A 138,994-nucleotide genomic window follows, 5' to 3' on the forward strand; every position below is an offset into this window, starting at 1 on the left:
TGTCAAACTCGCAACATCATGTGACATCATGCAACATATCGGGCCAGTTTTGCCATTGCTGGCAATGGGGTGGGCACGGTTTCCACGTGACGCGTCTGGCCCGTGGGCCGGCAGTTTGACATCCCTGATTTAGACCTTTCTATTCAATGTAGAAATGGACATAAGAGATAAGGATGAAAGGCCTGCCCCTGAATACCTTCCTTGGGTACAATTTATGAAAGTCCCCCACATGGGGTTTGTGAACACTGACACCCTTGATATATCTTGAATGAGAGCCTTAGTCAAGCCTTGCTTTTATTCACATTATGGTACAATTCATGAGCCGGGTGGTCATAAGCCTGGCCCTGGCCTGTGCAGATTGCGATCCAGCTTTTGTCAGAGAACTAGGACATGTGCTATGCCTTGAGGTTAGCATGGGATCTTCAGAACAAGAGTAGAATTCACCAACCCAAAAGGTACTCTGGGCAATATCAGGATGATAGTTGTAAGAGTTTCAAAGCTAAGTGCCAGGGTCCTTTTAAAGTCAAGGCACCAAAAGCCAGGTTGTAAAAAGAAGGAAACAAACAAACCAATTTCTTAGCAGAGGTTGAAAGCATTTTTGAACCAAAGCTTTGGATCTTTGAAGACCATGTCCCTTTGTCCCATGATGAGATGGAATTTGTGTTATAACTGCCCATGTAGACAGTACTTTACTAGATCTATCACACTTACAATGTTAAATTAGTAGCAAGTCTGGAAACGCATTCTTGCTTGAAGGGAAACTACAAGCAGGCCAAGATTGAATTTAGTTGCTCTGTCATCTCTGGGTCTCTTTCCATCCATTGATAGGATATAAAAGATGGAGCTGAATTCTTATAGGTAGGAACTGGTGAGTAGATACATTTCAGAATAACAGAGTTGGAAGGGACTGTGGAGATTTTCTAGTCCAATTCCCTGCTCAAGCAGAAGACCCTGTATCAGGATTTCCCCAGCTTGGCAACTTTTAAGACTTGTGGGCCCTAATTTCAGATTTACAATTTCAGATTGTAATGTTTGTAAGGGTAAAAGAGATTCCAAACATGTTGCAATCTCTATAGTAATTGGAACAAGCACCTGGGTCTATTGCGTCCACTTATAATGCAGCGTGCAAGGAACAAGTTTACAGTATAACCAAATGAGATTCAATTGTTTTATATATGATGTATGAAAACAGAAATGAATTCTCATATATTCACCAGCAATATGCATATGTATCAGCATCTTAGATATTTCTCTCCAGAGAGAATGAAAAAGTCAGTGACATATCAGAACAAAAAACAGCTTTAGGATCTAAGTAGAGAGGAATTCTGTTAGTATAATGTTATTAAAAATGGAGACACCAAAGATTCCCTCCATAATGCCCAGATAAGAGCTTAGTGAAAGAAATATTCCCTCCAGCAATTGGAAGCACTACAGCTAGAGATTGTTTTAAAATATTTTTTTTAAAATCTGAAGTCATTGTCACTGTTTCAGTAGCTTTGGCCCCTATTATATATTGTTTTAATGTCTGTTATTTTGCATTTGGGTATATTTGGTATCTGACCAGGTTCCATTTTCCCACTTCCTTCTTTAAGGGAATTGAGCACAAAATAATTCTTGGAAATATTTCAGTGATGTTTATATATTTTACTTATCTATGAAATGAGCATGAGAAATCCTTCTAAGTGGGGAATGGACTCATATTTAACTGCACTATTTCATCTATTAGGCCACCTATATTTGTGAAAACAGAGGGGGTCCCAAATTTTGAAGGTGATTTTTCTCCCATAAATCAGAAAAAGATCAGAAGTATCCTGATCTTTCCTGAGGTATCTTGATCAGAGGGATCAGAGGCTAACGTCTCGTGATCCAATCAAATACACATGATACTGTACGTATGTAGCTTGATCTGCTTTTCCTTCGAAGGTTCAAGAGATATGGGGATTGTTATAAAATATTCTCTTGAGCCATCAAAGTGAAAGAAAATGAAGCACTTACAATATCTGATGTGTTAGAAGGAACCATAAGAAGTTAACTGGGTTGTAGGGCTGGAAACCTGGAGCCTTGAACACTGAGTGAAAGAAGTAGTGCTCTACTGTCCAGGATACCACTGATCTTTTTCTGACTTGTGGGAGAAAGATCACCTTCATGATTTGGGACCCCCACTGTTTTCTCAAATATAGGAGGCTTAACAGGACTCCTTAAGCTCAAATACTTTGGCCACCAAATGGGAAGAGAGGACTCATTGGAAAAGACCCTGAGGTTGGGAAAGATTGAAGGCCAAAGTAGAAGGGGATGGCAGAGGATGAGATGGTTAGATAGTGTCATCGACACAATGAACATGAATTTGGGCAAACTTCAGGAGATAGTGGAGGCCTGGTGTGCTGTGGTCTATGAGGTCATAAAGAATCAGGTGTGACTTAGCAACTGAACAACCAGAGAAAATATTAATCTAGATCCACTGGCCATTGGAACAAACATTTTTGAAATAATGCATGTGCTGAGAACAGGCCACAAAGAGGCATCGTGCCACATAATTTTTCTCCTAGCAAACAAGGCTTATCTCCAGTATTAGATTGCCAGATGTTTTGGTTTGTACAAATCGATTAGCTATTGTAACTGCATTCCATGGCTTTTACAAAAACGTAGACAGCTGTGAATCCATAAGGTGTCTCTAAAGCAGTGGTTCTCAACCTTTCTAATGCCGCGACCCCATAATACAGTTCCCCATGTTGTGGTGACCCCCAACCACTTATACATCACCGGGTGCCAGGGGCGTGGCCAAAGAAAAGGGGGGAAAAATGGCGGACAGCCTTGTTTGGCGACCCCCGTGAAATGGTCGTTCGACCCCAAATGGGGTCCCGACCCACAGGTTGAGAACCACTGCTCTAAAGTGATGGGTTATATTGGAGTATATTGCTCTCCATTCTCTGCTCCAGTGCTAAAGGGTGGAACCTTTCCAGGCATCCTGTTGTAACAAAAGGGAGTACCCCAGACCAGTTAATTCTACTAACAGTTAACATGAAACCACAGAAACCACAGGTGAAATCCATTTTCCTACAGGAACTCAATAGAATATTTGACTGCTAAATATAATTTAATAGGGAGAGATACTCACATTAACATAACATTAAAATTTGTGTATATCAAACACAAAAAGCAGACATACATTGTGGAATGAACACATAGTTCATAGGCAATACACCAAAGAGTGTATACAATTACTTGATTTGGGCTGCAAAAATTCACATGACTAGATTTTTTTTTTCATCGCCATAATGGTAGCCCAGGAACTAGGCATGCTTAGAGTAGATCACAAATAAAGAACTTAAACTTCACAGGAATGATGGTTATAGCCATGAAATAAAGAGGCCTTTGCTGCTTGGAGAAAAACTATGATAAGATTAGAAAGTAGTAAAGCACAGAGATATCACACTGACAACAAAAAATACATACTGTCCTGACTATAGCTCTCTTAGCTATAACAGATAGCTGCGAAAACAGAACCATCAGAAAGGTTAAATCAAGAGAAATGAATAATTTTGAATACTTGGTCAGATGTTTTCTAGATGAATCCTGTATTAACTATTTGGCATAAGGCAATGTCAGGGAAATCAGTCTACGATCTGGATTCGTATACCTTTTGGCAGGGCTTTTTTGTCATAGAACGCTCAGAACGGAGTTCCGGCACCTTTTTTGGATGGAACCTTGTAGGGTAGGCAAGGCGAGTTGTATGACATGTTTGAGTTCCGGCACCTTTTTTTTTTTTTTTTTTTTTACAAAAAAAGCACTGCCTTTTGGTCTGAGTTTATTTATTTGATCATCCAGTTAAAGTTGTATGGAAGTTGAGTCATGGCAACTGGATTTCTTTTCTTGTTGATTCAAAACATTCTGCTACTTATCCAATAGCTTCTTCAGTCTGAACAAGTTGGTTAGGGGGACCCCTTGTAATATGCTCTCCAGGGAAATGTCATTTCTCATCTAATCTGGATAGGCTTGTTCAGTGAGTAGGCAGAGAGCCACTGGGATGTAAATGTTTCAACTCCTAAATCCTTTTCCCTAGATGCTATCATTAAGCATGGCCTCCCGGGTAAACCTGTGAAGTGATTTTAATCTTCCTGGGACTGATAAAAGAGCAGCATTAAAAATGAAGGACAGGTTCTGTCTGAGGCCTCTACCTCTATGGAGGGAAGGATTTTCCACTTTGGAGGGTGTATAGGGGGTCCCCCTAATTAATTTACTCGGACTGAAGAAACTACTTGGAAACAAAACAGTGAAACATTTTGAACCAACAAGAAAAGAATCCCAGTTGCCAGTTTCTAGACAATAAGAATACTCTGCAGAACAATCACAGTTTACTCTATTTTTAATTAAATTATGTAAAATATAGGTGAAATTAAATTATATGGAGACAGTTATTTATATCAGATTAAAAATAGGGATTTGTGACCAAGGAAGGTAGGTTAACTGTCCACTTTCAGGAATAGACTTCTGATTGGATACTTTTCCAATTAATTTTAATTAGTATCTGCACCATCACATTATAATTTCTCCTTGGTTCTTCTACCATGAAGGCACTGAAGGAGGGGGGGGAAGCACCAGGACATTACTGAGCTGTTTGAAGATTATTCATTCCCAGAACTTTCCTCTTATATTATGTGAGAATGCCAGGATTTTTGAACATTGCAAGTAGATAATGATATACCTGGCTATTTAATATATGTTAGAAGGTAAATGTAACCTCAATCTGCTCTGTCATCGATTTTTATTCCCAGAAAAGGCTGGTCTTTGTTCTGACTCAACTTCTTCCCACCATGAATCCGCCAGGAACAAAATATCTAAATTAATTCCTTAATTTATGCATAGTGTCCTTTTAAAAATTTCTAATCAAACATAATTCTGTTATATTTTTATATTTTCATAATGTATTTTCCATAGAAAATAATGCTATGGCTTCTGTTCTATCTCTCCTTTAATAATGGAAAAGGCTGTTTTGCAGATTCATATTCAATGTAAAAAAAGAAAAAACATCAACCATTCTTTTGAAATCTATAATAATAATAATAGTAAAGTTGGAAGGGACCTTGGAGGTCATCTAGTCCAACCCCCTGATCAGGCAGGAAACCCTATACATTTCAGACAAATGGCTGTCCAGTCTCTTCTTAAAAACCTCCAGTGTTGGAGCATTCACCGCTTCTGGAGGCAGGTTGTTCCACTGGTTAATTGTTCTAACTGTCAGGAAGTTTCTCCTTAGTTCTAGGTTGCTTCTCTCCTTGCTTAGTTTCCACCCGTTGCTTCTTGTCCTGTCTTCAGGCACCTTGGAAAATAGCTTGACACCCTCTTCTTTGTGGCAGCCCCTGAGATATTGGAACAGTGCTATCATATCCCCCCTCATCCTTCTCTTCATTAAACTAGACATACCCAATTCCAGCAACCAGTCCTTATATGCTTTAGCCTCCAGTCCCCTAATCATCTTTGTTGCTCTTCTCTGTACTCTTTCTAGAGTCTCAACATCTTTTTTACATCGCGGTGACCAAAACTGGATGCAGTATTCCAAGTGTGGCCTTACCAAGGCATTGTAAAGTGGTATTAACACTTCACGTGATCTTGATTCTATCCCTCTGTTAATGCAGCCTAGCACTGTGTTGGCCTTTTTGGCAGCTGCAGCACACTGCTCGCTCATATTTAGGTGATTGTCCACTAGGACTCCGAGATCCCTCTCATAGTTACTACTATTGAGCAAGGTACCCCCTATACTATACCTGTGCATTTGGTTTTTCTTACCTAAATGTAGAACCTTGCTTTTTTCACCATTGAATTTCATTTTGTTAGATAGCACCCAGTGTTCAAGTCTGTCCAGATCCTTCTGTATCTTAAGCCTGTCTTCTGGAGTGTTGGATATTCCTGCCAGCTTGGTATCGTCTGCAAATTTGATGAGTTCCCCATCTATCCCCTCGTCCAAATCGTTGATATAGATATTGAAGAGCACTGGGCCCAGAACAGAGCCCTGGGGCACCCCACTAAACACTTCCCTCCATGTAGATGCAGTTCCATTGAGTACAGCCGGTCATCCAGCTACGGATCCATCTGGTGGTGGTGCTTTCTACCCCACATTTTTCTATCTTGTCAAGTAGTAGGTTGTGATATACTTTATCAAATGCCTTACTGAAGTCCAAGTAAATTATGTCCACAGCATTCCTCTGATCCACTAATTTTGTCACTTGGTCAAAGAATGCAATAAGATTTGTCTGGCATGATCTATTTTTTACAAATCCATGTTGGCTTTTAGTAATGACTTTGCTTGCCTCTAGGTGTTCATTGATTCATTGTTTGATTATCTTTTCCAGGATCTTCCCAGGTGTTGAGGTCAGGCTGATAGGTCTGTAATTTCCTGGGTCCATTTTTTTTTCTTTTTTGTAGATGGGAACTACATCAGCTCTTTTCCAGTCCTCTGATAGTTCCCCTGTGCTCCAGGATCTTTGAAAAATATAGTTCAGTGGTTCTGAGATCACATCTGCCAGTTCCTTGAGAACCTTGGGATGTAATCCATCTGGTCCTGGCAATTTGAACTCGTCTAGGCTGGACAGGTGCTCACTTACCATTTTCTTGCCTATCTTAACTTGCGTTTCTATTCTGTTTTTTAATGGCACTATTTTCAATAGGTTAGTCTGTTTTTTCCCTTTGTGTAAGGACAGATGCAAAAAACGAGTTAAATAGTTCTGCTTTCTCCCTGTTGCTTGTCATCTTCTTGCCACTTTCACCCACTAATGAACCAATCATTTCCTTCACTTTTTCTTGTTTTTTACATGTTGAAAGAAGCTTTTTTTGTTAACTTTGACTTTGGTCTCAAGCCTTAGTTCATTTTGAGCCTTGGCTTTCCTCACTTCATCTTTGGAGGCTCGGGCTATTTGCTGATATTCTGACTTAGTTATGTGCCCCTCTTTCCACTTTCTATACTTGTCCTTTTTATCTTTCAATTTGTCAAAGAGTTTTTATGCAGCCATGCTGGTTTCTTTTGAGAGCTGTTATTTTTCCTCTTTGTTAGTATTGTGCTAGACTGGGCTTTTATTATCTCACTTTTCAAAATTTCCCAAGCTTCTTGAAATTAGCTCTCTTGAAGTCCAAGACTCTAGTTTGACTGTGTTCTATTGCTTGTGCTTCCATAATGTTGAATTCCAATATTGCATGATCACTTTCTCCCAGGGTTCCTATGGCTTCAACACCTTCTATCATTTCATTTCTGTTAGTGAGAATTACATCCAAAATGGCTAATCCCCTAGTTCCCTTCTCTACTTTTTGGGAGACAAAGTTGTCTGCTAGGTTTGTCAGGAACCTATTTGATCTTCCACTTGGTGCAGAGTTTGTCTCGCAGTTGATGTCAGGGTAGTTAAAGTCCCCCATTACTATTGTGATGTGCTTCCTACATACTTTAGTTAGCTGACTAGCAAAAAGTTCATCTATTTCCTCTGTTTGGCTGGGTGGCCTGTAGTATATACCTATGGCAATGTCATTTTTTCCCCTTTTATATTGACCCAAATTGACCCAATGATAAAAAAGAGTTTTTATCATTGTTGTGCTCTATTTCTGTAGAGATGTAGTTATTTCTTATATAGAGAGCAACTCCACCTCCTCTTTTATTTGGTCTGTTTCTTTTAAATAATTTAAATCCCTCTAGCTATGTGTTCCATGTGTGGGTTTCATCCCATCATGTTTCCGTAATGGCAACAATATCATATCTGCCCTCATTAACCTGAATTTCTAGTTCACCTTGTTTGCTGTTCATACTCTGTGCATTGGTGTATAGACATTTGAGTCCTTTATGACTGGCCCTGTGTTTGCTTTCTACATAACCTGTGTAGCGCCTGAGTTCCCCTATTGTCTTACCACCTAATTGGTTAGTGCACTTTGTGTGGCACTCACTATTAGAGGCTTGATTTTGCTTGACAGCAAGGTTGGTATTCTTACATGCACTGATAGCCCTATAATTTTTAGATTGCCAGGGACAGGGTTGTTCTGTATCAATTTACTCACTGTCCCCACTATTTAGTTTAAATTTTCCTCCAGAAAATCTGTGAATTTATAGCCGAGTAACTCAGTCCCTTTCTTTGATGGATGCAAACCATCTCTTTTGTACATCTTTTCAATGGACCAGCTACAGACATTGTGATTAATATATCCAAAGCCTTCCCCTTTACACCACTCCTTTAGCCACATATTGAATTGTGCTATGCGCTGGCCTTTTCTATTTTGCTCCTTGTACACTGGTAAAACCTCTGAGAAAGTAAACCTACAGTCTATTCTGCTAAGTTCCTTCCCCAAGCTCTGGAAATCATTCTGCACAGAGAGTACATCTTTTTGGGACAGATCGTTAGTGCCACATCACAGTCCTTGCTGCCATTCTTGATTATTTTAGAAATATGCTTCTTGTCCATTTCTTTCCTTGTCTTTACAGTTATTTTCTAATAGTTGTATATTGTACCATCAGCTTATCTTTGTAAGATTTTTTCCCATCTTATATTGTCATATGTTCATTATCTATGTCTTTAAAAACATATTTTTTTAAAAAAATTAAAAATTTAAAAAATATATGTGATTTTCATACTTTTGGCTTTTGTGCGATATATGAATCCATCAGTTATTAGTTAATATTACTTGTAAGTCTTATGCAATGTATAAATGCAGCCACAAAATTAAATCCAAATTGAAATTTTTGGTCCTAAATGAATAGGACAAATTAGACAAACACAATTCAGATGCAAACCTTAGCTGTTGTTTTTAAAGAATTAGCACCATATGCAAACTTGAAATGTGTTTATGCAATGCCTTTGAATTTAATCATTTTGAAAATATTTCTCCTTAATAATTTTCATCTTCTGCCATAGTAAAAGGTTCAACTTGATGGCAAATTTTGAAGAGGATCTGGGAAACATGCCCTATGCGTGGGGGCCCATAGTTTATATACCCTTATTTTACATGCTCTTAGGATACTTTGGATATGCAGTTTGTACACTCGTAAAACATTAGTATCTTGTTAACTCTAAATTTACTTGTCCCATTTAAGGACTAAGTTTCACTTTCATAGAACAGCTCAAAAGCTTGTTTAAGCTTTAATAAGACTTATATTTCCAATCCTTAAAAGGTACATATATCTATTTTGCTTCGTGATATTGTTCTCTGGGCATCAAATAAAGTCTAAGATAGTAAATGTGTTTTTAGTTAGACAGTTGACTAATAAAAGCAGTTTCTGAAATGTTCTCCAGATGTCTTATAAATACATTGTGTATTCATTTCACCCTGACAGTTAATTTAAAAATGTTGGCAAGTAATTTGACAAACCACAATATACTTCACCTTGGATGGCCATCTTGTTTGGAAATTGCAACAAAAGTTTTGCTTATCTTTTAACCGTATCAAGATTCAATTAGTAGAGAGGAACATTTTATCAGTTGTCTAGCTGTACATTTGGTGAAGATCTCCAGGAACTTTGTTATTTATTTGTATTTTAGCTTTATGCTTAGGCTAGATTCCTATTCCTACTTACTTGAGATTAACCATCAGTAAACTTCATAAAGCTATTCTGAAATAGTAGTCATGTATCAGTTTACTCTCTTAGTATGATTTTAGGGGTCTGCTATAGAAAAGTATTAGCAATGAGACATAGCAGGAGGTTATATTGTTCAGAACACCAGAATCACTGGGGGTTGGGAAAAATATTTTCTAGAGAATAGGATCCAATATTATCAAAGCCTACTACAATTTCCATTGTATCTTTTCATATATCACACCTACCCACAATAAATATAAACATCTGAGAAGATAATTACAGTGGGTGAATAGCACCTACCCATTTCTACTTCTTAATTCCTCACAAAATCATTTGAAATAAACTCTCAATCATCAAGCAGCAAACACACAGAGAGAATAGTGCATCCATATTTATGACTCTTTTTTCCTCAAGATAATACACAAATTATCATCTAATACGCAGGGGAAGGAGTTTTTAGCTCATTAGCTCATCAACTTCTTCATGAAGTTGTAGTTTGTTCATCAACCTCTCAAATATTATATGAAAATATTTTATTAAATGCTACTTTAACTAATAGTACAATGGATAATAATACCAACAGCAGCAATGACAACATTAGCAAGGTGAAGGTCAATGTTGACTTTGGGGGACCCTGATCTAATCACTGTCTAGTCTTCCATACTATGGCTAGTCCTGAAATAATATAATAAAATCTCCCCTCTCTGCACAAGTCAGTAAAGACTAGGGTCTGCCTTCCAGGGGCATGGTAGAATGCGGGGAACAAACCAAAAGATATACATATATATTCCAATGTCAGAATGCAAGTACAAAGAGCTGGGGTATGTGTTCTGATGTCACAACACACTTTTTGTCTATTGTTTTCATTATCATAGTTTATACAACTTAACTATGTATGATGTTGTGTTATATATCGTTTGTGCAACATATCATACTTATACATAACATCAAGCTCTTCCTGGCTCCCTTTCCAGAATTTCTCAGTTGCACTTAAGTGTGAGTTACAAAAATGAAATATGTTACAGTATTGGGTACATTTCATAAGAGATGTCTCCATGATTGGATGTTGCTATAGTATGAGGACAGGGAAAGAGTAACTAAATATGTAAACATACAACGGGAGAAAAAATCCAGAAGAAGGATGCTGAACCTCTATGAGGTAGGAATGAAGAGAGAATAAAATCTAGCATGAGCCCTGAACAAGGCAGGCAAGATTGGAGTATCCACCAAATGAGGAAAAAGACTGTATTTTCTTGTTTGGGTTGAATTAAATTACTTGGAACGCTGCACAAATTACTCTGAAATCCCACATCTTTTACTATGTAGTAAAAACTCCCTTTAGATCATCATTAATTCCACATTCATTCTTGATTTTCATTGTGCAATTCATGCATATACACAGCTTGTGTATTCTGTCTGACCATACAAACACATTCTCTCTTTCTGTAATGTCCAACATTTAGAATTAGCATCTGTGTATATTTAAGTAGATGGGGAAGAGTGATCTTCACTGGCAGAAAAATAGACAGAGAGGAAGTTGCATTTCCCTTATTCTCTGTCCCATGTCAAGTATAAAGCAAAACAGTCATTCTGGATTGCAATCCTATCATGTTACAAATTGCCTTTTCCCACTACTAAGTTGAAGTGCTTTTCATCATACTTGGAATACAAAAAAGTACCCCACAATTAAATTAGTTGCCCCATTGCCAATTCCTATTCAGCATCTATTGTGTTTGTTCCAAATCCCAGGATATCCTTTCATAGTAATAGATGGCAAAGTCTAACTACAGATCTACCTAAAGCCACTTTTGGATATATCAGACTACTGATATGCTTCCTGGGTAAAGTACTTAAGCCAATCTCTTTTGTGTCACATCAATCCTACGGGGGGGGGGGGAAATGCACATGGCCAGGGCATGCTCATGCAGTGATAAGATACAAATGGGAAAAGACCTGAACTCAGATTAATTGATTAGATTTGCATGCTGAAGGGGAATGATCAAAATTATAGTACAATACATCTAGGCACCATGTTGAGAAAGGCTGCTCTGTATATACCAGTATGTAATAGCAGGCCATTACATAGTTATTTAAATAGTTATATTGATACAGTGGAAGCAACAGAATAATACCAGTCACGTGAAACCTGAAACTTAGAAAATACCTCATCTTTAACTACTGCAAGTCAGTTCAGTGTAGTAGTTAGAGAGAGGGACCAGGATTGGAAAAAACTATGTATAAACCCCTCATTTGATCACAAAACTCATCACCTGACAATCTCTCAGTCTCATCTATCATTTATAGCAGGGGTGTCAAACTGCCGGCCCATGGGCCTGATGTGTCATCCAGAAGCCGCACCCACCCCATTGCCGGCAATGGCAAAACCGGCCCAATATGTTGCACAATGTCACATGACGTCGCAAGTTTGACATGTCTGATTTACAGCTAATCCTTGACTTACAACTATTTATTTAATGACCGTTCAAAGTTACAACAGCAGTAAAATTTTGATCATATGACCATGGGGAATATTTTTTTAAAATGCCATAGGGCACCTTTTTCAGTGCCCTGGCAACTTTGAACTATCACTAAATGAATGGTTGATTACCACCACCTGTAATCATCAGCTGAAATGAATGATACAAACTGTTCTGATTAGGTTAATGACAATGGACCTGCATATTCCTAGCATGAAACAGTTCTTATCATCAGTGACCCATGCAGATGTGAGCTTCTATTCTCCATTTCAGCTTCTTACCATGTAAATCTGGAGGCAAACAGAAAAGGCCACATACTGCCACTCCAAATTTTCTACCTCCTGTAAGTTCACCACAATAGCCGAACTATAGTTTAATCTTCAGCCTGCTCGTTTTCCCCTCCAGTTCTTCACACAGCTTCTACCAACTCTCTCTCCAGGGTCCTTCCTCAGAGCAAGAAACTGGAGTGACAGGCCAAGAGAATTGTAAGACCATTGCCAGCTGCTTCACCAAATGCTATTTTAAAAGAGGTTTTCTAAAACCCTTTTCGTTTTGCACCTGCAGCTTTGGCACTTCCAGATATGGCTACCATTCCCTAGTGACTAGAGCAATCTGGCTAAGTTTTCTCTTGAGTAGAGAAAGCCAGCCAGCTGGCAAGGACAGACAAGCCAGAGTGCTCTCATTCTGCTTTCCCTGGACCCACTGCCTCTCCCCCTAGATTCAAGTTCCCTCAGGCAGGGCCAGTCCTATCACACTTTGTAAGAGGGCTCTTAAACTTAATGGAGCCTGTTGTGCTGTTTTTCTTATTGCTTACTTATTGTTGATACTGTGGATTTTCCCTCAGTTATTTTCTTTTCTGAATTGCTGGGGGATTTGGGGGGGGGGGAAGAGTAGTGAGACAACTTAATTGCCTCAGTCTCAAATTCATCTGGACTTCCTAAAAAAGGGTATCTGAGTAACAATGCTGTTTTTCATTTCAAATGGCCGTGGCAGCTTATAATTACACAATAATCCTAAGCAATGCATTCGGCACCCAACATACAAGCAGCAATGACACAATATATGAGCAGCCATCATGGCTGCCATCTTAACTTTTTATTATTATTATTATTTATCACCTGATGGTGTTTCTCAACCTCAGCAACTTTAATATATGTGTACTTAAACTTCTAGAATTTCCCAGCTAGCATGCCCACTAGAGAATCTGGGACTTGAAATCCACATATCTTAAAGTTAAGGTTGAAGAACACACTGCCCTGTGTCAAAGTGATGTGGTTGCTGCCACACAAGACATCTAGCAATGTAATTTTCCCTATTGTATTGCATAAAGAATTGCTTGCAGTTCCTCAGCATCAGGCTGATTACTGAAAATTCTGCAGGAGATAAAGGTCCTACAACCTTGACAGACACACAGATTTTTGGGAAGCCAGATGCAACTGTGGATTTTCTAGTCCTGCTTCCAAGCAAACGTATAGATTTTTACTCAGTCTTCTGAATTAAGTCAAGCTATTTCCAGTTACCAAGTCCACAGAAATTCACTAGAAGTCAATTTGAAGGGGGGGGGGGGAAGAAAGCAACAGCTTGAAAAATTCAAGGCTACAAGATTAAATCTACTAAGCCATCATTCTCCACGTGCTCTGCCACTGAAAAATAATATATTCATCTTAAGTCAGAGATTAGGAGGACTAGAAATTCTTTTTCATATCAATTCCTTGTAAAAGTTGAGATGATGCTATTCATTCAGTCATGTCTGACTCTTGGTGATTTCATGGGCCATGTCTCTCCATATCTTCCAATCTTGCGCTATTTCTTTGATGTGTTCTATCCCTAACTGGTGTTAGCTTTGATGGTGTCCAGCCACCATGTTCTTTGGCAGCCTGATTTCCATTAACCACTAACTCTTCCAAGCATAATTGCTTTCTCCAGTGAATTCCCTCTCATGACATGTGTGTGATATTATCTCAGAACCGCTGCACCACATCTTTCATAAATCCTGAAGCACCAGGGAAATACCCGAGGATTGGAAAAGGGCTGATGTGGTTCCCATCTTCAAGAAAGGGAAAAAAACAGACCCAGGAAACCAATCAGCTATACCTGGGAAGATCCTAGAAAAGATAATAAAAAAACAGATCTGCGAACAACTAGAAGCAAATAAGTCATAACTAGTAGCCAGCACAGGTTTGTTAAAAACAGATCATGCCAAACCAATCTTATACCATTCTTCAATAAAGTAGACTAGAGAAATGCAGTGGATATAGTATACTTAGATTTCAGTAAGGCATTTGACAAAGTAGACCACAACCTACTAACTGACAAGCTAGAAAAAGGTGGAATAGACAACATCACCACCAGATGGTTCTGTAGCTGGCTGACAAACTGCACTCAATGAGTAGTCCTCAATGGCAGTACATCCACATGGAGAGAAGTAAGCAGTGGGGTACCACAAGGTTCCATCTTAGGCCCACTACTCTTCAACATCTTCATAAATGACTTAGACGAGGGAATTGAAGGGGAACTCATCAAATTTGCAGATGACACCAAACTGTCAGGAATAGCCAACACCCCAGAAGACAAACTCAGGATCCAAAAAGATCTTGACAAATTCGAACAATGGGCCCTATCCAACAAAATGAGTTTCAGTGTGGAGAAAAGCAAAGTCCTACACTTAGGCAGGAAAAACCAAAAGCATGAATAGAGATTGGGTGAGACCCAGCTTAAAAACAGTAACTGTGAGAGGGATCTTGTAGTCCTAGTGGACAATCACTTGACTATGAGCCAGCAGTGTGCAGCAGCAACCAAAAAAGCTAATACAATCCTGATTGTATAAACAGAGGTATAGAATCAAGATCACACGAAGTACTAGTACCGCTTTACAAAGCCCTAGTAAGACCACACCTGGAATATTGCAGCCAGTTTTGGTCACCATATCACAAAAAAGATGTTGAGAGTTTGGAAAAAAATTCAGAGAAGAGCAATTAAGATGATCAAAGGCCTGGAGGCTAAAACATATGAAGAACAGCTGTGGGACTTGGGTCTGGCTAAAGAAAAGAAGAAATAGGGGGGACATGATAGTAGTATTCCAGTATTTGAGGGGTCAGGTTGTTCACAAGAGTACCAGAGGGAAAGTTGAGAAACAATGGTTGGAAACTGATCAAGGAGAGAAACAACCTGGATTTAAGGAGAAACTTCCTGACAGAGAGGACAATTAACCAGCTTACCCCCAGAAATCGTGGGCACCCCATCACTGGAGATCTTTAAGAAAAGACTAGACAATCACCTGTCTGAGATGGTATAGGTTCTCCTGCTTAAGCGGGGGGCTGGACTAGAAGACCTCCAAGGTCTCTTCCAGCTCTATTCTATATAGATGGTCAAAATAAGTGAGCAGTTTTGTGATTTTTGCCTTACAGTGACACGCCTGGTGTTAAGCACTGTAGTACTTGCTTGTTAGTCACTTTTGCTGTCCAAGGAATATGCGGGAGCCTTCTTCAGCATCATAGCTCAAATGAGTCAATTTTCTTCCTGTCTTGCTTTTTTAAGGTTCAGCTTTCACCGGGAGCATGATAAAGGGGACTAACCTACATTTGGTTGCTAGGCTGTCCTTGTTTTCCCATATTTGGCTCATATTCCTCATTGTAAAAGTTAGGCTCAGTCATTCTCTTTAATTTTATTCAGAACTATCTATGACAAACTATACATATTTGACGGGCAAGTTGCTAGAATTAAAGTAAAAAGTTTGCATTTCTGACTACTACTTAAATTCCATCTCATTTTAAAAATATTGCTTAATATAATTCAACTTCCAGCTGCCTCTTTGTTTTATCTTGTACATAAGAAGACCGAGAGCCAAGTTTTCAATCCTCATTTGCCACATTTTTAGCCAGCAGTGATATTGTGGGGGAAATAAAATCTCCCAAGCAGAGATTTATTGTTGATAGCCTGTGTTGTCAATTACTCATGGGTGCTGCAAATGTTCAGACTTTATGGTAACTGCAAAATAAATAATAGATGACCTTATAATATATGAGAACTATGAAACAAAGAGGGACTAGAATACAAGTCTGCACTCTAATGTGTACCAAAGATTTTTCTACACATTAACCATCCTCCCTTAAAAATAAATCAGAACAATGATGTTTATAAAACAAATGAGCCAATTATTTATTGACCACATTTTCAAAAAGAAAGTGCACTCTAACCTTTTGACACAGAATAAACAGTTCTATAATTACTAGGGTGCAAATATCAAAACAGTTGACAACTGACAAAAATATGTATTTGGGTAAAAAAATAAAAATATACAGGACAAACTAAATGATTATCTGTACAAACTGGGGCATTAAAGATCTTACTTCACTGGCTTCTTCACATATCCAGAGTGCACAATATAATATTACTCAACTCACTTAAGGCAATATTTCAAATCTAGGATATGCAAAGATATGCAGCGCTGTTTAAGGCACTGTTTCCAACTTTGACAAGTTCCAGACACATCAAATTCAACTCCCAGAATTCCTCAGTCAGTCTAGTTATGGCTGAGAATTTGGGGAGTTGAGTTTCACATATTTGGAAGTTGCCAAGGTTGGGGTAGAGTGACTGAATTAACCCCAATTCAATCCACATTCATAAAAAGTTTCAAAATAATCGTGGCCACAAATGATTGGACCATTCTGCAAAAAATAGTGAATCACTTTTAAAGATCTGGATATTGTAGAAAGAGAGCTATGTTGGCCTATTGTAGCAAAAAATAAGAGTTTGTCATAACCTTGTCTAACAATTTTTATTAAAGGCCTTTCCTTTTGTGATCTAAGCTCATTTCATCAAAGGCAAATGTACCTTGTAATAAAAGTTATTGGTCTGAAAAGGTGATACCAGACTCCTTCTCATGTGAAAATCTAGTCGTAATCAATGGTTTCAGAAAGGTGGGTCTTTATCTTTCTGACAAATTTATAATATCTTTGCAAATATTTTTAAAAAATCTTATAGGACAGTCATATAATTTACCTGATATCTTTCCCTAGGAAAAGCAAGAGGTTTATTTAAAATGTTCTCAAAATGTACAGTAGTTATGATCCCACACTGTGTTCAGCATAAGGAGCTTGCAGTCTGCACCTTCAGCAGTGTGAACAGAATGGGAACAAACACATTTGGAAAGGGAAATTTTTCAGCACTGACTTGAGAGAGGTCCTGGATGGCAGGGGCATCATAATAATAGCAAAAGCAATAGCATTTAGACTTATATATACAGCTTCACAGTGCTTTACAACCCTCTCTAAGCAGTTTATAAAGTTAGCATATTGCCCCTAACAATCTGAGTCCTCATTTTACTGATCTTGGAAGGATGGAAGGCTGAGTCAACCTCAAGCCAGTATGAATCAAACTCCTGGCAGTCAGCAGAATTAATCTGCAATATTGCATTCTAACCACTGTATCACCACAGATCTTAATTCTTATAGCACTGTCCTGTTTACAGGGATACAGAAGAGAAGGTGGTTCCACTTAGATTTGGACTCACAAAAGGAGGCTAGGATCTTGTACTAGGGAGACACTAAGACTGCTAATTCTCCCTGGTCATCCCAGGAAAGCAGAAGTTAGGGCAGCTTCCATGCTATAGATATGCTGGCTGGGGAATTCTGGAAGTTGAAGTCCACCAATCTTAAATTTGCCAAGGTTGAACACACCTGCTATAAATGAAAGCCTGGTCTTGGGCCTAGCAAAAACCCCAAGCTAATGACCTTCTCTGCCAAAGAGAAGAAAGCTATGTCCAAGGTGGATTTGTCCATATAGTGGTGCAGTGCAATGGTGAGGAGAAAATACCAGCTGTGGTTGAAGATATGAGGCCCTCCCTTCCTGTGAGGACAAGACACTGGGCTAGTGAGATCCAGGATGGCAGCTATAATCTGGGCAGCTCAATTTCTGAGATAGATCTTTTTAAAGATATATTGAGGGAAGTCTTGTTCATTCTGCCTGCTCAATGTGGGGAGAAAACACCAGTCACCATTGGCTGCTGGGGAGGTTACACCTATTTGCTTACAAAAAGGGCACAAAAGGAAGTGGATAAACAATGGGATGAAGAATCCCTTGGATGCTAACTGATGGTTGGCATGTTCATCAGTTATGAAGAAGTTATTAGCTTTATTAGTACCATCAATAGCCAGATATGCATCTATTAGATACATTGATTCTTACAATCCCAGAGGATGTTTTAATATATATTTAATATATTAATATATGTGTGTATTTAAATATTTCATCAAGTGGGCTTTTCTTCTATAGCATCGAAGCACTCAAAAAGTTAGGAAAGAAAGCAAAACAAAAGCCCATCCATTTTGGCAGACATTCTTTAGTAGAACTGAATATTAAAATGTGTGGACTTTAACTGCCAGAATTCCCCTGTCAGGACTTGGAGTCCCCAGCCACACATCTTAAAGTTGTTGAGTTGAAAAATACTACTCTAGAAAGTTACTCTCTAAATGCTCAAGGGCACCTTATTCCAAAATATATTCATTTTTCCAGACATCCATCTTTTTCCACACTTGCCTGAGAAATGCCAAGATCAGATGTCTTCCATGAATCTATCAGGTATTTGCCTTTATATTTGCTTGATTACATGCTCTGATTCCCATTGTTCTCTGCATGCTTCTTAATGGATGTATTCCATGCCCCTAAAATAGACTTTTTTGCTTTTCATTACTTGTGGCAGATACATATAAAATAAATTTTGGTCACAGTAAACTTAAAGTTTCATGAGTAAGTGGAGCAATACTACTTACTAACCAACAATCAAGAAGAAGCCATCCCAAGAAGTATATGAGACATCTTTCCTCAATTTATATTTTGCATAAGGAGGAGGAGTTTAGTGATTGATCTTATAATCATATCAAAAAATCAAGGTAAATTACAAGGTGTATTTTGAAGATAAGCTAGGTAAAATATGTATGTGCTAAATACAAAGAATCAATAGCTGTCCTGCTTCAGATTTCAATTATTGACTCACACATAGTTAGTATGGTATCTCTGAGTTTACTCAAGGTGAAGAGGTAATAGCATGCAAACCAAAACAGTCTTAGATGATTGCCTGAATGAACTGTTTTCAAATAGAGTGTACAGTAGAATAGTCCAGAATCAGTCCAAAGTCGCAAAAGCAGGGTCAGAGTTCCCAGACAGTTCAACGATTACAGGTTTAAGATTTCTTACATGAACAGAGACATCACACAAGAGCTAGAGTTTAGGTATTGTTTCCAGCAAAGCAACATGGATTAGAGCTGCTTCTGAAATCAAGTGGCAATCAGTTGTCATCAATTAAGTAATTTGGTGAGAAGCATAATAGAACGACATTGCTCTGTTCTTTGGTCTATTCCAGGGATCTTCAAACTTGGCCCTTTTATGACTTGTGGACTTCAACTCCCAGAATTCCAGGCATGCTGCCTGAGGAAATCTGGGAGTTGAAGTCCAAAGTCATAAAAGGGCCAGGTGGTACTGGGACTGGGGTTCATCCAAATCATCATACATCTTCTGTTTGCTCCTGTGTTTGATTCTTGGCCTTGTTTCTCCTGAGGCTGACATTCAACAGGTTCTTCTGGAGCATCTTCCTCAATGTCTGAGTTGTCAGAGTTCTGGACCAAGACAAATTCATTGCCTTTACTCCAATTTGTTCAATATAATAGATTCATAGCTGAACTTCTCATTTATAAATTTAGCAGTTTTGCTCACAATGTATACTTACAAACCAGGAAGAATATATTTGATGGCTGAGGCATTGCAGATACATGCCCTCTCATGATATGGCAAGTGATAGAAGTGCATGTCCATGGAATCCAATAACTCAAATTGTGCTCTAGAATATGCCCTTCTAAGAATTGCATCAAAGTTATTGACAGGTGTTTTTTCAATTTGGAAAATGACTTTGTTCTTAGCCAACCAATTTCAAGATCTATTTTTGTCAATAATTCCATGTGCATTTGAGCACTAATATGTAAGACCTCCTGATTTACAAAAAATGATTTGCCAGGGAGGCAGTTGAAGTACATATTGGATGGAAAACCTGTGCTGTAAGAAAAGATGGATTGAGCTCTACTTATCTGCTCAGCTAAACATATTTTCGATCCTCTGCCAATATGTTAAAACTTTGATAGAGATGTATGTAGATACTTGTTTCTTCTCTGACTGCAGGAAGCTGATGTATCCCAGTTTGCTTCTTAAAAAACAGGTCTGAAGCTGTTAAATGTAGGTGCTCCACAGTTCCATGCCATAGGTCAGCATTGGGACTATTTTTGCCCTAAATACTTTCAATATGGAGATCAAGGTGCCTGGGTAAAAGAAATTAAATATTTTATATCATTTTTAATACTTTTCTCAGCCCTCACTGAGATTTTTTTAAAATATTTGCCCACAATCACAGGCCACTCCTAAATAGGTGAAAGAATTCACTCCTTCAGTAGGCTTCCCATGCAGCTGCCCATTATATTCACACTTTAAAAAAAATACCGTCACTTTAGATTTGATTTTATTAATATTTAGAGCAGGGGTGGCCAGCCTTGACAACTTTAAGACCTGTGGACTTTAACTCCCATAATTGGCTGGCTGGGAAATTCTGGGAGTTGAAGTCCACAGGTGTTAAAGTTGCCAAGATTGGACACCTCTGCTTTAGAAGTTTGAGAATGCAGTAGGTATTTATCTTTCACAACAATCTTCTCAGACCTATTTGAGATTGTGCCATTAGAACCATATTGTCAGCATAGAAAAGACTATTAATAAATTTATCATGGATTGTTGGCATATGAAGCGTACTGGAATCCTACAATATCATTGACAGAGAGGTTGAAAAGCCCTGGGGCTAGACTACATGTCTAACATCTTTAATGGGTAAATATACTCTGAGTTAGAGAACCATTTATAACCATATGCATTTTTGAAAGCCTTAACCAGTCTGGGTCCCATGTTTAAGGTGGCCAATTTCTTCCAAAAGCTGCACTGAGATCTACGAAGGTAGCAAACAATTTTTTACTTTTAATTATTTGTTTTCTTATGAGGTGGTGTAAAATAAAACAACAGCTTCTCAACCTTTTGGCTAAGATCAAGTAGTAATGTGTGGTCTGTTTTGCACGAGATACAGAACATTACCAAGATCTAATTGACTGCTAAAAGATACATTCTTCACTTGCGCGCTTCGTTTTTCACTCCATAGCCATTGATCTTTTCCCCCCTTGAAATATGTTATGTTGAAAGCAATCAATGAAGCTTCATAATTCCAGTCCACGAACTAAATTGGAATAACAGGTTGTAGCAACCGTAGACTAGTTGTCCCAAGTTAATGGTTTTTCTAGGCTTCCTTTATTGAGAATGTATGGCAGCCAGGAATGAAATTTAATGTGTCTGGTGAAAGACATAAGAGCTTGCAGCTGAAGGTACTTCTATAGAAGTATATACCCATGTCTATAGACAAAGGGTATAATTCAGACAGAGTTAGGCACTTTTTAGTCTCATTAATTTGGAAGGAGAAAGCTAAGCTTGACTTTAAAGCCGTATCGTAGCTGGGTATTATGTAGGGCGATTGAGATGGGAACTCACTGTGATTTTTCTTTTACAAAAATAGCACCCCAGGAGAGGACCTCTCAGTTAGAAGAAGGGTGAGACTGAGAGAGGAGTGTATTGCCTGTGTGCTTGTATACTTTTTTTTTCAGTTAGGGGGAAAATAAGTTTCCCGTAGCCAATCAGAAAGAAAAAGGTGAAGAGAGAAACAATTAAGTGTGTCTTTTCCCCAGGCAATTAGTCCAATCCAGCTTTTTGTAAAAGAAAATAAACCTAAGGGCTCTCCATTAATCTATTATTTTCTACATTGAAATAAATGGAACAAGCACTGAAACCAAGATGGATTTTTCTTCTACTACTTTGGTGTTCCCTTCCCTTCTCTGTCTCTTTTGGAGAGCTTCAGCTATCCAACCCAGGGTAGCTCTTCTGTTTTCTGGTGCAGAAAACAAACTTGCAATTGCTGGAGGTATAGTGTGGATTGTCTTCAGGCAGGCAGACCAAGGCAGGTAGTCCTCGACTTAATTGAGCCCAAAATTTCCATTGCTAAGCAAGAGAGTTCTTAAGTGAGTTTTGCCCCATTTTATGACCTTTCTTGCCACAATTGTTAAGTGAATCACTGCAGTTGTTCAGTTAGTAACATGGCTGTTAAGTGAATCTGGCTTCTCCATTCCCTCTGCAGGTTGCAAAAGGTGATCACATGACCCTGGGACACTCTAGCCACCATAAATACATATCAATTGCCAAGCATCCAAATGTGGATCAGGTGACCATGGGGTGCTGTAATGGTCGTAAGTGTGAAAACAGTCATAAGTCACTAAATCAGGGGTCTTCAAACTTGGCCCTTTTATGACTTGTGGACTTCAACTCCCAGAATTCCTCAGCTCAGCACTAAATGAATGATCGTAAATAGATGACTTGCATCCACTTTGTAGATCACAGCAATATTTTCCCCATTTGCTCTCTCTGTTCATGAGCTCTAGAAGTGAGAGTAGCCTAGGCTGAAAGAAGAGAGAACATGGAAAGGGGGAAAAATGCCTTCAACTTAATTTCTCCTACTAAAATCCCTTGCCAAAATGCTCCTTGCTCATTCTGTGAGCTGTAGAACCCTTTCTTAAGATAAACATTTAACAACATGGGCTGAATTACCCCTAATAGTATAGTATTAGTTTATGTTTCTTATAATTTGCATACATAAAGGATTCTTTTCACTTTTGAAGAAAAAGAGAAAATATCTTCCTGGAGCTAAACATGAAACATTGTTCGAGTCTTTTCTCTTCTAGATGTCAAAAGAAAAGCACATTCCCATGACCACATGTGTTTTTCAGGCACTCCTGGGATTAGCTAATTAATTTTTCAGCTGTCAACTTCTAACTTCAGTTAATATTTTTTCACTGTCAAAGAAAAACTTACCTTTTAAAGAATGGAAATCCAGTGAAGTCTAGAAGTTGAGGAAAGGCAACTTAAACGTAAGACATGCAGATTTAACTATTTTAGTTGCTCTGGATTATATAATAACATAACAGCTGTTGTTTTTTTATTTAAAAAAGTAGGAAAAAGAAGCTTTATGAGAGAGGGAAGGATATTAAGCAATATTGCAAATTTCATCATATCAAGATCTCATAGAATACTTTTAAAAATATAAGATAAATAACCTTTATTTTCACCTTTTTTTGTGAACACACTGGTACGCATTAAAAAATGAAATTCTGATGTAATGTACCACTTGTCACTCCAGTTGCATGAAAATTTACTGTGTTTCCCCGAAAATAAGACCTGGTCTTATTTTTTTATTATTATTATTTTTCCTTCAAAAGAGGCACCAGGTCTTATTTTTGAGGGGGGGATGTCTTTTTTACCTACCTTGCAGCAGCAGCACCGCCAGTCCCGCCCAGCCAGCCACTTCTTCTGCAGCTGAAGGAGCAGCTTCATTCTGCATCTGAGAATGGAGCTCCAGCCTGCATTTCGCCATCAGAGGCCTTTTTGGAAGGCCTGTGCAGCCGAGAACTGAGTTACGGATTGAATCCATAGCTCAGTTCTTTGTTGCACAGGCCTTCCGGAAAGGCCTCTGATGGCGAAATGCAGGCTGGAGCTCCATTCTCAGATGCAGAATGAAGCTGCTCCTTCAGCCACAGAAGAATCGGCGAGGCAAGGTAAGTGTCGATCCATGGGAAGCCTGGCTGCAATGGTAAGCTCCACCCCTGCCCTAGCTTGATTTTTAGGCATGCGCCTTGCCCCAAAACTAGAGCTTATTTTTGGGGTGGGGCTTATATTAGGCCCAACCCCAAAAATCAAGCAAGGGCTTAATTTCAGGGTAGGTCTTACTTTTGGGAAAACTCAGTAAATCCAGTAAATGTCTTTATCCATATTTTCATTGCAGCTTCACGTGCAACAAAAGTTCTCATATTGTACATCATGATTGTGATTGAATGTGAGAAGGGGAGATTCGTATTCTTATTCTACTTAGTAGTGTCAGGCACAAAGAATTGAGACCACACATTAAGTTCCAATTAAGATGTCTCAAAGATTCTTTTTTAAAAGGCAACTGGGCTTTGCTTTTTCCATGAAGATGTTTAGCTTCTTATCCAAGAAGCTTCTTCAGTTCTGAACTGAAGTTCACAACTGAGGTTCAGAACTGAAAAAGCTTTTTGGATGAGAAGTGAAACATCTTCAAGGAAAAAACAAAGTTCACTTGCCTTTTCAAACAGAACCTTTGGAACAACCATGACCTGGATGATTGAGAATCTCCATAGACTTCCAGTTAAGATGATTTATTGTTCATGCCTATACACAAGAATCCAGTCAACTAACAGTCAGCACTAAATTTGCACTAGATAAGAGTCAACGGAATTCAAGAGGGCTTGGACTTGGACCATTTTTGGGAACATGATAACTCTTAGGCTGATTACTCTTTTCACTCTGTCCCCAGGCTCTGCTTCTCCTTGTCCTATAAGTACCGTACATTCCACCATATAAGGCGACCCGGCGTATAAGACGACCCCCGACTTCGGCGCCAAGTTACATGCCTAGAAAGTCATCGTATACGCTATTTCCGGTGTAAAAGACGACTCGTTATTTCCGGCGTATAAGACGACTCGGCATATAAGATGACCCCCGACTTCGGCACCGATTTCAACGCTTTCAAAAGTCGTCTTATACGCTGGGAAGTACGGTAGTGGGCTGCCTTTTCCATGCTGTTCACCTTGGTTCATTCAATCTTCCCTGTGCATTCACAGCCTTATCCAGCCTGCCCCTCCTCCAAACATAGTTTTTTTCTTGGGAAAGGTAGCCACAAAGAGTACTTCTTTCTGCAGGAGGGCAATGTTTCATGACATAAAGCCAGCAGATCTTTCTGGGATACATCTCCCATTTACTGGACTCTTCCAACTTCGTTGCTTTTGAATTATGCAGATCACTCTCTTCTCACCTCCTAGTAAAGAGGTGAAACATCACAAAGACTAACAACAATCAGAGGGAGAGTGGCATGTTTGAATCAGTGCAGTGATCCTTAAACTGTCTGATCCAGTTACCTCCAGTCTCAGATAATATTATCCCCACAAAAACTCAAACTCTATCATTTTACCCAAGAATCTTGGCAGAACAATTCCAAGCTGGACCCTTTACAACTAATTAAAAATTATTCCATTACCCCAGGATATGTACAAATTACCCCATTGGGCATAATTACTCCCACTTTAAGAGCTATCAATACAGTTTTGTCTGGAGAGGTTGTAACACATTTACTATTTTAGTTGCATAGTGCCACAAACTTTGACAAACCTTGAATTATTTTTTTTCCCTATGCCAAATGGCCTTTCGTTCTTTTAAGGATTTGTTTCACATGTTTAATGTCCCCAAAATTCAAGGCTTACCACTATCATCTGGGGGATTGAATACTGGATCCAAGAATGTACCTTTTAAACACGGTTTGGTGGAAAATTCCACTAAGTTTGCTTTCATTTTTGAGCACAGCAAGTCTGCATTTACAACCATACTATTTTTCCAGTGCTCATTCAGATAAAAATTACCCTAACCAAGGAATTCACATCAGTAAAATAAATGAAATAATAATAATAGTTCCTCAGCATTTATCTGTTCTCCAGTGACCTATCTAAAACTTCTTAATATATAATAAAGGGCCATAGATCTATTGACCTCTGCAAGTCAAGAATGATTTGAAACTTTTGCAAGGACTATCTATGGCCCAGAACCACTGCAAATAATAATATAAAAGTCAATACATAAAATCTCACTCAGTCATCCTAATAGTTTAGGTTTCTTACATTTATGGATTTCAGAAATTAGCAATAGAAATAGCACTTGGACTTATATATCGCTTCACAGTGCTTTACAGCCCTGTCTAAGTGGTTTACAGAGTCAGTATATTGTCCTCAACAATCTGGATCCTCATTTTAGCTACTTTGGAGGGATGGAAGGCTGAGTCAACCTTGAGTCGGTCAGAATTTAACTCCTAACAATGGAATGTATAGTTAACCTACAATACTGCATTCTAGCCACTGCACCACCACAGCTCTTCTAGAAGATTAGAAGATAATTATCACTTTCTCTCAGTCCTACTAACCTCACAGGGTGGTGGTTGTGGAGAAAATAAGATGATTATGTTGGCTGCCTTGAATTACAGTATTTATGGAAGTAATAAAGGAGGGATGTAAACAACTAAATAAATAGTAGCTACTTGTTACATGTTAATGAACTCAAATTAAATGTACAATTGTTACTGTCTCAGAAGGCCAGACTGTTTGAAAAAGCTATTTCTCATTTTTTCTGTCTTATATAAATGTAAATAAAGGGTGGCAGCATTTCCAGTTCTTATGGGATTTGACCTTGAAGGATCAGCCATGACAAAATGGAATAGGGTGAGATCAGAATGGTATGAGAATGTTGTGAGGTCCGTCAGGGAAGGATGATTACAGAGCCCAGTTTTTCAGTTCCTTCCTTCCTTCCTTCCTTCCTTCCTTCCTTCCTTCCTTTCTTCCTTCCTTCCTTCTCTCTGATCACCCAATTCAGCCAAATGATTCTGAGCAGTTTACAATTCTAAAATGTTAAAACAATTTAAAAGACATTAAAACAATAAAATTATCCACAAAACAAATAGGTTATAAACAGTACTCATGATGATTAATCAGCTAATAGTAAAGCCAAGTAACGGGGCCCTTCACACATTATTATTGTATATGTTATTCTATTCTTGTGTTGCAAGCTTCCTGGAGTTTGGTTTTAAGATGGATGGCTAAACAAATGTTTTAAATAACTAAATACAATCCATTCTAAAATAGTTTGACTTTTGATTCTGTATTACCCAAATCCTTTTCTTCCCTCCAGGTACAAAATGCAGATTGGGCACTGAAATTAAGAACTTCATTAATATTCAACTTGTGACTTCTTGTGCAGTAAAGAAAAACAAAAATTGCATTATTAATAATAATAATAACAATAACAACAACAATAATAATAATAACAATAACAATTGGAAGGGACCTTGGAGGTCTTCTAGTCCAAATACCTGCTCAGGCATGAAACCCTATATCAAGTATTAGTCATGCTTTTTTTTTTTTACAAAACCAAAATGAGCATTATCAAGTCAAATAAGAATGGATTTTTTCAGGAAAATAAGTGATCACTACTCTCTAATTAAATATTAGGTGAAAAAAAAACCCAAGCAGGATAATAATAGGTTATTCTTTGGAACAATAACATTTTCTAAAGCCCAAAAAGTGGAAAGATTTGTAAAGGTCATTATATAGCCCTCTGCATCACTTGTTGTAAATTGCATGCTGAGACTCACAGACTTTAGACTTTGATCTAATGGCTTTTATGATAATGTTCCTTCAATAATGAAAGAACACACTTTCCAATTTCAACATCAAATATATAAAATAAGACCCCACATAAAAAGGAAACAGTTGACATTCATTAGTGAAAGTAACTTAGATAGGTGCAGAGCATTAATTTAATGACGAGGTATTGAAAATGCTAATGCTGAGAATAAAATTTATAACTTGTCTAGAAAAGAAAACATAGAGGGTTTTCGTCATTGTATTGAGAACGTGCTCTAATTATCAAAGATTAAATGAATTGTAGCTAGAAAGTGCATCATAATTGGCCAAATCCCAGATCCATTTGGAGAGATTCAGTGACTCTTCAAGGTAAAGTAGAATTGTCTACAATATTGGGTGTAGATGTCTGCAAAATGATTTGGGCAGTGATAGCAATGCATTTGCAAATAATAATAAATATTTTGCTTCTATTTTTCCACTAATCGAATTCTATAGAATGGGGGGACATAATTTTTTATGTTGTCCTTCCCAGCTGTTTTTATAGATAGAATACAAAGAGAATAAAAACTGTTTCCATCCTGTTTTGTTTTTATACCCTGCCTTTATAATGACTGTAAACAACTTCAGGGTATTTAAACTAAGAACAGGGATATAAGGGATATAGATCAGCTGAGCTTGTCTTGGGAAAAATGGTAATAATTTAGCAATATAGAGACTATTTGCCTTCCTACATATTTTCCTTTTACTTCCCAATCTAAGTAACAGTAACAGAGTTGGAAGGGACCTTGGAGGTCATCTACTCCAACCCCCTGCTCTTGTAGAAGACCTATACTATTTCTGATAAATGGCTATCCAGACTCTTCTTAAAAGTAATGGGGCATCCACAACTCTTAAAGGCAGTTTGTTCCACTGGTTAATTGTTCTCACTGTTAGGAAATTTCTCCTTAGTTCTAGGTTGTTTCTCTCCTCGTTAGCCTATAATCCTGGGAATTTCTTGATAATTCCCTATGCAAATCATGATCAGATTCCACCTGTCTTTTTTTTTTTTTTTTTTAGAATTTTTAGATTGAGCAAGGTAGACTAAGGAAATAAACAAATAGATCCTAAATAACAAGTTTACTTTCTGGTCAATGTTTCTTCAAGCTTTCCAAATCATTGAATTTTGTAGAACAGTAAGTCTACTTGTTTGTGTCTGTTTGATAGTCTTCATTAATTTTATTTTAATAAAGCAAGGATATTTTTAAAAATTGGAGAAATAGCAAAAGAGAGCTATTTTTTGCTAATAAAAATAGTTTCTGATTCTAAGAGTATTCCAAGTATACTTTATTAAACTGCATGGGGAGTTTTTTTCATCACCTCTCCTGATCCAAATTTAAGATTCTTTCTTCATCCTCTTTTTTTCACACAGACACAATCACACATGCAAAATTGTGCCCTCAGGGTTAACTGTGTCTTTTTATAAATTTGAACAGGTTTCAGAATAGCCCTTTATAATGTCTATCCTATTCACAGTTCATACTCTTGTCAAACTCTTTTCTTTTCCATTCTAACCTATTCAGTAAATAAATAGATTTGTGCACGTATGTTGCATTTCATTCATTGGATGGACCAGCAATGACTTGCCAATTTCATCTCTCCCATGCAAATTGTATGGCATAATCTATGCTGTTCTCAAGATTCAGGAAAAGTTCAGAGAACTGCTAAGGAGCAGAAAGTTTTTTTGTTGTTTTTTTTAAATCTAAGTAAAAATCTCCAGGCAGTGATTCATCAACCCTTCAGATAGTAATGAAACATCATTGGTTGCAGTCTAATGTTTCTAGATTATATATTGCATACACAATTATCCAACTCTGTTTAATTACCTTTTAAGCCCTTCATTTCCTTGTCAGTCTAGAATCACTTTCCCCAGTTAAAAGCTGAAGTTAATCCTGGGTTTATTCCAAGTAGAATCTTCCAAATCATAAAGAAATTACTCTCACAAAGTCTACTCCAGGGGTCTTCAAACTTGGCCCTTTTATGACTTATGGACTTCAACTCCCAGAATTCCTCAGCCAGCATGTCTGGTTGAGGAATTCTGGGAGTTGGTCCACAAGTAATAAAAGGGCCAAGTTTGAAGACCCCTGATCTACTCTTCCATCAATGAGAAAGCTCTAAGGCAGGGATAGGAAATGATGGCTCGCATGTCTGGCTAGGGAATACTTAAAGTTGCCATGGTTGGATACCCCTGATCTAAAGTTAGTATCTTATATATCAGTGATGGCAAACCTTTTAGAGACTGAGTGCCCAAACTGCAACCCAAAACTCATGTATGCATCTTTGAGTGCCAGCTGGGTGTGGCCCATTGGCTGGGTGTGGCCAGTTGGATGAGCATGGCCAATTGGGTGGGCGTGGCTGCAGTGGTAACAGCAGACTGGGTGGGACTAAAAAGTTCAATCAATCAATTCCAACTTTGCAAGAGCTTTTTTTTCCTGCGAGAAGTTGAAATTGACTGATTGAACCTTTTTTTTTTTTTGCACATGGTGGCGGAGGCCTAAAGCAAAAATTATAAAACCCAGCTGAAGGCCTAGGACTGGGGTGACGATGCACGTGCCCACAGAGAGGGCTCTGAGTGCCGCCTCTGGTACCTGTGCCATAGGTTTGCCACCACAGTTATACTGTATATGTTTCTAACCTAGTTAATTAACTCTCTCTGTCATTTTCTCTGCTTCCTCCCAAACTAGCATCCTTTCTTTCATTTTTATATTCCATCCCTTTGACTAACTTTTAGAGCTAGGGCTAGTTAAACAATATGTCGGCATGTCTGTGGAAAATCTTCCTATCTCTTCCCAAAACCTGCACTTCTGTTTATATACCAACCCATCTGTCAAGATCCTGCCTCCCCAAGTTGGTTGTTTAGTTTACAATTTTAAACTTTCCCAGCTTCTCTGGAAAGCATTGAGTTACATATTGGAAAAAGTATGATTTGTTGAATCAATCTCAGTGAGCTGCATTCACCCAAACATATACCATGAATAACAATCCTGAGCTCATGACATGCTAAGGCAAACCAAATAAACTATTAAGAATTAAAACATTTTTTGTAGTTCTTAAATGTGTTCTCTGTCTTTTTCTCTCTAAATTTCAGTACCATAAAATTTGTTGCTGAAGAACCCTAGCAAAAAGTATTTGTTATATATAGACTCCTGATTTCTTATACACTTTTCAAGCACTGAACTGTTTAGCTGGAGCTAAAAATATAACCCTTTCTGGAAGATGTTATTGTCAATTAACTGATATTAAGACTATTAAACTGCCTGGTTATAAAGTAGCCATTTGTGGTTAGTGGGATAACAATTAAAACCAGCAGTGCTAGTCCTAATGCAATGAACCATTAATTGCAATCTGTTATTTACTGTCCAATAATCCTTTACAACAACTGTTTCAATTCCTCTAGCTTGGCTACATATCTTAACCTGTAGAAAAATCCTAAATTAGTCATTTTTAGAAAAAACAAAAACCAAAAAACAGTTTGACAGAAGAGGAATGCTATGAATGGGCAAAGTTATTTTTACAACTTTAGAAATAAAGATGAGCTTTTGAAAGTTGACTGTCAAATTGGTTTTGACATGGTTTTGGTCTTTTTAGTGTTAAAACTAGGATATATTGTTAATAACAGGAATTAATATTAAGGTGCAATTAGAATAGAATATTTATTCCACAAAGTATGGACAAAATTTAAAATTATCATTAATAGAAAGCATCCTGGTTTGTACATATACCTACCCCTTACACTGTTTTCCTTTTTAGGAAAAACAACATGCAAAGAAACAAAAAAAAGGAGTAAAAAATAATGAACCAATTAAATTTAAGGCATGAGATAAAAAAAGGGAAAATAGCCAAACATAAATGAGAAAAACACCATTTGTGAGGGCTGCAGCTGGCAACACAGGAAATGAGCCTGGATCAGGCAGAATCATTTTGTGAATATGAAAAGTGGACTACAAAAATCCATTATATTAAAATAGCAGGAAAAACAAACTCTTGATACTACTGCATGGTCTTTCAGCATCAACAGCTAAGTCTTCATGCTTTTATGTTAATTCTTTTGCCATTTGTGCATATCAATAGGCTTATGCTTAACCACATAGTTGGAGTGAAAAAAGATTTTTTTTTCTAAGCACAGTTCATCAAACAATCACCATTTTCATTCATTCTTAGGTTGCCAAATGACTTTCTGTAATGAGCCATTTTGTTCACATCCATCCATTAATGATACTCAACAGAATTCTAAAAAGAGAAGAAGAGGAAGAAATATATTTTTAAATTGATTAATTCATTAATTTCACTGGTTTTAATTAATCAGTAACAAAGACAAAAAATCTGGATAAGAGATATTGTAATGCCTGGAGATAGCAGAAGAGAAGAGAAAGAACCAAATTGCAAAGACCTGCAATCAAACAACTGTGTTATTAATCAGCATTAATAAATCACCACTGGTCAATTGCAAAAGGACAGTTTACATTCTGTGCCGATACCTTTAATACCATCAAACAACATCTGCCTATCACAGATCCTTCAGATAAAAAAAATGTCAAATCCAATCTAAATCTGGATGGCTGCATGACCAATAATAATAAGATGTATATTCCTCCCCCCATTCCCAATTACAATCATATTCATTCCAAATATTGCCTACATTTTTGTTTAAAATTTATTAAATATTTTTATTGTGATAGTAGTGGTATCTTGGTACTCAACTTCTTTGAAACTCATTGAATTTGGTATTCAGTGCATTTTGACATGAAAATTTTGTCCTGGTACTCATCATTTGTTTAGTACTCAATACAGAAGCTTGAACTTGTTGATGTCAGCTGCCTTGTGACTCACTACATTATTCCTTATGGGAAAAATATATGTGGTACTCATCATTTTGGTACTCATAGTCCCTCCTGGAACTAATTAACAATGAGTACTAATGCAAACTTAAAGAAAGAAAAGAAAATAGAAAAGAGTAAAAGATGCAAGAAAGACACTGAATGAGGAAGATGAAAGCATCACCCACATTCTGCCAGCACTATGTATTAGCAATAGACAAATCAAAGAATCAAGTTCATACAAAGGTTTGTATAGAATAGAATAGAATAGAATAGAATAGAATAGAATAGAATAGAATAGAATAGAATAGAGCTGGAAGGGACCTTGGAGGTCTTCTAGTCCAGCCCCCTGCTCAAGCAGGAGAACCTATACCATTTTAGACAAGTGACTGTCTAGTCTCTTCTTAAAAATCTCCAGTGATGGAGTGCCCACAATTTCTGGGGGCAAACTGTTCCACTGTTAATTGTTTTCACTGTTAGGAAGTTTTTCCTTAATTCCAGGTTGCTTCTCTCTTTGGTCAGTTTCCAACTATTGTTTCTTGTCTTGCCCTCTGATGCTTTGGAGAATAGTTTGATGCCCTCTTCTTTGTAGCAGCCCCTCAAATACTGGAATACTGCTATCATGTCTCCCCTGTTTATTCTTTTCTTTAGACTAGCCAAACCCAAGTCCTGCAGCCATTCTTCATATGTTTTAGTCTCCAGGCCTTTGATCATTTTAGCTGCTCTTCTCTGAACTTTTTCCAAGGTCTCAACATCTTTTTTGTAGTATGGTGATCAAAATTGGCTGCAGTATTCCAGGTGTGGTCTTACTAGAGTTTTCATACTTCTTGTGATCTTGATTCTTTGCCTCTGTTTATACAACCCAGGATTGTATTAGATTTTTTGGCGATGCCTGCACACTGCTGGCTCATAATCAAGTAATTGTCTACTAGGACTCCAAAGTCCCTCTTATAGTTGCTGTTTTTGAGCCAGGTCTCACCTAATTTGTATTTAAACCTTTGGTTTTTCCTGTCTAAATGTAAAACTTTGCTTTTCTCCACATTAAAACTCATTTTTTAGATAGGGCCCAATGTTCAAGTTTATCAAGATCTTTTTGGATCCTGAGTTTGTCTTCTGGGATGTTGGCTATTCCTGCCAGTTTAGTGACATCTGCAAATCTGATGCGTTCCCCTTCAATTCCCTCATCTAAGTGATTAATGAAGATATTGAAGAATACAGGGCCTAAGATGGAGCCTTGTGGTACCCCACTTCTCTCCATGTGGATGTAGTACCATTGAGGACTACTTGCTGAGTATGGTTTGTCAGCCAGCTACCTTTTTCTGGCTTACTAAGCAGCAAGTTGTGGTCTACTTTGTCAAATGCCTTACTGAAGTCTAAGTATACTGTGTCCACAGCATTTTGCTCTTCTGATAATTTAGTCAGTTTAGAAACTAATTTAGAATGAATGTGTAACCTTCCAACCAGGATATTCTGCCCTCAACACTTCTTTGACTAACATCTGGGTCCAATATTATATCCTTATTACTAGCTTCAGCTAAAAGTTTCACAGAAAGTAAAGATCAGTAGGAGACACATTGATTCTGTGAATACCAAATGAAACTTAAATTGCCCAATGAACAATCACAGAGAAAGCCATGCTCTTTGCACGCAACTCAGTAGAGATGTAAGAAGAAAGCAAGAGGGCATTTTTCTATTTTTTTAATTGGAAAGTGTAAATCCTACCCTGATAAATTCATTTGCCTCTCCTTTGAAAGTACTACACCATCACTTGAAAATATTCTTTAATATATCAGTAACATAGGTTTGTCTCAGTTTAAGTTTCATTCACATCAGTGCTTAGCTCTTTTTCATTTAATCACTTTACTTGGTTTGTATTTTTATCACCTTATCGTATACTTTTGAGTGACAGAAATAACAGCATCAATTTTAATTGTCATTTGAAAAAAATTGGAGGATAAAGTAGAACAGATAATTTCATAATACTAAACAACCATGTCCTGCACAACATAAGCAAGTAAATGTACATATACAAACCTTTTTATTGTGAAAAGTGAAGTAGAGGAAATACAATATGTATAAGCTGCCTCTTCTGATATAGTCAATAAATTCCATTAAAACCAGTGAAAATTAATATATTTACATACAGCTAAACATCAAATTTTTCACTGCACATAATTATTTAGAAGGAAGAGTGACATTAGTTTCCTAGTTGCTTTCAATGTTGGTTTCATAATTCTTCAAATATTGACAATAGAGTTCAGTCATGGCTCTTTTGTTAAAAGGTACAAGGCTAGAGTCCAATAAGCTCCTATTAGACAAGTGCTCATAATGTTCCAGCTGATCTCCTTATCTCAGTGAAATATTCCTGTGTGCTCCCTTGAAACATTCAGCAATAAATTAATCATTTATGGGATGTGAAGTTATGCTGCTGAACACCCAACTGATCAAAATAATGAGGTCACTGAGCTTCATGAAAGTACCGGTAGGGTAGTTACTGAAATTCTCAACATCGTTAAAAGACATTGAAATATTCTCAGATGTGAATAGTTAGGTAATAATGGGAATAGCTGGGGGCACAGTTAAAGAGAATGCTTCTATGGAGCAAAAAAAAAAAAAATTCCCTATCTCTCTCAAATCTTAGGTTTGTCTGCAACTAAGGTTTAATGTAATCAACATCCCTCCTAGCTAAGCAAGGTGTTGGGTCCAGCAAAGGCTTGCATCATCGAATAGGAAACATGATCGGTTTTGTTGATGTTTTTTCTTCAGCTCTCTAATTTTCCATCCTGCTTTGAAGGTCCCCCAACACTCTGGGATCATTCTGAGGATGGAGGGATGCCAAAATTGCCTTCTTCCATGTTCCTCTGAAAGACATTCTAATGGATCTTCCATCAGAGACAGCTTCAGATTGGATGCAACTTTCACTACAAGTTTCTTCCTTAAGTACCTGCCCAATCAACTTCAATCTAATGGAATGGCCTTTGGGAGAATGACATATTCCAAGGCTTTGCTCTGTGGAAACCTCAGAGGAGGAATTTCCTTCCATCTTCATCTTCATATTCAACTTGTTCAAGTTGCTAAATACTTGATCTCAGTGTAATACATATGTTCACTCAAACATTTGGTTAAATAGAAGCTGCTGTGCCTCTTGATTTGTTTCAGAATTGTCATTTATTATAGTACAATAAAAGCTTATTATACACATTTTGTAATCATTTTAAGTATGCACTTAAAGTATGATTACAAAATTTGTATAATAAGCTCTTATTATACAAATAAAAAGTTTGATAGATTAAATTATGGCTTACTTTGCTAACAACTTGGTTCCTGCATTGAAGTTTGTATGTAACCTTTAAATAGGTTTAAGCTGTTACAAATCAATATTAATACATAATGGAGGCTTTGGATGAAGACAGTGAGGAGAATTGGAAAAAGAATGTTGGGTCTATTTTGTCTTTTCTCACTTCCATTGACTACTGAACCGAAGCATATATCTTAAGATTGGCAGTGACATATTTATGAGAAATATGCTAATGCAGCAGATTTCCTACATTTGCTCAAAAGACGCTGCATTAACAAGTTTTCTAGCTCTTTTTGAGTTTCTCAACTGATTTTCTGCTTCTATTACCTCTTATTATATAAAGTCTATTAAATAGTTGTTTTTTCTCTATAGGACATAGAGCTGCAAATTCATATATCAGATGAGCTATTTCAAATTATTATTTACTCTTAAAGTGTTCCAATTTCTATAGGACAGTTTTACTCAATACAATGATTAGAGGGATGGAGGTTAAAACATATGAAGAACGGTCGCAAGAATTGGATTTCTCTAGTCCAATCAAAAGAAGAACTAGGGGTGACATCAAAACAATGTTCCAATATTTGAGAGGTTGTCAGAAAGAAGAGGGGGAGTCAATCTATTTTTCAAAGTACCAGAGGGCAAACCAAGAAATAATGGATGGAAATTAATCAAAGAGAGAAGCAACCTAGAACTAAGGAGAAATTAACCAGTGTATATATATATATATATATACATACAATTAAATAAAACAATCCTTAAACTAAAACTAGAACAGAAAAAAAACAGAAATACCAAAGGAAAAAATGACTTTATATATTAAAATTATCAATAGGATAGTTTATTAATAAATACTATAGAGTACTATGTTGTAATTTACAGCAAAATATTATTGTAAAATATCCCCCAAACTCTGCCAAAGTAGTACATATTGCTTCATTCTTTGCTTTGAGAAAACACTGACTTTTCCAAGAAGGATAAATCACACATTTCCAAAAGCCACTCATTACATTTGGAATAAACAGTTTTTCAGTTCCTCAGTATAATTGTTTTAACCCACTCCCCCCTCCAGGCTTGATTCAATTGTATTATCTGATAAACAGTCAGATTCCAAAGCTTTAGTGTACAATTGGACATCATATCAACATCTTTAACATTTTAGATTTTAGGAAAATCAAATCTTTAATTCCTATAAAACTACGTACAGTATATGCATTAAAGTATAATTCCAAAAGAGCACCAAATCATGTTATATGCAACCATGAATCCCCACAATTTTATACTCCTAACAAAGAAAATCTGGTGTCCATCTGTTCAAGCACAAGGAAAGACTTGTATTCAACAATAGTGACCAAGACAGAAGAAAAATGTCAGTAACTTGCTTCACAGCTGAAATTATGTAGAGCGGTAAGCTGTAAGACTAGGGTCTCAACTAACTGAGCTGTATTGTGGTACATCTATTAAAGGTTCCAGCAATCTGCCCTGTTTTGATTCTGGTCATTACAGAATACCTATTATCACTTATCTTAATTGATTTGAAATTCCTAATTTTGTCCTACCGACACAAAGATCAAGCAAGAGACATTTAAAGTGTTCCACAAAAATTTTGTTTTCACTTAGATCGTAAAAGGCTTAATGCTCCAATCCTGTCTGACTGGAAAATTAGGGTAGAGCAGCTCCATTCCATCTGTCGACAGATTCAGAACAAGAAGAGGCCCACCCTTTCAAAGCTCCTTATTGTGGGCTCTGTCTATGTGCTCTGGCAGAGATAATGACACATTAGAGGTATTAAACAAACAGATTGGGGGCAGATGGGAAGTTTTGGATCTTCTGGATCTTGGCTAAAGGTATTCTTGAGCCATTTCTTTCACAAAATGAATTTGTTCCAGATTCTTCGTTTCGTGTCCCAGAAGGACTTGTTTTTCCATCGCACTATGTCTGCAACAAGTTCATCCAAATTATTAAGGTTGCTTCCAGACAGTGGGGATTGTAATGCTAACAATTAAAAACCATTATGCAATCTCTTCTTTCTCTGTGTGTGTCCTGTTAGCATCTTTTCACTGGAAATTAAAATGGTGCCAGGCGTGGAAAAAGATGGGCGAATTACAGATCAAATAATGTTGGATGAGGTCCAAATAAAATTCTGTAAATAAGGCAGGAAATGTCTGTCACAAAAGCCTCAGTTGGAAGCACCTTCAGACCTTGCTCCATAAGTTGGTCATTGTTTGGAAAGGACCTGCACAATTCATTATATTTATTATAGAAATAATAATGAATATTACAGGATCCACTAAAGAAGGGGCATATGTGGAGGTTCCATGAAATTTAAAATCCAAGTGTGTATAGATGTAAAAAGAAGGACATGGCTTCAACCCCCTGGTTGCATCTGCCATTTTCATACTGTTGACAATGACCCTTCCCTGTTGCTCCTGCACTAAAACTGTCAGACATTTTTAAATGATATGTTTTTGCGTGTGAATTCGTTATTTCTCCTGAGACTTAACTTGGAGTTTCAGAACTCGCTAGAATAGGCCATCTATTTACTAGCAAGCATTTTCTCCCATCTCATTTACTATTCCAGCTTCTTGGAAAAGTCATCTTAAAGAAGACATTAATGAACAAAGGAAAGGGAATCCAAGAATCCAAGAGAGTGTTATCTGATCTAATATATTTAAACTCTGGATTTAATTATAGGAACCTATGGGGATTCATTTTTTATTTGTTTGTTTATGAAAATTTATATGACTGCCTAACTCACTTTCAGTGAATCGGGCGGCTTACAAAGAGATGTCTTGGAGAAGGCACCCACAAGCCTTTGGAGGAGAAGAAACATGCATTAAGTGCAGAAGAAGCATGCACTAACTGTGGGTTGTAGTGGGATGGGAGGAAAAATAAAAAGACTCAGACTGGTTCCCCTCTAATACCCTGGGGAAGGTGGAGAAAGAAGGAGAAACACAAGCATACTTGCAAGATTCTTGGCAACCATGACAATTCTATTACTACAGATTTCTTAATAAAGCCTAGTTCTAATGATCCTGTGGAGACATTATTACTATTACTAATTATTATGGTTTCTCACAGAGTCAGCCAGATACTCAGACTGGATTTGGCATTTGTCTATCGAGTCCTTCCCAAGGACCTAGGATAGGCAGATGCTGTTTGATAGTGTTAAAGGTATCGTCACAGGATGTAAACTGTTCTAAGTGAAACAGCCTTTTGCAAGTGACTGGTGTGATTTTTGCCAATGCCCGTGGTGTTTAAGTGATATTCAGGTTGTTTTCAGATTGTACCCAAGGCCCCAATTACTATTGGTACTATCTTTGCTTTCTTTTGCCACAATCATTCCAATTCTATTTGCAGGGCTTTGTATTTTGTGATTTCCCCTCCCCCCCAGTTCTTTCTCTTCTGTTCTGCTATCTCCAGGGAATTATTATTATCTTGCTTTACAGTATGATGTTAAGCTACTTATTAATATAGCGAGGGCCCTTGAGTATTTGCTTTAAAGTTCTGCACTTATGCAGAAGGATGCTTTTTTATTTTACATTCATTCCAGTTCTACTGGATCCTATCAGCACTTTTACCAGACATCGAATCAATTTCCATTATTTTCTCAGCCGTTAGCATTGGGGAGAACTGGGCGATGTCCTTCTTTCCTTTTTTAAATCTCATTTTCTACTCTCTTCCTTAACTGGTTCTTTGGATAGGATCCTGCTGGTATGATAGCTTTCTTCTTCCCTCCCTTCTTTCAGCTTAGATATGTTAGCAACAGAGGCCTTCTTGCAAAAGGAGTAACAATTCCACCCAGAGCGTGTGTTTTCCATCACTCATACTCGATTACACATTTTTATCTTTCCTCTCCGCACAGCCAACTTACTTCTGGCAAATTGTTCTTTGAAACAAATATGCTTAAAACTAAAAATTTCAATAAAACTGTTACTGTAATTACAAAATATTGTCAGTCTGATTTCTGCTGATAGCTATATTTGCTTTTCAAAGATTAAGATCTTTAACGTATGTACGCCCAGCAGTATATTACTTTATAGTTGTTGTTTTTTAGAAAGTCAAATAGTTTATCTAGCCTTTATAAGTTAGTGATTCTTATAAATGTGTGTGCATTTGTTTTCAAAATGTTAGGAGATAATGTAAGAAATATATTTGTGACTGCAGGTAAGGCTAATGTCTATTTGGAAATTGTAGGGAAAGGAGTGACAGAAACTGGGGCAGAGTTAAAAGAAGGATCAGCCTAGAACCGTGGTGGCGAACCTATGGCACGCGTGCCACAGGCAGCACGCAGAGCTGTCCCTGTGGGCACGTGCGCCATCACCCCGGAGGGAGGTGGGGCCAAACTGCTCCCCTCCGCCTCTCCATGTGCGCCTGCGTTCTCACTCTCTTTCTCTCTGCACTGGGAGTCAGGGAGCAGCTGCAAAAGCTGGGTGGATCCAGGCTGTATGGTGGAGGCAGCTGCCAGCGAGAGTCCAGGGATGCCTCCAGAGCGATTTTGCAGTGTCCCAGCGGCCTGATCCAGGTTTCAGAGGCCTGGAAAAGGCCTCTGCCACCCAAATCAATGGCTGGAGAGCGATTTTGCCCCCCCCCCATGGCCGATCCGGGCGGCAGAGGCATTTTCCAAGCATCTGGATCCATGACCACCATAGCCACACCCACCCAGCAGGCCATGCCCACCCAGCACCTGGCAATACATCAGTGGGTTTTGTGTTGCAATTTGGGCACTCGGTCTCTAAAAGGTTCGCCACCACTGGCCTAAAACCTCTGTGTAGCCACAAGCAGACTAAGTCCAACCTCCCTTGAATTTGTGGACCCTTATCTAACTCCAAGCAGCTGCTAACTATTAATTGAGAAGATTTCTGTGCATAGGGAGTTTAGCAATAAATCAGTTTAATTCAGTGGTGGGATTCAAATACCTGAACAACCAGTTTTCTTATTGCATGCAGGCCTGGGCCTCTAAGGCCTAGAATAGGCTTCTGAAGTGGCATCCATACACTTCCTGTGGGCCATTCTAGGCCTGTGAGGCCTCCTCCAGGCCTCCGAGGCCTAGAATAGATTTACAGAAGTAGCATCCATGCACCTCTGGTGGGCTGTTCTAAGTCTGGCAGGCCTCCGAGGCCTAGACTGGACTTCCAGAAGCACTGTGCATTAAGCCAGTTCTCTGAACTCAGCAAAATTTAGCTACCGGTTCTGCCGAACCAGTGCGAACCAGCTGAATCCCACCACTGGTTTAATTGAAACTTTCCACATGGACCTGGTCTTTTGAGTCTGACAGAATAACAGAATTAGCAAGTTGGAAGAGACGTTGGAGGTATTCTAGTCCAACCCCCCGCTCAAGCAGAAGACCCTATACAAGTTCAGACAAATGGCTCTCCTTAAAAACCTCCAGTGATAGAGTACCCTCAACTTCTGAAGGGAAGCCATTCCACTGGTTGATTGCTCTAACTGTCAGGTAATTTCTATTTAGGTTAGATCTCTCCTTGATTAGTTTCCATTCATTGCTTCTTGTCCTGCCTTCAGGTGCTTTGGAGAATAGTTGACTCCCTCTTCTTCACAGAGCCCCTCAACTATTAGAACACTGCTATCATGTCACCCCGGGTCCTTCTTTTCAAAACTAGATTTAAATAGTTTATGTTTTGTACTCCTAAATCTTCAAAAGTACAAATTCTTAAAACCAAAATAGATGAACAATTACATTTGAATTTGAATATGACTTAATACTGGTGCATACCAAGATTTGGCTCTTTACAGTAGCAATAAAATGAAGAATGTACTTCTCCATTCTTGCTGTATCCCTAGACTCCCTTCAGGCATCTCATTTGATGCTCTGGATCTGTTGGAAGAAAATTGAATGGAATAAGATGCTTGCAGACTGCCCAGATGTTTTTGTGGGTTTCTTTGCACATAAAGTTGTTTACATTCATTCAGAAGTAAATGCCAACTGGACAGAGCCACATGAGGCAAGGGACTCAACTTTTCGCAACAGGGTTTGTTTTTAGTTTGTGGAAGCTGTGAAAGTAGATTGGATGCTCTACAGAATGAGTTTTGCCATTGATGGGCTGGATCCTTTGGTAGCCACAGAAAGTATGTTTGACAGGATTTAAGAAATAGGTTATTATTGGTTATTTGAGGAATGGCAAAAAGCCTTTACCTTTAAAGCAGTGAAAGTGCACCCTATTTGAAAAGACCCTTTGTCAATTTCTTTTAATTTAATTTATTCAATTTAGATACTGTCTGACTCCAAAGTAACCTTGGGTGGTATACAATGAAACCAAACAAAATATAAAAATTCAAAGAATAATAACAAAGGAAAAAGAAGAAAAAAGAAAAAGAACAGATGGTGAGTCCAGCTAACAGCACCCACACCCAAACTTATCTAATGAGGTCCTAACCCAAGTCCTGGGAGAACATCCAGATCATCAACGCTTCCCAGAATGATATCAGGGTGGGAGCCACATAGATATCAGGGCCCAACTCATTATCTTGATTCAGCCATGCTCGACAACTTTCAGCATGATGAAATATCAGTCATCTCTTGCCAGCTACGAAAGAAACTATAAGAATAAACTTTCCAGGATACCAAATGTCTGATAAGTAGATTTATTGAATCGAAGTTAATGAAGCCATTTAAAAAGAATTCCACTGACTTGAAATGCAAGACCACTGATTTTTCATCAAATATGAGTCCAATTTGTAGTATAATCAAGGTTCAGATTCTTGTGCTTCTTTATCTTGCCTGTGCCGTGTAGAAGATATTTTCTCTGATGCAAAATTGGACTGTGTCCACTGTCTCTTGTTTGGAAATAAATTGACATGGTTCAAGCTTCACCTATCATCATGTGAAAACTTGATGTCACCATAATGGCAGATGATAAAGTGGTGGAGAATTGGAGCTTCAGGTGAGGCAATAATGAGCTAGGGCAGTGATGGCGAACCTATGGCACGGGTGCCAGAGGCGGCACTCAGAGCCCTCTCTGTGGGCACGTGCGCCTTGTGGGCACGTGCGCTGTCGCCCCAGTCCTAGGCCTTCAGCTGGGTTTTATAAAACCTTTTCGTTTTAGGCCTCCGCTGTTGTGTGCAAAAAAAAAAAAGGTTCAATCGATCAGTCAATTTCAACTTCTCACAGGAAAAATAAAAGATCTTGCAAAGTTGGAATTGATTGATTGAACTTTTTAGTCCCACTCAGTCTGCCATTACCACTGCAGCCATGCCCACCAAATGGGCCACACCCCTAACTGGCCACACCCAGCCAATGGGCCACACCCACCCGGCACCTGACGATACATAAGTGGATTTTGGGTTGCAGTTTGGGCACTCAGTCTCTAAAAGGTTCGCCATCACTGAGCTAGGGCATTTTCCAATATTATCAACAAAGATCAAAGAAATGGCAATAAGCCTAGTCTGATGGAACTTCTCCAGATAAGGATCAGAGATTGCCTACTTGTACTCCAAACCATTTCTCTTTATGAGGAGGCTGTAGGGTGAGGTCAACATTTGGATCTGAAAGTTGGGTGATAAGGAAAGCCCTCAACCATGACAGCCTTTAAGGAGATTGGGTTTGTTAACCTCACTTTCTAACATTTTTTTAGATTTACAATTATTTCAAAGTTAAAAAAGGTCTTCCAAGCAACAAGTTTTTAAAAACTATCTAGTGAAAACTGCATCCCTAAGTAGAGGAAAAAATAACTAAAAGTTTAAGAACAAGCAGAATATAAAAAAGGGCAAAAAAAATGAATAAGAATTTTAGCCAAGAAAGTTTTAAATGAATCAAGGGACCAGAAGATTTTGGAACCTTGGAAACTTTGATTTAAAAAAATTAAATAACTTTTGCCAAGACTTTAGAAATAATGATATATAGAACAATATCTGCATGTAATACTAATTTATTTAACCTACCAGGAAAGAGATATTTGGTTGAAATTTGAATAAAAAAGAAAGAAATCTGAGACTCTATAGAAATTGGACACTAGATGGGGCTAAATTTCCAGAAAGGGGACAAAAAAGACAAACCTGTTTTTTATCTTGGATTTGAAAGAAAAAGAGCGAAACTTATAAAATGACATACGCAGAAATGACACTTGAGATATTTCAAAAAATCAGTGAAGAATTGGAAGAGAAACTTATAATTAAACTAACAGCAATAATTACTGCACCTGCTAATGTATTTCTTTAAGGTCTTTAGGAAAGAGCAAATGAAAGATGAAAAGGAGAATAACATACAAGAATTTACAGGCAGATAGAATGGGAGAGGTGAAACAAATTTCAGCTGCTATAGAAACATTAAAAAAATAAAATGTAGATTATAAAGCAGAGATGACAGTTAAAGTGGAAATACAAATGATAAGCCAAGAGATTAAAAAAAAATACCCTGGACAAAGACTTATCAATAGGTTTACAAAAGAAGGTTTTTAAAGTTCTGAAGAAATCTTTGAGGCAGGAGGAACAAAGTTTAAATGGAGGTACAATCCCACAACAGCAAATTGATGAATTAAAGTTCAATAGGAACGGCTGCTGGAATTGGGTATGTCTAGTTTAACGAAGAGAAGGACGAGGGGGGACATGATAGCAGTGTTCTAATATCTCAGGGGCTGCCACAAAGAAGAGGGAGTCAAGCTATTTTCCAAGGCGCCTGAAGGCAGGAAAAGAAGCAACAGGTGGAAACTAATCAAGGAGAGAAACAACCTAGAACTAAGGAGAAACTTTCTGACAGTTAGAACAATTAATCAGTGGAATAACCTGCCTCCAGAAGCGGTGAATGCTCCAACACTGGAAGTTTTTAAGAAGAGACTGGACAGCCATTTGTCTGAAATGGTATAGGGTTTCCTGCCTGAGCAGGGGTTGGACTAGATCACCTCCAAGGTCCCTTCCAACTTTACTATCATTATTATTATTATTATTATTATAACCCCTCCCCCCAAAAAAGAAATATAAAGTTGACTTGTTTGATAAGGGATGAAATAAAAAATACCATCATACAATACTGGAAAAACTTTATGGACTTTTTGTTAATATCTTTTAGAGAAATGACAATTTTTGGATTTGCGAATGGAAAGGGAGGATTATGGGAAGAAGCAGATTATATACCGTATCTAATTCTGTAAGTGGTGGAGAAATATCAAATTTGCTCGCATTCATTGCAAAGAAGATCAGGAGTCACTTCTTTAAAATATTCTTTTTTCCTTGCTCTTTTTCATTTCTTGTTTCATTCTTTGTTTTCTTTCTTTTTCTTTGTTTTCCTTTTTTCCCCCTTTCTTTTTTTCTTTTCGTATTTGTACTACAGTAAAAAGTACAAACATTACAACATGTATGTTAAAAACCTTAATAAAAGATTTTTCTTTTAACAAAAATAGAGAAAATGATGGAGAGTCAGCTACATGAGTTTGTAGGAAAAACAAACAATATGAATCTCCTTCATTCAGGATTAAGACAGGGTGTGGGAGGGAGGCAGCGTTGGTTACACTGGTAGATGATTCACGAGGAATGAATTGGACCAGCGTAGCCCTCCTGGTCATATAAGTCCTCTTGCTGATGTTGTGAACCATGATAAACTTCCTGGCTGCCTGAGAGACTGCCTGTTGGAGCCATCACTTGGAGATGGTTCTGCTTCTACCAGAGCAGAAAGTTCCAATAATTGTCATTCAGGAGAAGTAGTGCTCCAATATAGAGTATCGCTGGGCAGAATTCTTTTCCTCCTAATATTGAACATCTGTATCAACTTTCTGGGAAAGTCCATCTGTTGACTTGAGCTGGGGCTTTGTCAGCAGATTGAGCTGGAGTTGCTGTGAAATGCCCCATGATACTCTCTATATGTAATGTGATACTGGGTTACATTGGTAACCACGTTGTCCATATATGGTCCAGGACATCTAGACAAGGCCTGCTTAAGGTTACATATCTGCAAGCTGGGAAAATACAGGCTGAGTGGCACCAACAAGCTGAGATGAAGGAGCAGAGAATGACTCGAGCAGCACATAAGCGTAAGGAAAAGGAACAACAGAAGAAGGAGGTTAAACAAGTTTTACAAGAATTTGTTTCCAAGCCTGTGGGAGGAGCAAGACCTAAGAGATCATCGGTGCAATCCTCGATGGCAGATCTCCAAGCAGTCTTCTCTAGGCTAATGGATGGCGGAGATGGCAAAGCTCCTGACCTGGAATGTTAACGGCCTTAATTCTCCACAGAAATGGAAGAAAATATTTCATTATTTGAAGCAACATAATAATGATATTATTTGTTTGCAGGAAACCCGTATTATTTCTAAAGATCAAAAATATTTAGTTAATGCCCGATTGGGATCTCACTTTGTATCCTTTGCTCCTGGGAAAAAAGGGGGTGTAGTTATTTATGTTAAGCAAAATTTATTAACTTCTTTAATAGATTCCGATCCTCAGGGGAGATATGTAATGATTGAAGTGGGAATGTATGGTAAAAAAATACTTATAGTGGGTTTGTATGCTCCAAATCAACAACAAGAACAATTTTACAGGCTTTTACATCAAAAATTGATTTCATTGGATTATAGATCTGTTATATTGATGGGAGATTGGAATGGAGTTTTGGATACATATAGAGATTAAAAAGGATCTTCTACTTCTTTTAAACAGGCTAAATTACCTAAGGCCTTTTTTGATTTGAAAGAGGATTGGGAATTGCGAGACTATTGGCGAGAACATAATACGGAAGAAAGAGATTTTACTTTTTTTTCTGATAGACATCAATCCTTTTCAAGAATTGATTTTTTTTTATTACAACGGATTTATATTTTAGGGTAAAGAATGTAAAGATTTTTCCAAGGACATTGACAGATCATAGACCTGTGTGGATGGAGTTAACCATGGAAAAAGAGGAGAGAAGATCCTAGAGACTGAATGAGAATTTATTTAGACAAGAAACAAATGTTCAGAAACTTAAAGACTATTTAAAGGAATATTTTATTTTAAATATGCATAAGGGAACTTCAATGTCAATGGTATGGGATGCAAGTAAAGCTTATATGCGTGGGGTTCTGATACAAATGAATAAGGCTTATAGGCAAAAACAGATGCAAAAACGTAAGGAGTTGGAAGATGAGATTAAATCCAAAGAAAAAGCTTTAATTTTTAATCCTTTAGATGAGAAGGCAAAGGTAGCTATAAATTTACTTAAATCACAGTTTAATATGTTAATGGCTGACCAGACTGCAACCAATTTGCTTTATATGAAACATAACACATTTTGCAATGCTAATAAACCAGGGAGATGGCTGGCTTATCAATTGCGGAAGAAACAGAGGTTGAGAATTATAGATAAAATAAATTATAATGGTAAATTGGTTTTTCAGAAGGAATTGATTAAAAAATCTTTTTTAGATTATTACACAAAATTATATATGGGCAAGAAAGTACAGGGTTCAGATATAGATAAATATTTACAAGATGCTCATTTTCCTAAGTTAACAGAAGAACAGAAACAAGAGATTAATGGATTTATTACTACAGATGAAATTATAATGGCAATTAAACAATTAAAACTAGGTAAAGCACCGGGTACTGATGGTTTGACATCAATTTATTACAAAACTTTGATAGATGAGTTGATAGAACCTTTAAAGGAACTTTTTAACAAGATATTACAGGGAACAGAGACCCCCCTCGTCTTGGGGTAGGGCTTTTATATCTTTGATTCCAAAAGAGGATCAAGACCTTACTTTACCAAAAAATTATAGACCTATATCTCTTTTGAATGCAGATTATAAAAATTTTTCAAAAATTTTAGCTAATAGGCTTATGATGGTATTGAATCAAGTAATACACATGGATCAAACAGGTTTTATAACTGGAAGATATATGAAGAATAATGTTAGACAAATTATCAATTTAATAGAATATTTGGATAAGAATAATCAGATCTCTGCAGGCTTGATTTTTTTAGATGCTGAGAAAGCCTTTGATCAGGTAAATTGGCAATTTATGTTAAGATTGGTCGAGGAAATGAATTTTGGAGATAAAATTTTACAGGCTCTTCGAGCAATTTATCAAAGACAAACAGCACAACTTATAGTTAATGGAGGTTTACCTGAGGTATTTCAAATTGAAAAGGGGACTAGACAGGGTTGTCCATTGTCGCCCTTGTTGTTTGTTTTAACTCTGGAAATTTTGCTGATTAAAATTCGTGAATCATTTAAAATAAAAGGAATAGAGATTAATAAGAATAATTATAAATTAAGGGCCTTTGCAGATGATCTGGTTGTTACTTTGTCTCAAACAACTTATTCAGTAATGGAGCTGTTACAATTGATAAATCAATTTAGACAAGTTTCTGGTTTTAAAGTTAATAATAATAAGACTAAAATATTGCCAAAAAATATGAATAATTTGGATAAAGAGACTTTAGTCAGATTGACAGGTTTTGAAATTGTTAATAAGGTAAAATATTTGGGGGTATTTTTATCCGCTTCTAATGCAAAACTGTATAAAAATAATTATGAGAAGTTGTGGCTTAAAGTACAAAAGGATTTAAATAATTGGAAAAAGTTGCAATTATCTTTGTTGGGGAGAATAGCAGCGGTTAAAATGAATGTTTTGCCAAAGTTTCTTTTTTTATTTCAAATGATACCTATTTTGAAGAACGAGGTAAGTTTAGATGAATGGCAGAAAGGTATTAATAAATTTATCTGGGCAGGGAAAAAACCAAGAGTTAAATTTAAAATTATACAAGACACACGAGAGAGAGGTGGACTCAAGGTACCAAATTTCAAATTGTATTATGATTCTGTGGTTTTAACACTGGTTAGTGATTGGATTAATTTAACAAATGTAGATATACTCCTTTTGGAGGGGTGGGATTTATTATATGGATGGCATGCCTATTTAATTTATAATAAGAAGGTGGATAGGGCTTTTAAGTCTCATATTTTAAGAATTTCTTTACTTCGAGTATGGAAGAAATATTGTAGAATAGATTCAAGAATTCCATTATGGGCTATCCCGGGGCGTGCAATAGAAGGAATAAGGAAAGGAGTGAAGATGGACAGTATTTCTTATAAACAATTACTTAATTGGGATGGGAAGAATTGGCAACTAAAACATATAAATGAATTAGCACAAGGAAATATTATTTACTCGTGGTTTCAGTATAGACAATTATTGGAAAGGTGGAAGACAGATTATAAAGTGGGTTTGATTAGAGAGGATGAAAATTTGTGGAAACAAATTAAAGATCAAAGTCGATCTCATATAAAAAGAATTTATGAAGTATTAGTGGAGTTGGATTCAGAAACAGAATTAGTTAAAACTTGTATGATTAAATGGGCTCAAAATTTTGATGAGCCGGTTTTATTAGAAACATGGGAGATAATTTGGGTGCGGAATGTTAAATTTACGCAAGCTCAAAATTTACGGGAAAATTTTTATAAAATATTTTATAGATGGCACCTTGATCCACAAAAGATGTCTCGTATGTATTCAAATTTGCAACCTAAATGTTGGAGATGTGGTTGTTTGGATGCAATGTATTATCATATTTGGTGGTCATGTAAAAGTATAAAAGCTTTTTGGATAAAGATATGGTGGAATATTCAAAAAAATTTTAAGAGAAGGATAAAATTTACTTCACAATTGTTTTTGTTAGGTATTATTGTTGATTGTAATGATAAAGAAATTATTTTAATGTTAAATCTAATTACAGCGGCAAGGTTGTTGATAGGACAATATTGGAAGCAGGAATTTTTGCCTACCTTGGAGGAATGGTTTTTTAAAGTTTCTTATTTATCTGAAATGGCAAAAATTTCTGCTTATTTGAAAGATCAATCGCAAGAGAAATACCTTTTGGTGTGGAAAAGATGGATAAATTTTATACAGTATAAGTATGATATTAAAAGATATTATTTAGATTTTGAATAATTTATGTTTAAAGTTTAAAGTTTAAGACAATAAGTATTTTTTATTATATATATATATATATTGGACTTTTTATTATATATATATATTAGATTTTTTTAATGTAATTTTTGTTTTAGGTTTACTTAAGTTTAAATGTTTTGTATTTTTAGTTCTTGTTAACCCTGTATTCAGCTCTGGGAAGAGGGGGGGAAGGGTTTTTGGGTGGGTTGGGTGGTAGTGGGTGGGATATTATTGTAAAATTGTAAAACTTTTAATAATAATAAAAAAAAGGTTACATATCTGCAGAAAGTGAAAGGTTTATGAAGTAGAGGTCTCTTCTCGGTCCCTACATCATGGGCATATGCCGTTCAGAGATGCATTTGGGCTCCATTTATTCTTGGCATTCAGGAAGGAATTGAAAATCTTTTTACATCAGAGTTTGCCAGCCTTGCAAAAGGTACTCAAAATAGGAAGCGTGCCCAGATAAACTAATTCTACTTTATTGTAATAATACATTAACAGACTCTAACAGAATCTAAGTCTTGTTGTGTTAGGTTTTGAAATATATCAAATATTTCATTGTTAATTTGGAGTGCACCTTATTATTATTATTGCCTTTCTTTTTAAAATATCTTTTTAAGAATTGGAAGCAACTATAGAATAAATTCCCATTTTAAAATAATTACTACTGCCATTATTATTAGTATTTTGCCTCTGTATGAAAAATGAACGAATTCAAGTGAATGCTGCCATCGTGTGTTTAATACTTGGTATTGCTAGGAGAAAATGTTACTAGCTTATAAAATCAGAATACTTCCTACAAAAGAAGAGAATCTCAGGATCTGTTCAGAAGTTTAGTGATTTTGTTCTGAGATTTTTCCTGGTTTATAAAGTTTCTCTCTTCCTCATTGCTCTTGGTGCCCATCACATATCTTAATATTCTATCTATTTTAATATTATCTGGGTTTTGACATTGCTTATCATGAATTTTGAACATTCTATGTTTAATCTGACCAGGAATGAAAAGCTATCATCTTAACATGCTGGGATCAAAAATCCCAGAGGGCAACAATGGCTCTTTTTTTAGCACTGGCTACTTTCCTTGCCTCACCTGATTTTTAATATTATTTTAGAAGTCTTTGAATTCAAGAAAATGGCAAATTGGATTCTGTAAAGCAACAGATAAGATTCGAGCACCATCTTTATTTCCAAGAATGTCCCCAAGAAGGGAAAATATTAACTTTTTCACAAATAAAAAAAAATGGTAGATAGGGGCAGAAATGTAGCCATGGGCCTAGAAAACAACGACAATGTTAAGTGTGGTAGAACAGAGCTTCCAGGCCTGGGATGAGTGCATACCATTCTCAGAATAAATGAGATATTTATTATAAGACTCTTTCTCAAATTTCTGTTCAGAATTCTACATAGTGTGCAAAGAATTAAATTATGGTCTTCAATAATATGAATATAGCACATTCAGTGGTATGGTATTATAGTTTATACTCTGAATATATAGTGCCTAGTACCCAGATGAGCCTCTTTCTAAATGCTTTGAGAAATTCCACCCCACCATCTTGAAATAATACCTCCAGTTCGGTTTGGGAGAGAGAACAGTAATTCCACATCAGTCATTAATTTGGCCCCAGTATGTTTCCCATCTATTATAGCTTGATGTCGACAATTCATCTTTCCTTTAACTGCTCTAGGCAGCTTTTAAAGGTAATTCACTTCCTGTTTCCATTTGGAATTATGACAGATATTTTAAGTGCTTAAGAGTAAAACCGCGTGAAATGAATACTCGATTGTATGTAATTAGACCTGTCCCAAAACAAATTACCAAGTCAGAAACAAAATGGTTTTGAATATTTCTTTAGCCTTTGGGCAGACTTGTAATAGAAGAAGGGGAAACATCTTTCTTCATTTAAATCAATGTACCAGTACAAGTGTAACATAGAGATTCCTAGTAATACGCAAACAAAAAAGTATGAGTCAGGCATATTATGAATTTTTTTAATGACACTTTTTCAATGCTTGAATCCACACATATATTGCACAAATACATTACAACCCCTTGAGAAGAATTTGATACATATGAAAAATTCAGATGCTTGGCAATTGGTTCATATTTATGATGGCTGCAGTGTCCCAGGGTCATGTGCAGTGGTGGGATTCAGCCAGTTCGCACCACTTTGGCAGAACCGGCAGCTACCGTATTTTCCGGCGTATAAGGCGACCCAGCGTATAAGACGACCCCCGACTTCGGTGCCAAGTTGCATGCCTAGAAAGTCATCTTATACGCTGGAAATTACCGTAATTTCCAGCGCATAAGACGACTCGGTGTATAAGACGACCCCCGACTTCAGTGCCAATTTCAACACTTTAGAAAGTCATCTTATACGCCAGAAAGTATGGTAATTTTTTGTTGCCCAGGTCCAGAATGGACTTCCGGAAGTGGCATCCATGCAGAGAACCGGTTGTTCACATATATTGAATCCCACCACTGGTCATGTGATCACCTTTTGCAAGCTTTTGGCAAGCAAAATCAATGGGGAAGCCAGATTCAATTAACAACCATGTTACTAACTTAACAGCTGGAGAGATTCACTTAACACCTGTTGCAAGAAAGGTCATAAAATGGGGCAAAACTCATTTAACAAATGTCTCACTTAACAACTAAAATGTTGCCCTCAAACTGTGGTCGTAAGTCGAGGTTTATACACACCTGCATACATAGATATACACATACAAATACATACATACTTCATGTGTGTGTGTGTGTGTACAAACATATATACATACTTATGCTAATGTATGATGTTGAAACTTGCTGTTTATTTTATTGTTGCTTTTCCTTGCACCTTATAATCATAGCCTTGAGGAATGGCACCACTTATTGGCCTTCTTCAACCTGACATCGTCTTGTAAGAAATTCTGAGAACTGCAAGCCAGATAAATTTGGACAGCACTAAACCAGGGAAGTCTCTACTTACTACTACACACTACACACAGAGAGAGAGACCCATGACAGTCTACCACTTGAAAATATTATGTATTGCACAATTTCCATGTCTGCCTAATTTCCCTAATTTGCCTTTTCTTGTTGAAGAATTTGTTTGCATTATGACTGATCTGATCTATTTTTATACTGGCACAGCCTTCTTTTATAAGGCAATTTGCAATTTGTTGAGATAAACGCAGTGATACATTAGCTGGTTTTATTGCTGATCATAATGCTGATTGTAATGTAACTATTTTTTCTAAACATTAAAGCACATTCCTGACAGTTAGAACAATTAATCAGTGGAACAACCTGCCTCCAGAAGCTGTGAATGCTCCAACACTTAAGAAGAGACTGGACAGCCATTTGTCTGAAATGGTATAGGGCTTCCTGCCTGAGCAGGGGGTTGGACTAGATGACCTCCAAGGTTCCTTCCAACTTTATTATGATTATTATTCCAAATCATCCACTTCTCAAGAGACATTTAAGGTCAACATATAAATGTAAAGTGGAATGTAATATCTAGCCTTCTTTTCAATTGTAATATTTCACTGTAACTAAATTAATAACTCTGGATTTGTAGCATTGTCTGCAAATGAAGGATTCTAGCAACAGAAAGTATCCTCCAAACTTGCTCATGATTTGTTCCAAAGAGATGGAAAATGTTCATTAAGTAGGAAATGAACTGGTACACTGTACAACAAACTTAAGCGGCACTGAAGGAGCATACAGTCAAGTAATGCATCACAGACCAGCGCTTGGCAGAGAAGCCACGGAGGCCTTGAAAAATAAATTTATGTATTTATTTATCAAATTCTGAGACGGCCTCTCTTCCTCACAGAATGCCTATACTTCAGGCCATGATATTCCCTGAGACATTCTATGGAAGTGAAAGTTGGACTTTGAAAAAGCAGGACAGGAAGAGTATTGATAGTTTTGAATTTTGGCATTGGAGAAAACCCCTGCCAATACCTTGGACAGCTCAGAAAACAAGCCAATGGATCATCAAACCAATCAACCTAGAACTTTAATTCAAGTCGCAAATGGCCACAATAAAATTATTCTACTTTGGGCACATTATGCAAATACCTAGCTCCCCAGTAGAAGGTTTTAATGCTGGGAAAGGTTGAGGAAAAAAGAAGAGGATGATCATCAGGAAAGGGGATAGATTCAGTTACGGTGGCCAGGGGTACACCGTTAGAAGACCTGAAAGATCAGATTAGGGAAAAATTGTCATGGAAGAAATCTACCTGTTTGCTAAGAATCAACACCAACTTGATGGCGCATGATGGATCAAAGAGAACATGAAGTGGAAAAGAGATGCTGGTGTGTAAATGGAACTCAGCTCATTCAACAGGAATCTCACAACTGATGTATAATAATAATTATAGTAATAAAAACAAGTACCAAAATATTAAGAGTAAAGCAAAGAAAACCTGACTGGTCTCAGAGTATTACAAGGAATACATTAGCTTGCGTGATTCTGATATTTATAGGTAATTGCATCATTGATTTAGATAAAAAATATTGTGAAAAGGATGGTATTATTACCTTTCCAACGAGCCTCTAGATGGTAATATTATTTTCATAATGCACAAATCCCAGACTGACACAACAAAAACAGCCACCTACTGGTCACATGGTGCATAAATGTGATATTAGAACATTTTTGCCCTCAAAGAAGTTATTTTACCTTGCTAACATTTTGTCACTTTCCCCTTTTTGTAAATATCTTCTGTAGGTCTGTATATTCCACTTTTGTTTAACCACTTTAGATAACTCTGGTGCCTTTAACATAATTATTAACTGAATGCTCCAACTAGGACCATTTGTATACACATTTTAAAAAGCCAGTTCTAAAAAGGTATTTGGGGGATCCACTATCTAGATCTATCCATTGTAAGGACACAGTATTTTAGATATTTTTACTGCAAGAGAGAGTTTGGTGAACCCATTTCTTGCATGTGTTACTAAATCTTTTTAGCATTTATTCTATGTCTACTAAATTTTCTTAGTCTACTTTGATGTACATTTTCATTAAAGAATACGCAAAAAAAATACTTCTCATTTGCACTCCAAAAGGCACACTCGAAGAACTTAGATCTTTGCAAAAAGTATCTGTTTTGTTAATACCTCTCCTGTTATATAACTTATAATTTTGTACCTACTAATGTTTACCTCCCATTTACCTAGCCTGTGCTTCCTGGAACGTCCTTTGTCTTTTTTGAAATATTGTATTACATTGGCTACTTTCCAATCCTTTAATGTGGCCAGTTCTACAGATAAGTTGCATATTTTAATTCAAAGATCAACATGTTCACATTAGAGCTCCTTAAGATCTCTCAGATGTTTTATTGGGCTACCTACTTATTGCCAGTACTGTCAGCAATCATATCTCCTTTACATAAAAGGTAACTAATGATTAATTAATCTTGATTGGGCAGTTTTTAACAAACTCTATACAAGTTCAGGTAGAATAAGCTAGTATTATACACATTATTGCAAGGCCTATATGCCTTCTAAGCTACCCTTCCTGTACAGTTTCTTAAGTGATTGACTCATTGCTTGATCACATGATCCCAACATGAGAGGAATATTTACATAATTATGAAGTGTTTTTCAATCATGTTATTATTAAACAGCAGGAAATGACAGCAGGAACTCAATCAAGAAAAGGAGTGGGACTATTTGTTTGTGAAATTAACTTCCTATAACACTGTTGTATTTCCCAGGTTGTGTATAATTGCCTTAAGGTCTATGAGGGCCACTCTGAGTGCTTCCACACACCCCATCTTCAACCATAAAAAACAACGAACAATGTTCCTCAAAATAAACAGTATTCTTTCAAATACTGTTCGAAAACATGGTTTACTGATAAGGTTTACAAGTGGCCATATCTGCTTTTTCTTTCGAAAAGCAAGTCCATATATTGAATGATCGTGGTTTGTTTAAACATACTTCATTGAATAATCATAATTGGCTAGGTTTGCCCAATATGCACTATAAACCATGGATGAAGAAGGGCAATAGGTAAGTTCCCATAGTAGACTAAGCCAGATTCAGACAAATCACATTGTGACTTAATGTATGTTATGAACCCAATCCAGAGAGCTTGAACAGGGATGCCTAAGGGGGTCCAAAAAGTCAAGGTGGCAGGCACAACTGGACAATGAAAGCCACATCTCCTTTTCAATATGTGTGCAATGACATACATACAAAAGAAAATGGCTGACACCTCCACTTTTTTTTTTCCTTACCTCCCCAATACTGAGGGTTACTTTATTGCTTTACTTTATGGTATTCTGCTGATACCATCAAGTCAAGCTTTTAATGTATTAGATTGGATGCTTTTCTATCTGTATTTCTATAGAAAATAATGTATTTAACAATTACAATTAAACAAAATATGAAAACAAAGGTTTATCTATGTGTGAGAGCCACTTTGGCCTACTAGTTAGAGCAGCAGACTAGAAATCAGAAGACTGTGAGTTCTAGTTCCACCTTATACATGAAAGTCGGCTGGGTGATTTGGGGCCAGTCATTTTTTCTAATCCCACAACATCCGGGTCAGGCCACAAGTCATTTGATCATTTCCTCTTACAACGGGCCAGTTGCATCATGTGGAAGCCGCACCCACCCCAGCTCCACCAATGGGAAAAAAGTTGCAATATGTCGCGACACGTCACGTGACATGGTGAGTTTGACACCTGTGTTTTACAACCAATGAATCAATACTTGATTGATTCTGAAAAAATTGCAGACTCTGCACTTGTGGGAAAGCACTAGGAAGGAGAAAATGTGTTTATGTTTGTTTCTTATTTTCCTGAATCCTTATTTCCTTACTTGTCCTGAACATGCATGAACCTGAACATATATAGAATTGTGCTGACTGATATAATGAGAAGTAAAAAATTTGCTCTAAATGTTAGAACTGAACAGAGCTCCCAATCCTAAGAATACACTTAACTATTCAAGATAGCTGAGATTTCACATCATGATAAATCATGTCTTATTAAGCCATGATTTGATACGTCCAGGCATAAATTGAAAAAAATTGAACAAACTACATTGTGACTTAGTACACTGTTGAACCATGCTACCATTCTTGGTCATGAATCTTTCCCATCAAGTGAACATCTTTTAAAGGTCTACTTAGCTCTGCAAAGATCTAGTTCTACGTTCTGCCCGCTTCTGCCCCAGGACACTCCCGAACATAAATCCAAATCTTCAGTTCCCTCAGAAGTTCTTCAGTCACTATGAACTTCACCCTTTCCATTCATTTATAACAATGTGTAGGAATGTGGCTGCCTCCCAAAATTGTAGAATGGGCGGTTTCATTGTTCAACAAGCACTGGATGCTCATAGGCAAGTGTTAATCATGATCTTTCAAATTTCACAAGCTTGGAGTTTTACAGTTTTGTATGGGAGAATGATTGCTCAGAGAGACACAGGAAAGTGGAGCAATGACCTCAGAGTAAGGTTGGATGGTGTGGTTAAGAGTCAGATAAACGTCAAGAAAGAGAGAACACACAGCTTAACTAGATATTGCTGCTAGCTGGGTAGGACCATATTTGCAGCTCTGCCAGCAGCAAAGGTGTCTGTTTTTTTAAATACCTTGGTGGGATTATTTCTGCAACTATGTCCACAGTTAACCGCACTTCTTCTAATAGCTACAAGAACCCAGGATTTGAGGTAAGTTTAAAATGTTTTTTGTTGTCGTTCTGGAAAAAGTTCAAATACTTTAACAAAGTTTCAAGGAAGGACTGTCACCTGCTTCGCCCAGGCAACAATTCTTTAATAACAAATAAACTTGCTAAGAAAGAACCTGTCAGTGCAAATGCTCTTTTCTCAAAGACTGAATACAATTATGCCATTGTGAAGAGATATGAGACTTACTGGGCTTTTTTTCCCCCTTCTGGATTATTATATCAACAAATTAGTCCTACTCCTGTTTGACTCGGGAACTGAATTAGTTGCAAGTACAACTTTTAGATACATTCTGAACTTATTTAACCTATTTGGGAGATGGGGGGAGAATCCCAGGCTAGATCACGTTGTATAGATCGTAATGACTGTGGTAGCAGTGTTGGTTGTACAGTGTAATTGTTTTACAACATATATGTAGGTATAATTTGCATTTTTAAGCATCTTGTGCCATTTTACCAGTGTTATCAACACTAATTAGTATTTACTAATAGTATTTAAAGTAGTACCCACAGGGACAGAAAATATTTATATCTAAAATGCTTCATTAGTGTAACTTTCTCAACCTAGCACTTTCCAGGTTGGTTAAATTCCCCAACTTCCTTGGATCTCCCATATCCTCTTGGCACCGAGTTAATTCCTTTCATTTTCAGAGGTGCATAGATTAATCATTAAATTTAAAACAAAGGCTATCAGTCAACACTAATATAAATGTGTTCCAGTTTATTTACCATATTCTAAAAAATAAGTAAAAGAATTCTCAATTTATATCAATCGTCCAGCGGCACTTAGCTGTTTTCTAATGGTCAAAATATCACATAACAGCCCCTGAAAGTTATTATAAAGCTTAACATGGACAGTTGTGGGAAGCAGGTACAGGATTCGCAATCACTTCTCTTTCTCACCTTCTTCCTCCTTTGTGTTTGTTATGAATTATTTCTTAACATCTTCATTCCCACTATTACTCAGGTTGAGTTAGAAGTGCTATTGTAAAAATAACCAGATAGCACAATCACATGCAAGAGGAAGGTTATCAGAGGAATGATGACCTTCCACTGTCCAAAGTTTACATTAACATATAAAAAATTATTTTGAAAAATTATTTGGCAACAATCCAAAGCATCCTGATACTGGTAGTTCTTGGCTTATAAACACAGCTGAGACCAGAATTCCCATCGTAAGTCAGTGCAGTTGTAAATGAGTCATCACATGACCAGATCTGATTGTATGACCAGTTTTACTGTGATAATTAAGTGAATCACTATGGTCAGGGGCAGGCAACCTTGGCTCTTTTATGACTCGTGGATTTCAACTCACAGAATTCCTGAACCAGCCATGCCTATCCCTGATTCCATGGTCATTAAGGAAATCACATAGACATTAAGCAAATCATGTGATTGTCAGTCGAATCTAAGACTGTTAATATGAAGCACCAACATGATGGCACATAATCCATAATTAATCAAAAAATATGTTTGATGACCTCAGGTAATGCCAGATAGCTTACAGGTTCAATCAGTAGCTTATCTGATTTAGAAAATTGAATTATCCATGACTCAGTGGAGTGAAGCCCAGGTAAACATGTTGTGTGAACAAAGCCTATAAATCCCATGTTTCCATAGATCATGAAAGCAGGAATTGAAGCCCAATACATCATGCTATTGGTTAGGGAAGGCAAGTTGATCTGGACCAAAGCCTGCCTATAGCACTGGCATTGTCCCCTTCTGCTATGACTTAATGGCTGTTACACACACCTACACACACACAGAGAGAGAGAGAGAGAGAGAGAGAGAGAGAGAGAGAGAGAGAGAGAGAGAGAGAGAGAGAGGGAGGGAGGCAAGGGAGAACATGGCATCACTCCAGAATCAGTTGGTTTCTGTACTGTGCCTTACTTATGTGGTCTCTGAGTTTGTTTCTTCCCACATAGGCTGTGACAGCTTCAGGCACTGACTGAATCAGGACCCATAGCATCTTCAATCTAATACAAGGTAGAAATGTCTAGTTGGCTACCATCAACATATTGATGAGACTTCATTTTGTGTGGGCACATGACCTCTCCCAGCAGCTTCATGATCATGTTAACTAACCCAGGAGAAGTGATCCCTGTGACATTCCCTACTGAAATACATTCAGATTCAACCTCTCCCCTCCTGCAACCATCCACTTGACTTGCCCACTTAGAAAGGAGAACAGCCGCTACAGAAGAATGCCTCCCTTCAGCCTAGATTTGCAGGAGGCCTAGAAGGATGCTGTGCTCAACAATATGAAAGGCATCTGAGAGGTCAAACAGGACAAGGAGGGTTGTACTTCCACCATTTATCCCTTGTCACAAGTTATCAATGAGAGTGGCCAATACAGTTTCCATCCTATACCCTGACCTGAATCAGGGTATTGCCAGATAATCCATAGAGCTCTCTGCAGTTACACCTAATCATGTTTCCATATTGTACTTCACCTTAATCCAGTTTGATTTTTTTGGTATGTTGATATAACTTAACCTTATGTGTAATCTAGGCCACTATAACTTTCTCAATAGACCACAGCTAAAAGAAATCTTGGCTCACAATAATATGTGAGCCCAACCAACAAAAAGGATTGCAGTCACTGGGCAGATAGGAAGAAGAGTTAAAAGTCGGATAATGAAAATTAAGAATTTGGATCCTGGAAGTCATCCCCTAGCAATCCCAATTACGTTTTATAATTGTGGGTGTTTCCTGGAGTGCATTTCATTATTTATTTAAAAGTATTTGTAACCTGTGCCAGCCTACAGTACCTCAAAAGCAAACTTAAAAAGCTTTCCTTGGGAGGAAAATCTTGTTGAAATAGCAGGTAGTTGTGTATGAAATACAAGCAGAGCAGAGGTCATACTCAGGGGGAGTGTGTTTCAAAGGGAGGGAGCTATCACAGAAAAGGTTTTGTTGTTATTGTTGTTGTTGTTGTTTATATGTTTTTGATGGGTTGGGAATTTTTAACAAGTCTTCCTTAGATTACTAAGTAGGACAGGCAGATTTAATTATGGCAAGATGCTGCTTGATGCATTCCTTTTCTGTGCTGCAAATGGATTTAAAAATGATTTCAGCTTTAGATATCCCTATACAGAATACCCCGCAACCTGACAGAGGTAATGAGAAGTATGAGTCATGATGAAGAGCCCTAGTGGCGCAATAGTTAGAATGTGCACAGCTTGGAGTTCGATCCTCACAGGGCTCAAGGTTGACTCAGCCTTCCATCCTTCCAAGGTCAGTAAAATGAGGACCCAGATTGTTGGGGGCAATATGCTGACTCTATAAACCACTTAGAGAGTGCTGTAAAAGCACTATGGAGTAGTATATAAGTCTAAGTGCTATTGCTATTGCTATGAGTGGCTGACATCAAGGCATCCTCGTCCAGATGTAGTGATCTTTCTTTTAAAGCAGTGTCTGTGGGATGACTGTCATTTTAATTTCACAACCCTGTTGAAATATGCCTAAAGTTAAACTATGAGCTCCACAGTGAAACGGGGACTTCAACCTGGTCCCATTCTATTTCTCTAACCATTATACCACAGTGCAATTCCTATGGCACACCTGGGTGATGCCCAGGTGGGATACATCAGTCTCTGCCTAATTGACCTGTTTTCAAATGTGGAATCTACAACTGGAAGATGAAGAAAGCATTCACACATGCATTTATCACATTTAATCACCATCAACATACTGTAGCAAACTAGATATGGGCCTTCAGACCTCAAGTCATAACTTTTAACTAAGAGAGAACACTAAAAAATGCATTTACTATTCTTCCGCCAGGCACAAGATTGGAATAAAACTCTTTACGATTTTCAAAGAAGCAGTTTGGTGGCACATCAAACTTGGATAGGATAATGGGAACAAATGACCTATGAATCAAAAATATCTCCTCCCATTCTGCTCAGTAAGGTCAGATGAGGAAAAGAAAGTAGAAAAGGTCGTGAACATGCAACAGAACTTTCTTTAGAAGGCAAGAGGAAAACACTCTTTGCAATCTCTTTTGCAAGATGTCCAATTTCATCTCTTTCCTCTGCAAATTTTGTAAGCTTTCCACTTGTAGGAAGTTTTTTTAAAAAAAAAAGGAAAAAGAAATTCATTTACAAGAAAACTAAGAACTTGCATCTTTGTTGCAAAACCAGCTACTGAAAGGAGTAAAAAGAGCTTTTTTCCCCCTTACTTATCTTTAGCAAATTACAGTACTGCGGAGGAGAAAATATCACAGGAAGAAAGTACGGGGTATAATTTATGCTCCTTGCAAAAATAACAGTTTCTGCAGTTTATAGTTGCCTGCCTGAAGTTCAGAGGGTGCAATCGCGTCTTAAACTTTGTGGCATATTAAACTGGTGACTAAAAGTCCAGAACTTGCAGTTTGAGCTCCCATATGACAGAATCAGGACAGGCAGACGAAAGGTGTTGTTTAAACAAACAAACAAAATGAAAACTTTAATGGAATTTAGGAACTGGTTTTTTTTGTGCTTTGCCTCTTTCCTCTATTCCAGGGGTTCTCAACCTTGGCAACTTTTAAGACTTGTGGACTTTAACTCCCAGAATTCCTCAGCCAGCAAAGCTGGCTGAGGAATTCTGGGAGTTGAAGTCCACAAGTCTTAAAAGTTGCCAAGGTTGAGAACCCCTACTCTATTCCCTCAGGGAGCAGAATGTGTATTTATGTCTCTCTGTGTGTAGATCTCTGTTTGTGCATATCCTCCATTTTATCTTCACAACTCCATGAAATGAGTTGAGTAAGTGTCCGAGGACACTCAAAAAGCTTCATGCCTTGGCAGGCATTTGAATCTGGATTTCCCTCAATTCACAAGTTTATTATATAGGTAATGTATGTATATCAAGAAGTTAAATATTTGACCGAGACTGAGGGAGGGTGATTGGCCCAAGGTCACCTAGCTGGGTTCCTAAGACAGGACTGGAACTCATGTTTTCTCAGTTTCAGGCCTGTTGCTTTAACCACTATACCAAACTGGTTCTCATTATTATATTACTAAGATTTAAATTTACCCCTTTGTTGCTTGAGAAGTAAGTTCAACAAACAACTAGCATTATCAGATGGAAAGCAAATTTACAGTCCACAAGTTTGCTTGCATTTTAATACGGTTACGTAAAGATACTTGATTCTGTTTAATACAGATACAAAAATATGTGGCTTTTATTAGCTTTGAAATGTGCCTCTTTGGATTTAGCTAAATAATTTATTAAGCTTAAAAGCCATCTTTTTTATTATTATTTTAAAATGTCAATGTGACCATCCGTAGACAGTAGAGGTCAGCTAAAAAGCAGCATGTGGCCTCCAGTTTTAGCAGAGGCTCCCAGCACCTCTTAAAATGGAAGAAGCACTCTACATTCCTCATAGCACCCCAAGATCCCATTACAAAAATTCAGTGGCAAAATGGCCAATTGTCAACCCCTGACATCATCATTTGGACCCAGTGTTGGATTCTTGCGAGAAGGAATAAAGGGTGGGAATGGAGCTGGAAGATTCTGGAAGGCAAGATATTTCCACTTCCACCTCTAATATTTCAAAGGCTCTACCCCAGAGGCCCCGAATCACATTTCTGCCAGGAACAGTGTGTTTGTGGGATTTAAGGTTGGTGATGGGAAGAGTTTGTTCCCAGATGCCTCCCACTGTTTCCTATCCTTAATTCAGTATATTGAAATAAGCTAAAGTAAAAGGTGAAAAAAAAAATCCAGCAGTGCTTTTTTTCCCCTCTGATCCACTTCACCAAATGGCCTCCTTTGGCCCTCTTGATCCTTGAAAAATTGAAGCTTGGCTCCTCAGACTCTAATGGGTTTCAGATTTTGATTTGTCTGAGCCTTGAACTGTACTCTGATCCATTGTAATGAAGTGACCGATCTAATCTTTACAGTGATTTAAGTTAGAAAATTCATTAATAGATTTCTGCGCATGAACCATGACTGGGAAACTCAAAGGTGCTTTTTTTCCTCCCCAAAAGGCAACTGGGTTGATTTTTTTCCTTGAGGAAGAAGAAGACATTTCACTTCTCATCCAAGAAAATTCATGTATTATGACTGGATGGAAGGACAGGTCCTAACAGGATTGGGGGGGTGGGAATGGAAAGATTATATTTCTTTGCAGTCATCTAGGCATTAGCACTCTGTCTGAGAGCTGTTGAGGCCACTTAGGGGTTTATCTGTGCTTTCAAAGTCACCTGAATGACTCTGAAGGCCTAGATAAACTCCCAAGTGGTTTCAACAACTCTCAGGGAGAGTGCTAATGACCAGATGACTGCAAAAAAATGTAATTCTTCCATTGTCCCCCCCCCCCATCCTGTCAGAACCTATCCTTTAATTCCCCCACAACTGATGAAGCTTCCTCCTCCTCAAGGAAAAAACAGTCCAACTGACTTTTTTTTTTTAAAAAAAAAAACATCTTTGAGACAGCTATGACCTGGATGACTGAAAATCTCCATAGACATGTTTGGGAAAGTTGTCCTGAGACTGGATCAATTGATGGGTTATTTTATTTACAAATGGCAATTTAGCCCAGGCAAGAGATTTAGCCTTTATTGACTCATTACAGTTATGAAGATTCTATATCTATCCAGGATGAACATTAAAGGTATTGTACTAAAATCCATGTTCTTGCTTCCTTGGTCTTGCCTGGCAAAGGACAATTCAGCAGAAACCAGCCAAGCCCGAGTGTTGCTAATTACTAACATGAGTTTGCTCAAAATATAAGGCTACAAATTCTACCTATTTACTTTTCATTCGGTTTCTCCCTGTCCCACCCTCCTTGTCACAATCTGGCTTTGCTTCTCTGTGAGAAATTAGAGGCTGTGCCAAAGTTGTACACATGGAAACAGAAACTAAAAAATGGCCAAGAACTGCACTTAATATTATTTTGTGGGCAGTGATACAGTACAGATCAAACCATACTTTTCTTTCTTTGCTGTTTAACTGTTAAGCTAATGTTAAGATTTTATGATCTCTGTGAGATGGACTAAAATGAAACTTGCAAAATTGTATTTAATCAAAAACACAATCTGTAAACCATTCAGCAGATAATGAGTTAACTACATGATATGAATTATCCCAATCATTGAAAACCAACAGTCTTCCTTTGTTCAAAGTTGGTTAAGCAGTTTTTATTTGCAATTTTATAGTAAGCCAATCTAAGTGCTTCTCTGATTTCTCAAGATACTAAAAGCTTCCATTACTCACCGGCAGGCAACTCCATTTCCAATGATAGCACAATAATAGTAATTGCCAACTTGGAATTTGCAACTTGAATGTGTCCCCCAGGAAAATAGTCCATAACTATTATGCTCTTCCCTACAGTTTCCCAATATTCATATACACATTGGTTTTTTTGGTGAGGTATTCCAGTCTAATCAGAGCTAAACATGGGGAATAGGTTTAGCTAAAGTTTTTGTATGAATCCTGCCTCAAACTAGCAACAATCCATGCAACTGACTTTCAGTAATCATTGTGCTGGAAAAATATGGAAATATGTTGGTGCAGAAGAGAGGGGATCCAGGAATCACAAAAAGTGGGAGCATTAGGAGATCTAGAATGCAATTTATCCACTCCTATCCATCTCATTCCAATTTTTGGTTATCACAGAGGTGGGAATGCGATCCCCCTCGCAATATCTCATTCTGTACACACATACCATTAATGGCTTTTGGCTGCCTTTAATTCTCCTTCTTTCTTATGAAGACACCTGTAGGGAATAAGGAAGATGGCCTGAGCAGAGATATGCAGGAACCGCTACCTAAGCAAAAGGGGATGAAACATTTTTAAAGTCCAGAACAAAGAGATAACATTCAGAAACGACTCAGGCAGATGCCTGCCTAATTCACTGAATGATAAAGAATATGAGCTCAATCAGATTTACAAGATTCTGGTATTATGGTCAATCTCAGGAAAAGCCACTGTAGCCTTTATGTGGAGTTGGTTTGCTGGGTTGATCTACCGAGTGGGGCTGACAGCACAGCAGGATGAATGTCACTCCTATTGTCGCTTACGCTAACTTGAAATCTGTTCATCTCAAGTCAAATGTTGTGCCTTGCAGGAAGACACCGATGATTCAAAGACAAATGGTATTGCATTAAGAAACAGGAACTTAGAAAGAAGTAACTCTCTTCATCCTGATGAGGTAAGAGGAAATGACAAGTTTTGTTTGTGTTGGCATTGTGCTGAGCTAAACACACCACAGTTTTCTTTGGCTGTTAGTGTTAAACTACTGTTTAAATCAATAGTTTGGGAACTAGGAAGGCGTCAGAATATGATTTTGGTATAGGGAAGAAAAGTTATACGCATTGGGTAACCAAACCCTACCCTTTCAATTAAACATACCTAAAGATTATTAAGGTAACTGAGATAATGTGGGATGGTGAATAGAGAGCAGACATCTTGAGACACACTGAGAACTAGAAGGCAAGTTTTCCTTGTATCTGGCCCTTGAAGAGGAATCAAGGGAATAAAAACATATGATTAGTAACCCATTTTGCTTTCTCTTCTCCTAGCATGAGACAAATATCAATATTGACAGCAAGCCATATGGAAGCCAACCTGAATCAGAAGAAAACAAGAATCTTGGGTGCAAGGGGTAATATTTTCATTAGGAGTTCTCTACCTATCGATGTCCCTTTTGAGTGAAGTTTTAGTGCATTCAGACACACTGGGTTCAGTTTTCGGCTTCCAAGTTATTTTTGATACGTAAATAACAATCTTCAATCACTCTGTCATACTTTGCTTCTTTTGTAATAAAACATTCCATAGAGGGTTGCGCTAACTTATTGGCATATGATTGTTATTTATTTAAATTATATCCCATCTTTCTTCTAAGACAGGGGACCCCAATCTTTGTGGCTTGGCAGCTCAGCTGGGATGGAAGAGGGGAACTGGGCCATGAGAGTGTAGGCCTGGTGCACGTGCATGCACAAACACAGCCTTTGAGTGGGTGGCAGGCCGGCACGCATGCACATAAGGGCCCGTTGGTATGCCATTCACGCCAGTTGAACTGCATGCGCACCAGCCAGCCACTTGCGCAGCCCAATTCAAAATAGGCCACGGCCCGGGAGTTGGGAACCTCTGTTCTAAGAGCTCAAGATGGCTCACACAAGATTTTTCCATAACAATAATATTTTTGGGTGGTTTGGATTAAGAGATACCTTTTGGAACATCTGAACCCTCCAGGGTTTCTGCTCCTACCCTCCTGATCTTTGGTAAGGCCCTGAAAACTTGGCTCTGCCAGTTGGCTTAAGCCCCAATGGGGTAGTGCCACTCTGGAGGTGCTTGATGGACTAAAAGCAGATCCCACTTCATTCTCTGCACACCTTGTTCCCACCCTCCCCACCTTTTTTGCAATAATTTATAATGTTATTGATATATTCATTTGTATTGTTTATTGATTTTAATTTTGTACACTGCCCAGATTCACCTTGTGGCAAGATTAATTAATTAATTAATTAGGCTGGCCCCAAACTCACTCACTCAGATAGCCAAGGATGGTCTGGAGCCTGATTTCCAACTACTACACAAAGTCTGATCAGACCCTGGTGGATCTTAGGCTTGCTTCATACATGTCACTAAAATCATCATGTGAAAGAGTAGAGTAGAGTAGAGTAGAGTAGAGTAGAATAGAATAGAATAGAATAGAATAGAATAGAATAGAATAGAATAGAATAGAATAGAATAGAGCTGGAAGGGACCTTGGAGGTCTTCTAGTCCAACCCCCTGCTCAAGCAGGAGAACCTATACCATTTCAGACAAGTGACTGTCTAGCCTCTTCTTAAAAATCTCCAGTGATGAAGCGCCCACAATTTCTGGAGGCAAGCTATTCCACTGGGTTAATTGTCCTCACTGTCAGGAGTTTCTCCTTAATTCCAGATTGCTTCTCTCTTTGTTCAGTTTCCAACCATTGTTTCTTGTCCTGCCCTCTGGTGCTTTGGAGAATAACATGACCCCCCTCTTCTTTGTGGCAGCCCCTTAAATACTTTGATTGCTTTTGGCTTCGCATGGTATCTAAAATCAAATTACTATAGTTTGCTCATCTAAACATGTTTGTAAAAACCTTTACTCACTTGAGGAAGACAATGGAAAGAAAATCTAAAATTCCTGTATAACCAATATGTTCTGTTCATTGTTAATTTTAATATATTGGGTAATGCATACTTATCTACTTACAGTACAAAATAATGTGTGTTTAAGTTATCCTGTTTACAGTACTTATTATCTTACATTTTATCCTTCTAGGAAATTTGCAAGGAAATACAATATGGTCCTTCAATTTTGCAGGAAACATAAAACTATAATCCAATACATTATTTATGGAATACTAATTATGGGTAAGTATTATACATTCTGGAAAATAGAAATTTTTTGTAGAATTTTGGGTCTATATATTTTTTTAAGTATGAGACTAATTGCATAAAATAAAATCCATCTCTTGGTTATATGCCGGTCTGATTACTGCAATCTTCTCTGGCCAGAAGGCTATCTTTGAAAAAAGTCTGTAAGCTCTAATTTATGTTAAAACACGTCAGCCAAGGTGTAGACCAGTGCAAGAGATATTGGAATTACACAGTGGCTATTTTGAAAGTTCTGTACTGTTTAACAAATTGCTTTTTGGGACGATTTAATATGTTGGTGTTAAAATTCTTCAATGAATTAAAGCCTGACTACCTGAAGATACATACAGCCAAGTGGCCTTGTTAATATGCTATCTGTTGTGTCCTGAGCCTGCTAAAGCATTCAGCAGGCTCAGAAATGTTCAAAAGCTGCCCGGGACCAGACTGGCTGTCGCTAACCTTGTGCGCATGCACAAGGCGCAAAAACAGCCAGCTTTTTATTGGCTGACACTGTCCGGGTTCAGAACTCTATAAAAGGCTGCGTGTCTTTTAGTTCTTGCTTGGTTGTAAGGAGAAGATCAATAAAGAGATTACTTGTTCGTCATGTGTCTTCGTCAATTGCCTAAGAACCGGATACATAAAACTATCCTCCAGTCTTATGTTAACAGGAAAGTAGGGCTGCATAAATTGGGCTGTCCTGACTGTTGAGCTTTATTTTGTTTCAGTAATGAAGCTCATAAGCTGTACTCTCTTTATAGTTTTAATGCAGGATATATTAAGAAAATGGATGGATGGATGGATTTCTCTGATTTGGTTTCTCTTCCCACTGACCATCACTTGCCAGCAGAAAAATAACAATTGTTCTCTTAAACATATGGTGGGACAGGGTTAGATAAGTTACAAAGAGCTATTGTGGAAGAGCTTGTCTCCTGGAAACAAGAGTACTCTTATTGTTAAGAGGTTTTCAAGCAAAGTTTGAACAGCATTTCTTGCTGGATATTATGGAGATTCTTCCATTGGACAAAGGATTGAATTAGAAGACTTCCAAGGTCAAGAAATACCTCCTTATTTCAAGTTTGAATCTTTCTCTGTAAAACTTTCATGAAAAATCTTGTATTAGAGAAGAAAGAAACATTACTTTAAAACTGGCAAAATTAAAGACAAATGAGACAATGGCAATGTCATGAGGTCATCTCACCTTGTTTAATTACGGTTAGAGGGACAGGTGGGTAAGGCTTCAGGGACCAACTCTTCTTTTAATACTCTCTCCCACTATTACTATTGAGTGAAATCTTTGTACATTTATTATTTATTTCTTTGATGAGTTTTTGTTGTTGTTGTTTTAGATAATTAGATTGCATTGGAATAGGTGGTGATATCAAAATTGCTTTGACTTAGTTTGTGCTTAGCTTCTTGTAGCAACTATAATTTTCCTGAGGTAAAAGTAAGATTAAGCAGACACTATATCAGTTTCATTAACTGCTGTTATGCCTGCTCGGGTAAAACAGGGTATTTTGCATCTTGCCCCTCCCTCTTCCGTCAGGGAGAATATTGGAAGTCCTTGACTTAAGATGACAACTGAGCCCAAAATTTCCATTGCTAAGCAAGGCAATTGTGAAGTGAGTTTTGTCCCATTTTACAACCTTTTTGCCACAGTTTTAAACAAATCATTGCATTTGTTAAGTGAATTGTGCAATTGTTAATTGAATTTGGCCTCCCCCATTGATTTTGCTTGTTGAAAGTCAGCTGTGAAGGTTATTAATGGTGATCACATGACCCCAAGACAGCGCGACTGTCATAAATACATGCTGGTTGCCAAGCACCTGAATTTTGATCACATGACTGTGGTGATGCTGCAACAGTTGAAAGTGTGAAAACTGGTCAGTAATCACTTTCTTCAGTGGTGTTGTAACTTCAAACAGTTACTGAAAGTTGGCCTTCCTTGTAGATGCTTTTCCTCCAGTTTGTCAGTCCAAAGCAGAAAGGATGTTGATAATTTGGTCATGATGGGAACAATCATTCTTATTCTGTTCTTCCAAACAAGATGTTTCCCCTTTTGCCCAATTAAAACATACAGTTTTAGGGAAAGGATGAAAAAAATGAACAGTTCTCTCACTCTGATGGATGCGAAGTGTGGCACGCTGGCTGAGGAATTCTGGGAGTTGAAGTCCACAAGTCACAAAAGGGCCAAGTTTAAAGACCCCTGGGTGAGAAGGTATAAAAATGCTAGGTTTTATGTAAGCACCTGTTTTATAAAAACATCTAAGGATTTCCAAAGAGATATACTCAGTACAACATAATATTCATTCATTTCAAAGCATAATCATTTCTTTTTAATTACTGATGATCTGAAAATTGCAGGTAACTGTTGCAATTTTGTTTCAGGAAAAAAAAACAGGAGATGGAGACATTTTGTATGCATTCTGGACAGCTGACATGATCTTTCTTTTTTTCCATTACAGCTTATCTGGCAATGGTGATTGCAGCCTGCATCTTGAATTTTCACAGAGCCTTAGCACTCTTCATCCTCACTCTCCTAGCCATTGTTTTCATCTGTTGGGACTTTTTCATAGCCAGATATGAGGGTAAAATTGCAGAGCTGCTGTCTCCTTTGGAAAAATTTCTAAAAGCTCAGTGGTTTTGGTTGAAATGGTAATTAACCAAGTTTCTTTTTTTAAAAAAGTGAAAATGAGATTATGAAATTGTTTGTGATTTTCAGTACTATATAAATGCTATAAATTATGTTACGTTTCGTCTTAGTTACTAAAAAAACCCAGGACTTTGTGATATTAACTCAGAATAAAACTTCAGTTTTCTTTGTCCTAAAGAAGTACATTTCAGTATCTAAGCAGGGGATGTACTATTAAAATACACATTGCCAATTATTAAAGTAGCTCCCACAGCTATGTTTTTAATAAGAGTTTAGTAATGATTAGCAGATGAAAATGTTTAGCCTAAGGTTAGTTAATGCATTATCAAACTGATCATGTAGGAATAGTATCAAAGCAATCTGGTTTAATTATAGCTATTTAGTAGCCTTTGTAAGGAGGGGGAGACTGAGTAGACTTAAACGTTTATTGAAGCTAAATTATCAGGACAATGAATAATCGTATATTATTGAAAGCTTGTCTTCAGACAAAAATTCCAGTGGTTATTTCATCTGATCATACACTTCTTATTTGGGAGTAGGGGGGACACTCCCAAAAATCTTTCAAACTAAAACAGCTTGAATCGTATCAGGTTTAGCTAGTTATAAGAGCCTAAAGTATAGACTATACTCTTTTATTGGTATTTTAAGGGCATTTGCTTAGTTCTTTGACTTTCTAGAAAAAAAAATGGTACAAAAAAGGTTGTAATATTGAGCGCACAACTTACAATCACAAGTCCAAAAGTTTTGGGATTCCATTACATGCAGTGATGGGTGGAGCTAAAATAAGTGGGGCCAAAAAAGAATGAAACTACTGTTCTTTTGTCTTTCTGGCTAGCCTTTTTTTCCCCCTGCCATTCATTTTACTATTTGGAAATTAAGTTTAGTCCAGTTCTTATAAATCAATCCCCTTAGTCTGCATTTTAATGACAACTAGATGCAGAAGTAAACTCAGAAGTTCGGGTTCTCTCCATTACTGGTAGTCAAGTATCTTACTTACTTACTTACTTACTTACTTACTTTCTTTCTTTCTTTCTTTCTTTCTTTCTTTCTTTCTTTCTTTCTTTCTTTCTTTCTTTCTTTCTTCTCTCTCTCTCAAGCAAAATTACAAACACAATAAAAGAGAAAGAAAACCTGTCATTATTTGTCAGATTTATACTGCCACATTGTTGTTAAGGATACACACAAAAAGAAACAATCCAAAAACTTAAGGAAGTAGAGATTACTTAAATCTCTAATGGCTTTTTACCAGAAATCAGTGTTTATCATCAATTGTTGTCACTGACAACTTCTCCAATTGAAGTCAGTACTTCCTGTTTGACAACTAAAAGTTTGACACCACCCCCTCCCCCATTTTACAGTCCAAGGCCAACAGAAGTTGGTTATCAAGTATTCAATGGGACGCAATATGTGGCTAGTGTGTTTTTAGCAATAAATAGTTGTGAGGATGTCTGTATTGGAATAGCCTATATTGGGGGTGGGGGGAGAGATACAGTCTAAAACAAGGTGATGATTTTTCCCATAAGTCATTCATTGCAGTGTTTGAATCCCTTTTCTCTAGGGTAGTGTGGATCATCTTAATAGTTGCTGGTGTGTGTTGGTTAATTTTTGATACTGCCAAGCAAGGGACCAACCAGCTCATTTCCTTTGGTGGACTTATTATGTATATTCTCTTGATGCTGATCTTCTCTAAGTACCCAACTAAAGTGAGTATGTTTACAATCTTTTATTTATATTTATCATTTATCACATTTAATGTGTATTTGCAACACACTGAGTAGATGCCTGATAGCATCGCATATTCACTGTCTTTTATTTGAATGTTTGTTTTACACAGTTCAGCCTTTGATTTCTATATTCATTTATATCCTGCCTTTATTATTTTTATAAATAACTCAAGGTGATAAACATATCCGGCACATCTTCCTCCTCCTATTTTCCCCACAATGGTTGTGGTGAATTGTGCTGAGAGAGAATGACTGGCCCAGGTCACCGAACTACACACTCTCACCAATGTACTAACATCCAATGGATTCCATAGAAATAAGATTACAAACATAATCCAAAAAGAAACCCCCAACAAAATCCAAGACAAAGAACAAGAAAACGGCAAAGCCCTCCTCCCATACATAAAAGGCACCACAGACAGAATCAGTAAGATCCTTCATAAACACAACATCAAAACAGCATTCTGCACAAACAGAAAAATATCCATCATCCTTAGAAACCCCAAAGATAAAATTGAATTAGAAAATCAAGGAGTATACGAAATCCCATGCACCACTTGTCCCACCACATACATAGGACAAACCAACAGAAGAATAAGTGCACGAATTGAAGAACATAAGAACTCAGTCAAAAAAGAGGAACCAACATCTTCCCTGGTCCAACACCTTAAAGCCACAGGACATGAAATTGACTTTAAAAATACCAGAACCATTGCCAAAAGTGAACATTTTAATAAAAGAATAATCAGAGAAGCCATCGAGATAGAAAAACGCCCACACAGCATGAACAAGTGAGATGATACCTCCCGCCTACCAGCCATTTGGAAACCCGCCCTCATTGACAAACGACTCCCTAACACAAAAAATGATACCAGACCCACACTCACAAAAACCACACAGGATGTCACCACCAAACATCCACGCAAAAAAACAAACCCAAAGCCACACTGACTATGAGGCACGACCACAAACCAGAAGCCAGACCACAGCTGCATCATTAGCCACTTTAAACCCCCCCAATCCATACATGAAGCAAACTGACACCCTCCATGAAGGAGGAAGACATGACCATGAACGCACGAAGCCAAGGAAGAGCAGGGCAGCCCAAAATCTTGAATCCCCCTGCAACTAGACAACCTGCGCACAAACCAAACAGAAACTCCCCAGCCAATCAGAGCACAGCCAACCCCCAGCCAATCAGAGCACAGCCAACCCCCCAGCCAATCAGAGCACAGCCACGCCCCTAACCAATCAGAACACACCTCCACCCAATCAGAACACAGCCAAGCTCCCACCCAATCAGTTCATACCCCCACTGGCAGTTAAAAGGAAGAAACAGCTAAGACCACACATTGCTGCTCGAAGCACGAAGCTGAAAACACCAGCCTGAAGATGACGAATGGGACTTCGTCGAAACGTCGCCAAGACACTTCCAATTTTACGCGGGAGAAAACCCGAACAACCAAAGACCTATATACAAATACCCGCGAAAACCTCAGAAAACAAATATCGAACCTCTACGGGGAGGAAATCCACCATCTGACCAGGACCTATGAAAAACTTGAAGTCCAAAGAGCTTCCATTTTATGTGACCTCGCATTCCTACGTAACTGCCGAGATCAAAATCTAATCCCCACATGTTTCCAACTGAAATTCCACTCCAACTCTGCAGCCACCAAACGGATCCTGAAAAGAACAGAATTGGCCCTAATCAGAAATGAACTTCACACAAAAAGATTCCTCCTAGACCGAATTAACAAAGATCTCCTCACACTCCACCTCAAACTCAGCAACAAGATCCACCCCGCACTTTGGGACAAATCCAAACAACTTGCCGTCTGGAGAGCCGAAACACAGACCACCCTCAAGACAGATACACACACCAACAAACTCCGAAGACTACAAGAACGCCAGAAACAAACCCCTCCTCCCTCACAGCCACACATGAAGCAGACAGTGCATAACATCTCAGATAGGATCCTCACCAAATCCGAAACCAATGTCCTTTCCAAAGGATTCAACTTTGCAGTCGCTCCCAAACACATCCCCACTGAAACCATTATATGTGGAGTTGAAACCAGCCTGACTAAAATCAACCCCGATGACGCCAACAGAATCAGACTCGAAATCACCAACATCCTCTGCACCAGCAAGCCACCCAAAAGCAACTTACCCAAAGAGGAACAGACAGCACTACGTAACCTTAAAGAAGACACCAGCATAATAATCCTACCAGCAGACAAGGGCAACGCCACGGTGGTTATGAACACATCTGACTACCAAACCAAATTAACCAACCTACTCCAAGACTCCACATACAAACCCCTAAATACAGATCCCACCACCTACCTGGAAAAAACCACCAGATCCAAAATAAAAGCCTCCCCCATTAGCGAAGAGATCCAGCAAAGAATCATTCCCAGAGAGAAATCATCCAGATGCCCAAAACTCTATGGTCTCCCCAAGATACATAAGGAAGGAACCCCACTCAGACCTATAGTCAGCTCCATAGGCTCACCTCTACAAAACCTAGCCAAATTTCTCGCCAAACAACTACAGCCCTATGCAGAATCCATCACCTCACACGTAAAAAACTCATTCCAGTTTATAGAGATCATAAAGAAACAAAACTTACAGCCCAGCGACCTACTAGTGAGCTTCGATGTCATATCCCTCTTCACACAAGTGCCTATCAAAGAAGCCTTGACAGCTATCCAAAACAAATATAACCCCCCAAACACATCTTAGATCTGACCAACCACTGCCTATCCAACACATACTTCATCTATAATGGACAAAAATACAAACAAACAGAAGGAGCACCCATGGGATCACCCCTCTCACCTGTCATTGCCAACCTCTACATGGAACACTTTGAAACCCAAGCTCTAGAAAAATCGGATCACAAACCCAAACTCTGGCTCAGATACGTAGACGACACCTTCATAATCTGGCCACATGGGAAAGAAAAACTGGACAACTTCCTCACACACCTCAACAGCCTACACCCCAAAATACAGTTCACCATGGAAACAGAAGCTAACAACCAACTTCCCTTCCTGGATGTCTTAGTCTACAAGAAATCCAATGGCTCCCTAGGACACACCATCTACCAGAAGAAAACACACACAAACCGCTATCTGCACGCTCTCTCACACCACCACCCAGCACAGATCAACTCTGTAGCCAAGACACTCATCTCCAGAACAAAACGCTTAGCTGACGAACAACACCTAAAACCCGAACTACACACTCTCACCAATGTACTAACATCCAATGGATTCCATAGAAATAAGATTACAAACTAATCCAAAAAGAAACCCCCACTAAAATCCAAGACAAAGAACAAGAAAACGGCAAAGCCATCCTCCCATACATAAAAGGCATCACAGACAGAATCAGTAAGATCCTCCATAAACACAACATCAAAACAGCATTCTGCACAAACAGAAAAATATCCACCATCCTTAGAAACCCCAAAGATAAAATTGAATTAGAAAATCAAGGAGTATACGAAATCCCATGCACCACTTGTCCCACCACATACATCGGACAAACCAACAGAAGAATAAGTGCACGCATTGAAGAACATAAGAACTCAGTCAAAAAAGAGGAACCAACATCTTCCCTGGTCCAACACCTTAAAGCCACAGGACATGAAATTGACTTTAAAAATACCAGAACCATTGCCAAAAGTGAACATTTTAATAACAGAATAATCAGAGAAGCCATCGAGATAGAAAAACGCCCACACAGCATGAACAAGCGAGATGATACCTCCCGCCTACCAGCCATTTGGAAACCCGCCCTCATTGACAAACGACTCCCTAACACAAAAAATGATACCAGACCCACACTCACAAAAACCACACAGGAGGTCACCACCAAACATCCACGCAAAAAACAAACCCAAAGCCACACTGACTATGAGGCACGACCACAAACCAGAAGCCAGACCACAGCTGCATCATTAGCCACTTTAAACCCCCCCAATCCATACATGAAGCAAACTGACACCCTCCATGAAGAGGAAGCACGACCACGAACGCGAAGCCAAGGAATGGCAGGGCAGCCCAAAATCTTGAATCCCTCTGCAACTCAGACTAACCTGAGCACAACCAAACAGAACACTCCCCCAGCCAATCAGAGCACAGCCAACCCCCCAGCCAATCAGAGCACAGCCAACCCCCCAGCCAATCAGAGCACAGCCACGCCCCTAACCAATCAGAACACACCTCCACCCAATCAGAACACAGCCAAGCTCCCACCCAATCAGTTCATACCCCCACTGGCAGTTAAAAGGAAGAAACAGCTAAGACCACACATGCTGCTCGAGGCACGAAGCTGAAAGCACCAGCCTGAAGATGACGAATGGGACTTCGTCGAAACGTCGCCAAGACACTTCCAATTTTACGTGGGAGAAAACCCGAACAACCAAAGACCTACATACAAATACCCGCGAAAACCTCAGAAAACAAATATTGAACCTCTACGGGGAGGCAAATCCACCATCTGACCAGGACCTATGAAAAACTTGAAGTCCAAAGAGCTTCCATTTTATGCGACCTCGCATTCCTACGCAACTGCCGAGATCAAAATCTAATCCCCACATGTTTCCAACTGAAATTCCACTCCAACTCTGCAGCCACCAAACGGATCCTGAAAAGAACAGAATTGGCCCTAATCAGAAATGAACTTCACACAAAAAGATTCCTCCTAGACCGAATTAACAAAGATCTCCTCACACTCCACCTCAAACTCAGCAACAAGATCCACCCCGCACTTTGGGACAAATCCAAACAACTTGCCGTCTGGAGAGCCGAAACACAGACCACCCTCAAGACAGATACACACACCAACAAACTCCGAAGACTACAAGAACGCCAGAAACAAACCCCTCCTCCCTCACAGCCACACATGAAGCAAACAGTGCATAACATCTCAGATAGGATCCTCACCAAAGCCGAAACCAATGTCCTTTCCAAAGGATTCAACTTTGCAGTCGCTCCCAAACACATCCCCACTGAAACCATTATATGTGGAGTTGAAACCAGCCTGACTAAAATCAACCCCGATGACGCCAACAGAATCAGACTCGAAATCACCAACATCCTCTGCACCAGCAAGCCACCCAAAAGCAACTTACCCAAAGAGGAACAGACAGCACTACGTAACCTGAAAGAAGACACCAGCATAATAATCCTACCAGCAGACAAGGGCAACGCCACGGTGGTTATGAACACATCTGACTACCAAACCAAATTAACCAACCTACTCCAAGACTCCACATACAAACCCCTAAATACAGATCCCACCACCTACCTGGAAAAAACCACCAGATCCAAAATAAAAGCCTCCCCCATTAGCGAAGAGATCCAGCAAAGAATCATTCCCAGAGAGAAATCATCCAGATGCCCCAAACTCTATGGTCTCCCCAAGATACACAAGGAAGGAACCCCACTCAGACCTATAGTCAGCTCCATAGGCTCACCTCTACAAAACCTAGCCAAATTTCTCGCCAAACAACTACAGCCCTATGCAGAATCCATTACCTCACACGTAAAAAACTCATTCCAGTTTATAGAGATCATAAAGAAACAAAACTTACAGCCCAGCGACCTACTAGTGAGCTTCGATGTCATATCCCTCTTCACCCAAGTGCCTATCAAAGAAGCCTTGACAGCTATCCAAAACAAATATAACCCCCCCAAACACATCTTAGATCTGACCAACCACTGCCTATCCAACACATACTTCATCTATAATGGACAAAAATACAAACAAACAGAAGGAGCACCCATGGGATCACCCCTCTCACCTGTCATTGCCAACCTCTACATGGAACACTTTGAAACCCAAGCTCTAGAAAAATCTGATCACAAACCCAAACTCTGGCTCAGATACGTAGACGACACCTTCATAATCTGGCCACATGGGAAAGAAAAACTGGACAACTTCCTCACACACCTCAACAGCCTACACCCCAAAATACAGTTCACCATGGAAACAGAAGCTAACAACCAACTTCCCTTCCTGGATGTCTTAGTCTACAAGAAATCCAATGGCTCCCTAGGACACACCATCTACCAGAAGAAAACACACACAAACCGCTATCTGCACGCTCTCTCACACCACCACCCAGCACAGATCAACTCTGTAGCCAAGACACTCATCTCCAGAACAAAACGCTTAGCTGACGAACAACACCTAAAACCCGAACTACACACTCTCACCAATGTACTAACATCCAATGGATTCCATAGAAATAAGATTACAAACCTAATCCAAAAAGAAACCCCCACTAAAATCCAAGACAAAGAACAAGAAAACGGCAAAGCCCTCCTCCCATACATAAAAGGCACCACAGACAGAATCAGTAAGATCCTCCATAAACACAACATCAAAACAGCATTCTGCACAAACAGAAAAATATCCACCATCCTTAGAAACCCCAAAGATAAAATTGAATTAGAAAATCAAGGAGTATACGAAATCCCATGCACCACTTGTCCCACCACATACATCGGACAAACCAACAGAAGAATAAGTGCACGCATTGAAGAACATAAGAACTCAGTCAAAAAAGAGGAACCAACATCTTCCCTGGTCCAACACCTTAAAGCCACAGGACATGAAATTGACTTTAAAAATACCAGAACCATTGCCAAAAGTGAACATTTTAATAACAGAATAATCAGAGAAGCCATCGAGATAGAAAAACGCCCACACAGCATGAACAAGCGAGATGATACCTCCCGCCTACCAGCCATTTGGAAACCCGCCCTTATTGACAAACGACTCCCTAACACAAAAAATGATACCAGACCCACACTCACAAAAACCACACAGGATGTCACCACCACACATCCACGCAAAAAACAAACCCAAAGCCACACTGACTATGAGGCACGACCACAAACCAGAAGCCAGACCACAGCTGCATCATTAGCCACTTTAAACCCCCCCAATCCATACATGAAGCAAACTGACACCCTCCATGAAGAGGAAGCACGACCATGAACGCGAAGCCAAGGAATGGCAGGGCAGCCCAAAATCTTGAATCCCTCTGCAACTCAGACTAACCTGAGCACAACCAAACAGAACACTCCCCCAGCCAATCAGAGCACAGCCAACCCCCCAGCCAATCAGAGCACAGTCAACCCCCCAGCCAATCAGAGCACAGCCACGCCCCTAACCAATCAGAACACACCTCCACCCAATCAGAACACAGCCAAGCTCCCATCCAATCAGTTCATATCCCCACTGGCAGTTAAAAGGAAGAAACAGCTAAGACCACACATTGCTGCTCGAGGCACGAAGCTGAAAGCACCAGCCTGAAGATGACGAATGGGACTTCGTCGAAACGTCGCCAAGACACTTCCAATTTTATGTGGGAGAAAACCCGAACAACCAAAGACCTACATATATATATATATATATATATATATATATATATATATATATATATATATCATGTTTTTAAAGCTGTTCTTTTTACATGAATCATTCTCAAGGTAAGTCTTGGTAGGAAGGAATATATAAAATAGAAACTTTAGTTTTGATTCTAATTCTTATTCTACTATGACCAAGCCTAGACCAGTTTTTAAAAAGTTATCGCTCTGATCCAAAGCTTTGTTGGAAGCTGGATAGCATCCATGAAGAATTGCTGAATTTTTTTTAAGATTGGGCGGCTAAGTAGATGACTCAGCGATTCCAGCAGAAAATTATATATTTGATCCTGGAATGTACAGCCTAACTTTAGAGATATGTTGGTTACATATCCTACTTCATGCTGGATAATTCTGTATTTGAAGGCATTCTTTATTTCAGAAGAGAGACAATGATCTTGTTACATTGCACAACAATTCACTGTTTTTTTCAGGGACGGCCCAAGCTGGCTAAGTCTATCTGAAGTCTTGTATACTTCATTTTTTTTTTTTTTTTTGTATCTTGTTAGAAACTGGCAGAAAAAATGCAATTAGTGTTCATCAATTTGCTGATAAATGTCAGTAACACAAAACCCTCTCCGTTTAAAGGGCTGCTAGTCCAAATCCATTTCAAAATAAAGAGCTGCAGCAGAAGAGCAGGCAGAACTGGAAGGCGGAGTTAAATGCATCATCAGTTTAGAGTCTTTGCGTTCCCACAAGAAACACAAGTCCAACCCTCCCCTTGAATTCCATTGACCTTTATCAAGCACCAACCTAGTGCTGACCCTTATTTGACCAGATTCTTGTGAATAGGCTGGAATAATAAATCATCTATGCTTGAACTCAATGAATGATCCTGGTTCTTTGTGTCTGACAAGAGCCATAAGACCAAGAGCCATTTTAAATTGCCCATCAATAGTAATGGAGAACATAATAGAAGCAGAGGTCCTTTGGTCACACTTCCCTCTGCCAGACTGAGATTTGTTTATTTGTTATAATGTTTTTCATTTTTAATCTGGCACCTGCCCATTTAAATTAGCATATCCGAATAGAGGGCAAATCTGTATCTCATTCTGGCTTATGCAGTCCCTTCCTATGCAGTGGTGAACAAGTAACAACCTTATTATGAGACAAACAAAGAGAAAGCACAAAAATTGTGAAGATTTGCCAGTACATGCAGAAATGCTAACCCAGTATATTTAACAAAGTCCCATCTTACTTGCTTTTTTTATTGCTTTTCCTTTTTGAACAAAATGAGTATCTGTTCTAAATCACCTATACTACATAAAATGAGAAGAATGTGGTTTTATTACCAGAAAATCCAGTTTAGTTTTTCTGTCTCGGCTTTCATAACTAAGTCATAGCTTTTCTTTAACTAATATTCATGTTCACTTCCTAGTTCACCAGATTTCAGTCAGCTGCTTTCAAAGCCCTTAAACAAGTTACTTTCTAGCTCAGCAATAGGGTGTATATCAAGGGGTATCCCAGAGAAACTAATTCTGATAACAGCTGACTAAACTGATGTTTTATCCAAAATCTGCTTACTCTTCCTTAAGAAAAAGGAACATTTATGAGCTCTTCATCCACAATATATTTTTCCATTAGTCTTCCTTGTCCCGTCTGGCCAATTTTGTGACAGTTACAAAGAACAAAGATAGAACTTCATATAATGCTATTCATTTGAAAGCTGGGTTGGCTTGTATAGGGGATAGAGGTAGAAAACCATGGAAAACCAGTAACCGTTTGAAGTTACAAGGATGCTGAAAAAGGAGATTTATGTCTGGTCCTAAAAGTTGCATCCCCACAGATCATGATTCAGGCATTATGCAACCAGCACTCATTTACGATAGTTGCAATGTCTCACAATCATGTGATCGCCATATGCCTGCTGCTTCACAGCCAGCTCTAACCAGCAAAGTCAATGAGGAAGTTGCATTTAATAACCCATGGTGATTAACAACCACAATCAGGACTGATGTAACTTGATGTGGTGACAAGATTTTTTCACTTAATGACTACACCACTTAGCGGCAGGGTTGGCAGTCTCAACCGTGGTCGATAAGTGACACTAGATATTTATTTATTATCAAATTTAGATACAACCATCTCACTCTTGGAGTGATTGTATACTGAACAAGTGAAATCTACAACAAACATTGCAGTGTATTCGTATCTTTTATTGCAAAACTTTTTACCCAGAATTCCAGGCCATTGAGCTTTACTCTCTGCCAAGATATTAAAAACTATAATGTAATTTATCCAGTACTTTCCAGAAGTATGGATCGGTTCCCAAAATTCCTTAGCCAGCAGGGCCTTTATCAAGAATGTTGGCATTGAAGCTCACTTGTTTGAAAAGCAACCAGATTGGGTAAAGTGGCTGGAAGAAATCAAACATGCATAACTTTTCTGCCTTACTTTTAAATGTAGTGTAATTATTATTATTTTTAAAAAATCTCCCCTTCTTTTGTAAACATTTATGTATTTGGAAGAAATATGTCACTTCTTTGGAATCTCCATCTGCATTTACTACAGTATTCGGTGCAATATTGTCAAATTTGAGCTGATTTTAAATCTGATAGTTCTGTTTTGCTTTATGTATCCATAGGTTGTATGGAGGCCAGTAATCTGGGGAGTTGCAATGCAGTTTGTTCTTGGACTTATAACCTTGAGGACCAAACTAGGATTTGATGCATTCCACTGGCTTGGTAATCAAGTGCAGGTAAGTGTTGAATAAAGTGTTGAATAAATTCTTAATCTTTCTGACAAGTGATCAGTTTATGCCTATGGAAGGGTGCTTAGGAGGTGTACCGTGGTGCTGCATTTTTTAACTTGGTCATTCATGCCTTGGCTTAAAGCAGTGATGGCGAACCTTTTAGAGACTGAGTGCCCAAACTGCAACCAAAAACCCACTTATGCATTGTCGAGTGCCAGGTGAGTGTGGCCCATTGGATGGGCATGGCTGCAGTGGTAATGGCAGACTGGGTGGGACTAAAAAGTTCAATCAATCAATTCCAACTTTGCAATATGTTTTTTTTTTTCCTGCGAGAAGTTGAAATTGACTGATTGAACTTTTTTTTTTTTTTTTTTTGCACATGTCGGCAGAGGCCTAAAGCGAAAAGGTTTTATAAAACCCAGATGAAGGCCTAGGACTGGGGTGACAGTGCGCGTGCCCACAGAGAGGGCTCTGAGTGCCGCCTCTGGCACCAGTGCCATAGGTTCGCCACCATTGGCTTAACGCATCTTTAATAAGTAGCATTTCTTGAAATGCTGATGAATTTTTTTAGAAGTCAAGCTAAATAATTTTAGACTAGATAGACAATTGATCTGATCGAGTAAAATAGCAGCTATAATATTTTGCTAATACCTCATTCCTGTGCATGTTCACTTACAATTAAATTTTGAATTCTGATTTCATAAGGACTCATTCCCAAGAAAGGTTAAGGCAATTGTCTGCTTCAAAAATTAGGAAATAATCTGATTTGTCCTCACTTGTGACCAGGTTTCACTAAATTAAAGGGATTTGCTTACAATTAACCTACAATAGGAAATTTGATTTGACTGTGCATCTTAAATTATAAAATAGTTAATGCTGCATACAGAAAAATCACTATAAAGAAATGCAATTTTAAAAACAATATTTTTTAATCTTAAAAAGGATACAGGTGAGCAGACTTTATCTTCATAAAGAAATATTCTAAAAGAGCAGTCCCCTTCTTTAATCAATTTAAAGCCACAGAGTTTGTAAAAGAGCATTTTCAGTCACCACTTAAAGCTGAGCTTGCCTTCTGGGTAAGTGATGGTTTACTTAAGAAACCATATTTGGCTGAGTTCACAGATAGCATTAAGCTAAAACAACATGATGCATAGCTGGCAAACCAAACAAGTAAGAATCACACAGATTTCATAAACATATTCATAATGTGGGTTGACAACTGTAAGAGAAGATTTGCTTCCCATGGCTCTTATGTCTGGACTGTGTTGTTCTTCCTATAGTTTCTCACAACTAAACACATTGATTGGGCCACATTCACTTGAAAAATCCAGTGTTATTAGCCAAACATTGTTCTGTTTAATATCTAAAAGTCCAACCCAATGCTATTGGGTTACACTGTTACAGTATCCTCCAGTTCTCCAGCCAGTAGAAAAATGTTCCAGCATGAATTGTACTTCCCACATTGTTGATCTGCCACAGAAACAAAGCCAGAAATTATGCTGTCCTTAGTATTTCAATGTGGGACATATTAAGGAAGTCAATTGGTGAATCTCCCAGTTTGATATCCCCCCTCACTAATCACCAATAATTGGTCCTCATTTGGGTCCTCATTGGGTCCTCATTTTACTGACCTCAGAAGAATGGCTGAGTCAACCTTAAGCCGGTGAGGACTGAACCCCTGGCAGTCAGCAGAATTAGCCTGCAGTACTGCATTCTAACCACTGCACCACCACAGCTCTTGGCATCAGCACTGGAATGGAATAGAGAAGATGGTAGTATCCCCCTCACCCACCATTGCCAAAGTAATAAAAACAATGACAATATAGCCAAGCAAAACACCTGGTCAGCAGACATCTCTAACAAGGATTAGCAACATAGCAGTAGAACTGTTTTCAAACCTAAGTCTAGCACTCCTTCTGTGTTAAAAACTCTCCCTAAGATCTGACAAGCGCTTTGAAAAGTGCCAGTCAAGCATTACTTGGACAGAGGCCTTTATAGAAATCGGTCTTTCCTACAGCACAAAATAGTCAAGACAGTTGCCAGTAACCAGAAAGAAAGTATTCCTTGCAATAGTATAAAATGGCCAAAATTGCTTTGCAGATCTTAAGCACTGATTCTGTCAGTGGCTGCATCATCAGTGAGGTATGCCACATCTGATCCATGTCAAAAATTGGACTGGGATAAAAGGAAAAACTGGAAAAGCTGTAGAAACTTTTAAGTTGCATAAGCTCTGAACTGGAAATGATAGAGTGTCACACAGTCACAGAAGAAAAAAGCAGTCATTGGAACCTATTCATGCCAAGGGTGGAGGACCTGAGCATGAACACTAAGAGCAGAAAAAAAATGTTCTCTTCCTTGCCAAGTAACAAGGAAATATTGTTGATTGTAGAAGCAGCAAAAAAAAGAAGTCTTAAGTATACCTGAGGCAAAAACAGAGGATTTGAAAAACCACATTAATTTATCTTTAACCTAAGTTCTGCCTGTCTATTCTCAGTCATCCAGGTCATGGTTGTCCCAAAGGTGCTTTTTCAGGAGGCAACTGGGCTTTCTTGTTTTTTCTTTGAAGATGTTTTGCTTCCCATCCAAGAAGCTTCCTCAGCTCTGATTGGATGGTAGGGAATGGAAAGATTTATATTCCTTAATATAAATCCTTCTATTCCCCATCATCCAGTCAGAGCTGAAGAAGCTTCTTGGATGAGAAGTGAAACATCTTCAAAGAAAAACAAGAAAGTCTAGTGGCCTCCCCCTAAAGCACCTTTGGGACTAAGTTCTGCATCCTTTGAAATCATGATTTGGTAGTGGACTTCTGCAGGCAAATAACATACATTAACTATTTAAATGGGCTGGTTCGTGCAGTTTGTCACAATCCGTTGCCTTCCAAATTTTCATCTTTCATAACCATTCTGTTAGAAATGGGGTACCTAAAAGAAGGGGAAAATCTCCAAAGAAATCTTAATCATTTTAGCATTTTAGCATTACAATACTGTTGCACTGTAGCAAGATACAACCACATAATTTTCTTCCTCTGCCCCATGTCAATACAAGTAGCACCTGTAACTGTCAGTGAAGCATTTTTAAATACAGTCTTTCCTTTTAAATATTCTTCTACTACCATTGGAAACCCACCCAGAGTTTCACATAAGAAATGTGATTGACAAATAAATAAATAAATTTCCCGAGTAAGTGCCCTTTGTTTCTAAACAATCCCAAAATGTTTCCCTTGCAGATTTGCATTTATCTGCACAATTTATAAAATGTTTCTGCCATTAACATCCCCAAAGGTTAGAAGTATAAAGTCTCCAAGTTTCATTTCACTGAGATCATTATTAAACTGGCATGTTTCCTTGTTAGTTTTGGTTTTTGAAATTCAGAATTAGTTTGAGGGTTCACATTTTTATTATAGAAGAACGCTGCAGCATTTATATGTCCCCCCCCCCTTTAGTTTTAAGTCCCAGGAATAATTATCCTAGAATAATGTATTGCTTTTCTTTCTTTGTGAAATCGCAGCGTACATGGACTGTGACCACAGATCAGTCACAAACACAAATCTCTGAATTTCCTTGAGACCTAGCAACATTTCTTTTTACCTTTTATCTTGAGTTTGGCAGGAGGAAGCAATTAGAATTCCTTGTAGCATTAGAAGTGTGGGGTGCAGAGATACTAATCCTGTGTGATGATAAACAAAGCTAGGTCAGCAGCTACAAACCAGGAAGAAGAAAGATACTACCACTCCCACAGTGCTCATTGTTTTGCTTAACTTGGAACTCTGAAAAGTTTGTCTTTCAGTCCTGGGATCTGTTGTTTTTTTTGCAGTGAGTGGTCTGTATGAAAATGAAGACAGCAATCTTAATTTCCATTTAAGAACAGAAAGTTACCTGTGTGGTGAGGTGCCTCACATCCAGCTTTTGACAATGTCTTAAATCAAAGAGGAACTTATACTTCCTTTACCCTGATTTAAGTCTTTCAAGACTACCTTGACTTTCCCTTGATTCAAGAGTTCATGATTCACTAGTTCTTATTTTCAATTGACCTCACCTAGTGAGTCATACACAGGGCTTTTTTTTCTCATAGAACGCCCAGAACGGAGTTCCGGCACCTTTTTTGGATGCAATCTTGTAGGGTAGGCAAGGTGGGTTATATGACATGTGTGAGTTCCGGCACCTTTTTTTTTTTTTTTAGAAAAAAAGCACTGGTCATACAATTCACTACTTGAACATTAAACTTATAATGATTGGTTGAATACTTGAGAAATATGAGTCTTTAAAAAATTGGATTAGAATAATTGAGGGGTTTTTTCCCCCTTAAAACAACTTATTCTTCCTTTTTCTCTTCCCTTTAAGATTTTCTTGGGATATACCGATGCTGGTGCTAAATTCGTGTTTGGTGAAAAATATACTGATCACTTCTTTGCCTTCAAGGTAAATAGGCATTGTTTTTGTTGTACCTGGCTTACACTGACAAAGTTATAGTGGGTAAGTTTACAAAATGAATCAGTAAAACAAAGAACGTTTTGTGTGTACAATATTTCCCTAAAAGAAATATTCCTGTTTAAAGTACCAGTCAGTTTCAGCCAGTTCTTTGATGAGAGAAGTATTATTTGGCATTGTCTGAAGTACTATGATATGCTGACCAAAATAATGAACCTGAAAAAGACCAGTTTTAAAGAGGATAGAACAGCATTTGCTTACAGCAACAAATATGATTAATCAGCAAATTTTTTTGCTCTCAGTTGACTAAATCCATTTTAAAGCAGGAGTTGGGGAACCAGGTAGACTGAGGGGCATCTGGACTCCCTGATTCTTTTCTTGTACTTTTTGCTTTCTCTTTTATTTCTTCTTCTTTTCCTCCTTATGTCACATTATTCTGATTGGTTTTTATTTTCTTCTTTAAAAGTTTCAATAAAATCATGGTTTTTTTAAAGAAATAAAGCATAGCTGCTCTTTTTGTGTGTGTGGCATTCAGGAGTTCCTTCTCCAGGCATCTTGGCAAGACAAGCATGCTTCTGGAATGTATTATTTTAATTTATTTCGGCCTATGAACACTGACAAATTATTAGTCTTTGATTACAAGATTGATGGTACAGTATGTTAGAGTTGGTCTGTTTGAGCTTTATAACATAGGAAAGCATTTAGATAACTTGGAAACAGTTTTTAACAATAGATGTTTTGTCTTCAACTAGGTGCTGCCTATTATTATTTTCTTCAGTACAGTGATGTCTGTGCTATACCATGTCGGATTCATGCAGTGGCTTATTAAAAAGGTAACAGTGCTCTGGGTACTTTGAGAAGCATCACAATAATAGACTAGACTAGACTAGACTAGACTAGACTAGACTAGACTAGACTAGACTAGACTAGGTGAGGTCCCGTAGATTGGATCTCCTTCAGGTCCTGTCGGCCAGACAATGTCGGCTGGCGGGCCCTCGGGGAAGGGCCTTTTCTGTGGTGGCTCCGACCTGGTGGAATCAACTTCCCCCCGAGGTTCGAACTACTCCCACCCTGCTGGCCTTTAAGAAAGCCGTTAAAACTCTCCTGTTCTGGCAGGCCTGGGGCTGATGTCCCCGGTGGGGGCCGGGATATGATCGGACATGCTGTATGATTGTATTATTTTATTGTTTTATTATTGATGATTGTTTTAATTTTGTACGCCGCCCTGAGTCCTTTGGGATTGGGCGGCATATAAATAAAATTAAATAAATAAATAAATAAATAGACTAGACTAGACTAGACTAGACTAGACTAGACTAGTCTAGACTAGACTAGACTAGAATAGAATAGAATAGAATAGAATAGAATAGAATAGAATAGAATAGAATAGAATAGAATAGAATAGAATAGAATAGAATAGAATTCTTTATTGGCCACATGTAATTGGACACACAAGGAATTTGTCTCCAGTTATAAAATTATAATTTGTCTTTTATAATTATAGAAGCATATGCAGTACATGGATCAGATTGTTTTTTAAAATTTCCTTTTCTCTTTTAAAAAAGTATGTAGCACTTTTCCCCTAAATCTAATGCATCTTGTAAACTATCATAAAATAACTTTATTTAACCTGAAGTATTCTATATGTCTTGAGCTCATCACTCCCAGTATATTGAGTGGGTATAAGGGTTAAAGCTGGCAAGGGTGGGAGCAGAGGTCCTCAGATCAAACAGAACCAGTGTGAAAAATCTGAGTAGGTACCTTTCAATTGGTTGAGCAAAGAATGATCTTTGATTAAGGTCAGAGGGAAGGCTTAGGATTCAAAAGCTGAGACTCACAGGTGAGTGTGTGTGTGTGTGTGTGTGTGTGTGTGCACGCGCGTATGTGTGCACGTGCGTGCATGTATAAGAGGGGAAATTACTTCACAATGATGAGTCTATGCAGCTTCTTCCATTAACTAGACATTAAATGTGGGATTTAGGGAAGAGTAGATTGATTGTCTGTGAAATCTGATAATAAGTAAAATTCCATTTTCCATGCAGATAGTCCTCAACTTGCAACCACAATTGAGCCCAAAATTTATGTTGCTAAGTGAGACAATTGTTAAAAGAGTTTTGTCCCGTTTTGCGATCTTTCTTGCCACAGTTGTTAAGCGAATCACTGCAGTTGTTAATGTAGTAGCACGGTTGTTAAGTGAATCTGACTTCCCCATTGACTTTGCTTGTCAGAAGGCTACACAAGGAGATCACGTGACCCTGGGACACTGCAACCATCATAAATATGAAGCAGTTGCCACGCATCTGAAGTATGATTATGTGACCACAGGGATGCTGCAATGGTTGTAAATGTGAAAACTGGTCATAAGTCATTTTTTTCAGTGCTGTTGTAACTTCACTAAATGAACTGTTGTAAGTTGGAGATTATCTGTACTGACCAGCATGCTGACTGGGAGTTGTAGTCCAAAGTTAAGAAACATCGGTCTGAAGAATGTCTCAGGGAAGGTCTGAATATGTAAACAAAGTCTATCACTAACTGTCGCTTCTAGAATATAATTTCTTCCTTTCATCTGACACAATAAAACTTCAAATTGCAATAAAACGATATAATGTGTAAGATAAAAGAGCAGATACTTTATGAATAAATACCAATCTTTTCAGGATATCACCATCTCTTTATCAGTTTCTAGATCCAATACTAGGATTTCATCTTGTTATGACCTTAGCCCTGCATTACAAAATTCCAGCCCAAGGGCTAGATCTAGGTCTCCTCCAAAGAAAAGTTGAATTATTCTCATGGAAGGGAACTGGAAATGATTATATCCTTCCCATATGATTCCGTCTCTCTTTTCATTGAAAGAAACATTGCTGGAGGGCTGTAGAAAGAATTTTGGGAGAAGAAGAGCCTTCCCATCTCTCAAATCTTACCCTGATAATATGTAGCCACTGGTTCAACTTTGAGTTGATTCTGTTTTAAATGCTGCCTTAGGTCTATATTGTATAATTATCCACATTAAAAAGCCTACTAGATCATCCAAATGCCTTGATTTCATTCCCACATCTACTATTTCATTGCCTTCTATTCTCTGAAATTCTTCCAGTCGAAATAGTTTAACATTTAGTCTATAATGACAAACAGCTATCTAAACTGTTCAGCAAATATAGGAAGATTATGGTTATTAAAAGTTGCATCCTTTTGTTTGGTAAGTTACATTTTTGGACAAGTTGGAGAGGGGAAAAAAAGCAGGTAGAATTGGTAGAACGGTAGAATTATGTTAGCCTGATCCTGCAATGGAGCTGTGGTGAAATTCCCGGTTTCTGGGGAGACTGGAAGATGTAGGTCCCTGTAATTCTGCCAGAGTATTCATAAACTGTACAACTTATGCTATCCAAGCTCTGTTAGTCTTATGCAAATTCTGTAATTTAGACTTTATGTAGCCTGTGCCAATGTAGCAGATTAAACTGATTTATTCGTAGATTCATTATAAAAGCTCAAAGTGGCTTGATATGTTCCAGTTTATAACATTTTGTCTAATTAAGATACGCATGGATGCCCCTGGCAATGATTCTACCCTGGCAGACCTGACTCAGCTAGGGATTCAAGTATTGTAAGAAATTGGCATATATTTGGCGTATTCCAAAGAGCCTCCTAAAGAAAATTGCGGACATGGGAGAATTCCTTACAGAGTTTACACATGTACTTTAACTCAGTTAAAGTTGTTTGTTGTATTCTATGTACATGAAGCAGCTTGAAAATGGCCAAAAGATTAATTTTGTGCATTGTAACTTTCATAGGTTGGATGGATCGTGCAAATTACCTTACAGACAAGTCCAGTAGAATCTTTAGTTGCAGCTGGCAATATATTTGTGGGAATGGTAAGTTTGTGAGGCAGAGAAGTAAGCTATTAGACAGAGGACAAACACCTGGGTAGGTATTAACAGCCATGGAAATCATCCATTTAAAATGCCATTGCACAACTCCCAAGAGACAAAGCAGTACAAATATTTAAGTCCTAGATACGAAGGAAGGTTCAGCATTTCTAATAATAGGTCAACAATTTTATTGCCTTGGCAGAGTAGACATTCTTACATGGGGCAGTAAAAAAAATTTTCTTGTTTGTTTCTCATGATTCCAGAAAACTCAGAAGCAAGATAAATTGGTTATTGATTTCCTCGTAGAGCAGAGATGTTGCCTGATATGCAAGAACATTGCAGGTTCATGCTTTTGCATTAGCCTAACATTCAGATCTGGATTTGCATTAGATTATATGAGAAAGGACACCATAAATTCATGCAACAGTGTCCAAAATAGGCACATATTTTCTGTCAAGATTTCCTCCTAAAACAAAAAAACCTATACAATTCTATCTTTTGACCCTTTTTAACCAGAAGAATGACCCCAGTTCAAACTGCAAAAAGCCAAGGAAGAAGGCATTCAAAATGTTCAAAAAGATTCTTCCTTTACAAGTGTATTCCTTTAGACTAATTAGTGTATTCCTTTACACTAATAAATGAGGGCTGGAGGGTTCTATTAAGTTTCCGAGATTCTGATCTTTATCCCTAATTCTTTGCATTAAAACTCCTTGCTGTCATCCATGTAAAATTTACTTCATGAATTCAGGGATCCCAAACCCCAATCAACTGGACAACAAGGCCACGCAAGCAAAGGAAGTTCCATTTGCACGAGCAGAGTGCCTGTGCATGAAACCATCCCCTTCCTCCATACACACTGACAGTCCACAGGGCTGGAAAGGTTGGGGACCACTGTCCTGAATCATATCTGTAGGAAAAAAGCAGGCAGAGCTGGGGGCTGGAGTTAAACAGATCATCAGTTAAGAGTCCTTACATTGCCACAAGTGACTAAAGTCCAGCCCCCCTTGAATTTGTTGACCTTTATCTAGTGCCAGTTTAATGCTGACTGTTAGTTGACTGCATTTTCTTGTCAATAGGCTTGAATAATAAATCTTCTGTACTGCAACTTCACATGTGGCCCTGATCCTTTGCACTTGACAATAACCTGTGGCATGGGGGCATGACAGACCATTCTAAAATATAAGAGGAAGATATAAGTAAAATCCACTTACTTGATTTCTTTTTCTTGCAGTCGGAGTCTCCTCTCATGGTAAAGCCATATCTGCCCTATGTTACCAAGTCTGAACTCCATGCTATCATGACAGCGGGATTTGCCACCATTGCTGGAAGTGTTTTAGGAGCATATATTTCCTTTGGGGTAAAAATGGAAGCACAGTAATTGATAATGATTATTTTATCTTGTTTGTAGTCAGGAGTTTGTGGTGTTAAACTTGATTCGTTTTCATTAGCTGTTTTGCCTCATTAGGGATCTTTTTCTTTCTTTCTTTCTTTCTTTCTTTTCCTTTTCTTTTCTTTTCTTTTCTTTTTGTATTTCCTCATTTCTTGAAGCTACCCTAAACCTAATGATACCACTCTATTATATCAGGGTGATGTCTTTTTGCTACTGAGAGTTGACACTGTGGTTACTGAATTTGCTTTTGATGTCTATGATTTTCAAAGCTTTCTAGACTTCTTTCTCTAGTTAAAATTCCCCTTTCTCATACAAAATCCTGCCTGTTCTTTAAAATGCTGCTGGCCTCGATTTTTTCATATTATTCCAATATTCCAATATATTTTATTACAGCTTCTAAAACTTTTTTTTTTTCAACTCATCTCTAAAGCATACTGACTGGGAAATTCTGGGAAGTAAAGCCCACACTGACTTGAAGTCGCTGAGATTGAATAACACTGTCCTAACATAAAAAAATAATTCATTTTCATTTGTCAGGTTTCAGCTTCCCATTTATTAACTGCTTCCGTGATGTCAGCACCAGCAGCTTTAGCTATTGCTAAACTCTTCTGGCCTGAGACTGAAAATCCCCAGATAAATGCCCAACAGGATACAAAAATGGAAAAAGGGTAAGCAATTTATAGGTTCATGTTATATTTTCATGGCTGCTGGACTTAATAACACTTTGAAAAACCATAGAGATAGATGCTCATCTATGGACTATTCAATTAACTGAAACTAGAAGAAACATACCTGGGGAACACAAATTTACTTTTGATTGATTTGAGCAAAGTCATCTGTAATGAAAAGAACTTACTTAGATAATATTGCCATTATTCCCATGCCATTGAGATCTTGCTACCTCAGACAGAGGCTCAAATATCAACAAATTTGTTCCCATTAGTGCCCACCTGTAAGAAGAAAAAGGTGCAGCTGCTGAATTGCTAGTTTTCACAAAGCCATTTGAAAACACAAAGCATCAGTCAGAAAGAATTAAAGTTCATAACTCTCATAATCTTAAGAACTTAAATAAGGGAAAATAGAACTGGCCATTTCAGCTCTCTGGTAGCCATAGACATACTTAGCACAAATATGATTCACCTCCTAATTCACAGGCAATGAATATGATCAAATAATTCATCAGCATCTAATAATTAATGATAATCAATTATTAATAAACATTAAATTAATTAACAGCTGCTTGAGGTTATTTATTCTGTTCCCCTCACTGTAGGATCAACAGAAGCTAAAGATCTGCATTCCTGTTTTAAGCCCTCATAAGTGCTTTTTACATTCACAAAAGTTTCTCTCAGTGTCAGAATTATTAACAATATTAAATATTGCTTTGAATATTATTCTGGTTGCTGGCCCTCCTGATATTTTAAAAAGGATGAATACTGTTATTGTAGGAGAAAAATTATTTTGACTGTTTGGTTGTCTACGTTTGCACTTTGAGCCATACAAATGTCACATTCATGTGCACCTTTTCTTTTGCTGCTGAAGAGAAGCTAGGAACCTGTTGGAAGCTGCCAGCCAAGGTGCCACTGCTGCCATCCCCCTGGTAGCCAACATTGCTGTGAATCTGATTGCCTTCCTTGCTTTATTGGCCTTCTTTAATGCAGTCCTGTCTTGGCTGGGGAACATGTTTGACTACCCACAACTAAGCTTTGAGGTATTGTCCTATCAGCTGTTAGCTCAAGCAAGGGGTATGGGAGATGTAGCCTAGACTTCACTTCAGCCTACTATTAAGAGGATATCTGAAGTTGTAGATTATGCCTTAAGGCAGGGTTGTTCAATCTTGGCAACTTTAAGACATATGGACTTCAACAACCAGCATGGCTGGCTGGGGAATTTTGGGAGTTGAAGTCCACAAGTCTTAAAGTTGTCAACGTAGGATATCCCTATCTCAAGATATTTGTGTTTCCTTGCACTGATGTATCTACTGTCTGCTATGAATTATTAGAAGAAGGCACTCTTCTGAATACTGAAGTATTTCACCAGGCACTTTTCTGTAACAGAGAGTCTGCAAAAAAAGTCTTTGTTGTTGTGATATTAAAAATAGGGTTTTTGTGTGAAAGGTAGAAAGATGTCTGTGCTCCTGTGTGACTAATTCTGGATTTCCTTGCATGGAAGCAGGAAGGAGTGGCAGCTGAAAAGATAAATCAACCATCAAAAAAAAGTCAGGCACAATGATTAATTAAATGTTATACAAACTACAAACTACTGGTAAGGAGTCCAATGTGCAAATTACAGGGGAGTAAATGGCTACTTCATGGCATTTACATGCCAAGAATCATGTAGTGAGTGCATTTGGCTTGTGTTTTAATTTTCTACTGCTGAGATCCAAATAATGAATGGGACATGAAAAAGGCAAATGTGTGTGTGGTGTATACACACACAGAGACACACATACAGGTAGTCCTCAATGTATGCACTCAACTGAGCCAAAAATTTCTGTTGCTAAGCGAGGCAGTTGTTAAGTGAGTTTTGCCCCATTTTACAACCTTTCTTGACACAGCTGTTAAGTGAATCACTGCAATATTAAGATAGTAATATGGTTGTTAAGTGAATCTGGCTTCCCTATTGACCTTGCTTGTCAGAAAGTCGCAAAAGGTGATTACATGACCCCAGGACACTGCAGCCATCCTAAATACATGCCCATTGCCAAGCATCCTAATTTTGATCACGTGACCGTGGGAATGCTACAACAGTCATAAGTGTGAAAAACAGTTATAGTCACTTTTTTCAGTGCCATTGTAACTTTGAACAATCACTAAACAAATAGTTGTAAGTCAAAGACTATCTGTAGATCTTAAAGAAAAAAATTCTGCTTGTTTCCAGGTGGTCATGACAAATAAGTCACACAAATTCTGTTTGTGTTACAGTTTACCAATAAAGGCACTACTGTACTTCTATGTATCATGTTTGGTTAATATCCCCAGATCATTGCATGAAAATTGGGTGCACAACTTGAGACTTCAATGTCACAGCCCAGTAACCTCCACAGGTTTATACAATCATTTGATTTAATCATTATTATGATTAAGCTTACAGAATCATATAATTAAAGTTGTTACCAAACTTACCTTTTTTAAGTTATATAAGGATACCAATTTTAAATATATAGGTAGAATGGAATTGTATTAATTAAACATACGTTTAATTAAATTTACATGTACATGAAATAAAACCTAACTCCACCTGTGATCCCCATATAATTGCTCAAAACCCATGAAAAATCAGGTGTACCTCCGTTGAACAAACCTAGAAAAAACTGCTCATTAATCTAGACAATCAGTTAACATATTCACAATGAGCAAGAAATCATCAGATGGAAAGCAAGGGAAAAAAAAACTAGATGACTGTCCTGCTTTAACTATGTACTATGAGCAGATGGGTCTAAAATGCAACCATAAATAAATAAAAAGGGAAATGATCACATGGAGGAAAAGGGCAGAATTAATTCATTACAGGTTGAGCCAATTATTTATGTATTATTAGGACATGCGTGAATGCAGAACCTTCTGCATTAAAGTGCTTCCACTTAATGTAACATATGGTACCGTGGAAATTATAAATGGATGGGGAAAACATTTAGAATGGCAAAAAAAAAAGGAAAGGAGTTCAATTCCCATTGAGAGCAAAAAGAAGAAAAATATGGCAAGCTAGGTGCAGATGCTTACCTTGGAAGCAGCCGCAGTTCTGATGCAGTTAAAGAAAAGAGTAATGGATTGCTTAACAATCTAATGATGCTTCATCTATCTAGCTACTGTACAAGGGACCATTTATAAAAGCACTCAGTAAGGAGGTTTTTAATGCAGTAAACAAAAGGGATACAGCTGGCCTGGACAGTTTCCCAAGAGATTTTTTTTTTTTTTTTTGCTTTCTAATGGAGCATAAAGGGAACACAAATACTTTTTGAGCACAATATTCAACCTTGTTGAGAGTGGCCCCAATTGCCTGATAGGCAAAGAGATCCTAATTAGTTAAAACATGGCTTCTTCTTCCTGCCTTTCTGCCTCAGTTTGAATATTCATTTGAAAATGTTCCACCCCAATCCACAGACTCCAGGTAGGGCAGAAAGAGAATTGAACCCTCATTCCTCAGCCCAAGCCACATTACAGATTTTATTTTCCTGCATAAGTTTTTAATGCCTATTTAACGGCCAGATTAATTTTTTCCCCACTGACTCAGAAATATCAAATCATTTTACCCTTGAGCAAAAGGCTATGAACGAATTTAGTGGGTATTTCCTATTAGCCAGTTTGAAAGAAAATAATTCCTTTCATCTACCGAAGCAGATTTTGAGGTTTTCAAGAATGTGGTGTGTTAAGTGATGCTATGACTGCCCTTTCTCGGTGTCTGGAGGTTGCGGAGATCTGGTTAGGGAGCAGTATGTTAAAACTGAGCCCTAGCAAGATGGAGTGGCTGTGAATGCCGCTTTGGGTGGTACCATTTTTGGTGATGGATGGGGTGGCACTGCCCCAGGCAATTATATGTCCCATCTATTAATCTAATGTCATTCTATCAATAGGATAAAAATTAACAGTGGATGCTCTAGACTGCATCTACCGTTAACACTTATCTGGTATCTCAGTCAAGAAAGAAAAGACTTTACCCATAGGAATGACTAAATTAAAGTAAAGTTAAATTAAGCTAAATTGGTAGGGAAGAATTAAGTTTTTGTCCCCTCTAAATTGGGATCTCTTTCACTATTTTTGTTAAAACAGCTCAGTTTGAGATGTAGATTTCCACAGTGTAGTTTGGCTTTTCTGGCAACCCATTTTATGTGATGATATTGCAAATAGTACAGTATTCTTGTGATATAATAATGATGTAATAATATTTTGCTATTCGTTCTCTCCACTCAATGTATAATTTTACAGATTCAATCATCTGTCTCCTGAAAATAGGGGATAGTTTTATGTCATTCTTGGATCTAAACCAATCCCTAAGGCCATTTAAAGGGTGGGAATGCTTTTTTATTTAGTTATATTTTTTTCTCTTTCTGGACTAAGATGTAGTGTCTATAATAAATAGACTGTTTAATCTTGAAACTACACTGCTAGATAAAAGTTTTAGCTGGTAACAGGGCATTTTAGGCGTACTTTAGGCAAGTATTTTAGGCAACAACAACAATAATAATAACAATACAGTTGGAAGGGAACTTGGAGGTCATCTAGTCCAACCCCCTGCTCAGGCAGGAAACCCTATACCAGTGGTTCTCAATCTGTGGGTCGGGACCCCATTTGGGGTCGAATGACCATTTCACGGGGGTCGCCAAACCACACTGTCCACCATTTTTTTCCCTTTTCCCTAGCTGTCCTACTCCCTCTTATTGGTGGCCACACCCACTTGGGGGTCACCACAACATAGGGAACTGTATTATGGGGTCATGGCATTAGAAAGGTTGAGAACCACTGCCCTATACCATTTCAGACAAATGGCTGTCCATCTCTTCTTAAAAACTTCCACTGTTGGAGCATTCACAGCTTCTGAAGGCAGGTTTTTCCACTGGTTAATTGTTCTAACTGTCAGGAAGTTTCTCTTTAGTTCTAGATTGCTTCTCTCCTTGATTAGTTTCCATCCATTGCTTCTTGTCCTGCCTTCAGGCACTTTGAAGAATAGCTTGACTCCCTCTTCTCTGTGGCAGCCCCTGAGATATTGGAACACTGCTGTCATGTCCCCCCTCATCCTTCTCTTCATTAAATTAGACATACCCAATTCCAGCAACCATTCCTTATATGTTTTAGCCTCCAGTCCCCTAATCATCTTTATTGCTCTTCTCTGTACTCTTTCTAGAGTCTCAACATCTTTTTTACATCGTGGTGACCAAAACTGGATGCAGTATTCCAAGTGTGGCTTTACCAAGGCATTCTAAAGTGGTATTAATACTTCACGCGATCTTGATTCTATCCCTCTGTTAATGCAGCCAGCACTGTGTTGGCTTTTTTGGCAGCTGCAGCACACTGCTGGCTCATATTTAAGTGATTGTCCACTAGGACTCTGAGATCCCTCTCACAGTTACTACTATTGAGCAAGGTACCACCTATACTATACCTGTGCATTTGGTTTTTCTTGCCTAAATGTAGAACCTTACTTTTTTACCATTGAATTTCATTTTGTTAGAGAGCGCCCAGTGTTCAAGTCTGTCCAGATCCTCCTGTATCTTAAGCCCATCTTCTGGAATGTTGGCTATTCCTGCCAGCTTGGTGTCGTCTGCAAATTTGATGAGTTCCCCATCTATCCTCTCATCCAAATTGTTGATGAAGATGTTGAAGAGTACTGGGCCCAGAATAGAGCCCTGGAGCACCCCACTACACAATTTCCTCCATGTAGATGTAGTTCCATTGAGGATTACACACTAAGTATGGCTGATCAACCAGCTACGAATCCATCTGGTGGTGATGCTGTCTAACCCACATTTTTCTATCTTATCAAGTAGTAGGTTGTGATATACTTTATCAAATGCCTTACTGAAGTCCAGGTAAATTATATCCACAGCAAACTTAGTGGATTGTCACTTGGTCAAAGAATGCAATAAGATTTGTCTGGCATGATCTGTTTTTGACAAACCAATGTTGGCTTTTAGTAATGACTTTAGTAATGACTAGGTCAATGGTGGCGAACCTATGGCACATGTGCCAGAGGTGGCACTCAGAGCCCTCTCGATGGGCACGCGTGCCATGCCCTAGAGATGGCAACTATTTCTCTTCAAGCAGCCGCCTGCTAACTCACCAAGGTCCCACGTGGCTGGATACAACCTGGCATGGCTGATTTCCCTCCCCCAGTCCTGTCCCTCCTGGCTTCACATGCTCTCCTTTTCCCGGGCACGACCCACTGCATCGCCTCCTCAGCTGTCGGCCGGCTGTCCAGCTCAGAGGCGGCTTCTCTGAACTGCTGGTGGCAGGCTGCGAAGCCCCAGAGTGCGCCGGTCGAGGGGCCAGCAGGCTGTGGCTGTTGATGGACACCGTTGGCCCCCATGCGCTCGCTGGCCTCTGTGTGCGGGGCCCGATGGTGTCAGGCAGCAGCCACCTTGCCTCGCCTCACCCCACAGGACGAGCTTCCTGCCTACCACCGCACTTGCCAGAGTCCCCCTGGATCTCCCCCAACCCTGCCCACCCCCCACAGGCATCCCTCCCCACAAGCAACATTGAGGTGACCATGCCCACCTTGGCCACACCCACCCAATCTGCCATGACCACAGCCACACCCCTCCAGTGGGCCACACCCACCTGGCACCCGGCGATAAATAAGTGGATTTTGGGTTGCAATTTGGGCACTCGGTCTCTAAAAGGTTCGCCATCACTGCTCTAGGTGTTTGCTGATTTGTTGTTTGATTATCTTTTCCAGAATCTTCCCAGGTATTGAGGTCAGGCTGATAGGTCTGTAATTTCCTGGATCCATTTTTTCCCCTTTTTTGAAGATGGGAACTACATCAGTTCTTTTCCAGTCCTCTGGTAGTTCCCCAGTGCTCCAGGATCTTTGAAAAATATAGTTCAGTGGTTCTGAGATCACATCTACCAGTTCCTTGAGAACCTTGGGGTGTAGGTCTAGGCTGGACAGGTGCTCACTTACCATTTTTTTGCCTATCTTAACTTGTGTTTCTATTCTGTTTTTTATGGCACTGTTTTTGATAGGTTGGACTGTTTTTTCCCTTTGTGTAAAGACAGATGCAAAAAAATGAGTTAAATAGTTCTGCTTTCTCCCTGTTGCTTGTCATCTTCTTGCCACTTTCCCCCACTAATGGATCAATCATTTCCTTAACTTTTTTCTTGTTTTTTACATGTTGAAAGAAGCTTTTTTTTCTTTGTTATTTTTGACTTTGGTCGCAAGCCTTAGCTCATTTTGAGCCTTAGTTTTCCTCACTTCATCTTTGCAGGCTCAGGCTATTTGCTGATATTCTGCCTTAGTTATGTGCCCCTCTTTCCACTTTTTATACTTGTCCTTTTTATATTTCAATTTATCAGAGAGTTCTTTATGCAGCCATGCTGGTTTCTTTTGAGAGCTGTTATTTTTCTTCTTTGTTGGTATTGTGCTAAACTGGGCTTTTATTATCTCACTTTTCAAAATTTCCCAAGCTTCTTGAGTTGTTTTCCCCTTGAGGATTCTCATCCATGGAATCCTTCCCAAGCCCTCTCTAAGTTTATTGAAATTAGCTCTCTTAAAGTCCAAGGCTCTAGTTTGACTGTGTTCTATTGCTTGTGCTTCCATAATGTTGAATTCCAATATTGCATGATGACTTCCCAAGGTTCCTGTGGCTTCAACACCTTCTATCATTTCATCTCTGATAATGAGAGTTAGATCCAATGTGGCTAATCCCCTAGTTCCCTTCTCTACTTTTTGGGAGACAAAGTTGTCTGCTAGGTTTTATAGTGCTCCAGAATTTGCTTGTGTGATCAATAAGTCAATAGGTGCTCAATAAGGTTTACAGCTCATATTTCTCTTTGTTCTTGTTTTATCCCTTATAGATAATCTGTTCATATTTGTTTATGCCATTTTCTTTTATGATGGGAGTTGATTGGGAAGACAGCTTTATTGTTGGTGGGCTGCTTGGTTACAAGACTTTCTTCAATGAATTTGTGGCTTATGAACACCTTGCAAGCTTGATTAAACTAAGAAAGAAGGGAGGAGAAATGTACATCAATGGTGTGAAACAGTACCTGAGTGTAAGTATTCCTGTACAATTCTGTTTCATTAGATCTAATACTTCACAGATTTTTGCCAGTGGACTTTCCCAGAACCTATTTCTGAATTAAAGTGACTGTGTTAGGCATGGGTTCCTACAGATATGAAGCCACAATTGATATAAATATTTTTGTAATACTATTTTCTTGTGGTTCATAATCCAAGTTATGCCTTGGTTGAATTTAATAATATTGTCCCAAATGAATATTTGGGGGTGTATGACTGTACATAACTTTAGCACTAAAGTAAAATAGGGGTCAAAGAGAAGGAGAATTCTGATTTATTCTACTATTGTGTAATCAGCTGGTGCATTGAGAACAGCAGGAAAAACAAGTGAGAATTTGCTCTCATACATTTGCTGTCCTTGAATTAAGATGACGCTATTAGATGAATTCATTGGGGGGAAAGCAAATTTGCTACTAGCATTATAAAATCCAAATCACAAAACTGTATTAAGTTTTGAAAAAAAAATAATGAAACTATAATATTCATCATGTTTACACAACAGAACCCATTTTCTGGATTCACACAGTATGTTGAATCAGATACTGAGTAAATGGCCTGGGATACAACATACTAAGCCTGGGATACAACATACTAAGTCTTGGTCTCTCTCTCTCTCTCTCTCTCTCTCTCTCTCTCTCTCTCTCTCTCTCTCTCTCTCTCTCTCTCTCTCCTTCTCCCTCCCTCCCCCTCCCCTTCCCCCTCCCCCTCCCTCTCTCTCTCTCTCTCACACACACACACACCAACCCTAACCAAATCTAATATTTTGTAGAAATACAACTGCTAGGCCATTAAACCTGCCCTAATTAATCTAAGTTCTAGTCCATTAGGAATTTTGTTCACTGATGAATAATTTAGCCATAGTCATGATAGTTGTGTGGTCAAATTGGAGGAAACATTCAGGAAAATATTTTGCACCTTATTGTTTAAAAAACTTGCAAAGTCTTTTTACCTAGACACGACCACAGGATAATGCAGATCTGTTCACAATGGGAAGCTGTGTTTCTCTCAATTTATTTTTTTAAAGATTTTTTTCTTTAAGATATCAAATGCACTACTAAGCCTGCTCATTCTTTTGAAAACCATATGTAGAGTGACATCTATATGCACAAAATTCAAATGTGTGCATGATTAGAATTGACACACTATGCGCATGTTCCATTTTCTACTAAGAAATTTCAGCAAAATAGCTGACACATCTGAAATAACCCTTGGCAATAAAGTATTACATGTGTTTGCTAATGGATTCAGACATACCAGTGTTGAAATTAGCTACATTTTGAGAAATTCTAGCCACTATCAGAAAACCATCAATATGACTACAAAAAAAAAAAAAACCCTAAAGGAAAATTGGATTTTTTTTATTGGAAGTTCAAGTTCTCTATTTCAGCATCATATATATATATAATGGAATCTAGTCATGGGAACCAGATGTTTTATCTGATAAATATATAAAGGCTATGAAAATATTCTATTTCTATTTCTGGCTTCTTCTAATACGTAATTCTTCGTAGTGGAGGGAGAGGACATGGGAAAATTCTAAATTTATTCTCACCCAAAACCATACACAGACATTACGCCCTTATTGTATGTTCAAATGCCATTAACCAGAAACTAAAAATAGTTTTTCTTTCTCAAAGAGAAAGTAATTGGTCTTTTGGTTTATTTCAGATACGATCTGAAACAATTGCCACTTACGCGCTTTGTGGATTTGCAAATTTTGGTTCGGTGGGCATGATACTTGGAGCACTATGTAAGAATCATGCATACTTCTTATATTATTATATTATATTATTATATTATATTATATTATACTATACTATATTAATTATATTATACTGTATTATATTATTATTATTATTATATTATATTATATTATTATAATTATATTATATTATATTATAATTATATTATATTATTATATTATTATATTATTATCCCCTTTATGGATTACTGCCTTGTCGTGGCGAAAGGGCTTGCGTAACTCAATGAAGCTATGAGCTATGCCGTGCAGGGCCACCCAAGACGGACAGGTCATAGCAGAGAGTTCTGACAAAATGTGATCCACTGGAGAAGGAAATGGCAAACCACTCCAGTATCTTTGCCATGAAAACCCCATGGACAGTACTAAAAGGAAAAAGATATGACACTGGAAGATGAGCCCCTCAGGTCGGAAGGTGTCCAATATGCTACTGGGGAAGAGCAGAGGGCTAGTACTAGTAGCGCCAGAAAGAATGAAGCGACTGGGCCAAAGCCGAAAGGACGCTCAGCTGTGGATATATCTGGTGGTGAAAGGAAAGTCCGATGCTGTAAAGATTTTTTCTCCATAGGAACCTGGAATGTAAGATCCATGAATCAAGGCAAGCTAGACGTAGTCAAAAAAGAGATGACAAGACTGAACATCGATATCTTAGGAATCAGCAAACTAAAATGGGCAGGAATAGGTGAATTTAACTCAGATGACCATCAGGTATATTACTGCGGGCAAGAATCCCTCAGAAGAAATGGAGTAGCCTTCATAGTCAATAAAAGAATAGGAAAAGCAATACTGGGATACAATCCCCAAAATGACAGAATGATTTCAGCTCGAATCCAAGGCAAACCATTCAATATCACAGTAGTCCAAATCTATGCCCCAACCACTGGTGCTGAAGAGGATGAAATTGACTGGTTCTATGAAGCCCTACAGCACCTTATAGAATTAATACCAAAAAATGATGTCCTTATCATCATGGGGGATTGGAATGCTAAGGTAGGAAGCCAAAAGATAACCGGAATAATAGGCAAGTTTGGCCTTGGTGTACAAAATGAAGCAGGGCACAGGCTGATAGAATTTTGTCAAGAGAATACGACGATCATAACAAACACTCTTTTTCAACAACCCAAGAGACGGCTCTACACATGGACATCACTAGACGGTCAACACAGAAATCAGATTGACTATGTGCTCTGCAGCCAAAGATGGAGAAGCTCTATACAGTCAGTAAAAACAAGACCAGGAGCTGACTGTGGCTCAGATCATGAGCTTCTCGTTGCAAAATTTAGGCTTAAATTGAAGAAAGTAGGGAAAAGCACTAGGCCACTCAGGTATGAACTAAATCATATTCCTGATGAATATACAGTAGAGGTGACAAATAGATTTAAGGAATTAGGTCTGATAGAGTGCCTGAGGAACTATGGACGGAGGTTCACAACATTGTACAAGAGGTAGCAAATAAAACCATCCCAAAGAAAAACAAATGCAAGAAAGCAAAATGGCTGTCTGAGGAAGCTTTGCAAATAGCTAAGGAAAGAAGGGAAGCGAAAGGCAAAGGAGAAACAGAAAGATACACCCAACTGAATGCAGAATTCCAGAGAATAGCTAGAAGAGATAAGAATACCTTCTTAAATGAACAGTCCAAAAAAATAGAAGAAAACAGCAGAATAGGGAGGACCAGAGATCTCTTCAAGAAAATTGGAGATATGAAGGGAACGTTTCATGCAAAGATAAAGGGCATGATAAAGGACCAAAATGGCAGGGATCTAAAAAAGGCAGAAGAGATTAAGAAGAGGTGGCAAAACTACGCAGAAGAACTATACAAGAATGAGCTTAACGTCCCAGATAACCACAATGAGATGGTCACTGACCTCGAGCCAGACATCCTAGAATGTGAAGTGAAATGGGCCTTAGGAAATCTGAGCAACAACAAAGCTAGTGGAGGTGACAGTATTCCAGCTGAGCTATTCAAAATCTTAAAAGACGATGCAGTAAAAGTGCTACATTCAATTTGCCAGCAAATTTGGAAAACTCAACAGTGGCCACAGGATTGGAAAAGGTCAGTTTACATTCCAATTCCAAAGAAAGGCAATGCCAAAGAATGTTCAAACTATCGCACCATTGCACTCATTTCACATGCTAGTAAAGTTATGCTTAAATCCTACAAGCTAGACTCCAGCAGTATGTGGATCGAGAACTACCAGAAGTACAGGCAGGATTTCGAAGAGGCAGAGGAACTAGAGATCAAATTGCCAACATACGCTGGATCATGGAGAAAGCTAGGGAGTTCCAGAAAAACATCTACTTCTGCTTCATTGACTATGCTAAAGCCTTTGATTGTGTGGATCACAACAAATTGTGGCAAGTTCTTAAAGAGATGGGAATACCAGACCATCTTATATGTCTCTTGAGAAACCTATATGCGGGTCAAGAAACAACAGTGAGAATTGGACACGGAACCACTGATTGGTTCAAAATTGGGAAAGGAGTCCGGCAAGGCTGTATGCTGTCGCCCTGCCTATTTAACTTATATGCAGAGCACATCATGTACGCCGCCCTGAGTCCCTTGGGATTGGGTGGCATATAAATTTTAGAAATAAATAAATAAAGGCAGGGCTAGATGAATCAAAAGTTAGAATTAAGATTGCCGGGAGAAATATCAACAATCTAAGATATGCAGATGATACCACTCTAATGGCAGAAAGTGAAGAGGAATTAAAGAGCCTCTTGATGCGGGTGAAGAAGGAGAGTGCAAAAGTTGGCTTGAAACTCAACATTAAGAAAACCAAAATCATGGTATCTGACCCTCTCAATTCCTGGCAAATAGATGGGGAAGAAATGGAGGTAGTGACAGATTTTATTTACCTGGGCTCCAAGATCACCTCAGATGGGGACTGCAGCCAAGAAATTAAAAGACGCTTGCTCCTGGGGAGGAAAGCTATGTCAACTCTAGACAGCATTCTAAAAAGCAGAGACATCACCCTGCCAACAAAAGTGCATATAGTCAAGGCCATGGTTTTCCTAGTTGCAATGTATGGCTGTGAAAGTTGGACCATAAGAAAGGCTGAGCACAAAAGAATTGAGGCCTTTGAACTGTGGTGCTGGAGAAGACTCCTGCGAGTCCCTTGGACTGTAAGGCATTCAAACCGGTCAGTCCTAGAAAAGATCAACCCCGACTGCTCTTTAGAAGGCCAGATCCTGAAGTTGAAACTCAAATACTTTGGCCACCTAATGAGAAGGAAGGACTCACTGAAAAAGGGCCTAATGCTGGGAAAGACTGAGGGCAATAGAAGAAGGGGACGACAGAGAATGAGGTGGCTGGATGGAGTCACTGAAACAGTAGGCATGAACTTAAATGGAATCCAGAAGATGGTAGAGGACAGGAAGACCTGGAGGAACGTTGTCCATGGGGTCGCGATGGGTCGGACATGTCTTCGCAGTTAACAGCAACAATATTATATTATATTATTAGAGCAGGTAGAGCTGGAGAGCAGAGTTAAGCATTTCATTAGCTTAGGGTCATTACCTTGTCAAAAGCCTCTTGAATTCTGTTGGCCTCTATGGTTTAAATTCTGCACGATTTTCCCAGGTGAACTTTTATTTGAAAAGATATTACAAATATCACTTCTTGTTACCTAACTGCATCTATCCTAGGTTGCAATAATCTTTACCAAAGCTGCTCCAGAGATTATAAAAGTGTTAGAAAAGTGCTGAATACTGCAGATGTCTCAACATTGCATATTGCTCACTTGTTCGTTTTCTTCTATTCACGTCTCCAGCATCCTTGGCTCCCACCAGGAAGAGAGATATCGCAGGGGGAGCCTTCAGGGCCATGATTGCTGGCACTGTGGCCTGCTTCATGACAGCTTGTGTTGCAGGTACCGTAACATTACATGCCACCATTTGACACATTATGTTTGACATGATCCAGAAACTTTATGCTGCATGGGGGAAATTGAACCCTCCCATTGAAATCAGTGGAGTTTTTAGAAAGACTTAAATGTGATATAATTGTGCTTCAGTGATAGCATCATTTGGTTTTGAGTAGAATGAAGAAACAAATCCTTGCTTAATGGTATGATAGCAATTATAATGGCTTAGATTTAAAAAAAAAGTTGAAGGAAGGGACTTTCCTTTCTATTATCTCTCCTTTTGAAGACCTTTCTACATAGACATCAGCCTCTCCCCTTATAGACCCTGCCCCAATTTTGTTCCTTATACAAGTGATCTGCTCCATCTTTCTATTGAACCATCAAGCATATCTTGCATTCCATCTTTCTGCCTTCAAAAAGCTGCTGAGTCGTTCTTCAAAAACTGGACAAAATGGTGACAAAGTGCTATAGAGCCCTAGTTGTAAGAGGCAGGGAGAAGTTTCTGGAAGACCAAACTACTTAAAAGTTCTCCCTGGTGGGAGAACCACTCTTCCGGAAGAAATGCTACAAACCTGTGATAACAAAAGAAATAGCACTTATTTACATACCCCTTTACCGTGCTTTACAGCCCTCTCTTAGTGGTTTACAGAGCAGCATATTGCCACCAACAATCTGGGCTCTCATTTTATTGACTTCGGAAAGAGGGAAGGCTGAGTCAACCCTGAGTGGGTGGGAACCGAACTCTGGCTGTCAGCAGAATTAACCTGCAATACCGCATTCTAACCACTGTGCCACTACGGCTCTTCTGATTGTTATTTGGCGCTGCTTCCCAAGTCCTACATGTGCCCCACACCATTATGGCACCTAGTGCAGATTAATGCATACCCTCTGTGTGAAAGGGCTCTGAGTAAGGAGCTTCTTCCAGGAATCATCTTCCTTAAATGCAAAAGAGTCTTGCAGAAAATGGAAGGCAAGACAACTAGCAAAAATTGGGTAAAGAAATTTATAAGATGATGCTCTTTCTCACAAAAGGTAATTCTATCCAATTTAGCATTTTTTCATCTCCTTCCACCCACAGCTCTCTCTTACTATGTCATACAGGAAGTTTTCCTAATACTTGGAAAATGTTTCTTCAGGAACCCCTTGAAATAAAAAAACAAACAAACACCCCCTCTGTTTCCACTTGTACTTAGTTAGATTCAAAATCCTGTCTGAAATAACGAGGATGGCTTGGAAGTATAAGTGTAAATGTATTTTTAATTCTTCATGCAAAAATAGGTATTTCTCATTCTCTAAGCTCAGCCTGTTTAAAAGGGCAGATCTTCACATGTAGATTTGAACAAAACACTTAAGGTACATTTGTTTAACAAAGCTCAGATTTTAGTATCCAAGGCCTATTCAGAGAACACTATGGTAGACTTTACTGCAAACTTTATCTGAAAAGAGCTTATGCAACATATGGGTGCTCTTGCCTAGAGCCCAATACAATTCTAAAGACTTCTCCTTCCAATCTGGCAGATACTTTGTTTAATGAGTTGAAGGAAAACTTTTGAATGAATGCACTTTTTAAAAGCTGAAAAGAATAGGTAAAATCTAAAACAGTTTTTCTGAACTGTGGATCTGATAGCTGAGGCCATAAGAATCCATTAAGATATTATCTAACATGCTATGGGTCTTGCCTTTGAGATATTTTTCAGTTCTGTAAAAGAAACATTACAGGCTTTTGGTGAGTCGGGTTTGCACACAAAGATTTTGTCTGAATGGGTCAAAAAATATAGGTGGTATGATAGATTGTGCATAGTCCTGAGATGGATTCTTAAAAGCACTACAGTATATGTGTACAACCCAGCTCTAGTGCAAACCAATCCATTCATTGTCAATTTAACTAAATTGAACAACCTTGTGAAAAACAGAGATAAAGTACAAGTCAGTGTCTCAGTGCATTTGTTGCCATAACCCAAAGGATACTATTGCTTAATACAAACATCTTTTCTGACCCTTTTTTAGGTATATTATCTGAAAATCCATGTACAACATTATTACAAAGCAACTTCAATGCAAATGACAATAGCACCGAAATAGTTGCCTGCTGCTTAAACCTCTTTAACAGGTAATTAGATTCCCGTGTCACAGAGATCATATGTGAAATCAGACTGCTTATTGCCAGTAAATATTCCAAGAATATTGAATGTGATATGAACTATAATATATAAAGATATGGCATAATATGGTAACATTTCAGAAGTTCCTGCAGATAGTTTAAAAAAAAATGTTTGGGTTATAAAAGGCTGAATTTTTAAAAATTTGTTTCCATACTTTCTCTGCTCTTTAAGACAGCACAGTAATTTATATTTGAACATCTTTGTCTTAGTTTGACTGCTCAGTTTTTGAAGACTTATGGTAAATCTTTAGTGATGCCTTCACAAACATTAAGAGCTCTTACTTAGTATCTATATTTGGAAATCTTATGGATATATGATCAAGAGCAGGAGCATTAGTGAGAAATTATGCAACATTTCTCTTCCATGTACTACAGTATACATCTGCAATGCAATTTATCTCTTTACTTTTTCCAGTTAATATCCTTATTTTAAGCAACCTTACTCTAATTAAGCAGGAGGTTAATGCACAAATAAAGACTCCTGCATGCACAGAATTTTTCCCACTGGCAAATGCTAATTTAGGGAGAATGGGAACCTCTCAAAGAAATCTGGCGAGTTTTGTTACATTTGCTAAATTTTGTTATTCTGTTCTAGCTAGTCTGAAATAATCATACTGATTCATTGCCAATGAAACAAGCTGTTGGTTATTCCAAGAACATTTTGAAAATATTATTTATAATGGAACTTTTTATCCATTGCATTTTCTGTTTTACATTGATGAAATGTTATGTATGATAAATAACTTTATTCATATTATTATTATTATTAAAAACCATTCTCTTTTTTATCAAACAGTGGCAACAGTTCTGCAGAGGTCTTCCCAAAGTCTAACAGCGGTTTAAGAGCCTTGCACCAATGTTGTCAACTTTTGGGCCCATCCAAGGTTAATTGCAGCTCGGTCACTCCATTATCTTAAGCTGTTGAATAGGATTCAAATTGATGGTGGATGAACAGAAAAGACAAGATGGAAATGGGATGATCTTGTTGCTAATATAGACAGGGGAAAAACTTGTTCTAACTTAAACTGCAGTGGTAGCTATCTGCGTCCTCTATTTTCATAATGTTGCTGATGAAGGACATGTTGATATATTTGTAAGTGGGAAAAAACTTGCATACACATATATCACAATCACATTTAAGATTTAGAATGACATTTGAATCTTCCATCTTGGATTTATGGAAATAACTTGAGAACACATTGTAGGTTAGAAGGTCTGGTTTGCACACATTCCCAGTAGGGTCTGTTTGGATCACGTTGATGGAATAAGTGACTTATTCCATCAACGTATCCTGTGGTGGGATAAGCTAGAGACACATTGCATCCTGTGGTGGGATAAGCTAGAGACACATTCAGTCACATTAATTCAATTTAAACCAATCAGAGAAATATTCAAAAATTATTTAAAATGACTCTAAATTTGCTTAATTTGCACCTTTCAATTTCTGTTTAGATGCTTATCAAACTCTGTTTTGTTCTATTGAGATAAGATTATTATTTTAATATGATCCTAAGCATGCTCAGAGCTAAGCTGTTTCTTTTTCTCCTGTGGAGTTTATTTACAAATCCAAGTCAGAAAACAGGCAACTCACAAACTAACAGAACTCTGCTTTGGTGTTACGGGAAATAATAACAGAATTTTGAAATTCTGACAGTTTCTCTCTAGGCCTTTTTGTGCCAAACAAAATCAAAGCAGGGTTCTCTTGACTTTCTTTCCTACCCCTTCTTCTTCCCCAGAACTGAGTTGTTATTTACTTCATCAATTACATACTATATATCAGTTGATATAAGAGAAAGGTATATAATTTTTAGAACCTGGGGAATATTTTCATTCAGATATTAATCAAGGAAAACCAGTTCCACTTGAAAATCAGCTTTCCACCAGCCCTCAAAAAATATGTAGAGCAGGTTCTGTTTTTACAATGCAGGGTCATGGGTATACATTAATGAAAAGTAGCTATACATAGGCACTTTTGTTGCTAGAATATTAACAAAACATCAATTTAAGTACTACTATATGATCTGTAAAAAAACCCCACAGTTTTCACTATTACAATTTGTTCTACCAGACCAGTGATGGCGAACCTTTGAGAGACCGAGTGCCCCAAAACTCCACCCCCTGCCCCGCCCCCACTTCACCCCCTGCCCCACCCCCACTCTGCCCCCCCATCTCCCTCCCCACCTGCCCGCAGGGCCACTGACCACATCCAGGGCCCGCTGTAGATCGCCCAGGCAGCCCAGTAGCGCTATGGTGGTCACACCCAGTGCCCGCGCCCTACAGCATCAACTGTGCATGATGGGGTGTGAGGGCAGAGTCTTGTCTACACTGCCTGGCTGCCATGTCCTTGGCTGCACTGCTCTGCGTGAGCCATGCTCAGGGGTGACTCTCCTTCAGGGGGGCTGCTGGAGAGGAGGGGGTCATGGGGGGAGGCGAGGCTGGGGCAATGGCACGTGTGCCCACAGAGAGGGCTCCAAGTGCCGCCTCTGGCACCCATGCCATAGGTTCACCACTACTGTACCAGACTCTTAATGAATTGCGGGAGTAATATTTAAATTATTAAATAAATATGTTCTGTTTCAATTATTTTTATATATTTATCAATTTGTATTGCTGCCTATCTTACAAAAAGGCAAGGATAGATGCACAACCCCCCATCATGCCAGCGAGTGATCATCCAAAAGTACAACCAATGCCATCATCATCCCATAACCGGATCTGAATCCTGACTGAAAAGGTGGTTTTCAGTCCATTTCATTCATGGTCCATTAAAACTACAATCTAGCCATCTTCTCAATCACCGTCCCCCAAAAAGGGAGGTTAGATAGTGAATGAAAGTTGTCCAGCATGAAAGGATGTAATGAGGGCTTCTGGAAGAGAGGTTAAACCAAGGCCTATTTAAGACGTAAAGGGACAATCCCCTCATTCAAAGAAGTACTTTAAATCAGTGGTTCTCAACCTTTTTAATGCCGTGACCCCCAACCGGTCCTAAGTCGAGGACTACTTAACCGGTCGTAAGTTGAGGACTACTCATCTGGTGCAGCACCGTTTGCAGAATGGGACTTTTGGCGGGCTCAGCAGGGCAGAGACAGCCTGGACAATTCCTATTGGCTTTTGAAAGCCAATAGAATTAGACTCTATTCAAGAGAGTCTATTCTATGGCTTTCAAAAGCCAATAGAATAAAAGGGAGTAGCACAGCTAAGGAAAAGGGGAAAAAAATGGTGGACTGCGTTGTTTGGCGACCCCCGTGAAATGGTCGTTCGACCCCAAATGGGGTCCCGACCCACAGGTTGAGAACCACTGCTTTAAATTGTGAAGACTTTAACTCCCAGAATTTTAGAGCCAGCATGCATGCTGGCTGGGGAATTCTGGGAACTGAGGTCCACATAATTTAAAAGTTGCTGAATTTGGAAAACATTGCTCTGGAGATTTTGATAGATCGTAGTATCTATCCTGCTATTTCATGAATAAATAAAGAGAAATTGCCATGCATCAATAGATAATACTTTGATCCTTTATTTTCCTTTTTTAATGAAGAGGAACAAAGAGAAAAAAAGAATTATTAATAGAAAAGAGAAAAAATAAATAAAAGTTGGGGTTTTTAAATTATTATGTGTTGTAGTAAAGCTTTGTTAAATTTCTATGTTTTAAAAAATGATAAATGATTTATCTCAATAATATTTAAGTCTTTTTTTTTACTTTCAAAATATTTTCCAAGGGCATTTTGTACATTATTTCTGCAACAAGGAAAACATGTTAATAAAATATATCATTCTAAAATTTGTATGTATTTTAATGATAACATTTAATTTTTAATAAAATAATAAACTCTTTTCTACATGCATAGTTCTTTCTGGTCATATAAAACTGCTGATCTCATTATTCAAAAAACATCTAATAGAAGTATTGTGTGCTTTTAAAATGCAAGTTTAAATTCATGTAGTTCAGTTATGCCACAAAAAACGCTGTATGTGAGTTTGTGTGTGTGTGTCTGTACAAAAGAGAGAGGAGAAAAAGGAAGGTCTTATGAGATCAGAACATATATGTTTTCTACCCTGATAATCACAAGAATGGCAGCAATAGAATTTGCTATTCTGCAGCTGGTGATGTGTTGTTTTTGGTTCTGGAGATATATAACAATTGTTGATATTCTTGTCATTTTGATACTTGTCTGATCTTAGTGTAGTACTCTCCAGGTGTGATGGACTTCAATTCTAGTAATTTTAAAATCTATGCTGTATTGTGGAAGTAGAAGTTCAGTATATCTAGAAAACATGTAGAAGGAAAGTGGTCTAATCTTGGTAAATATGAGTTTAGCACATGTCAGCCTTTCAAGGTAGGCCAGGTCAAGGAAGAGGCTTCACAAGAACTGCTATAATAAAAGAATCAAGAAAGCCTGACAAATTTTCTTTCTCTCTCTCCCCCACCCTCACTTTTACACTAAAGAGAATCAAGATGGTGTGGTCTTGAGTTCTTCCTTACCCTATACTCTCCTTCGGAGCTTTTTTGTGGCTGGGTTTTGTTGTTGTGTTGTTGCAGTTAAATGTAATGACCAGGATTATACATGACTGTAGAAATGGAGACACTTTAGATTTCCTTAAAGTTATTACAAATTCATTTGTTTAATTTTCCCGAAGTTTCCTAACATGGATTTGCCAATATCCAACCTAATAAAAGAGTGAACAGTAAACTGAATTCATAGAAATTGTATTTTCATTACAAGGAAAGGGAAATTTACTGAATAACAAATCTTTTATCAGCCAGATTTTTGAAATAATGTTATTCTATCCAGAGCTGCTATATAACAACAACAACAACAACAATAATAATAATGTTAGAAGGGACCTTGGAGGTCATTTAGTCCAACCCTCTGCTCAGGCAGGAAACTCTATACCAGGGGTAGGCAACCTTGGTTCTTTTATGACTCGTGGACTTCAACTTCCAGAATTCCTGAGCCAGCCATGCTGGCTCAGGAATTCTGGGAGTTGAAGTCCACGAGTCATAAAAGAGCCAAGGTTGCCTACCCCTGCCCTATATCATTTCAGACAAATGGCTATCCAGTCTCTTCTTAAAAACTTCCAGTGTTGGAGCATTCACACCTTCTGGAGGCAGGTCATTCCACTGATTAATTGTTCTAACTGTCAGGAAATTTCTCCTTAGTTCTAGGTTGCTTCTCTGTTTGATTAGTTTCTATCTGTTGCTTCTTGCCTGCCTTCAGGTGCTTTGGAGAATAGCTTGACTCCCTCTTCTTTGTGGCAACCCCTGAGATATTGGAACATTGCTATCATGTCACCCCTAGTCCTTCTCTTCATTAGACTAGACCAGGGGTAGGCAACCTTGGCTCTTTTATGACTCGTGGACTTCAATTCCCAGAATTCCTACCCCTGGACTAGACATACCCAATTCCAGCAACCGTTCCTTATATGTTTTAGCCTCCAGTCCCCTAATCATCTTTGTTGCTCTTCTCTGTACTCCTTCTAGAGTCTCAACATCTTTTTTACATCGTGGTGACCAAAACTGGATGCAGTATTCCAAGTGTGGCCTTACCAAGGCATTGTAAAGTGGTATTAATACTTCACATGATCTTGATTCTAACCCTCTGTTAATGCAGCCTAGCACTGTGTTGGCTTTTTTGGCTGCTGCAGCACACTGCTGGCTCATATTTAAGTGATTGTCCACTAGAACTCCAAGATCCCTCTCATAGTTACTATTATTGAGCAAGGTACCACCTATACTATACCTGTGCATTTGGTTTTTCTTGCCTAAATGTAGAACATTACTTTTTTCACCATTGAATTTCATTTTGTTAGCTAGCGCCCAATGTTTGTCAAGTTTGTCAAGATCCTCCTATACCTTAAGCCTATCTTCTGGAGTGTTGGCTATTCATGCCAGCTTGGTGTCATCAGCAAATTGGATGAGTTCCCCCTCTATCCTCTCGTCCAAATCGTTGATGAAGATGTTGAAGAGCACTGGACCCAGAACAGTGCCCTGGGACACCCCACTACACACTTCCCTCCATGTAGATGCAGTTCCATTGAGGACCACACACTGAATACAGCTAGTCAGCCAGCTACAAATCCATCTGGTGGTGATGCTGTCTAACCCACCTATGTATATGATAGCATAGATGAAAATCTACCTTAGTAACGTATACTAATAACATAGTTTATTTGAGGAATGAAGTATTTTTAATTAAAATAAATGCTCAACTTTCAAAGTACAGCTACATGACGCCTTTTAATTTCTCACTGTTTTTGGAAAGATCTGAGCAATATTGTTAGAAACCTGAACCTTAATAGCATTTTCTATTACATGTTACACTTCCTCACAACAAAATAATTCAATATATCAACAAAAACAGTTCCATCATTCTATGCATTTGCTCTCAGTAAATACAAAACCAAAAACCACTTATTTTACGGCAACTGACTACAGATAAAATACATATGACATGAATGATCTCTGTTCTACCAATTTTCCCTCTTTAGGAAAAAAAACCAATAGGAGGCTGCTAATTTAATAAAGAAAATAGAGGTATAAGTTTTAATTATAAAGCTAATGAGTTGAATGAGGAAAATAATATTACTTCGATTGGAACAATAGTCCATGAACCAGAGATTCCTCTGTTTACCAAATCTTCACTGGCAGGTATTCAAAAAGGCTTTGGATGATCCAAAGTGATCCCATACGGGTTTTCTGGGACAAGAAGCAATTTCTCTCTACTGCAAGGAAATCCAGAATGAAGCTTCCTCCTTCTGCATATAACTTCCAACTAAATCACAACAGATGTCTCTCTCTTTTGCCCATCTGTTGTTCAAATTTCTCTTGGTTCAAATTTTAATTTGAAGATACTTTTTACAATAAGTATTTTGCCAAGATATAGAGCCGTAAACAGGAATCTTTAAATAAATAAGAATTTCTATAGGAAAAACTGGTCTATCAGCTTTTCTTTTCTTTTTAAAGGAGTTATCTCAATGAAAAGCTTTCTTGTTTTGTTAAAGAACTGAAATGTTGACACAAGTATAATTTGTATTTTTGCACAATGGAATGTAAAGTAATTTCATTAACTAGCTTAGGGACAAGAGAGGTACAAGTCAAAAGTTATTTATTTATCTGTTTGTTTGTTTGTTTGTTTGTTTGTTTGTTTGTTTGTTTGTTTGTTTAATTTATATAGCTGCCCATTTTGTCAAAAGCGATTCTGGGCAACACACAACAATAGATTAAAAAATATATAAAAACAGTAAAGAAAATGTAAAAGAAATTTTAATAATAAATATCTTTCAAGACTCAAAGTACAATCAAAATGAAGGAATTTTTTTTTTTAAAGTGTCCCCCGTCAACAGTGGAGTCAACTAGCCAAATCTCTAGTTCCACAGGATCCTGGTCACATAACCAGATCTTGAGGGTTTGGGGGAATGTCCAAAAGGCATGGGGCAAATCTGTTTTCCGTGGGAAGGATGTTCCAAAAGGCAGGTGCCATAACAGAGAAGACACCATCTCTGAAACCCACTAAATCGAGGTCCCTGCCCAATGGTACTCACAGCAGGCTTTCCCTGCAAGATTTGATGGGATAGGCTGATGTAAATGGGGTAAACAGTCCCTCCAAAAGCCGTGTCCCCATGCCATGCAGGGCTTTAAAAGTTAAAAACCACTATCTTGGATTGGACCCAGAAGCAATCTGCAACCAGTGCAGATTGTGGAGCAGAGTTGTAACATGTGCTGTTCATGAAGAATGCATTGCAGTAGTCAAACCTGAAGGTGGCCAAGGGACGAATGAGTGTAAACAGGACCTGCTCATCCAGGAACTAATGCACCTAATACACAACACAAACTTGTGCTAAAGCTCTCCAGCCATGACTGCCACCTGCTCATCAAGCAGGAGTTACGGGTCTAGGAGGGCCTCCAGGTTGCACAGGCAAATAATTAAGCAATGACAGTGCATAAATTCCTTGATTAAATGTAGAATATAAAAGTAGTTGTGGTATATCAATTACTTGCAGCCTAGATACAACAATCTGAGTAGGGTTTTTTTTTTGATACTAACAAATCTACAGTGAAAGAAAAAAAATGGATCTAAAAGATCATTTGTGAAGTCCATATTTTAAGTGAGGAAAACACTGTATTATATTAGTTGTTTTAAAAAGTTGCTGCTAATCATGGGAGACCACATGATTTTGGCTAGCAACTGGCTGTTTTACAACCCTAATCCTTGAAAAATTACTCATTTATCCTTGTCAAATGCCTGTGCCCAAATAATCCATAACTACTTTTCTTAATGTTCCATTTTAAGATGGAAACTGGTTTTTTGACAAATATAAAGTTGTCAATATGATAGTCGGGTTAATAATAATATCAGAAAAAATCCAGCCTGAAATTTTTAATAGAGACCGAATTTGGAACTGTGTATCTGTTCCCTTCCCTCCCCTCTCACCCTCAGTCTGCTGCATTGTCTTGTCCTTTTCGAGAGAGATAAAAGAAATCTTACAGCATCCTTGTTGTCGCTAAATATCAGGCTGATGAAGCACAATGATGAGTTTTAAGAAATTCAGTTTCTGTTTCGGTAACATAAAGCATACCACTGTTTCTTCTTTTCTCATTCTTGAAAAGGAAACACTAGATGGCAGGGTTTCATCAGGGAAGTTCTTCCAAAAATCACACTCTTGGTCCCAGAGCTTGGGCTATAAAATTTAATTCATGTATTGTTGAATTCAGGATGCAACCTATACATTTTAAAAGAAACTTTCTATCCAAGACTAATCAACACATATACATTTATTAGCACCCCTAGCTTTGATATAGTGTATATGCTGCAGTGTTTGAGGGTGATACTGGAACTTGGACAAATTAACCATATCATTCAGAAGCCTTTTTTCTTGTCTCTTTGTGAGGAAAAAAAGCGGGAAAGTTGAAAATACAAAACAATACATATTTTCACTAGAAATATCTGCATGTGTGGATACAATTTTCAATATTAAAAAATAAAAATTAAATTGTAATGATTATAATTGTTCCTGAGGAATATTTTATTTATTTGTCCATTAATTATTGGATTAATACGGTGCTCCCAGTTGCAAACAACTGAGCAGCAAGTATTAGTTTACAGGAAATGAAAAACCAATAATTTACCAGATTATTTCCTATTCCCTTTTTCTATAGTAAAAGTAAAACTAATACAGTCTGAAAAAATAAAAGGAAAAATGGGTGCAGAAAAGAAAAAAAACAGAAAAAACACAAAAAAGAGAGCATGAAAAAAAAGAAAAAGAAAGAAAAAGGAAAGAAATATAAAGAAATGGCTTCTCACTTTTATCGTAAGTATAATTTTAGAAATTTATCACCTTCTCTTAAAATGCAACAAATGATCTCTTCTTCTGATATCCCACTCTTATCTATAAACAAATCCATTAAAGCATCATTATTTCAGTCTTGATGTCAGCAAAAGTCACTTAAAGATTATCAGAGATAGCAACGTATCAGTGTTAACACTGAACAAATAAACCAACTTTATATTCCTTTATTTTATTATAACACTCTTGAACTTTACTCCCTTCCTAGAAATTTATTTCTTTTCGGGTTTTTTCTTTGTCCCTTTTCACAAAATTCTTCAAAACTTAACAAACCACTTTTGTAAATCCAGTATAGGAAAATTATTCAGTCCACTTTCTTGGTCTGCTATCTGAATATCCCTTTTAATGATTAAGATCTCAGACAGTTTCTTTCCTATGTGCAGTATAATATCTTTTTCTGTGTCATTCTTGTAACTGGGCATTTTTAAATCCATCTTGATTTTGTCAGCTAAAATTTGTTCCTCTAATATCTTTTAAACACAATCTACCTATAGAGGCAGACACTCTTAAATTAACTTATTAATACCATTTATTAATACCACTTTACAATGCCATGGAATTAAAGAGTAGGCGAATGAACTAGCAGTCTGCAGGATCCTGTCCACCTCTTTAGACCCAGCAGGTTGAAAACATTCTCAGATATCTGGGACAAGTCTTCACCCCAGGTACTGCCCCCCCCCCGAGCTATAACAAGACCAAGGTCAACTGTGAGCAAATGCAAGTGATTAACTTATGATTCTCATGACTTTATTCCTATTCATTTATAAAATGAACAAAACATTTTATAAGAAATAAATAACTACTAATAAACTTGAATAAATTGTGTTTATATAAATATCCCTCATTCTAAATTAGAATAACATTCTATTTATTCCCATTCCCATTTGTGCTTTGTCCTCTGTCAGTAATTAAATGCCACATCCATTTGCAATATCTCAAGGAACCTATCCTGGTTTCATACATATAGAAACTACAAAAAATATACTTTCTAAAGATTAAAGATATTATATTTCCCCAGCTTTGCCACATACAGGGACTCAGTAAAGCTCATCAAATTAGTTTGTTTGGACCATTCAAAAATAAAAAGCAAATAATAGGTTTGACAGAGCAAGAACTTGATTTAATTAAATAATTAAATTGACAACACAGAGTACTTTGTTTATTATTCTAAACATTTTAATTGTGCTCTTCAATTGATAAATCCCACAGGAAGCTTTCACAAGAACATACCGGGCAGCTGCAACAGGCAATTCAAAGAATTAGTAATAATACACATTTATTTATTCATCTTCTACTCACAGGACAGTTAGATTTGATTATCTCGAAGAGTAGAAACTGTAGCCTGCCAGATACATTAAAAGCTAAGAATGTGTTTTTACTTTTTTTTTCTGAAGTCACATTTGCTTGATCGACATATTTTTAAATAGTTCCAAATTTAAAGAGCCTATAGCTTTTTTCTGAAACACTTTGAGACAATAAAATTAGACTAATTCAAGATCAGAAAATAATGTTGCAAATTGTTATGACAAAGTGAAAGTAAATATAGATTTTTAAGAATAATTACCTGAGAAACACGTTAAAATATGGAATAAATATAATTCCAGACTTTGTCCAAATATATCTTTATTGACAAGAAGCTTTTTATAGAAGCAAAATAATAGATACAAAATGATGGTTAAGATATGATGATGATAAGGAAAAAAGGAAGATGAAGAGAAAAATTAGTGACAGAAGGGCTTTCTTTTCAATGGTTTTCATTTAATGAGATGAAAGAAAAGCTTAATATGGACAAAAGGGCAATTGGAATCAAGAAGAAGGAAACAAAATTTGAAATAGAGTTATGAACAAATGATGTTCATACAATATGTAAAGTGTACAAATTGTTTCTTTAAGTTTTGGAACAGAGGATGAACAGACTAAAGACTGTATGGTAAAAGGAGCTTCAGACTTTCATTAAAATATAAATATGGCTACTTGGGAGAAAATCTGGGAAATTAAACATTTTTAAGACAAAACTTTTGTAAAATGATACACCCATGGTATACAACACTAGCTAATTTGTCAAAAATATATAAAGGACTATATCAAACAAGTATTAGAAGTATAAAAATAAAGAGGGGAGGTTACCATGCGTGGTGGATTTGTAAAAAAAAGCAAAAGACTTTTGGGTGCAAATTTATACAATGATGCAAAAGATATTGCAGATTAATATTACCATGAAACCAGAATTGTTTGTATTTGGCTTCATGAATGTTGAACTCAAAAATAAATATGAGACACCATTATTGTATATTGTAACTGTGGCAAGATTATTGTAAGAATAAAGATAGAAGAATAATAAAATAACAAAACCCAGAGTACAGGGTTGGATTATAAAATTGATACAGCTTGCAGAAATGGCAAAGTTAACCAGTTTGGTCAGAGAAAAACAGTTATGACATTGGAAGCCTTATACGGACTCTTTGCTGAAACGAGAAAAGACAAAACTGATTATTTATGGATTAGGGATTAGAACAGGTTAAAGAAGAAGGAGAAAAAGTAAGATGGCGATTGCTTAATAAAAAGAAGAATTAAAGTCAAACCAGTGTTTTCTTTGTTTTTTTTACTTATTTTCTCTTTTTTCTTTTTTTTCTTTTCATTGTTATTTCTTTTTAGTCTTTTTCGTTTCATTGTACTATAAAATTCTAACAATTTTTTTTTAAAAAAAGAAAGAAAATAATACCTTGGAACTCTTTACTAGGTGGGTTAACATAAAAAGGAAGACAAGGGGGAAAGTGCTACTGTTCAAGCACTTAGTTAAGGCCTAAAATGGAATAGGAGAGGGGAGGACATGAATGTTCGAAATCCTGAGGTAGTTTCTGGTTGCAGCCAGAACTGAACTATTAGATTTGCAGGCAGTAATTGGGGCTTCACATCTTTAACAAATATCAATCCAGCTGTAACTTAAAACTACCTGCATCGTTGGATGAAACATGCAGCATCCAAGGGAGGTAAAAATATATATATAAAAGTAAAGTTGACTTGAAGCCTGAAAACAAAACAGCCTCAGATCTTGCACTGCATGTCAAACTTTTTTTTTAAAAAAATGGTTTCTGCCCTAGATGATAGAAAAAAATATTGTGCTTGTATTCCTGCATATTTTGGAACAAAATCAAGTCAAAATCAAAAGTCAATTTTAAAAAGTTTCTACCTCAGCAGGAGCAGCTCAAACCCAGATGGGCTAGGTTTCATGGATTCCAAAAGAGGAAAATAAACATCAACCTAAAAAGGGAAAAACACAATAAAATTGAATATATTTTGCATTGAAGAATTGCTTCTTTTAGAACCGTTTGGAGAAAGCCCATATGAGAATTATTTTATAAATTAATGTCCCTTTATTTTTTTGGCTTGACTGAGGCTTAAATTACATTAATATTATAAATTTGACTTTTATCTACATCCTAGAAAATTAAACATGAGGTAATATGATTATTAAATGTCTGAATAATATATACTATTCCTAGGGATTGAAAGCAACCAATCCATTCCAGTTGCTTAGACTGATCCTTGTTTGTGTAATGTAAAATGCACACTGTTTAATATTTAAAGTGAACTTTTGTTACACTGACAACATATACGTTACAAAAAATAAGATTCTTGGGCTTTGCATATGAATACTATTTTAGCTCTAAACTAATACAGCGTGTTTTATTTATTTATTTATCTATCCAATATGTTTCTGCCAATCTCACTGCTGGCTGACTAAAAACATATAAAAGCACAGGACAAATAAGCATTCAAACAACAACATTCAAACAACAATATTATCTGTCACAGTCCACCTTTAATTTGGGAGAGCAAAAAAGCATCAGTGAAATTGGTCTTTCTGCCACCAAATCTCAACAATACAATTTTAGGATGTGGAGAGCTGCAGGCAACACACAAGTTCCCAACTGCAGCTTTAGGCAAAGAAAAACTGCCTGTAAGGGGTGAAGTTGGTAATGTATGAACCCCCAATTTCTAAGCTAGGCCGAACAACTATGTAAACACTGAGGTTGCTCCCAGGTTCAAGGACGGAAAATGAACAGACAAATTTCTATTGATTTTTAAAAAATGGAAGAAAATGGCTAGAACTTAAATCCTGTAAGAAGTCTGATTTCTGTGCATGTATGGATTCTTCCTGTCTGTATTATGACTCTTATCTAGTTATGTTGCACCTTCTGCAGTTATCAAGTTTCTTTTGTAAACATGAATAGCCATCTGATTCACACATTGTGTTAATCCATAGTTTTCTTTAACCATGTTTTTTTTAATAAGCCACAAAGATCAGGTTCCCCCATTATGCCGTATCAAAAACCATATAGACCATTCGATTGGTTGGCACAAAGTACAAATCCAGCTGCAAATGTGATTTGGGGTTTTGCTTATACAGGTAGCCATTGATTTACAACCATTCATTTAGTAACTGTTTGGTATTATAATGGTACTGGAAAAAGTGATTTAGGACTGTTTTTCACAGAACCCTCGTAGCATCCCCATGGTCCCATGATCAAAATTGGGATGCTTGGCAACTAACATGTATTTATGACAGTTGCAGTGTCCCAGGGTCACGTGATCAACTTTGGGATCTTCTGACAAGCAAAGTCAATGGGAAAGACAGGTTCACTTAATAACCATATTATTAACTTAACAACTGTTGCAAGAAAAGTCGTAAAATGGGGCAAAATTCTCTTTAAAATTGTCTTGCCCAACAACAAGAAATTTGGGGCTCAATTTTGGTTGTAAATTGAGGACTACCTGAATCAGTTGTTGTTAATTAATGCTTGAGTGGAACTGCAGGGTTTTCTCGTCAATGACAGATGAGAAAGAGCTACAACTTCGAAGCAAAGATCTATCTTGCTCTTTGCTTCTCTACAAGTTTTCTTTGTGTGCTGAGGCTGGATGATTTTCTGTATGTTTTTTTTTCCCTAAGCAGGCCCTAAAGCCAATAATGACAAAGATAATAAACTTTGGGATTTGGCAGAATCTAGAATGCAAGATTAAGAATGTATTAATTACAAAACTGTATGATGAGCCAGCCAGAATTCTGGAGGCTTCTAATGAAATTTTAGCACAGATGGCAATGTTCCTGAGGAATGGGGTAAAGCTGGAAGGAAGGAAAAACACTGAAGTAAACTTTGTTTCTTTTGAATTTCACCTTGTGTATGGTGTCATTTACAGGTAGTCCTCGACTTACAACCACAATTGAGCCCAAACTTTCTGCTGCTAAGCGAGGCAGTTGTTAAGTGAGTTTTGCCCCATTTTAAGACCTTTCTTGCCACAGTTGTTAAGTGAATCACTGCAGTTGTTAAGTTAGTAACATGGTTGATAAGTTAATCTGACTTCCCCATTGACTTTGCTTGTCAGCAGATCACAAAAAGTAATCACATGACTCCAGGACACAGCAACCATCATAAATGAACCAGTGGCCAAGTATCTGGATTTTGATCTTGTGACCAAGGGGATGCTGCAGCAATTGTTAAGTATAAAAAATGTTTTTTTTCAGTGTCATCATAACTTCGAATGTTCACTAAATGAACTGTTATAAGACAAGGACTATCTGTATTTAAAAGCTTGGACAAGGCAATCTATGGGACATTCTTTAAGAACTACAGTAGAACATCTCTGTGGGATAGAAAGCAGCCAACATAGAGAATAAGGAGAACTCTCATCAAATGGAATTGATACTACTAATTTATTATCCTGTATCAATACAAATCTGACTTTATAAAAAGCTCACAAGGAGAATGTGAGTAGATAAAATAACAGTTGTCAAAATGATATTGCATTAAGTGTATTCTAGTTTAGATGATGCTAGCAGCCATTAAGGCTCATTTTTCTTATATATTTTTCTTAAACGTAAGCAGCATCCCAAGTGCTACATAAATGAATCCTTTTCTGTAATTTTATCAGATGTGCTCATAACAGCATTTTAAAGTTCAGTTGATTCCAAGAGACTTTGGCATTTGCAGTGCAAAATAGACAGTTTTATTTTTATTTATTTTTTTCAAAACAGATACTGATATCTAACCTTCAAGCCAAAATACACTTACTCAGAAAGAAGTCTTGCTTTGTTCACTAGAGTTTATTCCCAAGTAAATGTGTCGCCTTGGTGTTCCTCTTCCTAAGATTCTTTTGTCTTAGGCTGATCAGTGAAATCACTCAGTGGAGCAAACTAAAAGGTTTCTTCGTATGGGCAGAGTGGAAAGGATTAGAAATCTTACAATCATATTTTGATTTGTTTTACACATATAAGATTAAAACAAAGGTGAATTTGAACCGGGGGAAAGCCTAGTTGTTAAACAGCAAGAAGAAGACTCTTTGTACTCCTTTTTTTCATCTGGAGTGATCATATTAATATTGGGGTTAAGTATTTGCATTATGCAGAAGTCACAATTTCATATTGAAAGACAATCTACCCTAAGGAACTCCACAATTACTGCTGAAAAATGCTGTCCATTTACTCCTCATACGTAATTTTCTAATTCTCAGAGCCCCCAAAACCATATTTTGGTCACAAAGTGCTGGCTGGGGAATTCTGGGAGTTGAAGTCCACAGATCTTAAATCTGCCATGTTTGGATCTATACCATACAGGGTACTGATCTATACCATACAGGGTACTGATTCAAATCAGGGTACCGATTTAAAACACTGCACATTGTTTACAAGAAAAGTTGTTTAATTTTACCTTCAGTTGTATTTTTTTTTTCAAAATTTGTAGGTCATTTTCCGAATAAACAGGGGGTTTTTTTCTTTAAAAAAAAATGTCTTTCCTTGTTTATCTGCCACCCTCTGGCCTATCACCACCAAAACAGAAAGTGTGTTTCTATCTTAGGGAAAACCATTTGCTAGCCAGAACTCCATTTTACCTTTGGAGAGGCCAAACATCACTGTTGGACATAAGTAGTGATTGAAGGGAGGGTCTGTCAGGCATAGGAAATCATACAGTTTCATATACAGAACAGGATACAGTTCAAAAGTGCTACAAGTTTATTTCATGTTTCCTATTCATAAGAATCTATTTACTAACAGTCAAGGCACATTGGCACCAGAAAACAGTCAACTGACTTCAAGAGGGGCTGGACTTGGGTCTCTTTGGGGGGGGGGAACATAATGACTTCAAATTGATGGTGCATTTGACCTCACCCTCAGGCTCAGCCTGATCATCTCCTACACGTTCTGGGACTTGCCCTTCTGCCAAGCATCAGCAATTGTAGTTGGAGTGGGCTCCAGGGCACAGAAAAATGGGCTAGGTCTTGCAACCCACTTATAATTTAAACTATAACCATAATTTATGTCACTTTTCTCTGATAGAAATGGGATATCCCTCTAAGCTGCAGTTGTTTGTTTCTATCCTGGTCTATATTTTGTTTGCCCATTTTAAGTCTCTCTCTCTCTCTCTCTCTCTCTCTCTCTCATTAAGATGCTTAACATCCAAAAGGAAAGCTATTAGAAGCTGACCTTTTTCTCAACTGTCATGTAAGTCCCCTGCTGCCTTTTCTAATAAGCACAACACTAACACATTATTTTTTAAAAAACAAAAATGTTTTCTTAGGGATCACAGTAGCCATCTAAACGAGATCCTCTTTGCCTGAGAACACACGTACATGCCTAATTGTGAAACAGGGATATTGGTGTTTGGCTAAAGGGGGGAGAGGAAATTCTGCGGCCAAACAACTGAGCGACACAGAAGTGGTTGACAAATTGTTTAGGCCAAATTATTGATGAACAACAATACGGCTCTGTGTTGCTTTTTCCAATGCATATATTAACAGCCATACATGGGAAACAAATGCTGCTTTGTGGCAAATGAATTATGTAAATGCAATTTATAGCATTAATTTGGACGTGTAAATTTAATCCACGCAAATATAAAAAGGGTTTTCGTGCAATGAATATTTCAAAGGCAGTTTAATACATTTAAAATAAATATTGAGCAGCTGATGTGGGGAGGGGCAACCATGCTCTCAACATTACAAAAGCTGCTTTAAAGCAATCATTTAAGGGCCTAATGAACATTTACTATCTTGGGATCTTAACTCCTAAGTAAATGTGGCTTTTAAGAGATTCATTGTGTAGCCTATACAGGTGCCAGATATTGGAAGCTGCACATCACAAAAGTACATTGTAAAATGTATTAAGGAAGTAAGAGAGGTTCTTTTAATAAAGCATGAACTAAATATCACAAATCTTTCAGTGGTGAAGCACATTTAATATGGTAGATAATTGTTCAACATCAACATATTAATTCAGTGAGTTTTATTGTTTATGTCATCAGATTCTGTCTCCCCAATTTTTTACTGGTTATTCAATACAGTCAGCTTTAATCAAAATGTAAGAGTTGGATTGAAAATTAACTACTCATTACTTAGGAATGAGTCCTCAACTATTTAGGCTTTGGTTATATCTAGGTTTACTGTAAGAAAACTCTACTTAAAAATGTTAGGAAGAACTTTTCAATAACAATTCAGTGACATAGCCACACATTCTTTTTATCATCACATTTAATTTTAACAGTTACAAAGTATTTGTTATTGCACATGGATGTAACATTTTTATATTGCTGAGTAGGAGATATATGTTCATATTAATATTAATATGAATTTTAATTTTATTATTATATTGAACAGATAAAATAGATACAAAACATCCCCAAATACATTAAAAATAAGTTTTTATTTAGGTATGGGAAGATCATTTTGGCCATTTCATAAGTTTATGAACGTTTATATCTGCCCCCAATAATCTCGATTCTCAAGCTACCTATCCATAGGTGGCCAATAGGGAATCTCTCTGTGCTTCATTTTATCAGTCATGTAGTCCCTATTACATGATGATGGGTATGGCACAAAGTCTTCAGGTACATCATTCCGCTGATAAAGAACTGTAACCATTTATCAGAAATGAATGTCCTTTTTGAATAGGCTCCAAAAGGACACATTGCCTGTTGAACCACCTGTATTTCATGTTTTTGGTTCCTGAAGAGCATGCTGGCAAAATTTGGCAGGGAACCTGTAGAGCAGTGTTTCTCAACCTTGACCATTTTAAGGCATGTGGACTTCAACTCCCAGAATTCCACAGCCAGCGATGCTGGCTGTGGAATTCTGGGAGTTGAAGTCCACATGCCTTAAAATGGTCAAGGTTGAGAAACACTGCTGTAGAGGAATCCCAATGCTTTTTGAAGTTTGTTGCTCAAAATCAAGTGTTCTAAGCGAAAACTATGATTCGCATGCAGTACAGAAATTTGTGATCTTTCCAGACTTTAGCCCCTAGAAAGAGTGCAATTTCTTTAGGCCATTTATTTTTCACTGTCCTGGGAAATGCTGAGTCAGACTGAGGTTAAACAAGGTACAACATTGGATGCTGATTTTTAAAAGTTGGTAAAATTTTATTTTCTCTCCATTAGGATTAACTCCCATAGACTATTTCATTCATTGTCAGTAAACTATGGAGGATTTTTTATTAAAGTTTTTTTTTTCAATAAGAAAAGAAAAGAAGAAAAGGAGCTCAAAGAAAAACAATAAAAGAGAGGGAAATAACTAAAGAAACTAAAGTAGAGACTTTCAACCTTCTTTTCTACAGTTATTAATAAATCCATCATCTCCTCTCCCCCTTAACTTTTCCAGGAATTTCTTCATCCCAATATTTATTTCTCCTCATTTTCAATCCTTAAATCCATAAATCATGATTTCACTTTTTTTCTTCTTTTAGCGAAAAGTCCATAAAAGGTTTCTAATCTTTTTTAAAAAAAAAAAAAATTCTTGACCAAACAGGTCAGTTTTGCCATTTCCAACATGCCTAACCATCCATCCCTCCATTGTGGAAAATTCAATACTTTGAATTTGTCCTTGAAGACAATAATCTTGCTGTCATTGATATAAAGTGTACAAAATCAATCTTCCATGAGTCTTTTATAATTGGTTACCCATAAGTCCTAGTTAAAAAAATTCTAGTTTTAATTATGGAGTAGAAGTTTCCTGAACTGGGAGTTACTTCTGAATTTGTGATTACCATGGGGTTGTTGTATAGCTGAAATAACAATAATATAGCTGAGACGTCAAATAATTGTGCATAATGTTTATTAAAAGTTGGGGGCAGAATCTCTTCTGGAGTAATTACTCCATCAAAAAACTATCCTCTTGCAAAATACTGCTTCAGTTTAAGAGTCCCTGTAAAAAAAAAAGGACTCAATGTTCATTTTAACAATCTAGTCTTATCTTTGGAGATATTTTCAGATTTTACTTTTGGAGAGCATTTCTCCATGTGGTTTGGGGCAAGACACACTGTCATCCAATGTACTTTTATAATGGTTTTTTATAGAGATCTTCATACAGAACATTGTATTCTAGACAGGTAAGATTAATTCTAATAACTTTTTCTTGCTGGAGCAAAAAAACAACAACTCCAACTTATTGATGTTTTGTGTAACAGCCTGTGCTATTCACTCTACCTGATCAAGGTCATTTATTCTTGGTTTGCCTTGAGTTGCAATTCTGAGGTCTTTTTTCTCTTGAATGTATGTATGTTCTTATTTTATATGTTCCCTGACCGTAATCAATATCAACAACATATTTCAATGTTCTTAATGCAGACTTTCAGATTACAAAAAATAGCTTTTTTCAGATGTTAATATTTAGGTGCTGATGGACTTTCTCTCTCTTCTATCTATCTAGTTCTATCTATATATCATCTACCATCTATCTATCTATCTATCTATCTATCTATCTATCTATCTATCTATCTATCTTTATCTTCTGTTCAATAGTGTCTCAATCTTGGAGACTACCTGGACAAGTCCCTACAGTATTCTTGGCAAGATTTTTCAGAAATGGTCCTTCCTAGGGATAAGAGAAAATGATTGGCTCAAAGTCAACCAGATGGCTTTTTGCCTAAATCAGGACTAGATTCTCTGAATCAATTTCTAACCTGAGGCCTTAACCACTAAGAGCTCTGGCTCTCTCTCTATAACGCTCAGTACCAATTTTGACGTGTCCAAAGCATCCTTAATGTCTGTGGGATGAATTTTTCTATTTTTGTCTTGGGGGGTGGTGCAGTTTCAGAGGTGAAATTATCTTAAACTGGCAATCTCCCATCAGCCAGGCTGTTTTTCTATTGACAGAAGGCAGGGAAGGGATGTTAAGGAGCAAAATGAATTTAAGGCATCAATTTCATCCACTTAAAATACTCCCAAAAAGTGCTGAAAGATTTGTCCCACCCATCCTGATAACATTTAGTCATGATGCCATTGGTCAAGTCCCCTAATCAAAATAATTAAGAAAGATATGGTATGTTTTAATTGCTAAAATGATTACATTATTTTTCCCAAATATTCATTCATTAATTCATTCATTCATTCAATTTGTATCGCTGTGCATCTCACCGAAGTGACTCTAGGCGACTTACAATAGTTAAAAGTGGTAATCCAATAAAAAAAAGTTTAAAAACAGCATAGAAACTTATAAAACATCAGAAACCATGAAAAAACAAAAATAACCATGGTCAGTGGCTAAAGTTCAAATAAATGGAAATAAAGTTGTAACCCCTATTGCAACCTCAGATTTCACCGAACTATGTATGCCTTCAAAATACCCCGAATTACCTTTGTATATGTAAATTGCAATAATTCTATATTTTTCTATCTTTACTAGAAAAGATCTTTGACCTCTTTTTCGAAAGAATGGCTAATTAAATTGTGGGAGTATGTCTCCATGTTGAGAATAACTTCATATTCTGACGTAGACTTAATTCTAATTGGGAACTATTCTTGGATTACAATTTTATACATGGAATTATGCCACATTCAAAATTTGAGTTTTAGAGTTCATACCTTCATTTGAATGTACAATTTACAGTACTGATTTAATGAATTGTTTACTATCTAGCCTTTTTTTAAAACACCCTGAACTGCCTAACTAAGCCCTTTTAGCTTAAAGTTCAACAATGTGGCTTTTTATTAGAAAATAGATATGAAATATTTCATAATTCTCTAATGATCATTGGAACATATTAGTTTTATGATGTTTCTGATTTAAGGCTAATTGCCTGTATTTCAAGTCAATAAAGCTGTATCTGATTCTTCTCTTTGTATCATATTTTTCTTATATTGTTTCAAAAAGATATAAACAATAATAGGGGGAAAATAATTAAATGTGGCTCCTGGCTATTTGAAAATTACTAGTTTTTTTTTAGAAAGAATAAAAGAGGTTACGTTTGTTCACCCTTCAAAAAGACTCAGTATTCCAAAAAGGCAAAATACATCTGCTGTTGACTCACAAAAGAACCCATGTGGATAATTTTTTTCTTTTTTCTTTTTTGGGAGGGGGAGGGTTTCTGCACCTTCTATATTTTTAATGTATTTTGGGAATGTTTTGTATCTATTTTATCTGTTCGATATAATACTTAATAAAATTATTCAAAAAGGAAAAACACCGATGCTTCTTCATTTTGTATTTAAATAGAAAAAGCCCAAATGAGTGAAGTTTATATTTTCTAGGCGTAATGTACATTCAAGTTTTGCTTTCTTTTCAAAGATCTTTTCCTTTTCATGAAAGACTTCACATTGCATCTGGATCTGGGTAACGGTTAGAAGCAAATTTTACTGTCCTACTTGAGTGAGGAAAGCTTCTGGGGGAGATAAGAACACTCTATCTTTGTTTGCTGGTTGGACTGATAACTGGATGATGATGGTGGTGGTGGTGGTGGTGGTGGTTTTATCCATTCAGTCAAGCCCGACTCTTGGCGATTCTATGGGCCAAGCCTCTCCATATCTTCTGATCTTGCACTATTTCTCTGAGTTTTTCTATGCTCTGTCTGGTATCAGCGGTTTGTTTGATAGCATCCAGCCACCATGATCTTTGATGGCCTGGTTTTTTTTTACCACTAACTCTTCCAAACGTAATTGCTTTCTCCATTAAATTCCCCTGCATGATGTTGCCAAAGTGAAACAACTGGAGAAACCCAGATTTAAGTCCAGCCTGAGCCACAGAAGCTCTTTAGATGATTCTCTTTCTCAATCCAACTTATTTCACAGAATTGTTGTGATTACAATGAGAGTAGCGACTCCCATGTGCATATGCTGTTTTGAACTTCTCAACCATAGGTAGCATATAAAACTAACCACAAATAATACATTAGAACACAGCATTTGAGGGAAAAAACTTGGAATATGAATTATACATAAAATAGTACTAAGTATGAGTGGAAAAACTGCAGCCCTGAAGAAAGTGTTAGCTGTAACCTAAGCATCCTTCACCACTGCCCAGGGATTTCCCAGGGATGAAGTCAAAAAGATCAAAATGTTCGCCACAACCACATAAACAAAGTCTTGCCCCATTTCTAGTGTATCATGAAGCAAGGCAAGACTTCAGTTGCATGGTTGTGGCCGCCATCTTGATTTTTTTACCCTGCCCGCAGGCACCCCTGACACTGACCCTGTAGGAAAGTAATCTAATACATCTGGAAGGCACCAGATAGAGGACGTGCAGTCTAAGCAACAGCTATATAATCACAATATTGTATGTAAATAAAATATCTGGAATGGTGCATAGCATTCTCCATTAGGAAACAAAAACAATACAAGTTTGCAGCCAAAAAAAAAATGAAAAACTCCGAGTTACAGCAATCAACATATATATAGTGTGTGGTTCCTTCTTCATCTCCTATAATTAAACCAGATATTGCCTCTTTCAGCAGACCAATGGCATAAATTGTGATAGCGACATAACAAGCATTTTACTTTGCTTGGAGAAACACTCTAAGAGCAAGAAAAGCCCGTCTCTCTTAAATTATCAAAATATGTATTATTGTTAAGAGATGTGGAAGCATAAACGCAGCACAAGGCTGTTCTAAGACAAGCTGTAATTAGACATGAATTAGAGTGAAACACTTGATGTACAACTGACAGTGGCACAGATTATTCTTTCACCCTCAAAGTGGTGAATGGAGGCTGTCCATCAGTTTTCACTTCAGAAAACTCAAAATAGGGGTATCAGCTTCCCACCTGTCATACCTACTTTTTACAGGCAAAGTTAGAGAGTTCATAGATTTGACAATTTTTTAAACCATTTGAAGTGACCTTGTTTCAAGGTAACATTTGTTGACTCAACTGCACTTAGGCATTCTGAAGTAATAACTGTATCTTTTTTCTTGATGATCTTTGGTAATATTCCTCTGTGATTTTTTTTAGTAATAAATTGATGTGGGAGAACAGAAAGGAGCAAGCAGTTGTGTAAGTTTTATTATAATTAGCTTGTTTTTTTTTTATCAAGATAAAGGATTTCAGCTGCTTGCAAATCTCTTCCATTCCTATTGGTTTGGGCTTCTCAGTGATCTGACAGGACTGCCATCTGTATTAACTCAACCTGTCAGCAAATGGGCACCTGAATCTCAGCATTAATTTTGTGCATTTTACTTCTGTTGTGCATTTCAGATTTTGCTGCTGTAACCAATAAAGAAAGTGTTGTGTCCTGGGCCTGATGAGGCAGCTCAGCAGGCCCAGAAATGTTGCAAATGATCCCAGGCAAACCAAAAGCTGCCCAGGATCAGATTGGTTGGCGCCAACAAAGGGGAGTTATGATAGGCTGTTTGGGAAACTATAAAAGGCCTGCAAGCCTATTGGTGAGAGAATGGTAGCTTGGATTAACAAAGAAGAACTTGGTTACAACGTGAGTGTGTGTCGCTTCAATGCCGCGAACCCCAAAACATAAAAGTGGCGACGAAGGTGGGATCACTGCAAAGAAGAAGACAACGAAACGAACTTAGCCTCTACAAAAAGAGCTGGAAGACGGAAGACAGTGCCCAGACCTGCACTCGCCTGCCAGTATGCAAACGCTGGAGGTGGACTTGGCAAACGGGCCTCTTCCCATCCTGAATTGCAATGAGCCTAACAGAAGCCAGAGATGTTGAAAATTGGCCGGCTGTCCGAATTCAATGTGTCGCACCCGGAGCGTTGGAACTCTTACGTGGCTCGGGTGGAAAACTACCTGCGAGTTAACCAGGTTCAAGAAGACGGCTTGAAGGCATCAACCTTGCTGTGTGTCTATGGCCAGGACACTTTTGACGTAGCCGAAAACTTAGTAGCTCCTGCACCGCTTGAGTCTATAACATACACAGATTTGAAGAATATGCTGAAGGATCATTTTCATCCGAAGCTGTCTGTAATTGCATGGAGGCACGCTTTTGAGCAAAGAGACCAGAAGCCTGGTGAGTCTGCTGCTGAATTCATTGCTGCCTTGAGACAAGCAGCCAGGCCTTGTGAGTTCAAGGACTGGAAGAGCGCTTACGAGACCGTTTTGTCTGTGGCCTTAGAAGCAGAGAGCTGCAACAAAAAATATTTGCTAAATATTTTCCAAGATGTCTTGCGAGAAGTTGCAGCTGAAGAGGCTGCAGGAGGTGCTGTGAAGGCCTTGCGACTCACCAAAAGTGTTACAGCAGTTGCGTCATCCATTAAGAGGTCACTCAAGAAGGTTCAGAAGTGGATCCTGAAGAGGAGGTGGACAGACTTCACCAGCCAGCAGAAAGAAGGCTGAAAGGGTGTCCAGTCAAAGCCCCAACATCTCCTCAGTGTCTCGGGTGCGGAGGACATCACAAGCGAGCTGTTTGCAGGTTCCGCTCCGCCATTTGCAGGGCATGTGGAAGGCAAGGCCACATTGCCTCCGTCTGCTTGGGTCGCGAGAAGGTCCAACCTCGGGAAGAATTGCTTCATAAAGGTATCAGGGTCCCCAGCCCACACAGGGTGGGTTTCTGTACATCGCGCAGGAGTATTCTGAGAACAGGGACACACAAGCCTCTTAAGGAAAAACTTCTCATTGACGTGAAGTTACAGGGGGTTCCCTTATCGATGGAGTTGGACCCGGGTCCGGTCTATCCATCATTTCACTTGACACATTCAAGAGGATTTGTAGTAGTAGTGGCCTTCAAGTCAAACTCAGGCCATTGAATTTAATCCTCACTGACTTCCAGAATTCCAAAGTCAGTGTGAAGGGGGAGGCTACGCTCAAAGTGCAACGTAAAGCTTTTGAAGGTTTTCTTGATGTGGTGGTAGTTGGGGGTGAATGCACAAGTCTTATTGGACTTGATTGGTTCGAGGCCCTTGGAATTCAAGTGACTGGGCTGCACAGTGTGCAAACGTTAGGCCTTGCAGAAGTATGCAAGGAGTTTGCTGATGTGTTTAGCTCAGAGCTTAGCTCCTACAAGGGGCCTCCCATTGCATTACATTTAGACCCAACTATCACGCCCATCCGGATCAAGCCGAGAAGGGTGCCTTTTGCCCTCAAAAGCAAGATAGATGCAGAGCTGGACAAGCTGATCCAGCAGGGCATTTTAGAACCTGTGGACTCTAGTCCATGGGAAACCCCCACTGTCATGCCTTTAAAGGCTAATGGAGAAGTCCGCATATGTGCGGACTATAAGTGTATACTGAATAAAGCATTGCAACAGCACGCTTACCCAGTGCCTTTGATGAGCCACATTTTGGCCTCCCTGAAGGGGGGCGCCTTTTTGCAAAACTTGATTTGGCACAGGCTTATCAACAGCTACCTGTTGATGAGGCAACTGCAGAGGCCCAAACAATTGTAACACATAGAGGGGCCTTTAAAGTTACGAGACTGCAGTTTGGGGTTAGTGTAGCCCCTGGCATATTTCAAAGTGTCATGGAATGTACACTTTCATGGTATTCCTGGGGTCTGTCCCTACTTCGATGATGTCCTCATTGCTGGGGAATCATCTTAAAATCTGGCAAAAAAATTAAGGGCTGTTTTGCTTCGTTTTCACCAAGCAGGCCTTAAATTGAAGCAAGACAAGTGCAAAATAGGAGTCCGGCTGACTTTTTGGGCTTCAGGATTAATGCTCAAGGCATTCACCCTGCTGAATCCAAGTTTCAGGCAATTCAGCAGGCCCCAACTCCCAAGTCCAAGAGTGAGCTGCAAGCTTTCTTGGGGCTTTTGAACTTCTATCATACATTTCTCCCACATAAGGCTGCAGTGGCAGAGCCATTACACCAGCTCTTAGACAACAGGCTCCATGGCAGTGGACTAAGGTCCATGAAAGGAGTTTCAATGAGGTTAAGGCCTTGCTCTCTTCAAATGCTGTTTTAGCGCATTTCAATGAGCAACTGCCTGTATGCATCGCATGTGATGCATCTCCTTATGGGGTGGGAGCAGTACTGAGCCACCTGAAGGCTGATGGGACACAAGTCCCTATAGCCTATTATTCAAGGACTCTGTCATCTGCAGAGTGGAATTACGCTCAGATTGACAGAGAAGCCTTGGCCATAGTGGCTGGCTGGGATTGTTTACTACCAACAAACAGACACCACACATCATTTCCCCACGTATGCTGAGATGGTCAATTTTCCTGTCAGCATATGATTATACACTTATTCATAAACCAGAAAAGAGATGGGCCATGCTGATGGCCTCAGCAGGTTGCGTCTCAAACAAATAGAGGCTGATCCTGCTCCTGCTATTCATATTCTGTCCATTCAGGAGTTACCTGAATCTCCCCTCAATGCTAGGGACGTGGCTGCAGAAACTGCCACTGATCACACACTCACACACATGCTGACTTGGGTTTTGTCAGGATGGCCTGACACGTGTCCAGATGCTGCGTTTCAAAGCTTCTGGCAAAGAAAGCATGAACTGTCTACTTTTAAGGGGTGCCTGTTATGGGGAAGTAGAGTAGTTATCCCTGCATCGCTGAGGTCTAGAGTCTTGTCATCTCTGCATGAGGGACATCCAGGCATCGTGTGAATGAAAGCGCTCACATGAAGCCATCTGTGGTGGCCTGGCCTTGACAAAGCTACTGAGGCCCAGGTGCACAGGTGTCAGGTGAGCCAACAATCATGGCCTGAAATGCCTCAGGCCCCTGTACATAGGTGGGAGGAGACACAAACCCCTTGGTCAAGGGTACATTTAGATTACGCTGGCCCCTTTGAGGGGCAATTCTTCCTCATTCTGGTAGATAGCCATTCCAAGTGGCTAGAGGTTGTACCTGTCTCTTCCACTACTACTGCCAGGAATATCCAGGTATTGAGAGGAATCTTTGCTACCTACAGCCTCCCGGATGTCCTCGTTTCTGACAATGGTCCTCAATTTACTTCTTTTGAGTTCCAGGCTTTCCTTCAGGCCAACTTGATCTGGCACACCATGTCAGCTCCCTTCCACTCTTTCACCAACGGCCAAACTGAAAGGATGGTGCGCACCATCAAAGACACACTCAAACGAATCACGCACGGTAGCTGGCATCACAGGTTAGCAGATTTTCTTCTTGCACACCGCACCACACCATGCACTGCCACCAGAAAGAGCCCAGCTGAACTCCGCTGGGGTCGCCGCTTCATCACAAAGTTGGACAAACTGCACCCAGACCGGGTGGCTTCACAGGTGTCACAGCCGCGAGCACCTAGGAGACTTCAGGTGGGCGATCCAGTCTGGGCAAGAAACTATGGTCCTGGACATCTCTGGGTCCCTGCTGTCATCTGCAAGATCTCAGGGCCGTTATCATACGAAGTGACCTTGGGAGACAGCCCCATCCTTCGGCGTCACACCAACCAACCGCAATGGCAATTGTCCCCCGACGTTTCCACCCCTGACTTTGCTCTCGGGGGGGGGGGAGCCCAGGAACATGTTCACACTTCAGGTCAAAATCCTGAGAACCAGCCTTACTGTTCCTGGGAATTGCCACAGGCTGCCAGTAATTCCCCAGGAGAGGAGCAAAGGCATCCTCATGATTCAGCTATTACACCGAACAGGGAGTCCTGCACATCAGCAATTGCTCTGAAGAGGAAATCATCCCAAGGGGGGGCCAGCGCATCCGCAAGAGCTCCAAACAGGAATTCTCCTGAGAAGGAGTTTGCCAAAAAGGTGGCTCCTGACTCTGGCACCGCGGCCACCTACACGGGGGACTGGAACTATTGGGGCACAGCTGAAACGCAGGTCACGTCCAAGACTGGTCGCAGGCTCGAGGGACTAAGTTCCCAGGAGCAGTCCATGGTGGACAGGGAGACCTCCGCTCCACCATCGGGCTTGGGAATTTTCTCCTCTCCAAGAGAACCTGGATGGAGTCCAGAAGACTCCACCAGCCCGCCACAATGGGAGTCACCTGCAAATTATGAGCATCAAAGTCCTGGTCTATTGAGCCCACCAGACAGGCCGGTAGGCCAGGCACCATTAAATAAAAGTCCTAGTCTGCTAGCTGGGCAGGTGAGCTGACAGGCCAGGCGCCCTCCCTGACCTTGCGTAGGTCGAAAAGAGCTAAGGCCCCTTCCTCTGTCATCACAAAGGAACCTTGCTGGTCTCTAACAAGGTGATGGGGACCTACACTTGGAAGAAGATAGACATACTAATTGTAATTTTGGAGAGCAGATTGTTTAAGTTAACTTTATTATTTTATAAAAATATACTGCCTGTGTGAGGGACAGGGAAATTCTTTTCTTTTTTTATCTGAAAACAAATGGAATTGTGTGTTTCATCTAGGGGGAAGGGGTGTTGTGTCCTGGGCCTGTTGAGGCAGCTCAGCAGGCCCCCAAATGTTGCAAATGGTCCCAGGCAAACCAAAAGCTGCCCGGGACCAGACTGGTTGGCACCGGCCTTGTGCACAGGCGCAAGGCGCGAACAAAGGGGAGTTATGATAGGCTGTTTGGGAAACTATAAAAGGCCTGTGAGCCTGTTGGTGAGAGAGTGGTAGCTTGGATTAATAAAGAAGAACTTGGTTACAACGTGAATGTGTCGCTTCAATGCCGCGAACCCCAAAACATAAAAGAAAACATCATCATCTACAGATGTCATATTTATTACCTTAAAATTGCAGAAATATTATTATATCCTTATAACTATGATTATAGCTATGAATTCTGAGATTCTTATTCACCCAGATCATACTTGTATCAAAAGTGGTTTTATTTTTGAAAAGGCAACTGGAAAAGACAACTTTTCACTTCCTATCCTGGAAGCTTAATCAATACAACTGACGAAGCTTCCAGGATAGGAAGCGAAATGTCTTTGTCTTTTTCTTCTTCTTCCTCAAAAAAAGTCAGTCCAGTTGCCTTTTCAAAAATCTAATGGTAGCTATACAACTAACCTTTGTTCTAGTGGTCCTGGCCTGCTGCTGCTTTAACAGTGATTAACACTTAGGTTGTATCATACTATGCAAAAGAAGGAAATAAAATATGATAAATACAATGAGTGTGTAGTAACCTTTTTGCAGTTGGACCTGCTTTTTCCTTTTAAAAAAAAGAAGCTTAAACCTCCTAAAACCAGAAGAGATTTGGCCAATATTACAATGAGACTGATGAACTTCCAAGGAAGGTATTATGTTCTGAACATGGCTTTGCTATGACCATAGCAAAGAACAAGAAGCCAGTGAATAAATTGGCTCCTTCCATCCTCTCTGGAAAAAAGGAGAATGCAAGATTGTCCATGTTGTATTCCATATGGATGCTCCTAACTAGGAAACTGCAAGATAGCAGTCTCCAAAAGACAGGAATTCTTACAACTCAGGAAGGATTGTCAGGAAAGCTTATAATCGCCCCATGTGACAGTTGCAGAATTGCAATTGAGAAATTGTAGCTTGCCTGTAGCCATCCATGGCTATGTTACATTATGAACCGAGAATCACTATAACTCATAACTAACCCTCTAAAACATTAAGTGGGCTATTTCAGCTGTCAATCAGTTGCTCCCTTCTTACTCCACACATATCATCTTCATTCTCTCTAGGTAAAGAATTTACCCTGGGAACTGGGGGAAAAAAAAAAAAAAAGACATGTGGCTAGGCTGTCTCCCACGTTTTATTAAGCAGGTGTATTCACACGCCTGGCACTATCTATATCACCTGCACCCTAAATTTTCAATACATTGCATTGTTTGTTAAGTGTGAAATTTACTCAAAGGCAAAAAGAAAAAATATTTCTAATATTCATCTTTGGATATTAGCTTCTTAGAAACCCCAAAGGATAATACAATGCCTGAAAGTTCAGATGATAATCAGCCCATTATTATTCCCCTAGAGCTCATTAAAATGGCAGAACATTGTTTCTTGAAAGAGACAGGATGCTGACTAGAGTGCTGATCATACAATATCATCTCCCTCTCTCCCTTTTTTGTCTCCCCTTTCAAAAGGTTGTGGATTCATGGGAAACAGACTACCTTTGGTCACCATTAAGTCAAGCTCACCTCACCTCCTTTCATAACTGTGAAACGAATTTTGAGTGATGCTGATTATAGCAACTGTCGTCTGGCCCTGGTTAAACCTAATTACAATCTCATGTCGGATTGCACTCCATTATTGTTTTCAGGTAATGTGGCCCCTCTCGTTCTCATTCTTTTCAGGCTACAGACATTACAGACATCTCCTTTTTAATGAATAAAATAGTTGGCAGCAGGGCAAGGAGCGGCGGGGGGGGGGGGGGGAGAGAAGGCTACAATCTCAAATGATCTCTTTTGCATTGTAAAAAGATACATGGATTGATAAATATCCTAGGATGTGCCATTATCCATTATTCAGCTGCACAATTAGTGAACACCTGGCATCAGG

General features: G+C 38.2%; 1 protein-coding gene across 2 annotated transcripts; it reads left to right on the plus strand.

Annotated features, from left to right (window-relative positions):
- The first annotated feature begins 56,766 nt into the window (after positions 1-56,766).
- Positions 56,767-110,220, plus strand: SLC28A3 (solute carrier family 28 member 3). 2 transcript variants are annotated; one of them, XM_039323521.1, is made up of 19 exons: positions 56,767-57,038; positions 60,130-60,289; positions 65,103-65,186; positions 65,557-65,639; positions 67,289-67,380; positions 69,846-70,035; positions 71,592-71,736; positions 81,790-81,903; positions 86,238-86,315; positions 87,077-87,157; positions 90,116-90,196; positions 91,425-91,550; positions 92,121-92,251; positions 93,126-93,294; positions 100,094-100,291; positions 101,985-102,066; positions 105,849-105,947; positions 107,949-108,051; positions 108,899-110,220. In XM_039323521.1, exons 2-19 carry the CDS (start codon positions 60,191-60,193, stop codon positions 109,017-109,019), a joined length of 2,076 nt encoding a protein of 691 aa, XP_039179455.1. In that variant the 5' UTR covers positions 56,767-57,038; positions 60,130-60,190; the 3' UTR covers positions 109,020-110,220. The 2 variants fall into 2 exon arrangements, with proteins under 2 accessions (XP_039179455.1, XP_039179456.1); XM_039323522.1 differs by lacking the exon at positions 60,130-60,289.
- The last annotated feature ends 28,774 nt before the right edge of the window (positions 110,221-138,994 follow it).

Source organism: Crotalus tigris, unplaced genomic scaffold (assembly GCF_016545835.1).
Source record: "Crotalus tigris isolate CLP2741 ecotype Arizona unplaced genomic scaffold, ASM1654583v1 scf7180000024276.985868, whole genome shotgun sequence".
Lineage (NCBI taxonomy): Eukaryota > Metazoa > Chordata > Lepidosauria > Squamata > Viperidae > Crotalus > Crotalus tigris.

Excerpts from the sequence above, each read along its gene's own strand:
- SLC28A3 (XM_039323521.1), top strand. The coding sequence starts at position 60,191 with ATGATGAAGAGCCCTAGTGGCGCAATAGTTAGAATGTGCACAGCTTGG. Across the intron at positions 81,904-86,237 it reads GGCTTGGTAATCAAGTGCAG|ATTTTCTTGGGATATACCGA; the intron begins GTAAGTGTTGAA and ends CTTCCCTTTAAG. Across the intron at positions 108,052-108,898 it reads TGCTTAAACCTCTTTAACAG|TGGCAACAGTTCTGCAGAGG; the intron begins GTAATTAGATTC and ends TTTATCAAACAG.